Source organism: Oncorhynchus tshawytscha, unplaced genomic scaffold (genome assembly GCF_018296145.1).
Source record: "Oncorhynchus tshawytscha isolate Ot180627B unplaced genomic scaffold, Otsh_v2.0 Un_contig_4327_pilon_pilon, whole genome shotgun sequence".
Classification (NCBI taxonomy): Eukaryota; Metazoa; Chordata; class Actinopteri; order Salmoniformes; family Salmonidae; genus Oncorhynchus; species Oncorhynchus tshawytscha.
In genome coordinates this window covers 104,173-248,351 of record NW_024609802.1, presented here as the reverse complement: position 1 = coordinate 248,351, position 144,179 = coordinate 104,173, and the positions used below count along the sequence as shown (strand labels likewise).

The window sequence follows — 144,179 nt, the reverse complement described above, 5'->3', positions numbered from 1 at the left end:
CCCCAATAAATCTAGATTGAGTTTGTCAGTGTGTAACCTATATAGGGTATGTATCTAACGGATGCGCTGCAGTTTAAACCCAGAGTCATTGATTGAAGCGCAGGAGGCCGGTATGGTCATCCATTCTACTCTGCTCCTGGTGTCAACCCCCACGGCTTTATCTGATGAATTCATTCAAAGATTAAAATGCACAGAATAAAGACCCACCAATCTATGGCCCTTCACTATTGAGTTAAATCAACATTCTCTAGACCTCAATATTTAGATCTTGTTTCTCAGCACAGAAAATCAATAAGGACTGCAGTGGAGAGGGGTGGATGGGGTTGGTCAGGAGTCAGGACTGCAGTGGAGAGGGGTGGATGGCATTGGTCAGGAGTCAGGACTGCAGTGGAGAGGGGTGGATGGGGTTGGTCAGGAGTCAGGACTGCAGTGGAGAGGGGTGGATGGCGTGGATGGAGAGGGGTGGATGGTGTTGGTCAGTCAGGACTGGTGGAGAGGGGGATGGCATGGATGGAGTCAGGACTGGTGGAGGGGGTGGAGTCAGGACTGCAGTGGAGGCAGGGGAGTCAGGATGGTGGCATTGGTCAGGAGTCAGGACTGCAGTGGAGATGGGTGGATGGTGCAGTGGAGAGGGGTGGATGGTGTTGGTCAGGAGTCAGGACTGCAGTGGAGAGGGGTGGATGGAGTTGGTCAGGAGTCAGGACTGCAGTGGAGAGGGGTGGATGGCGTTGGTCAGGAGTCAGGACTGCAGTGGAGAGTTCGGACCAGACAGACAAACAGACAGCATTATGGAACAATGGTCAGCAGGCCACTGAACTGAACAGATCAAATCCTATACATGGTATTATGCTGAGTACCATGCAGTACCTGATGCATTGTGCGATTCCAGACACAGCTAAATGCTCTTGGGTGTTGGTGAACATTCTGGTGCAACACGACTCACCTAGGTAGGTGCTGTACATTGGGGAAGGGGTGAGTTACCCAAGTTGATGTTTTGAGTTTGAGGGAAACACCACACATAAACACAGATCATCCTCATCATAATTTATCCTCATCCTCCTCATCCTCATCATTCTCTCACTCCAGATTCAGTCAAAGTGCATTTGATCCAGAGTTTGATTCAATATGGTCTCCTATCTTTTCACAGGTGTTGATAACGACCTATCGTACCAAGACACTCGTTATAACAGTGGGCACTACCAGACACTAATGACACTAATAAAGGCAGTCTTACCTGTTAGCAGAGTGAATGGGTGGAAGAGGTGAACTCAGAAAGAAGCTGTGCACAATGAATATCCTGAAGGGAACCCTGTCAAATCACATGCAATTACTCCTTCTCACACCTCTGCTAGGCTTTGACCATTAGATCCACTTTTAGTGTCCTATTGCCATGGCAACCTTTAGGAAGATGTAGTCAATTGAAGTTCTGGGCTGGGTAGTGGTAATAATGCAGTCGTCCAATGGCTGGCCCAGGTTTTAATAAGGGAAGGGGGAAGTTGTGGGCCTATATCTAGGCAGGACAGAGGACAGAGGTTAGCTGACCAGTCTCACTTCCTCATTTGTCTTGGAAATGAGACGCTGAGTTATAGAGCAACATGAATGACTTTCATCAAGTCCCTTTATGTAGAGTCAAGTGGATAGGAGGAGGGTGTGTGTGTGTGTGTGTGTGTACGTGTGTGTGTGTGTGTACGTGTGTGTGTGTGTGTGTGTACGTGTGTGTGTGTGTGTGTGTGTGTACGTGTGTGTGTGTGCGTGTGTGCGTGTGTGTGTGTGTGTGCGTGCGTGTGTGTGTGTGTGTGTGTGTGTGTGTCTGCTGCCAGCTGGCCCTTGTATAACCCTGGCAACTTTGGGGTGTTTGTTCTTCGATGTGTGTGCGTGTGTCCCATTGAATAAGCAAACTGAACCCCCTGAAGCACAGCTGTATGTGGATCGGCCCTGAGCCTGGCAAGGGAATTGGGCGAGAGAGAGAAAGAGAGAGACAGAGAACAGCACAGAAGTCAGGTTTCTCTAGAGTCCTCCTGGCCCTGGAGAAATACCATGGATCCCTCATGTAATGGACATGCATCACATCTGTTACTCTATTACACAATACCCCAGCCAGACTTCCACCTCTAAATCACCCATGCCAATGTGTAGATGCCAGCTTTATGGCCAATTTCCAAGTCATTTCTATATACGGGAGACAATAATATTTATGGGCTGTCAATGGAGGAGCTGGATTTAGAGTGTCCATCTTCATAAAAGTATCCGCCTCTCTCCATTGGTTGGCAATGCACTGAGGCGGGTTTCTGTTTGATTTAAATCACATGGTGAACATTTACAGCATCCCAAACGACATCCTATTCCCTTCATAGTGCACTAGTTTTGACCAGAGCTCTATGGGGAATAGGGTGCCATTTGGGATACAGAACAGCGTCAGTTGGTATGGAGCCTGCTCATCAGTGCCCTGACTCTAATAACATGTGGCCAAGCTAATCGCATTTTATAAACACCATGGAGACAATGAAGGACACTTTAATATCTCATCGATTTGGGATTCAGATTCATTTTCAGTGTTCACTCCGTCTATCATAAACCACTGACCGGTAAATTACATTAGAGCTGCTGATGTCTGTGTGTGTGTGTGTGTGTGTGTGTGTGTGTGGTGCAATGAGCGTGACATTTAAATGACGTTTGCAAATAAACACCATTATTACCTCCTTTGCACACAACTATTGTTGTATGAACTTGTATTTTAGTTTTTGGACACTCTTGATTCATGGGATATGGTCATTTGGACAACAACATGGTTTGAAATATTAATACTTTCTACTTTTTCATTATTCTGCAATGAAGCGTAGAAACAGAGTGAGTAGATGTCTCTGGACAATCACATATATCTCTGCAGTGAAACCGAATGCTTACAGATGGCCATCTGATGGGGTACTGAGGAATATTTGATCAATTGCTGCATGGGTGCATTTCTGAGTGTGGAAGTACATTTCAACGATACCAATATTTTAGTGGGTTCTATATAGAACTGATCTAATGGTTATGGGTGAATTGAAACCCGCAGAGTCGATGTCCGCGCGGAAATAGAATTAGCATCATTTAAAAAATCCCAGTCAAAATCCATCTGTTCAAGCTAGATGAGGTGGATGGGCTGCATCTCAATCCCCAGCATATGCGAACGGCGGTATTCCACATCTGGGGTAGAAGGTGGCCGAGCTACAGCGGTGTTTGTCAGACCATGAGACATCCCTAAAATCAGTCTCCTCACAAAAACGTTTTCCTCTACGAACCCCACAAGGGTCACAGGACTTGTCTGAAATTGGTACCGCCCATCTGCCGACCTCTGTCTGTAGCGTCCAAACAGTTTGGGTTACACAATAATATCTATCTCACGAACACGTACATGTCAAGCTTCACAAGACTCGTCTGAAGGTAGCCCGATACCAGTTTTAAAAATTAATGGAAGTACCGTATACAGTACAGTCAAAAGTTTGGACACCTACTCATTCCAGGGTTTTCTTTATTTTGACTATTTTCTACATTGTAGAATAATAGTGAAGACATCAAAACTATGAGGATAAGTTCATTAGAGTTAATTGCACCTCAGATTGCAGCCCAAATAAATGCTTCACAGAGTTCAAGTAACACACACATCTCAACATCAACTGTTCAGAGGAGACTGCGTGAATCAGGCCTTCATGGTCAAATTGCTGCAAAGAAACCACTACTAAAGGACACCAATAAGAAGCGATACACCATCCCATCTGGTTTGTGATTAGTGGGACTATAATTTGTTTTTCAACAGGACAATGACCCAAAACACACCTCCAGGCTGTGTAAGGGCTATTTGACCAAGGAGAGTGATGGAGTGCTGCATCAGATGATCTGGCCTCCACAATCACCCAATCTCAACCCAATTGAGATGGTTTGGGATGAGTTGGACCGCAGAGTGAAGGAAAAGCAGCCAACAAGTGCCCAGCATATGTGGGAACTCCAAGACTGTTGGAAAAGCATTCCTCATGAAGCTGTTTGAGAGAATGCCAAGAGTGTGCAAAACTGTCATCAAGGCAAAGGGCGGCTACTTTAAAGAATCTAAAATCTAAAATATATTTTGATTAATTTAACACTTTTTTGTTTAATACATGATTCCATATCTATTATTTCATCATTTTGATGTCTTCACTATTATTCTACCATAAAAACTATGACATTTTATTAATTTCCCATGAAATAAAAAAAATGATTGATTCAAGGTGTATGTGTGTGTCGGTGTGAATCCTCATTGCTCTCTCACCCATGTAGCCATACAGACTCCCTATCAGGCTAGCAGCTGCCTGCCTGTCTCCCTACCCTAAGTGTGTTTGGGAGGGGAGGGGGGTGTCAGTTAGGGATGTGTCTGCCAGGCCTCTCTCCAGAGAACCAGGGCCCTGTCCTGGGAGATTTTGCCCCCTACACCCCCAGGATTACCCTACACCCCCCCCAAGTTTACACACATCGTAGGAGAGGTGGGATGCATATGGGGTGAATGGGTTAGAAGACACAGTCCCTCTCTATCGCTGTCACCCCCTCTCTCGCCCTTTCTCTCTCTCTCGCTTGCTCTCTCTCTCACCCTGTCTCTCTCACTCTGTCTGTCTCTCTCTCTCACCCTGTCTCTCTCACTCTGTCTGTCTGTCTCTCTCTCTCACCCTGTCTCTCTCACTCTGTCTGTCTGTCTCTCTCTTTCTCAAGGCGTAGACATCGACTGTCTGTTTTCCTGCATTATTAAGACCAGATAAGAGAGATAGAGAAAGTGATATGCAGTTTAATTAAACATGGGAAGTTGTTTAAGAGCTGAAGCTGCAGAGCATATCGTCTGAAGGAGATATGATGCTATGATATGATCTTACTGAGTTCCATACGGTCTGACTTGTGTACATGTGCTATTAATTCATCATCATTATTTATTCCTTATCATCTTCATGTTACTAATCAACTTTCATCTTCGCTGAATGTTCACTGTGCTTGAACCTTATTGGACCATGCTTGAACCTTATTGGACCATGCTTGAACCTTATTGGACCATGCTTGAACCATATTGGACCATGCTTCAACCTTATTGGACCATGCTTGAGCCTTATTGGACCATGCCTGAACCTTATTGGACCATGCTTGAACCTTATTGGACCATGCTTGAGCCTTATTGGACCATGCTTGAACCTTATTGGACCATGCTTGAACCTTATTGGACCATGCTTGAACCATATTGGACCATGCTTGAGCCTTATTGGACCATGCTTGAACCTTATTGGACCATGCTTGAACCTTATTGGACCATGCTTGAACCTTATTGGACCATGCTTGAACCATATTGGACCATGCTTGAACCTTATTGGACCATGCTTGAACCTTATTGAACCATGCTTGAACCTTATTGGACCATGCTTGAACCTTATTGGACCATGCTTGAGCCTTATTGGACCATGCTTGAACCTTATTGGACCATGCTTGAACCATATTGGACCATGCTTGAACCTTATTGGACCATGCTTGAACCTTATTGGACCATGCTTGAACCTTATTGGACCATGCTTGAACCTTATTGGACCATGCTTGAACCATATTGGACCATGCTTGAACCTTATTGGACCATGCTTGAACCTTATTGAACCATGCTTGAACCTTATTGGACCATGCTTGAACCTTATTGGACCATGCTTGAGCCTTATTGGACCATGCTTGAACCTTATTGGACCATGCTTGAACCATATTGGACCATGCTTGAACCTTATTGAACCATGCTTGAACAATCTGACGAGACATTCTAAGAACATGGAAACATTTCTCGTCCGGTTTGGTAGATAAATCACATCATTAGAAAAACGTTTGCAGAGCATTTAACATATTCATCCCGTAAAAAGGTGAAAGATATGCCCTCATGTAGTTCAGAAAACATTGCTGAATTCTTGGACCACTTGTCAAATTGGACAAATAGAGGTTAGAAGAACATAATCTCTGGCCAACAGAAATGTTCTGAGAATTAAGAGATGTTAGATTTTTAGTGCAAGTGTTTTGGACATGTCCTGAGTTTGCCTAAAGTCCTTTGATGTTGTCATTGATATCCACAGACACAAGCATGAAGATGAATCAGAATATATCTCTTTCTCTCTCCCCCGTCTCTCTCTAACCCCTTCTCTCTTTGTTTCTCTCTCTACCCCCCCCTCTTTCTCTCACTCCCTCTCTCGCTCTCACTCTCACCCCCTCTCTCTCTCCCCCCTCTCTCTACTTTTTCTCTCTCTCTACCCCCCTCTTCCCCTCTCGCTCTACTCCCCCTCTCTCTCTCTACCCCCTCTCTCTATTTTCTCTCTCTCTCCCCCCTCTTCCCCTCTCGCTCTACTCCCCCTCTCTCTCTTTCTGCATACTGCACCATCATATATATCTGATGATTAATCCTTCAAGGTTGCTTCCCTTTTGGGTTCCACTCAACTGTTACAGCCCCATTTACCTGACACCAACAATATACCAACCTAATCCATAGTAATGACTCTTCATTAATAGGTGTTCCTGCAAATACATGTCAGAAGAATCATTTAACAGTAAACTCCCATTACTCCCACAGCCCAGATAACTTTTAACAACACATTTGTATCATTCTTCTTTTTAAAACGAGAGGAGGAGTGCAATGACAAGGACTAGAAAGAGAAATCACCAGAGCCAGAACCGTGGAAGTCTTGTCTAATCTTGTTAAATTATTGAACATACAACAGCACACATTCCCATTTTAAATTGATCATGGATTTCTCCACATGTTGTTGCAGGAGGGCTACAAGACTAGTCATTATGCATGAATACGTGTCATTAACATTGCGTGTTATTGCAGTCAACTGTAAGGTGTTGGTTATGTGTGTGTTTAATGAGTTAGCTGGAATAGTGGCACCAAGAAATGAAGTGAAGCTTTAACTAACAGGTTGCTATGGTGTGATCATATACCATGGATGCAATTATGCATGGATAAATAATGCAAATTAAATTAGATTTCCCACAAACAAACCAAGGTTTAATTCACTCGTATAACATGTGGAGTTCTGCTATTAATATCTAATGCATCTAATTACTCCTATACACATGCTGTCATGGATAAATGCAGAATTTCATATAACCATATGTATATTTATTTAATTTATTTAACTAGGCAAGTCAGTTAAGAACAAATTCTTATTTTCAATGACGGCCTAGGAACAGTGGGTTAACTGCCTGTTCAGGGGCAGTTAACGAGAGACTTATACCTTGTCAGCTCGGGGATTTGAACTTGCAACCTTTCGGTTACTAGTCCAACATTCTAACCACTAGGCTACCCTACATATGATGTACATCTGAAAGCATACTGTATCACGCTAACTGTGGTTCACTTCACAAAGTAGCTCACACTGTATTCATTAGACATCTGTCACATCACAACACACATCAAAAACAGAGTTAGATGAAGGACCTGCACAGGGCAAACTGACACACAAAGATTAGTCCTCATTTTCCAGGTAATATTCTCTCTTTCTCCCTCTCTCCTCTCTCTGTGGCTTTATTGGCAGGGGAAACATACGTTAACATTGCCAAAGCAAGTGAAATAGATCATAAACAAAAGTGAAATAAACAATAAAAACAACAGTAAACATTACTCATACAAAAGTTCCGAAAGAATAAAGACATTTCAAATGTCATATTATGTATATACAGTGTTGTAATGATGTGCAAATACTTAAAGTACAAAAGGGAAAATGAATAAACATAAATATAATGTAGGTTGTATTTACAATGGTGTTTGTTCTTCACTGGTTGTCCTTTTCTTGTGGCAACAGGTCACAAATCTTTCTGCTGTGATTGCACACTGGTATTTCACCCCGTAGATATGGGAGTTTATCAACATTTGATTTGTTTTCGAATTCATTGCGGATCTGTGTAATCTGAGGGAAATATGTATCTCTATAATATGGAAACAGGAGACAAAGGGCTGTGAGACATGGATTTACATCTAGACACATAAAAAGAAGGAAGTTTACAGAGGGTGCAGGGCAACAGAGCCCGAACAGCAGAGGGGATAATGATTTTGGAGTAGGGGGGAAAAGTCTCGGCTTCCGGGGGTGTAGCCGCTGGGCTCTAGCGGAGTGCCAGCGCATCCAGCTTAACATCCTTGGGTACCGGTTGGTGTTGCGGAAGCGAAGTGGCCTGGGCCTTACTAAACCCCTCCCGGAGGTCCTGGTACTCCACGGGAATGGCGGAGGTGGATAGGTGGATGGGGTGGTATGGTGGGTGACCCAGCCCATAGAGCGCCCGTCCAGTGCTCTAACTTCCATGAGAATGAAGAGGGGATGCCCAGCTCGGACGCCAGGGTAACGTCCATAAGACTCATACCGGCCCTCGAGTCGATGATTATCTAGAGAGACTTGGACTGGTCACCCCACAGCAGGGTGGCATGGAGAGGGGGGCAAGAAGGGGGAGAAGCAACATTATCCTTAAGACCCACCAGAGTACTCATTCCTACCAATGAGCTAGGTCTCTTGAAGGGACAGGTAGACACATAATGACTGGCAGTACCGCAATACAGACAACTCTGGGTGTTAAGTCTGCATACCCGTTTGGCTGGGGAAGAGGCAAAACGTCTGTCTTCGGAGGCTCTTGGAGGAACTCGGGTAAGCTCTAATCTTCTCGGGGACGAAGCCTTCGGGGCCTTCCGAAGTTCAGATGCAAGGTGGGATCCTTGAGTGAGCGATTGCGACCGCAATCAGACATCTTCTCCCTCCTACGTTCCCATAGCCGACCATCTATCAAGATGAGTAACTTCTGGGTTCATAGTCTGCCACACTGAGGGAGTACTGCCGAAGCAGGAGTAACTTCTGGGTTCATAGTCTGCCACACTGAGGGAGTACTGCCGAAGCAGGAGTAACTTCTGGGTTCATAGTCTGCCACACTGAGGGAGTACTCATAGTCTGCCAAGAGGGAGTACTGCCGAGGGAGTAACTTCTGGGTCTGCCACACTGAGGGAGTTCATAGTCCGCCACACTGAGGGAGTACTGCCGAAGCAGGAGTAACTTCTGGGTTCATAGTCCGCCACACTGAGGGAGTACTGCCGAAGCAGGAGTAACTTCTGGGTTCATAGTCCGCCACACTGAGGGAGTCCTGGGTTCATAGTCCGCCACACTGAGGGAGTAGCAGGTCCGCCACACTGAGTAACTTCTGGGTTCATAGTCTGCCACACTGAGGGAGTACTGCCGAAGCAGGAGTAACTTCTGGGTTCATAGTCTGCCACACTGAGGGAGTCCTGCCGAAGCAGGAGTAACTTCCAGGCAGCATCTCTCCCGGACACTGGAGCCACAAATACCTCCAGACTGAGGTAGATAGCGGATTGTTGCTCCCACACTGCCATGGCCCAGGCGAGTGCCCTCCCGGACATAAGCGTATTAATGTACGCTATATTCGAGCAGTCCGAGAAGAACGAAAAAGGCTGCAGCTCGAAAACGGGGGAGGTAAGCGGGGTTCCTGAGAAACCGGGGTGACGGTGTTGCTACCAGCCGGGTTACTGAGGGGCTGGGAGGTTACCGTCGTGGTAGGCTGCCTAGTAAGCAACCCACGGAATTGCTCCCGCAAAGCGACCAATGCTAGATTGTGACGTTCGGGCACGTCCTGGACCCCTTCCATCAGACTGTGAAGAAACTCTCCTACCAATGAGGGCTCCTTGGAATGAGATGGCATTGTGGAGTTGGTCCAAGACCCAAAAGCAGAATGTGTTGAAGTAACAATGTTATTTACAACAACAGATCAAGTGACAGGTCAAGACAGGCAGAGGTCGATAATCCAGAGTAGTGGGGCAAGGGTACAGGACGGCAGGCAGGCTCAGGGTCAGGTCAGAAATCCAGAGTCTGGGCAAGGCACAGGAAAGCAGGCAGACTCAGGGTCAGGGGCTGGCAGAGTGGTCAGGCAGGCGGGCAAGGGTCAAAACCAGGAGGGCTAGAAAAGGGAGACTGGAAAAACCAGGAGCTGAGACACAAAACACTGGTACGCTTGAAAAAACAAGACGAACTGGCACAGACAGACAGAAAAGACAAGTATAAATACCCAGGGGATAAGTGGGGAAGATGGGCGACACCTGGAGGGGGTGGAGACGAGCACAAGGACAGGTGAAACAGATCAGCGCATGACACATAGTCTTCTCTTGAGGTCTGCCTGCGGCTGCCTTTCTCAATAGCAAGGCTATGCTCACTGAGTCTGTCCATAGTCAAAGATTTCCTTAATTTTGGGTCAGTCAGAGTGGTCAGGTTTTCTACCACTGTGTACTCTCTGTTTAAGGCCAAATAGCATTCTAGTTTGCTCTGTTTGTTTGTTAATTCTTTACAATGTGTCAAGTAATTATATTTTTGTTTTCCCGTAATTTGGTTGGGTCTATTTATGTTGCTGTCCTGGGGCTCTGTTCACAAACACAAACAGACCCCACAGAGCCCAAGGACAGCAACACAAACAGACCCCACTGAGCCCCAGGACAGCAACACAAATAGACCCAACCAAATTACGGGAAAATTACGGGAAAACTTTTCCAGGATCATTTCTCTGTAGGTGATGGCTTTGTTATGGAAGGTTTGGGAATCGCTTCCTTTTAGGTGTTTGTGGAATTTTACGTCTCTTTTCTGGATTTTGATCATTAGTGGGTATCTGCCTAATTATGCTCTGCATGCATTATTTGGTGTTCTACGTTGTAAACAGGATATTTTTGCAGAATTCTGCATAAAGAGTCTCAATTTGGTGATGGCCCATTTTATGAATTCTTGGTTGGTGAACGGACCCCAAACCTCACAACCATGAACTGATTCAAGTATTTTTAGCCTGATCCTAATTGGTATGTCGAATTTTATGTTCCTTTTGATGACATAGAAGGCCCTTCTTGCCATGTCTCTCAGTTCGTTCACAGCTTACCTGTGTCGCTGATGTTTAGGCTGACGTATGTAGTTTTTTTTTGTGCTCTAGGGCAAAGGTGTCCTGATGGAAGTTGTATTCGTGGTCCTGGCAACTGGACCTTTTTTTGGAATATCATTATCTTGGTCTTACTGAGATTTACTGTCAGGGCCCAGGTCTGGCAGAATCTGTGCAGAAGATCTAGGTGCTGCTGTAGGCCCTCCTTGGACAGAAGCACCAGATCATCAGCAAACAGTCGACATTTGACTTGAGATCCTAGTAGAGTGAGGCTGGGTGCTGCAGACTGTTCTAATACCCTTGCCAATTCGTTGATATATATGTTGAAGAGGGTGGGGCTTAAGCTGCATCCCTGTCTCAACCCCTGGCCCTTTGAAAAGAAATGTGTGTTTTTTGCTCATTTTAACTTCACACTTGTTTGTTTTATAATGTTTGTCCCCCAAAACCCCTTTCCATCCAATTGTATAGCAGATCCTCATGCCAAATTGAAAGCTTTTTTGAAATCATCAAAGCATGAGAAGACTTCGCCTTTGTTTTGTTTTGCTTGTCAATTAGGTTGTGCAGGGTGAATATGTGGTCTGTCGTATGGTAGTTTGGTAAAAAGCCCATTTGACATTTGCTCAGTACATTGTTTTCACTGAGGAAATGTACGAGTCTGCTGTTGATTTTTCCAAAGGTTGCTGTTGACGCTTATCCTCTGGTAGTTATTGGGGTCAAATTATTCTCCACTTGGGCCTCCCGGGTGACGCAGTGGTTAAGGGCGCTGTACTGCAGTGCCAGCTGTGCCACCAGAGACTCTGGGTTCGCGCCTAGGCTCTGTCGTAACCGGCCGCCACCGGGAGGTCTGTGGGGTGACGCATAATTGGCCTAGACGGTAGGGAAATCCTTGTCTCATCACACACCAGCGACTCCTGTGGCTGGCTGGGTGCAGTGCGCGCTAACCAAGGTTGCCAGGTGCACAATGTTTCCTCCGACACATTGGTGCGGCTGGCTTCCAGGTTGGATGGCGCTGTGTTAAGAAGCAGTGCGGCTTGGTTGGGTTGTGTATCGGAGGACACATGACTTTCAACCTTCGTCTCTCCCGAGCCCGTACGGGAGTTGTAGCGATGAGACAAGATAGTAGCTACTAAACAATTGGATACCATGAAATTGGGGAGAAAAAGGGGTAAAATTGAACAAAAAAACAAAAAACTAAATATATATATATTCTCCACTTTTGTGGATTGGAGTGATCAGCCCTTGGTTCCAAATATTGGGGAAGAGACCAGAGCTGAGGATGATGTTAAAGAGTTTATGTATAGCCAAATTTAATTTGTGGTCTGTATATTTTATCATTTAATTTAGGATACCATTAACCCCACAGGCCTTTTTTGGTTGGAAGGTTTGTATTTTGTCCTGTAGTTCATTCAATGTAATTGGAGAATCCAGTGGTTTCTGGTCTTTAATAGTTGATTCTAAGATTTGTATTTGATCATGTATATGTTTTTGCTTTTTGTTATAGAGCCAAAAATATTGGAGAAGTGGTTTATCCATACATCTCTGTTTTGGATAGATAACTCTTTGTGTTGCTGTTTGTTTAAGGACTTCCAATTTTCCCAGAAGTGATTAGATTCTATGGATTCTTCAATTACATTGAGCTGATTTCTGACGTGCTGTTCCTTCTTTTTTCGTAGTGTATTTCTGTATTGTTTTAGTGATTCACCATAGTGAAGGTGTAGGCTCAGGTTTTCTGGGTTTCTATGTTTTTAGTTAGATTGTTTTCTCAATTTCTTTCTTAGGTTGTCTGCTTGAAATGTTTTGATTTGATAGGGAAGCTGAGAGGTCAAATATACTGTTAAGGTTTTCTATTGCCAAGTTTCCACCTTCACTATTACAGTGGAAGCTTTTGTCCAGGAAATTGTCTAGAAGGGATTGAATTTGTTTTTGCATAATTGTTTTTTTCCACACAGTGGACTGACTGTGAACGCTCTAAGAGACTGAGTTGAGGTCAGTGATAAAGTAGTCTACAGTACTACTGCCAAGAGATGAGCTATAGGTGTACCTACCATAGGAGTTCTCTCTCTCTCTCTCTCTCTCTCTCTCTCTCTCTCTCTCTCTCTCTCTCTCTCTCTCTCTCTCTCTCTCTCTCTCTCTCTCTCTCTCTCTCTCTCTCTCTCTCTCTCTCTCTCTCTCTCTCTCTCTCTCTCTCTCTCTCTCTCTCTCTCTCTCTCTCTCTCTCTCTCTCTCTCTCTCTCTCTCTCTCTCATTCACTCTTGTTCTCTCTCTCTCTGGCAATTACTCAATCACATTTGTGACTTGGGATCAAAGGTTTTGATGCAATCAATTACAGTTCTATTGATTGAAAGCAGAATGTTGATAGGATCTCTCCATCTCTCTCAGATAGGATTTATTTTCTCATCCATATTGGCCTGTATCGGCATTAATTGGTGGCCATGGCCGGGGGGAGGAGATGGAGAGGATCTGTCATCTCTAATAGTGAGACTCCAGACAGCGTTGATGTTCCCCTGTGGGGCTGGAGTGGTTAATTCTGGCTGGATTGGGAATGTATTTTAGTAATGGGTATAGATGTCAGGAATATCAACATTGGGAATGGATTGGTTCAATGTTTGGGAAATCAGAGGTGTTTTGTAGGAATAGATTCTCTCTCTCCTCTTACTTCAAACTTCTTCTACAAGCACGGCCCTCCTCTCTCCTGCTCCTCTCTTTCCCTCACTGCTCCACTATTGCTTTGTCTCAACTCACTGTTTATCTCCTCTCTCCCATCTCTCTGCAGTGATAGATTAATGAGGGTAAACAGTTGGAGAAGGGCTTCCCTGCACCTGAGAGAGAGAGAGACAGAGAGACAGAGACACAGAGACAGAGACAGAGAGAGAGAGAGAGAGAGAGAGAGAGAGAGAGCGAGAGCGATAAGGGATGATGGGACTCTCCTGCACCTGGCTGGGAGACAGAGAGAGAGGGAGAAGGGGAGGGAGAGAGAGAATGGGACTCTCCTGCACCTGGCTGAGAGAGAGAGAAGGGATGATGGGACTCTACTGCACCTGGCTGGGAGACAGAGAGAGAGGGAGAGGGAGGGAGAGAGAGAGAGAGAGAGAGAGAGAGAGAGAGAGAGAGAGAGCACCTGAGAGAGAGAGAGAGAGAGAGAGAGGGAGCACCTGGCTGAGAGAGAGAGAGAGAATGGGACTCTCCTGCACCTGGCGAGAGAGAGAGAGAGAGAGAGAGAGAGAGAGAGAGAGAGAATGGGACTCTCCTGCACCTGGCTGAGAGAGAGAGAGAGAGAGAGAGAGAGAGAGAGAGAGAGAGAGAGAGAAAATGGGACTCTCCTGCACCTGGCTGAGAGAGAGAGAGAGAGAGAGAGAGAGAGAGAGAGAATGGGACTCTCCTGCACCTGGCTGAGAGAGAGAGAGAGAGAGAGAGATGGGTGGATGGATGGATGGATGGATGGATGGGGAGGGGAGAAGGGAGGATGGGACTCTCCTGCACCTGGCTGAAAGAGAGAGAGAGAGACAGAAAGAGAGGGAGAGAGAAGGGAGGATGGGACTCTCCTGCACCTGGCTGAAAGAGAGAGAGAGAGACAGAAAGAGAGGGAGAGAGAAGGGAGGATGGGACTCTCCTGCACCTGGCTGAAAGAGAGAGAGAGAGATGGGTGGATGGATGGAGAGAGAGAGAGAGAATGGGACTCTCCTGCACCTGGCTGGGAGTCAGAGACAGAAAGAGAGGGAGAGAGAAGGGAGGATGGGACTCTCCTGCACCTGGCTGTGAGACAGAGAGAGACAGAGAAAGAGAGAGAGAGAGAGAGAGAGAGAGGGAGGATGGGACTCTCCTGCACCTGACTGGGAGACAGAGAGAGACAGAGACAGAGAGAGAGAGAGAGAAGGGAGGATGGGACTCTCCAGCACCTGGCTGGGAGACAGAGAGAGACAGAGACAGAGACAGAAAGAGAGGGAGAGAGAAGGGGGGATGGGACTCTCCTGCACCTGGCTGGGAGACAGAGAGAGACAGAGAGAGAGAGAGAGAGAGAGAAGGGAGGATGGGACTCTCCTGCACCTGGCTGGGAGACAGAGAGACAGAGACAGAGACAGAGACAGAGAGAAGGGAGGATGGGACTCTCCTGCACCTGGCTGGGAGACAGAGAGAGAGAGACAGATAGAGAGACAGAGAGAGAAGGGAGGATGGGACTCTCCTCACAGTGGTGAGGGCTGCAGCTGTCTTCGTACTCTTCCGCTACACATATGTTCATATATTATATATTCCATGTATAATTCAACGTGAACACACAGAGAATAATATATATACTGTACATTGAAACATTCATTCAATCTTACAATATTTAAAGAACAGTTTCCCACACCCAAGTGTTTGTCACCCACTACTGTAAGCGTGATAGGGAGAAGCTGGAGTAACATGTAGTCCCTTACTGTGTGTGAGTCAGGAAAGGCCTCACTGCTGCAGTCAGCAAGCCCCTCCCACGACCACCAAACTAATAATGCTGCTTATTGGCTGTGCAGTGTAAAGTCAACTTCATGAGGCTGAGTGGATGTTGACTCAGTCACAATGTGGCATCACTGTTTCTGTTTTAATGGAATAATTGAGTGTCAGTCTTCTGTTGACTTATAGCCACACACACACACACACACACACACCTGTCTCAACATCCAGTTGGACGTCATTTATTCTTCACCCACATTTGATCATTAATAGGACTTCTTGGATCAGCTTTATTTGAATGGAAATGAGCCATTTGATTGCCTGTTTTTCTCCTTGGGGGAGGAACATGCATGTTTTAGTGAAACACCATTTATTTTAGTCGTTTATCAGACTGATTCAGACAGGTTTTGATGAGCATATGTTTGATTTAGGAATTGCAAATGGCAAGGCGTTTTTCTGCCTTGTGCTGATTTGGTCTGATTAACCGTGGTAAGGGAGTGTGTGTGTGTGTGTGTGTGTGTGTGTGTCGTGACTCTCCAAGCTCCCTGTCTGGCCTCAGCTCCACAGAGAAAGAGGATCGGAGAAAGGGAATGCAGAGAGAGAGAGAAGGAAGGAAGAGAGAGAAAGTCAATGATGAAGAACTAACAAGGAGCTCTTTGCTTCTCCCCTCTTCTCCTTTCTTCCTTCAGCTGAAAGAGGAGTGATGGAGTGATAAAGAAAGACGGAGCGTGTTCTTTCCACTTCTCTGACCCCCTGACATCTACTTCAAAATCAATAATCAATCAATCCCTCTCTCTCTCTCTCTCTCATCCCTTCTTTCAAGCTCATCTACCACCACCTTTTCTCCTGTGATATCGCACACACACACACACACACACGAGAGAGAGAGAGAGTCATCGTCCAGTGTAATGTCCTCTGTGGCCGTGCAGCAGCCATGGGAAGAGGCTGCTGCTACAGAGAACCACTGAGGCAGAAATAAAGGCTCTTCAATGCCTTCCCCCTGAGAGAGATGCTGCAGTGAACAAACACTCACTCTCACACACACGCACTCACACAGAGCTGCAAACACACACACACACCCTCTCTTACATAAAGACATGCACACAGAAACGTACAGATGCATACCCTGGCTGCACAACGCAGTGCCACTCAACGACCTCTGTCAGATCTGGACAGATAGGATAGGTTATGGTTCTACCTCATATATATATATATATATACACACTCTCACAGAGCTGCAAACACATATAAAGGCATGCACACAGTGCATTGGCTGCACAACGGTGCCAAAGTATTCAGATAGGATAGGTTATGGTTCCCCTATATACAGATTCTATTTTGACTTTTTACATATTTTGTTACGTTACGTTACAGCCTTATTCTAAGATGAATTGCATTCATTTTTTTCTTCATCACACAATACCTCATAATGACAAAGCGAAAACAGGTTTTCAACATTTTTGCAAATTTATAAATAAAACCCCCCTGCAATATCACATTAACATAAGTATTCCTGACCCTTTACTCAGTACTTTGTTGAAGCACCTTTGGCAGCGATAACAGCCTTGAGTCTTCATGAGGATATGATGCTACAAGCTTGGCAAACCTGTATTTGGGGAGTATCTCCCATTCTTCTCTGTAGATCCTCTCAAGCTCTGTCAGGTTGGATGGGGAGCATGTTCGATCGGGGTCAAATCCGGGCTCTGGCTGGGCCACTCAAGGACATTCAGAGTCTTGTCCCGAAGCTACTCCTGCGTTGTCTTGGCTGTGTGCTTAGGGTCGTTGTCCTGTTGGAAGGTGAACCTTTGCCCAATCAAGGATCTCCCTGTACGTTGCTCCGTTCATCTTTCCTTCAATCCTGACAATTCTCCCAGTCCCTGCTGCTGAAAAACATCCCTACAGCATGATGCTGCCACCACCAATGTTCACTGTAGGGATGGTGCCAGATTTCCTCCAGACGTGACACTTGGCATTCAGACCAAAGAGTTCAATCTTGGTTTCATCAAATCAAATAAAATCAAAATCAAATGTATTTATATAGCCCTTCGTACATCAGCTGATATCTCAAAGTGCTGTACAGAAACCCAGCCTAAAACCCCAAACAGCAAGCAATGCAGGTGTAGAAGCACGGTGGCTAGGAAAAACTCCCTAGAAAGGCCAAAACCTAGGAAGAAACCTAGAGAGGAACCAGGCTATGTGGGGTGGCCAGTCCTCTTCTGGCTGTGCCGGGTGGAGATTATAACAGAACATGGCCAAGATGTTCAAATGTTCATAAATGACCAGCACGGTTGAATAATAATAAGGCAGAACAGTTGAAACTGGAGCAGCAGCACGGTCAGGTGGACTGGGGACAGCAAGGAGTCATCATGTCAGGTAGTCATGGTAGGTCCTGGGGCATGGTCCAGTCCTCTTCTGGCTGTGCCGGGTCCATGGCCAAGATGTTCAAATGTTCATAAATGACCAGGATGGTCGAATAAGAACAGTTGAAACTGAGCAGCAATTGGACTGGGGACAGAGGGGTCATCATGTCAGGTAGTCCTGGGGTGGTCCTAGGGCTCAGGTCCTCTGAGAGAGAGAAAGAAAGAGAGAAGGAGAGAATTAGAGAACGCACACTTAGATTCACACAGGACACCGAATAGGACAGGAGAAGTACTCCAGATATAACAAACTGACCCTAGCCCCCCGACACAAACTACTGCAGCATAAATACTGGAGGCTGAGAAAGGAGGGGTCAGGAGACACTGTGGCCCCATCCGAGGACACCACCGGACAGGGCCAAACAGGAAGGATATAACCCCCCCCACTTTGCCAAAGCACAGCCCCCACACCACTAGAGGGATATCTTCAACCACCAACTTACCATCCTGAGACAAGGCTGAGTATAGCCCACAAAGATCTCCGCCATTTCACAACCCAAGGGGGGGCGCCAACCCAGACAGGATGACCACAAGTATAACCACAAGTCATCAGACCAGAGAATCTTGTTTCTCATGTCTGAGAGTCCTTTAGGTGCCTTTTGGCAAACTCCAAGCGGGCTGTCATGTGCCTTTTACTGAGGAGTGGCTTCCGTCTGGCCACTCTACCATAAAGGACTGATTGGTGGAGTGCTGCAGAGATTCTGGAAGGTTCTCCCATTCCACAGAGGAACTCTGGAGCTCTGTCAGAATGACCATCGGGTTCTTGGTCACCTCCCTGACCAAGGCCCTTCTCCCCGATTGCTCAGTTTGGCCGGCAGCCAGCTCTAGGAAGAGTCTTGGTGGTTCCAAACTTCTTCCATTTAAGAATTATGGAGGCCACTGTGTTCTTGGAAACATTCATTGCTGCAGAATTTTTGGTAACCTTCTCCAGATCTGTGTCTCGATACAATCCTGTTTCGGAGCTCTACGGACAATTCCTTCGACCTCATGGTTTGGTTTTTGCTCTGACATGCACTGTCAGCTGTGGAACCTTATATAGACAGGTGTGTGTCTTTCCAAACCATGTCCAATCAATTGAATTTACCACAGGTGGACTCCAATCAAGTTGAAGAAATATCTCAAGGATTATTAATGGAAACAGGATGAACCTGAGCTCAATTTCGAGTCTCATAGCAAAGAGTCTGACTACTTATGCAAATAAGGTATTTCTGTTTTTTCTGCAAAAATATTTTAATCCTGTTTTTGGTTTGTCATTATGGGGTATTGTGTGTAGATTGATGAGGGAAAAACACAATTTAATTAATTTTAGAACAAGGCTGTAACATAACAAAATGTGGAAAAAGGGAAGGGGTCTGAATACTTTCCGAATGCCCTGTATTTCCAGCCTGGTATCAATGATATTTCACCAGAAATATAAGACACGTACAGAGAAAGATATTATTACTCTTTCTCTGCATAGACGGGTCAAGAATTATCTACTGTTGTTACCACAAAAATCAAATAGATTTGCAGTTGTCTGAGGGGCTAATTCCCTTCCCCTAATTATATTTAAATGCTATTAACTAGGCTTCTCTCACTCATGTTGCATGTCTATTCTTCCCTGATACCCTGCTGTGTCAATATGTGTGTGTTGTGAGGATCGGTGTCCCTACCCATCAGCCCCCCTGCTACCCAGTCTGGGTTAATGAGGAAGAAGTGGCGTCAGGCTCTGCACCTGTCCAAGAGGTTGTTGTGGACAGTTCACAGTCAATTCAGTGAACAAATATAAATAAGGAGATAACACAATTATGTCTGGCTGCCTACAGGCTCTGATTATAGGAGGTGGGAGGGAGTGTGGCCAGCAAGGAGTATGCATGTGTGTGTCAGTGTGCAAACTAACACGTGTATGTGGCACACACACACACACACACACCCACCCACCCACCAAGAAGAGAGACATTCGTGCACGACACATTGACAGGCACATACACCCTTCACCGTGACCAAACACCCTTCACCGTGACCAAACACCCTTCACCGTGACCAAACACCCTTCACCGTGACCAAACACCCTTCAACGTGACCAAACACCCTTCAACGTGACCAAACACCCTTCAACGTGACCAAACACCCTTCAACGTGACCAAACACCCTTCAACGTGACCAAACACCCTTCACCGTGACCAAACACCCTTCACCGTGACCAAACACCCTTCACCGTGACCAAACACCCTTCACCGTGACCAAACATATTTGATGACTTTGTCTCAGCTGCATAATGTGAATTCTCTATAGATTATTATATTATAATCATCATAATGACATTATCTTTACCATTATCTTTACCATATCTTCCTGTTACCTCTAACCAGTAATGACTCAAGAACTAATCGGTCCCTATTTGCAAACCATCACTAGTTATGGACATAGAAATGATTTGATGGGCCATTCTAGCTGTAACAGCCACGACAGCTGAATAGAATGAGGACTAGAATGAAACTAGTTTAGAAATGGCATTGACTGTACATAATCAGATTCCATTAGCCTGCTATAATACACTCTGAGTGTTCATCCCACCTCTCTCTTTCCTTATTACACACACACACACACCACTATTCTTGTGTTTAGCAGTATGCACTGTAGAGTTATAGATTCAGCACTGAGATGACTTTCTAATGGAGGACTGGTAATTGTCTTTAGATAGACTAGGAACACCACCCTTCCATTTGACTACGTCATACCCCCTTCTACCCTACAATATGAATACGCTTATAGGCTGCTATAGAGGTCGACTGCAACCTTCTACCCTACAATATGAATACGCTTATAGGGTGCTATAGAGGTCGACCGCAACCTTCGACCCTACAATATGAATACGCTTATAGGCTGCTATAGAGGTCGACTGCAACCTTTGACACTACAATATGAATACGCTTATAGGCTGCTATAGAGGTCGACCGCAACCTTCGACCCTACAATATGAATACGCTTATAGGCTGCTATAGAGGTCGACTGCAACCTTCTACCCTACAATATGAATACGCTTATAGGCTGCTATAGAGGTCGACTGCAACCTTCTACCCTACAATATGAATACGCTTATAGGCTGCTATAGAGGTCGACTGCAGGTGTGTGTGTGTGTGTGTGGTGTGTGTGTTACCCAGCGAGCAGCAACAATCCAATCACTATGGTCAGCTAAAGCCAGAGCGCTGTGCACACAAAGCAAGGAGACGTCCTTTCTTTGGTCAATATGAACCTGTCCCCATTTCCCTGTCTGTCTGTCGATGAAAGACAATTACCTTTCTCTGGACTGATAAGATGGTTGTCTCTCTCCCCTCCAGGCTCTGTCAACAATACAAGCCTCCTCGTTCGCTGTCTCTGACACCAACGCATGCAAGCACACACACACACACACACACACACACACACGACCACTGATAACACCAATGTAATTTACATTACACCAAAGTCAACCTACATCCGTTTACCTCATCTCAACGCTGGCATAATCTAACTCAATAATCGCCTCAGGACGCCAGCGACAACCCCCCTCCCCACCCAAAAAAACCAAAACACTTAATAACCACATGTTAATGAACTCTAGAGAAAGGTCAAGTCTAAACAAAAGATTTCCTCTTTATAAATATTTAACCCTGATTAGCGATTAGAATGTAAACAGGAGCTAGCTAATGAATCCATCAGTGGTGACAGTCTGTTGATTAGCTGTTAGCTGTTAGCACTCAGGACAGGTTCCCTTGACTTGGAGTGGTCCTCCATGGGGTCTAATGGGTCTTTCTGCTCCAGATGTGATAACAACCCTGTCCGATTTTTGGAGATGTCGGCTAGAACTGGAGGGAAGGCACAAACAGAAACACGGGTGAGGGACAAACACACAAATACAAACAGACACACAGGCGTGCGCACACACTTGAATCAATACAGATCCTTAAGATAATACCAAACCACTATAACTCTCCAGTCAAATAGAGAATACCAAACCACTATAACTCTCCAGTCAAATAGATAATACCAAACCACTACAACTCTCCAGTCAAATAGATAATAACAAACCACTACAACTCTCCAGTCAAATAGAGAATAACAAACCACTATAACTCTCCAGTCAAATAGAGAATACCAAACCACGACAGCTCTCCAGTCAAATAGAGAACACCAAACCACTATAACTCTCCAGTCAAATAGAGAATACCAAACCACTACAGCTCTCCAGTCAAATAGAGAACACCAAACCACTACAACTCTCCAGTCAAATAGAGAACACCAAACCACTACAACTCTCCAGTCAAATAGAGAACACCAAACCACTACAACTCTCCAGTCAAATAGAGAACACCAAACCACTACAACTCTCCAGTCAAATAGATAATACCAAACCACTACAACTCTCCAGTCAAAGAGAACACCAAATCACTACAACTCTCCAGTCAAAGAGAACACCAAACCACTATAGCTCTCCAGTCAAATAGAGAGCAAGATTTTGAACATTGAAATGGTGTTTTGTCCCTCAAAGGTGTGTGTATGAGTGTGTGTGTATTATTTTGGTCTCACAGTGACCTCAATTACCCAATATGAGTCAATCATAGATACTGTAACTGAAGAAGATAATCATGTTATGTAGACAAAGGCTGTCTGTCTAAGTCCTGGATGTCCTGATATCAGGGTTGCCTATAGGGATAACATAAATCAGTGTGTTGGTTTTCTTATGGGCAATATTTCCACCGTAACACTACATAGACACAAAGCAACGAAAAAGACCACTGACACCTACCTTCACAACAGTGTGTGTGTGTGTAATAGCAACATGCACGTCTATTGCATTGATGTGTCCAGTTTGTCTGAAGAGAAAACAAACAGACAGGATGGATACACAGTTGCAGCCTACTAAGAAGCCTCCATTGTTAAAAGGGGAACAATCTGGGGGCCTCCCGGGTGGCGCAGTGGTTAAGGGCGCTGTACTGCAGTGCCAGCTGCGCCACCAGACTCTGGGTTCGCGCCCAGGCTCTGTCGTAACCAGCCGCGACCGGGAGGTACGTGGGGCGACGCACAATTGGCCTAGCATCGTGTTAAGAAGCAGTGCGGCTTGGTTGGGTTGTGTATCGGAGGACGCGTGACTTTCAACCTTTGTCTCTCCCGAGCCCGTACGGGAGTTGTAGCGATGAGACAAGATAGTAGCTACTAAAACAATTGGATACCACGAAATGGGGGAGAAAAAGGGGTAAAATTGATTTTTTTAAAAAGGGGAACAATCTTAACCGTGGTTTAAAACAAAACCAAATCCCCACGAAGCCACACAGAATGGTCGGAGTAAAGCAATAATGTTAGGGTAGAAAAATTATGTCAATCCTTTTGATAGAAGATATATATATATATATAGTTCAGGGGGTTAAGGAGTAAAGAGGATCCCATTTTCCAGCTGGATGGGTTTATGCATGGACCCTTTAACTGGTTTAGTGGCCACTGGCTGTCTGATATTCATGGGGTGAGTATCTCCTCACTGCATCTGCCTGGAGTCCTGTGGACAAAGCAGCATGAAGATAATGTGGTTGTTTGGTGAAGTTTAAAATGGCCCTCCAAAATGGCCACCTTCGTCTAGTATATAGGGAGGTCACTGTCTAGTATAGAGGGGTGGTCACTGTCTAGTATATAGGGAGGTCACTGCCTAGTATATAGGGGGGGTCACTGTCTAGTATATAGGGGGGGGTTCACTGTCTAGTATATAGTGAGGGGTCACTGTCTAGTATATAGGGGGGTCACTGTCTAGTATATAGGGGGTCACTGTCTAGTATATAGGGGGTCACTGTCTAGTATATAGGGGGTCACTGTCTAGTCTAGTATATAGGGGGTCACTGTCTAGTATATAGGGGGTATATAGGGGGTCACTGTCTAGTATATAGGGGGTCACTGTCTAGTATATAGGGGGTCACTGTCACTGTCTAGTATATAGGGGGTCACTGTCTAGTATATAGGGGGTCTAGTATATCACTGTCTAGTATATAGGGGGGTCACTGTCTAGTATATAGGGGGGTCACTGTCTAGTATATAGGGGGGGGAGGTCACTGTCTAGTATATAGGGGGTCACTGTCTAGTATATAGGGGGTCACTGTCTAGTATATAGGGGGTATATAGGGGGTCACTGTCTAGTATATAGGGGGGTCACCGTCTAGTATATAGGGGGGTCACCATCTAGTATATAGGGGGGTCACCATCTAGTATATAGGGGGTCACTGTCTAGTATATAGGGGGTTCACCATCTAGTATATAGGGGGGTCACTGTCTAGTATATAGGGAGGGTCACTGTCTAGTATATGGGGAGGGTCACTGTCTAGTATATAGGGAGGGTCACTGTCTAGTATATAGGGGGGGTCACTGTCTAGTATATAGGGGGGTCACTGTCTAGTATATAGGGAGGTCACTGTCTAGTATATAGGGGGTCACTGCCTAGTATATAGGGGGGTCACTGTGTAGTATATAGGGGGTCACTGTCTAGTATATAGGGGGGGTCACTGCCTAGTATATAGGGGGTGGTCACTGCCTAGTATATAGGGGGGTCACTGCCTAGTATATAGGGGGGTCACTGTCTAGTATATAGGGGGTCACTGTCTAGTATATAGGGGGAGTCACTACCTAGTATATAGGGGGGTCACTGCCTAGTATATAGGGGGGGTCACTGCCTAGTATATAGGTTCTGGATGTCAGGAAGCTTGGTCCCAGTGATGTATTGGGCCGTACGCACTACCCTCTGTAGCACCTTGCGGTCAGATGCCGAACAGTTTCCATACCAGGCAGTGATGAAACCGGTCAGCATGCCCTCGATGGTGCAGCTGTAGAACTTTTTAAGGATCTGGGGACCCATGCCAAATCTTTTCAGTCTCCTGAGGGGGAGAAGGTGTTGTCGTGCCCTCTTCATGACTGTCTTGGTGTGTTTGGAACATGAGCATGTTGTTGTTGATGTGGACACAAAGGAACTTGAAACTCTTGATCCGCTCCACTACAGCCTTGTTGATGTTAATGTAGCCTGTTTGCCCTCCTTTTCCTGTAGTCTACGATCAACTCCTTTGTCTTGCTCACATTTAGAGATTGTTGTCCTGGCACCACACTTCCAGGTCTTTGGTTTCTGGGGGGAGTAGAGGAATTAGGGCACGCTGCCTTGGTTGGGTAATTGATTCAGGACCGGCCCTCGCCTTCTGGGGGTCCTAAGCAACATTTACCCACCTCACAGGCAAAACATTTTAGTCACCCCCCTTGACAGCATAGAGAAAGTTAATTTCTGGTAATTCTACACATTTTGCCATGGGACGGACAGTAATTGTTGCTTTTTAGAGTTAACTACCTGCAATTCTACATATGGCAAAATCATCTCGTCTCTGAAAGGAATTGTGTAGCTCAACTAATCAGTTTAAAGTTACTTTGAGATGATTTGGATATGACATTTTAAACATGTTAATATCAGGAATATTCTCTGTAGCAGCAATATTAAAAGCCAAAGCCAGATACAATGTTTGGGGCTGGTTTAGACAAGTCAAGGAAATTATCTTTCTGTCACTCATATTGGTGTAACACAGATCCTCCAAACCCACTCATACACTCATTAGTTTGGTGGGTGGTACTTCCCATCAGCAGGGTCATCCTCCTCTCCCCTCCTCTACTTTCCCCTAATCCTCCTCTCCCATCATCTTCCTCTCCTTTCTCCTCCTCTCCCCTAATCCTTCCTCTCCCATCATCCTCCTCCCCCTCTCTCTTTTCCCCTTATCCTCTCCTCCTCCTCTCCTTTCCCTTTATCCTCTTCTCCTCCTCCCCATCTCCTCATCCTCCTCTCCCCCTCCCCTCCTCTACTTCCCCCTTATCCTCCTCTCCCATCATCATCCTCCACCTCTCCTCTCTTTTCCCCTTATCCTCCTCTCCTCCTCCTCTTCTTTCCCTTTATCCTCCTCTCCCCCTGCCCCTCTCCTCTACTTTCCCCTAATCCTCCTCTCCCATCATCCTCCTCTCCTCCTCTTCTTTCCCTTTATCCTCCTTTCCCGCTCCCCGTCTCCTTTCCCCTAATCCTCCTCTCCCATCATCCTCCTCCACCTCCCCCTCTCCTTTCCTCTTATCCTCCTCTCTCATCATCATCCTCCACCTCCCCCTCTCCTTTCCCCTTATCCTCCTCTCCCATCATCCTCCTCCACCACCTCCTCCTCTTCTTTCCCCTTATCCTCCTCTCCCATCATCCTCCTCCACCTCCCCCTCTCTCCTTTCCTCTTATCCTCCTCTCCCATCATCATCCTCCACCTCCACCTCCCCATCATCCTCCTCCTCTTATCCTCCTCTCCCCTTATCATCATCCTCCACCTCCCCCTCTCCTTTCCCCTTATCCTCCTCCTCCTCATCCTCCTCCACCTCCTCCTCTCCTTTCCCTCCTTTCCATCATCCTCCTCCACCTCCTCTCATTTCCCCTTTTCCTCCTCTCCCCTCCCCCATCCTCCTCCACCTTTCCCCTCCTTTCCCCTCATCCTCCTCCACCTCATCCTCCTCCTTTCCCCTTATCCTCCTTTCCCCCTCATCATCATCCCCTCCCCCTCTTCCATCATCCTCCTCCACCTCCTCTCCCATCATCCTCCTCTCCTTTCCCTTTATCCTCCTCTCCCCTCTCCTCTATTTTCCCCTTTCCTCCTCTTCCATCATCCTCCTCCACCTCCTCTCCTTTCCCCTTATCCTCCTCTCCCCATCCCCATCATCCTCCTCCCCCTCTCCTTTCCCCTATCCTCCTCTCCCATCATCCTCCTCTTCTTTCCCTTTATCCTCCTTTCCCCCTCTCCTCTATTTTCCCCTTATCCTCCTCTTCCATCATCCTCCTCCACCTCCTCTCCTTTCCCCTTATCCTCCTCTCCCATCATCCTCCTCCACCTCTCCTTTCCCCTTATCCTCCTCTCCCATCATCCTCCTCCACCTTCCCTTCCCCTTTCCTCCTCCCCTCCATCCTCCTCTCCTTTCCCCTTATCCTCCTCTCCCATCCCCCTCCATCCTCCTCTCCCCTCATCCTCCTCTCCTTTCCCCTCATCCTCCTCCCCTCATCCTCCTCTCCTTTCCCCTTATCCTCCTCTCCATCATCCTCCCTTTCCCCTTATCCTCCTCTCCCATCATCCTCCTCCACCTCCTCTCCTTTCCCCTTATCCTCCTCTCCCATCATCCTCCTCTCCCCTCCTCTCTTTTCCCCTTATCTTCCTCTCCCCTCTTCTCCTTTCCCCTTATCCTAATCTCCTCTCCTTTCCCCTTATCCTCCTCCCCCTCTTCCTTATCCTCCTCTCCCTTATCCTCCTCTCCCTTATCCCCTCCCCTCAATCTCATAAGGAAGAGAGTGTGTTGAAGGTAACCTTGTCACACCCTTATCTGTTTCGCCTGTCCTTGTGCTCGTCTCCACCCTCCTCCAGGTGTCTCCCATCTTCCCCATGTATCCCCTGGGTATTTATACCTGTGTTTTCTGTCTGTCTGTGCCAATTTCTCTTGTTTGTTCAAGTCAACCAGCGTTTTCTCAGCTTTTTTTTCTCAGCTTTTTCCTGTCCTCCTGGTTTTGACCCTTGCCTGTCCTGACTCTGAGCCCGCCTGTCTGACCACTCTGCCTGCCCTTGTCCCCGAGTCTGCCTGCCATCATGTACCTTTCCCCCTATTCTGGATTACCGACCTCTACCTGACCTGACCCTGGGCCTGCCTGCCGTCCTGTACCTTGGCCCCACTACTCTGGTTTATCAACCCCTGCCTGCCTTGACCTGTCGTTTGCCTGCCCCTGTTGTTACAATAAACATGGTTACTTCAACACAGTCTGCACTTGGTCTTACCTGAAACCTGATCACCTTGGCTTTTGGTAAATAAGCCATGCACGCCACACACACGCGCACAGACCTTTAATCAATTCAAATTCTATTTATCACATGCTCTGAATACAACAGCTGTAGAACTTACAGTGAAATGCTGACTAACAATCCCTTAACCAACAATGCAGTTTTAAGAAAAATAAGTGTTAAGTAAAAAAAGACAAGTAAAAAATCTAAAATAACTATCAAATAATTAAAGAGCAGCAGTAAAATAACAATAGCGAGGCTGTATACAGGGGGTACTGGTACAGAGTCAATGTGCAGGGGTGGGGGAGGGGTGTTCGGGAGTCTTATGGTTTGGGGTAGAAGCTGTTAAGATGTATTTTGGACATAGACTTGGCGCTCCGGTACCACTTACCATGCGGTAGCAGAGAGAACAGTCTATGGCTAGGGTGGCTGGAGTCTTTGACCATATTTAGGGCCTTCGTTTGACACCGCCTGGTATAGAGATCCTGGATGGCAGGTCGCTTTGCCCCAGTGATGTACAGACAGCCACAGACAGACAGTCACAGACAGACAGCCACAGACAGACAGATGCAAGAAAAGAAGAGAGAGAAAAGGAAGGAAGGAAGATTGCTGATAAATAATATTGGTGGGGATGTTGTTGGGGTTGTTGTGTGCTGATAAATAATATTGGTGGGGATGTTGTTGGGGTTGTTGTGTGCTGATAAATAATATTGGTGGGGATGTTGTTGGGGTTGTTGTGTGCTGATAAATAATATTGGTGGGGATGTTGTTGGGGTTGTTGTGTGCTGATAAATAATATTGGTGGGGATGTTGTTGGGGTTGTTGTGTGCTGATAAATAATATTGGTGGGGATGTTGTTGGGGTTGTTGTGTGGTGATAAATAATATTGGTGGGGATGTTGTTGGGGTTGTTGTGTGGTGATAAATAATATTGGTGGGGATGTTGTTGGGGTTGTTGTGTGATAAATAATATTGGTGGGGATGTTGTTGGGGTTGTTGTGGGTGGGGATGTTGTTGGGGTTGTTGTGTGGTGATAAATAATATTGGTGGGGATGTTGTTGGGGTTGTTGTGTGGTGATAAATAATATTGGTGGGGATGTTGTTGGGGTTGTTGTGTGGTGATAAATAATATTGGTGGGGATGTTGTTGGGGTTGTTGTGTGGTGATAAATAATATTGGTGGGGATGTTGTTGGGGTTGTTGTGTGGTGATAAATAATATTGGTGGGGATGTTGTTGGGGTTGTTGTGTGGTGATAAATAATATTGGTGGGGATGTTGTTGGGGTTGTTGTGTGGTGATAAATAATATTGGTGGGGATGTTGTTGGGGTTGTTGTTGTGTGGTGAATAATAATATTGGTGGGGATGTTGTTGGGGTTGTTGTGTGGTGATAAATAATATTGGTGGGGATGTTGTTGGGGTTGTTGTGTGGTGATAAATAATATTGGTGGGGGTTGTTGTGTGGTGATGGTGATAAATAATATTGGTGGGGATGTTGTTGGGGTTGTTGTGTGGTGATAAATAATTGGTGGGGATGTTGTTGGGGTTGTTGTGTGGTGATAAATAATATTGGTGGGGATGTTGTTGGTGTGGTGATAAATAATATTGGTGGGGATGTGTGTTGGTGATAAATAATATTGGTGGGGATGTTGTTGGGGTTGTTGTGTGATAAATAATATTGGTGGGGATGTTGTTGGGGTTGTTGTGTGGTGATAAATAATATTGGTGGGGATGTTGTTGGGGTTGTTGTGTGGTGATAAATAATATTGGTGGGGATGTTGTTGGGGTTGTTGTGTGGTGATAAATAATATTGGTGGGGATGTTGTTGGGGTTGTTGTGTGGTGATAAATAATATTGGTGGGGATGTTGTTGGGGTTGTTGTGTGGTGATAAATAATATTGGTGGGGATGTTGTTGGGGTTGTTGTGTGGTGATAAATAATATTGGTGGGGATGTTGTTGGGGTTGTTGTGTGGTGATAAATATTGGTGGGGATGTTGTTGGGGTTGTTGTGTGGTGATAAATAATATTGGTGGGGATGTTGTTGGGGTTGTTGTGTGGTGATAAATAATATTGGTGGGGATGTTGTTGGGGTTGTTGTGTGGTGATAAATAATATTGGTGGGGATGTTGTTGGGGTTGTTGTGTGGTGATAAATAATATTGGTGGGGATGTTGTTGGGGTTGTTGTGTGGTGATAAATAATATTGGTAGGGATGTTGTTGGGGTTGTTGTGTGGTGATAAATAATATTGGTAGGGATGTTGTTGGGGTTGTTGTGTGGTGATAAATAATATTGGTAGGGATGTTGTTGGGGTTGTTGTGTGGTGATAAATAATATTGGTAGGGATGTTGTTGGGGTTGTTGTGTGGTGATAAATATCACCATCAGGCTAAAAGAGCCTTTAGAGCAGGCTGCCATCTGCCTGCCATTACAATAATGAACTGGCTGCCTCTCTCTCTGCCACTGCCTGACGCCCCAAACACAAGGAGCCATCGGCACCGCCTGCCACACCAGAACAGCCTTTCTTAAGTGTGTGTGTGATTGAGTGAGAAATAGAGAGTGTGTGTGTGTAACGGAGATGAGGCTACCCCTCCAAGCAGAGGTACGGCGGCGCGGTGGCAGACGCTTTACACCTCATTGGCTTGCGAGGAGCGCCAATCACCACCCACCGGTCAACCCCTCAGCCTGCCAGCCCGCCGGCCACTACAACCCTGAGCAGTGATTTAGAGAAGGAGAGAGAGAGAGAGGGAAAGAGAGAGAGTGAGAGAAGGGGGAAGAAAGAGAGAGAGAGAAGGGGGAAGAAGGAGAGAGAGAGAGGGGAAAGAGAGAGTGAGAGAAGGGGGAAGAAGGAGAGAGAGAGAAGGGGGAAAGAGAGAGAGAGAAGGGGGAAAGAGAGAGAGAGAAGGGGGAAAGAGAGAGAGAGAGGGGGAAAGAGAGAGAGAGGGGGGAAGAAGGAGAGAGAGAGAGGGGGAAAGAGAGAGAAGAGAGAAGGGGAAGAAAGAGAGAGAGAGAAGGGGAAGAAAGAGAGAGAGAAAGAAGAGAAGGGGGAAGAAAGAGTGAGAGAAGGGGGAAGAAAGAGAGAGCGTTGGCAGCTGGGAAGGGTTAAAGGGAAACATCTCTAACAGGACATTCACAAATGGACATGTGATTGGTGAGTCATTTTTGAGGATGCTGTTGTTGCTTTCTGTTTGGAGGCTCTGCAAAGTGCTGCTCTGGATCTGAACCAACTTAAACTAGCACTGAAGTTGGCCAGGCACAGTGTCAAAAGGCAATAGGCTAATGCCACAGCTATTGAGCTAGTGTGTGGCAGATCGTAGGGCAGTGAACATACAGCCAAGTGTAGGGAAAGACAGCAACCACACAGAAGAGAGGGGGCCAAACTAAAAATGTGGGAAAGAAAGATATAACATGACCAAGAGTCCACTGACTCTCAAAAGTTGCCAGCTTCCCATTTGATCACAGAATAAAAGCCTCAAGATTGATTGATGGAAAAAGCTACACAGAGAGAGAGAGAGACATGGAGCGAGAGACGAAGAGAAAGAGGGAGAAACTTAGAGAGCCAGATAGAACCACAGAGAGAAAGACAGATGGGAGAGAGTGAGAGAGAGTGTGAGAGAGAGAGAGAGAGAAAGAGAGCCCCAAAAAATAATCAAATCAAATTGTATGTCACATGCGTCGAATACAACTGTCACGTCCTGACCTTAGTTCCTTTTTTATGTCTCTATTTTAGGTTGGTCACCTTGTGAAGATGCTGGAGGAAACCGGTACAAAAGTATCTATATCCATAGTAAAACAAGTCCTATATCGACATAACCTGAAAGGCCGCTCAGCAAGGCAGAAGCAACTGCTCCAAAACTGCCTTAAAAAAGCCAGACTACGGTTTGCAACTGCACATGGGGACAAAGATCGTACTTTTTGGAGAAATGTCCTCTAGTCTGATGAAACAAAATAGAACTGTTTGGCTATAATGACCATCATTATGTTTGGAGGAAAAAGGGGGAAGCTTGCAAGCTGAAGAACACCATCCCAACCGTGAAGCATGGGGGTGGCAGCATCATGTTGTGGGGCTGCTTTGCTGCAGGAGGGACTGGTGCACTTCACAAAATAGATGGCATCATGAGGATGGACAATTATGTGGATATATTGAAGCAACATCTCAAGACATCAGTCAGGAAGTTAAAGTTTGGTCGCAAATGGGTCTTCCAAATGGATAATGACCCCAAGCATACTTCCAAAGTTGTGGCAAAATAGCTTAAGGACAAGTCAAGGTATTGGAGTGGCCATCACAAAGCCCTGACCTCAATCCTATAGAGCATTTATGGGCAGACCTGAAATAGCGTGTGCGAGCAAGGAGGGCTACAAACCTGACTCAGTTGCACCAGCTCTGTCAGGAGGAATGGGCCAAAATTCACCCAACTTATTGTGGGAAGCTTGTGGAAGGCTACCCGAAACGTTTGACCCAAGTTAACAATTTATAGCCAATGCTACCAAATACTAATTGAGTGTATGTAAACTTCTGACCCACTGGGAATGTGATAAAATAAATAAAAGCTGAAATAAATAATCCTCTCTACTATTATTCTGACATTTCACATTCTTAAAATTAAGTGGTAATCTTAACTGACCTAAAAACAGGGAATTTTTACTAGGATTAAATGTCAGGAATTGTGAAAAAGAGTGTTACTTTTGTCTAGGTGGGAAAGGGCAGTGTTGAGTGCAATAGCGATTGCATCATCTGTGGATCTGTTGGGGCAGTATTCAAATTGCATTGGGTCTAGGGTTTCTGGGATAATGGTGTCGATGTGAGTCATGACCAGCCTTTCAAAGCACTTCATGGCTTCAGACATGAGTGCTACGGGTTGGTAGTCATTTAGGCAGGTTACCTTTGTGTTCTTGGGCATAGGGACTATGGTGGTCTGCTTAAAACATGTTGGTATTACAGACTTAGTCAGGGACAGGTTGAAAATATCAGTGAATGCTCGGAGTATACGTCCTGGTAATCCGTCTGGCCCTGCGGCTTTGTGAATGTTGACCTGTTCAAAAGTTTTAAAGGCTACGGAGAGCATGATAACACAGTCGTGCGGGTACAGCTGGTGCTCTCATGCATGTTTCAGTGTTACTTGCCTCGAAGCGAGCATAGAAGTAATTTAGCTAATCTGGTATGTTCGTGTCACGTAGCTTTGCCTCACTTTGTAGTCTGCAAGTCCTGCCACATCTGACGAGCGTCGTAGCCGGTGTAGTACGATTCAATCTTAGCCCTCTATTGACGCTTTGCCTGTTTGATGGTTTGTCACAGGGCATAGCAGGATTTCTTATAAGCTTCCGGGTTAGAGTCCCACTCCTTGAAAGTGGCAGCTCTACCATTTAGCTCAGTGTGGATGTTGCCTGAAATCCATGGCTTCTGGTTGGGTTATGAACATACGGTCACTGTGGGGACGACGTAATCGATGCACTTATTGATGAAGCCAGTGACTGTGTTAGAACGAGAGAGTGATGAAGAGAAAGAGCCAGAAAGAGAGCCTGATAGAACAAGAGAGCGAGCCAGAGAGAACAAGAGAGCGAGCCAGAGAGAACAAGAGAGAGAGCCAGAGAGAACAAGAGAGCGAGCCAGAGAGAACAAGAGAGAGAGCCAGAGAGAACAAGAGAGCGAGCCAGAGAGAACAAGAGAGAGAGCCAGAGAGAACAAGAGAGAGAGCCAGAGAGAACAAGAGAGAGAGCCAGAGAGAACAAGAGAGAGCCAGAGAGAACAAGAGAGAGAGCCAGAGAGAACAAGAGAGAGCCCAGAGAGAACAAGAGAGAGAGCCAGAGAGAACAAGAGAGAGCCAGAGAGAGAACAAGAGAGAGAGCCAGAGAGAACAAGAGAGAGAGAACAGAGAGAACAAGAGAGAGAGCCAGAGAGAACAAGAGAGAGAGCCAGAGAGAACAAGAGAGAGCCCAGAGAGAACAAGAGAGAGCGCCAGAGAGAACAAGAGAGAGCCCAGAGAGAACAAGAGAGAGAGCCAGAGAGAACAAGAGAGAGCGCCAGAGAGAACAAGAGAGAGCGCCAGAGAGAACAAGAGAGAGCCAGAGAGAACAAGAGAGAGAGCCAGAGAGAACAAGAGAGAGCCAGAGAGAACAAGAGAGCGAGCCAGAGAGAACAAGAGAGCGAGCCAGAGAGAACAAGAGAGAGCCAGAGAGAACAAGAGAGAGCCAGAGAGAACAAGAGAGAGAGCCAGAGAGAACAAGAGAGAGCCAGAGAGAACAAGAGAGAGCCAGAGAGAACAAGAGAGAGCCAGAGAGAACAAGAGAGAGCCAGAGAGAACAAGAGAGAGAGCCAGAGAGAACAAGAGAGAGAGCCAGAGAGAACAAGAGAGAGCGCCAGAGAGAACAAGAGAGAGAGCCAGAGAGAACAAGAGAGCGCCAGAGAGAACAAGAGAGCGCCAGAGAGAACAAGAGAGAGAGCCAGAGAGAACAAGAGAGAGAGCCAGAGAGAACAAGAGAGAGCGCCAGAGAGAACAAGAGAGAGCCAGAGAGAACAAGAGAGAGCGCCAGAGAGAACAAGAGAGAGAGCCAGAGAGAACAAGAGAGAGAGCCAGAGAGAACAAGAGAGAGCCAGAGAACAAGAGAGAGAGAGAACAAGAGAGAGAGCCAGAGAGAACAAGAGAGAGAGCCAGAGAGAACAAGAGAGAGAGCCAGAGAGAACAAGAGAGAGAGCCAGAGAGAACAAGAGAGAGCGCCAGAGAGAACAAGAGAGAGCCAGAGAGAACAAGAGAGAGCCAGAGAGAACAAGAGAGAGCGCCAGAGAGAACAAGAGAGAGCCAGAGAGAACAAGAGAGCGCCAGAGAGAACAAGAGAGAGCGCCAGAGAGAACAAGAGAGAGCCAGAGAGAACAAGAGCGCCAGAGAGAACAAGAGAGAGCCAGAGAGAACAAGAGAGAGAGCCAGAGAGAACAAGAGAGAGCCCAGAGAGAACAAGAGAGAGCGCCAGAGAGAACAAGAGAGAGCGCAGAGAGAACAAGAGAGAGAGCCAGAGAGAACAAGAGAGAGAGCCAGAGAGAACAAGAGAGAGAGCCAGAGAGAACAAGAGAGAGAGCCAGAGAGAACAAGAGAGAGAGCCAGAGAGAACAAGAGAGAGAGCCAGAGAGAACAAGAGAGAGAGCCAGAGAGAACAAGAGAGAGCCAGAGAGAACAAGAGAGAGAGCCAGAGAGAACAAGAGAGAGAGCCAGAGAGAACAAGAGAGAGCCAGAGAGAACAAGAGAGAGCCAGAGAGAACAAGAGAGAGAGCCAGAGAGAACAAGAGAGAGAGACAGAGAGAACAAGAGAGAGAGCACAAGAGAGAGCCAGAGAGAACAAGAGAGAGCCAGAGAGAACAAGAGAGAGAGCCAGAGAGAACAAGAAAGAGAGCCAGAGAGAACAAGAAAGAGAGCCAGAGAGAACAAGAGAGAGCCAGAGAACAAGAAAGAGAGCCAGAGAACAAGAAAGAGAGCCAGATAGAACAAGAGAGAAAGACAGTTGGGATAGATAGAAAGGGAGAGAAAAAGAGAACGAGAGCCAGACAGAACAAGAGAGAGAGCCAGATAGAACAAGAGAGAGCCAGAGAGAACAAGAGAGAGCCAGAGAGAACAAGAGAGAGCCAGAGAGAACAAGAGAGAGAGCCAGAGAGAACAAGAAAGAGAGCCAGAGAGAACAAGAGAGAGCCAGAGAACAAGAAAGAGAGCCAGAGAACAAGAGAGAAAGACAGTTGGGATAGATAGAAAGGGAGAGAAAAAGAGAACGAGAGCCAGACAGAACAATTGACTGTGGACAGAAAGAAAATAGACTGAGCCTAGCTCTGTGTACATTAGTGAGGAACAGTGGCACAGAACTGTACTAAGGAGCAGTGAAGACCGAGAGGAGTTGGTCCACAGATATATACAGAGTAAATAAAATATTAACACCTGCTCTTTCCATGACATAGACTGACCAGGTGAAAGCTATGATCCCTTATTGATGTCACTTGTGTAGATGATTTTTAAGCCTGGAGACAATTGAGACATGGATTGTGTATGTGTGTCTTTCAGAGGATAACTGCCTTTGAACGGGGACTGGTAGTAGGTGCCAGGCGCACCGGTTTATGACAAGAATTACAACGCTCCCGGGTAAGACAGGGAGAGTGAGGAGACAGAAGCCTAGAGGTCTAGACGCCGGGTAACACCTGCTCTGGCCTGAACTCCCACCACCTCTGAACCCCAGTCACCCCCCACCCCAAAGGTCACTCAGCCCTAACCACCAAGTCAAACAGTGACTGACATGGAGGGATCAGACACAGAGACTTACTAATGCGCGCACACTCCATTCTGTAGACTGTGTGTGTGTCTGACACGGAGTTGAGATCAGGTTTCTTCTCAACATCTCCAGCTGGGATGATGAACCTGACATCCCAACAGACCACGGATCACACACACACACACACACACACACACACACACACACACACACACAGGTATAGAGTGCAGACGGCATTGTGAAGCAGTGTCGTTGCTGGTAGTATTAGATTTGTAGTCCTCCACTGAACTGGAGCAGCACAGAGGACTGATGACATGTCTGAGAGGAAGGGAAGAGAGGAGGATACAAGTGTGAGGAGTGTTCCCTCTCTTCCTTTCCATCTCTCTCTCTGGGTGGGTTTCGCCATCTCTTCGTCTGCCAGGTGCGTTGTCGCCAGGGAGACAAGATGACTGTGGCTCCGTCGCTGAAGAACAGTCGTTCTTCTGATGTCACTTACATAGAAATACACAACACAGAGACTACACAATAGGAAGTCTCTTTCACACACACACCCTCTCTTTCACATTTAATATTGTGAGACACATTCAACGACAACAAGGTCAATTCCGGATTCATTCTTTAATTTCCTCTGATCAGACGTGTCAGAAGTGATTGTGACACGGTTGGGATGAAAACAAAACAAGTAGATGCATTACTAACACACTGGAACACAATGGTGTGTGTGCAGGACAGTGCACAGGGATAGAGGGATACAGTAGGGTGAAGCCTGGTGGATAGAAGTCATGTGATCATGTAGGTTTATATAGTGGATAGAGGGATACAGTAGGGTGAAGCCTGGTGGATAGAAGTCATGTGATCATGTAGGTTTATATAGTGGATAGAGGGATACAGTAGGGTGAAGCCTGGTGGATAGAAGTCATGTGATCATGTAGGTTTATGATAGAGGGTGTGGTGATGGGGCGCACTAGTGGCTTTGTAAGAGGGGTGAGCTGGTTGGGTGGTGATGGGGCGGACTAGTGGCTTTGTAAGAGGGGTGAGCTGGTTGGGTGGTGATGGGGCGCACTAGTGGCTTTGTAAGGGAGGTGAGCTGGTTGGGTGGTGATGGGGCGGACTAGTGGCTTTGTAAGGGAGGTGAGCTGGTTGGTTAGTGATGGGGCGGACTAGTGGCTTTGTAAGGGAGGTGAGCTGGTTGGGTGGTGATGGGGCGCACTAGTGGCTTTGTAAGGGAGGTGAGCTGGTTGGGTGGTGATGGGGCGGACTAGTGGCTTTGTAAGGGAGGTGAGCTGGTTGGGTGGTGATGGGGCGGACTAGTGGCTTTGTAAGGGAGGTGAGCTGGTTGGGTGGTGATGGGGCGGACTAGTGGCTTTGTAAGGGAGGTGAGCTGGTTGGGTGGTGATGGGGCGGACTAGTGGCTTTGTAAGGGAGGTGAGCTGGTTGGGTGGTGATGGGGCGCACTAGTGGCTTTGTAAGGGAGGTGAGCTGGTTGGGTGGTGATGGGGCGGACTAGTGGCTTTGTAAGAGGGGTGAGCTGGTTGGTTGGTGATGCGTGTTGGTAATGATACTGGTTCAGTCCGTGAGGATATCTTCAGCTCTGGACCTGCATTGGTTCTGGTGGACTCCGCCTAGGCTTAAACTCTCCGTCTCTGCATGTATTCATGCGTCTCCAACATGGCGGACAGTTGCACTTCTCCTACTGCTGCTGCGTGATGGAGCTACTGCGTGGTACTCTTTAGGAAGTGCTACCGTTGTCCTCCTCCCTCTTGGTAGTAGAGATAGACATGCAGTGGAGTGGGGTGGGGGAGAAGGGGTGTAGGTACTGTAGGTGGGATCTTACGAAGGAGTAACGGGTTTGGGGTCAGTGGGGGTGTGGGGGAGAAGGGTGTTGGGCTAACGGGTGTCCATCTCTCTCAGGGTTGTCTGGTTGTCTTGTGTTCCTGGTTCTGGTCAGGTTGCGGTTCTGTTTCTACCTCGAGTCGGGGTTGCGATCTCTGGTGCTTCCTCTCCTCTCCACTCATTTGCAGACGATAAAGGGTTGATAAACCGTAATGCCACAGCACCTCACTCTTAGCCCCCAGTCCTCAACTTGTTCTGGAACAACAGGATAAAAAAAGAGAGAATGTGAGAGAGGGGAGGAGGGAGGTAGAGAGAGAGAGGGAAGGAGGGGATTTCATATTAGCGATAACTCTTGCCACAAATCCCCAACACATCACCCTCCCGGTCAATCCCCAACACATCACCCTCCCGGTCAATCCCCAACACATCACCCTCCCGGTCAATCCCCAACACATCACCCTCCCGGTCAATCCCCAACACATCACCCTCCCGGTCAATCCCCAACACATCACCCTCCCGGTCAATCCCCAACACATCACCCTCCCGGTCAATCCCCAACACATCACCCTCCCGGTCAATCCCCAACACATCACCCTACCGGTCAATCCCCAACACATCACCCTCCCGGTCAATCCCCAACACATCACCCTACCGGTCAATCCCCATTTGATACAGGCTATAGCACTTGCTGCCTCACAATGAAACATTCCAGGAGAAGTGTGGTGAGAACAATTAGAGGAGATGGGGAGGGGAGAGGAAAACAATGTGGGGGAAGGGAACACAGAAAAGTGGCCCCAAAAATGTTTTACTTAAGAGGGAGAACAAAGGAGAAAAAGCCAAAGCGATTGAATACAGATAGGGGGGGAGAGAGGGAGGGAGGGGGAGAGAGGGAAGTAGATTGATTTGTGTTCTAGATTAGATTCATCCATGTTGGTGCCTCCCTATAACTGTCTAACAGCAAGCGGATCAATTCATTCTACACACTAGACTACACTCTATACTACCATGATACCAGTCATTACAGATGAACAACATTTACTCTGTCCAACCTAACAGACAACACACTCTATACTACCATGATACCAGTCATTACAGATGAACAACATTTACTCTGTCCAACCTAACAGACAACACACTCTATACTACCATGATACCAGTCATTACAGATGAACAACATTTACTCTGTCCAACCTAACAGACACATTAGGTAGCTAATGCTGTGAAATGACAGAACGGAGGTAGCCGAACTGAATAGATATGGTCAGAGAGCATGCTAACTGGTTTACAGCAGGATCACGTCAAACATAGAACAAGCTGTTTTAAACCCTGTTTCAACTCTGTGCAAAGACCGTCAACAAGGAACATTTATTTGAGATTTTTACATCCCAAAAAAGCTATAGCAGCTAGTAAGACCTCTGAGATCCAAGATGACTGGGGGAGGCAACCAGGCAAGAAGTGGTCATGCGGCGTGAATATGCAATGAAGAGAGAGAGCGAGAGAGATCGGCCCCCGTGATAAACGTTCTATTCATGGGCCTCTCAAAAGACTCTTCTTCCTCTTTATCGGTCCTTCCAGTCGCTCTATTCCCCCTCTTTCTATATAATAACCCCAGTCAGTCGCTATCTGGACCCGTTTAGCATTGTGTGTATTATAAAGTGACAGGGAGTGTGTGTGTGTGTGTGTGTGTGCGCGTGCAAGAGAGGCCATCAAGGTCTAAATATTATCGCGGGCTGATGATAAGGAATACTGGTAATTATCAGTCACAAAGGCCTGTCTGATGACAACCCTGTAGTCTTTCCCCTCTCTTGGCCCAGTCAATACTAAGACAGATGATGTCGTCATATTATTATTATTATTATTATTATTATTATTATTATTATGTGTTCAATGGTGATGGAGTGGACAATCCTATCTAGGGGTAATTCATTACGGGCTTGTTTAGTGGTTTAGTGGGCCGTTTGAACCTTGGAGGTTGGGGTTTTGTGTGGAGTGTGAAGTGTCTTTTATAGCAACTGGGGCTATTTCTCAATTCATCATCTTTCGTCGATTAGCCTACTCCCTCTCCTTGCCTCCTTCCCAAACACGTTGGAGAAGGTCAAAGGTGAGGGACATTGGACTTTCTCCTTCAAGAAGATTGAGAAGGATGCAATGAATCACAGAAAGATGAATTGAGACACAGATAAGAGTAGGAGCGCAGGTTGAGAGGCAGAGATTTGACCCCATCTAGGTCTTATCTGGTGCTTGATAAATTTGACCTTTTGACCCCTCCACATAGCTTCCTGCTCGGTTACTGTGTAGCTACTGGACCGCATCTGCAAAAAAAATAACAATAATAAAATAATAAACCATTACGACCCCACTTTCATTACCTCTTCTCCTATTCTTTTAACTAGGTTATATTGTCCCTCTGCAGTGGGCTGTTTTACCTCTTCTCCTATTCTTTTAACTAGGTTATATTGTCCCTCTGCAGTGGGCTGTATCACCTCGTCTCCTATTCTTTTAACTAGGTTATATTGTCCCTCTGCAGTGGGCTGTATCACCTCGTCTCCTATTCTTTTAACTAGGTTATATTGTCCCTCTGCAGTGGGCTGTATCCCCTCGTCTCCTATTCTTTTAACTAGGTTATATTGTCCCTCTGCAGTGGGCTGTATCACCTCGTCTCCTATTCTTTTAACTAGGTTATATTGTCCCTCTGCAGTGGGCTGTATCCCCTCGTCTCCTATTCTTTTAACTAGGTTATATTGTCCCTCTGCAGTGGGCTGTATCACCTCTTCTATTCTTTTAACTAGGTTATATTGTCCCTCTGCAGTGGGCTGTATCACCTCTTCTCCTATTCTTTTAACTAGGTTATATTGTCCCTCTGCAGTGGGCTGTATCCCCTCGTCTCCTATTCTTTTAACTAGGTTATATTGTCCCTCTGCAGTGGGCTGTATCACCTCTTCTATTCTTTTAACTAGGTTATATTGTCCCTCTGCAGTGGGCTGTATCACCTCTTCTCCTATTCTTTTAACTAGGTTATATTGTCCCTCTGCAGTGGGCTGTATCACCTCTTCTATTCTTTTAACTAGGTTATATTGTCCCTCTGCAGTGGGCTGTATCACCTCGTCTCCTATTCTTTTAACTAGGTTATATTGTCCCTCTGCAGTGGGCTGTATCCCCTCTTCTCCTATTCTTTTAACTAGGTTATATTGTCAGTGGGCTCTGCAGTGGGCTGTTTCCCTCTTCTCCTATTCTTTTAACTAGGTTATATTGTCCCTCTGCAGTGGGCTGTTTCCCCTCTTCTCCTATTCTTTTAACTAGGTTATATTGTCCCTCTGCAGTGGGCTGTATCCCCTCGTCTCCTATTCTTTTAACTAGGTTATATTGTCCCTCTGCAGTGGGCTGTATCCCCTCGTCTCCTATTCTTTTAACTAGGTTATATTGTCCCTCTGCAGTGGGCTGTTTCCCTCTTCTCCTATTCTTTTAACTAGGTTATATTGTCCCTCTGCAGTGGGCTGTATCCCCTCTTCTCCTATTCTTTTAACTAGGTTATATTGTCCCTCTGCAGTGGGCTGTATCCCCTCTTCTCCTATTCTTTTAACTAGGTTATATTGTCCCTCTGCAGTGGGCTGTATCCCCTCTTCTATTCTTTTAACTAGGTTATATTGTCCCTCTGCAGTGGGCTGTATCCCCTCTTCTATTCTTTTAACTAGGTTATATTGTCCCTCTGCAGTGGGCTGTATCTGGACCCGTTCCTATTCTTTTAACTATTATATTGTCCCTCTGCAGTGGGCTGTTTCCCCTCTTCTCCTATTCTTTTAACTAGGTTATATTGTCCCTCTGCAGTGGGCTGTATCCCCTCGTCTCCTATTCTTTTAACTAGGTTATATTGTACATCTGCAGTGGGCTGTATCCCCTCGTCTCCTATTCTTTTAACTAGGTTATATTGTCCCTCTGCAGTGGGCTGTTTCCCCTCTTCTCCTATTCTTTTAACTAGGTTATATTGTACATCTGCAGTGGGCTGTATCCCCTCTCGTCTCCTATTCTTTTAACTAGGTTATATTGTCCCTCTGCAGTGGGCTGTATCCCCTCTTCTCCTATTCTTTTAACTAGGTTATATTGTCCCTCTGCAGTGGGCTGTTTCCCCTCTTCTCCTATTCTTTTAACTAGGTTATATTGTCCCTCTGCAGTGGGCTGTATCCCCTCGTCTCCTATTCTTTTAACTAGGTTATATTGTCCCTCTGCAGTGGGCTGTTTCCCTCTTCTATTCTCCTATTCTTTTAACTAGGTTATATTGCCCTCTGCAGTGGGCTGTATCCCCTCGTCTCCTATTCTTTTAACTAGGTTATATTGTCCCTCTGCAGTGGGCTGTTTCCCCTCTTCTCCTATTCTTTTAACTAGGTTATATTGTCCCTCTGCAGTGGGCTGTTTCCCCTCTTCTCCTATTCTTTTAACTAGGTTATATTGTCCCTCTGCAGTGGGCTGTATCACCTCTTCTCCTATTCTTTTAACTAGGTTATATTGTCCCTCTGCAGTGGGCTGTATCCCCTCTCTCCTATTCTTTTAACTAGGTTATATTGTCCCTCTGCAGTGGGCTGTATCCCCTCTTCTCCTATTCTTTTAACTAGGTTATATTGTCCCTCTGCAGTGGGCTGTATCCCCTCTTCTCCTATTCTTTTAACTAGGTTATATTGTCCCTCTGCAGTGGGCTGTTATCCCTCTGCAGTGGGCCTCTTCTCCTATTCTTTTAACTAGGTTATATTGTCCCTCTGCAGTGGGCTGTTTCCCTCTTCTCCTATTCTTTTAACTAGGTTATATTGTCCCTCTGCAGTGGGCTGTATCACCTCTTCTCCTATTCTTTTAACTAGGTTATATTGTCCCTCTGCAGTGGGCTGTATCACCTCTTCTCCTATTCTTTTAACTAGGTTATATTGTCCCTCTGCAGTGGGCTGTATCACCTCTTCTCCTATTCTTTTAACTAGGTTATATTGTCCCTCTGCAGTGGGCTGTATCACCTCTTCTCCTATTCTTTTAACTAGGTTATATTGTCCCTCTGCAGTGGGCTGTATCACCTCTTCTCCTATTCTTTTAACTAGGTTATATTGTCCCTCTGCAGTGGGCTGTATCCCCTCTTCTCCTATTCTTTTAACTAGGTTATATTGTCCCTCTGCAGTGGGCTGTGTATCACCTCGTCTCCTATTCTTTTAACTAGGTTATATTGTCCCTCTGCAGTGGGCTGTATCCCTCGTCTCCTATTCTTTTAACTAGGTTATATTGTCCCTCTGCAGTGGGCTGTATCACCTCTTCTCCTATTCTTTTAACTAGGTTATATTGTCCCTCTGCAGTGGGCTGTATCACCTCTTCTCCTATTCTTTTAACTAGGTTATATTGTCCCTCTGCAGTGGGCTGTATCACCTCTTCTCCTATTCTTTTAACTAGGTTATATTGTCCCTCTGCAGTGGGCTGTATCACCTCGTCTCCTATTCTTTTAACTAGGTTATATTGTCCCTCTGCAGTGGGCTGTATCACCTCTTCTCCTATTCTTTTAACTAGGTTATATTGTCCCTCTGCAGTGGGCTGTATCCCCTGCTGTAGAGCTCTATCAGGGCTCTGTTTCATCTCTCACCTGATGATTGTAACAGCTTTCTTACACAGATAACTCTCTACTACGAGTGTATTTTGATTGCGGGAAGCTGATCAACTCTGTGGCTTCCCATAATATTCCAGGCTGATTTCCACATTTACAAGATCAGAGGAGTGAATGTGTGCGGCAGGGAACACACAGCCTTGTGGGATTCCAAAGAGGCTACAGGTAGGTAGCACTCGTACAAATGAATAATACATAGTGTTATTTACATGATGTATATCTTAAAACCTAGCCGCCCCCCTGGGCCTAGATGTATTACTAATACCCGAGGGAGAGCGGAGGAACACAGTTCTCTAGAAACTGTCAAATTGTAAAAGAAAAAATCTAATAGAAAACCTATCTGAATATAAATTGGGTTTTGTCTGACTCTACCACTGTATATTGAAAAGTGCCAGAGGAAAGTGTGTGTGTGTGTGTGTTTTGTGTGTGTGTGCCATTAATATCAACGTTGAGACAATACCATTACCATATGCGTTTCTTAGAGGGCCTAAAACACGTCCACTTTCCAATGACTTGAGAGAAATAAAGAAGAAGGTATCAGAACGGCACCGTCTGACCTGGTCGTCTGGCCTGGACCTTATTAAATTAAACACACACTTAAGCAGTGAAAGAAAGCAGCCAGCGTCAGCAGGTATTATGGAAATAGACCTTTCCTCTGAACCTACAGTTTAGAGTGAGTTTTAGCAAGCGAGAAACACTATTGTCTCAAACGCAGGGGCAACCAAGAGTCTTTATTAGTGTGTGTGTGTGTATATGTGTGTGTGTGTATGTGTGTGTGTGTGTGTTTGTGTGAGTATGTGTGTGTGTGTGTGTTGTGTGAGTATGTGTGTGTGTGTGTGTGTATGTGTGACCAGTCGAGCTATGCGAGTGTGTGTTTATTGACAGTGCTCTAAGATGCACATTTTTCAATGAGAGGGATGCAGAGAGAAAGACGTGTCTGTTTGGTCGGCAACAACCATGTTGTTAATGTCTGTAGCGGTTGCCCATAGCTACTCTACTGGGAGAGACAGATCCTGGAACAGTACAACTTACTTTCTAATGTCTGTAGCGGTTGCCCATAGCTACTCTACTGGGAGAGACAGATCCTGGAACAGTACAACTTACTTTCTAATGTCTGTAGCGGTTGCCCATAGCTACTCTACTGGGAGAGACAGATCCTGGAACAGTACAACTTACTTTCTAATGTCTGTAGCGGTTGCCCATAGCTACTCTACTGGGAGAGACAGATCCTGGAACAGTACAACTTACTTTCTAATGTCTGTAGCGGTTGCCCATAGGGGGGCAAGATCATTATTTCCATTCTTTTCAGACAACAAAATCATGCAGCAATATGGGAATAAACAGAGGCTTTCATTAGACGTAGAACTCCTTCATGCTTTCCTTTTGAGACAGTAGAGATTTGTAAACAAAACAACAAGTCTTATAAATGACAGTAGATGGGGATAGACACCAACAAGTTATTCATACGTATCCCAAGGTACACACACACACCCCCCCACCACGTGGGCCCACCTGTTTAGCTTGGTTGACACACTGCAGGTAGCGGGAGGCGATGGTGGAGCAGAGCAGCGTCTTCCCACTGTGTTCCTGGTAGCACTTCAGGATCTGACCCTGCAGATCAGCACACACTGGACTCACCTCAAACCGCCTGGAGGAGACAGACTTTAGTATTTACAATCAATATCATACACTACACACATTACACATTCAAATCAATCACATCAGCTCACACATACACACCTAAAAAACAACTACTAACATTCCCCATTTACTGACAGCAGGAGAGAGAAGAGAGCGAGAGACACACAAAAACATGAAATTGTCCTGCCCATTCGGCCCACTCCCCATCCCACAGCAGTGGTTCATCTGGGATCAGTCAGACTGTAGAAGAGATGGGGCCAAAGGTTGATCCAGCCAATGGAAGCAACCGTCAGCGCAACAGTGACGGGCATGCCAATCCATTCATTAGAGGCTCCCCACGTCAATGGAAGGGCCAGAGGACGTGTGAATATTGGCGAGCCGTGCCATCCTGTCACCAGGAGAAAGGTTCTATACCCGTCCCTCTGGAAACAGGAGATCTATGCAGGGTTTATTTTCTATGGCTAATTGTGTTCTCTTTTCTCCTCAGAAAACACACTGGCCAAACAATGTCTAATACGGACACACCCAGAGAATAAACAGGAGGACAAAAAGGATCAAGAAAAAGAAAATCCACAACAACAACAAGTACTGAGATAGGAAACCCTTCATCATAGTGATGAAGATGATGACTCTCGTGGGTTTATTGACGACACACCTGAGAACTAAGTATCAGTATTGATTGATAGAGCCTGCATGACTTTAGGTTTCTGATTGCATTGCCACACCCTCTCCTATAGCTAGCTGTCCCCTTGGTCGTGCTAAGTGGACATTTATTGACTGATTGATTATTGTACTGCAATGTTAAAGGGAAATGGCACACAGGCATTTTCACTGCACCTTTTACACCTGTAAACTGTGTACTTCACAAATAAACATTTATTTGAGGAATACAGCACCCAAATGGCAAGTCCTTACTTCTGACACCAAATAGCCATTCACACCGCGGAAACAGCTGCTGACACCGCGGCAACAACTACTGACACCGCGGAAACAGCTGCTGACACCGCGGCAACAGCTACTGACACCGCGGCAAACAGCTACTGACACCGCGGCAACAGCTACTGACACCGCGGAAACAGCTACTGACACCGCGGCAAACAGCTACTGACACCGCGGAAACAGCTACTGACACCGCGGAAACAGCTACTGACACCGCGGCAACAGCTACTGACACCGCGGCAACAGCTACTGACACCGCGGCAACAGCTACTGACACCGCGGCAACAGCTACTGACACCGCGGAAACAGCTACTGACACCGCAGAAACAACTACTGACACCGCGGAAACAACTACTGACACCGCGGAAACAACTATTGACACTGAGGTGTCAGTGTATCAAACATCACAAGTGCGCTAATGCTAACCAAAATGGTCTGCATAGTTCAGTACTGTTGAGCCACCAAATTGTTCCACTTTCGTGCTAGTTGTACATCGCAATGCTTATCTTAAGCTAAAGACTAGCTTCAGTCCACAAATGGTCTTTCATCACCACTGCAATGCCATATGGGTCCCAAAGCGTTAGTGCCTTTTCGCTAATCTCAGCAGCAATGACTATCAACTGCACCAATGATCTCATGCTAACAGCTAGCAGGATCTGTCTCTTGACAGTTAGCACACCCCATAAACCACCCATACATAAAAGATACACCTGCACATGTTAGGGCCATTATGCTAATGTTGGCATCATCATCCTTTAGCAGTTAGCACACACGTGCTGATTTCGCCTGTCAGCACCTTTCTGATCCTTGGAGGGGCATTAGGGGCACAGCTGAGCCCCTCCAGTTCCAATCAGGTGTTGGATTTACTGCCTGTAGTGAGAATTCACCCTCCTGTTGGGATTGAAAGGACACAACGGCCACATGGTTCATTACCCAGGATGCGATGCAGGAGGGCTGGTTGCATGGGACCTCTGAGTATGGCCGCCAACACATGGCCATGGTATTATGGCCAAAGGGATGTCACCAGCCACCACTGCATTTAACAGCAAGTAGGCGAGTAAGGCACCTATTGACACGAGGCAGCAAAGTATTGGATGATCAGAAATATATTCTTACAGTTGTTAACTTTCCATTTAATGGATATTTCTGATGGTACTGTAGGCTGTCACTATTCTTCACATTTGAGCAGTGATCGAACATAACGCGCCATCTCATATACATAGAAGCTCTTCAAGCACCGAGAGAATCCACTCATTGCCTTCGGAGTGACATGCCCATTTCTCCAAGTCTCTGCGGTGAAGGATGACAGTGTGTCTCACATACACAGGCAGCAGAATTCTCCTCCTGCAGCTCCTATACTGTAGCATTCATTCCACTGCCTTTGGGCATCTTCAGGGACCAGGCAGCCACACACACACACGCTAATTATTTTCTTAAGCGTTTGCGTTAATGCCAGGTGCAGCCTGCTGATACAACACAAGTGTTTGTTTCTCTTAGAAACCATTACAGATGACAGAGAGAGAGAGGGGGGGGTAGAACACCTAGAGAGGAAGAGGGTAAGAGAGCGAGAGAAAGAGGGTAAGAGAGCGAGAGAAAGGGTAAGAGAGCGAGAGAAAGAGGGTAAGAGAGTGAGGAAAAGGGTAAGAGAGAGTGAGGAAAAGGGTAAGAGAGCGAGGAAAAGGGTAAGAGAGAGAGAGGAAATGAGAGATAAACCAGTTCTCATTCCTTCCTTCTCTTTCCCTACTCCATAGAGAGACCTGAGCCAGTGTTTTTTAGTTAATCAGGACAATAACACTGTCACACACACACACACACTCTGGCTCACGCAGGGTCATTCATCATCCATCATTAAGATGAATATTAACTCATTCTCACAGCCACGGGTAGAGGAGAGTGAGAAAGAGACAGAGAAAGAGAATTTCTGCCTTCTCAATATTACATTAGGCTCTCCCTCATCAGTTACTATCACCTGTAATACAGTCGGCCTGTGTGCTGCATAGCCACAGCACAGCAACTGTTCCCAATACAACCTCAGAGAAAGGTTTTGTAGTTTTGTTAGTGGAGTAGTCAAGGGCAAGGTACTGTAGCACCACATAGTGAATACCATTCCCAGGGAACTGTCTATGATATATTTACATGTAGTCAGAAACAGCAGTGATTCATCCTGTTCCCATGAAACCTGAACACTGGGGCATCCGTAAACATCCCCCTTCTCCCCCCTCTATCGGTTTCTCGACCCCACAGGAATCAAAAGCACAAAAACGTTTCAATGCTGTGACCTTTGAGGAGGAAACAGTTGTTTGTGGTCTAAGATCAGACTTGTAGCTAATATGTTCTGACGTAATGGGTCAGAAAGCTGAGGGGGACCATGGTTCATATTTGTTTTTACAATGCTCTTTGTTCAGGGTTGGGAAGAGACCGAATGGCTCCTCTGAACTGTCAGACATATAGATTTGTATGATCTCTGCCTCTCTCCTTCTCGGTTTCTCTCCCTCACGGTTTCTCTCTCCCTTTCCGTTTTTCTCTCTTTGTCTCGCAGTTCCTATCCTTCTTCCTCCCTCTCATTCCCCTTCTCTAACACAGACAACCAGAAGATTCATTCGCAGGTCAAATCCATCTGCTGTCAATCAAAAATCCCCTCTCACTGCATGGCCACCCCCCTCCGAGGAGCCTGGGATATTGAATAAAACTTCAGAGGGGGAGAGATTGAAACAAATGGAGACGCGGAGCGGGGCGAGAGGGGAGGTGTGTGTACTGTACCTACGGAGTGGGGGGACAATACATCTCCCTGCTTATATAGGAGGCCATCAGTAAAGGTCTCCATGCCAACATAGCTCTATTGATACGAGATACGTTTCCCCTCCATCCTCCTCTCCCTCCTTTCCTCCCCCCCCCCTTGATCCATAGATAGAGCAGGAGAGAGGGGACGCTTAGGGTTTGTTTCATATAGCTACACTATGGTTTATACACCACAGCCACATAAATCAAGCTGGAGAGGGGAGACATATGACAGACCGCAGGGAGCCGCATTGAGATGAGATGCTTTATCAGAGACGCGGAGAAAGAACGAGAGAGGAGTGGGCAAGAGAGAGAGAGAGAGACAGAGAGAGACACTAAATAAAGCCAGTAGAAGAAAGATGTAGCATGGGGAAGAGGGTGAAGGAGAGGAGGGGACAGGGCAGAGAGATACACTAAATAAAGCCAGTAGAAGAAAGATGTAGCATGGGGAAGAGGGTGAAGGATGTAGCATGGGGAGGGGTGAAGGAGGGCAGGGGACAGGGCAGAGAGATACACTAAATAAAGCCAGTAGAAGAAAGATGTAGCATGGGGAAGAGGGTGAAGGAGAGGAGGGGACAGGGCAGAGAGATACACTAAATAAAGCCAGTAGAAGAAAGATGTAGCATGGGGAAGAGGGTGAAGGAGAGGAGGGGACAGGGCAGAGAGATACACTAAATAAAGCCAGTAGAAGAAAGATGTAGCATGGGGATGAGGGTGAAGGAGAGGAGGGGACAGGGCAGAGAGATACACTAAATAAAGCCAGTAGAAGAAAGATGTAGCAAGGGGACGAGGGTGAAGGAGAGGAGGGGACAGGGCAGAGAGATACACTAAATAAAGCCAGTAGAAGAAAGATGTAGCATGGGGAAGAGGGTGAAGGAGGGGGGAGATAAAAGGATAATGAAGCACGTAGGTTTGAGGGATGAACAGAAAGGCGAATGAAAGAGAGAAGGAAAAAGAGGAAGAGGGCAAGAGATTCTGTACTAAGCGACTAGTTGGTTAGCTATGCTGTGTTACTTCTAGAAACAGACTAACTAGATCTGTTCCTCCTATAGGGCGTAGAAACAGACTAACTAGATCCGTCCCTCTATAGAGCGTAGAAACAGACTAACTAGATCCGTCCCTCTATAGGGCGTAGAAACAGACTAACTAGATCCGTCCCTCTATAGAGCGTAGAAACAGACTAACTAGATCCGTCCCTCTATAGGGCGTAGAAACAGAAACAGTCGGCTCATAGAAAACCATCCTTTCCTCTCTCCTTCCCCGACACCAGTCGGCTCATTGAAAAGGCATAACTATTCCACTGTACTAAGGTAGTCTCTCTAGCCAGACAAAAACCATCTTCTTGCTTAATTTTGTCAAGAAAATAAAACCCAGAGGCATACTGACATCTAAGTGACTTTCACTGTACAGTATTGTGTCACACATATGTTACACGTATGGGTGCAATATTTCTCCATCCATTTATCCAAAACCATATGTTGACCATAAACTGACACCCACAGTAGGATCTATCTTCCCTATGTCCATGAGTATGGATTACAGGGCCCAGATTGAGTTCTCAAAAGGTACAAGGTCCATTTATCATCATTTACAAGCACTTGGGCTATAATAGGGTTAGGAGGTGAAGCTGGGGCCTCTTAAAAAGCCTTCATGTTCTCTCTGGTTAAGACCCGGCTCTGTGACAGTCAGGCAAATAAATACAAATGATCCATTTAGAGAGAAAAATGACACACTTAACTCTCATCGCTTTTTAAAGAAGACCTGACTGACCCCCCATGGTGATACCCATCAGGGGGGGGGGGGATACAAAAAGTAGAGATTGAGAAAGAGTTAGACAAAGAAAGGAGAGAAAAATATAAATAAATTAGCACCAGAGAGAAATAAATAAGAGTGAGATAATGCGAAGGAACAGAAGAAAGGAGGGCTGGGCCCTCCCACTGACACTCAACCTGGCAGGCATCTCCCTGAGGGCTGGGCCCCCCCACTGACACTGGTCCCGGGGAACATCTCCTGAGGGCTGGGCCCCCCCACTGACACTCAACCCGGCAGGCATCTCCTGAGGGCTGGGCCCCCCCCCCACTGACACTCAACCCGGCAGGCATCTCCTGAGGGCTGGGCCCCCCACTGACACTCAACCCGGCAGGCATCTCCTGAGGGCTGGGCCCCCACTGACACTCAACCCGGCAGGCATCTCCTGAGGGCTGGGCCCCCACTGACACTCAACCCGGCAGGCATCTCCTGAGGGCTGGGCCCCCACTGACACTCAACCCGGCAGGCATCTCCTGAGGGCTGGGCCCCCACTGACACTCAACCCGGCAGGCATCTCCCCGAGGGCTGGGCCCCCCCACTGACACTCAACCCGGCAGGCATCTCCTGAGGGCTGGGCCCCCCCACTGACACTCAACCCGGCAGGCATCTCCTGAGGGCTGGGCCCCCCCACTGACAATCTCCTGAGAGCTCTTGGAATGGAGTTTTGCTCTGTTTTCACCATTCACTATCACTTCCATACTATGGCTCTACCTTAGTCATCCCTTGCCAACACACACTAACTAATGTTCGGTATGACAATCAACACGACAGAGAAGACGGCATTGTAGTTTAGTTCTCTCGACTCCTCAGACCACTCATAGCACAGGAAAGGGCTTCATGTCATGTGAATTTCATTCACTTCACGCACAGAAGATTAACTGTCAAAAAATAGAGTTTACAATTGTTCCTACTCTCTCGCTGCTCAGGGGATGGGTTGTTGAGGGAAAACTACAAAAAGGTTTTGGGAAAACAAACTTAGTCAAGATGTCCAGCCCTGTCCAAACCAGTGAAGATTAAACTGTACAGAACATCAGCAACAAAACAGAACTCTTAACCATGGCATCGAAGAACAACTTAAAGTAGAACTATTGTATTCCTAAGAGAATTTACTGTTAAAGTAGAACTGCTATAATTCCTAAGAGACATTACTGTTAAAGTAGAACTATTGTATTCCTATGATACATTACTGTTAAAGTAGAACTGCTATAATTCCTAAGAGAATTTACTGTTAAAGCATCATTTGTAGTCCACACAGGAATCTACAGATTTTATGATGTGCCACAGTCTGCCCAACAGTCCTTTTACAATGTGTTCTCGTCAGTTATTCAGTCACTAAAAGGTGTGTGAGATCAGAGAGCAGAGAGGGAAGCTTTACAGCCAGTACTTAGGCTTTTAAATGTGTTTATATGAGAGTGTGTGTGTGTCCGAGCAAGGACCATTTTACAGCCAGTACATAAAGGCTTTTAAGTGTGTGTGTGTGGGGGGGGGGGGGTTAAGCTAAGGTTATTGACTGATGTCTGACTGCATTGACCACCATCTTGTACTGGGGGTCCAAGTTGCCTAGTTACGGACCTACGGTCTCCTGTAATGGCAGCGGGTTGGTGTGCACTCGTCAGGCAGGTCAAGTCTTACCTCAGCGAGACCGCACACACGCTTACACACACACACACACACCCCCCTCTGTGCCTCACAGATAACAGAGCCTTTAAATACAGACAGGTTAGCTTTCTCTCCACATCCCACATATGTATTGTTAGGGGTGGCTGGAAGAATATTCAATAGACTCTCAGGTTTGTTCTGTTCCCATTTCCTCATTTAATGACTATCAAAATGCAGAGTTGTGTTAGGCTTTAATCACCCAGGCCAAAACTCTGCTCTAGGACTGTCTGGCTGTTGAATATGTATGTGGTGATAGAGGGATGGAGGGAGGGATGAGTGTGTTTCTTTCTTCAGCAGGGATGGGAGGAGTAGACGGAGAGGTGAAAATCGACCTGTTGACCTGTCTGCAAGGAGCTGAACATTATAAACAGTATACACATAGCTTTAAATAAAAACCTGTTTTACAAACATACCTGTCATTCAGCTGTAACCTGCACAGTGCAACATTGTGCCCAGACACTAAGAGCCAGTGTGTCGGTAAAGGTTTCACGTACTGGACCAGACTGTATGACAGTCCATCTGGACCGGACCGTATGACAGTCCATCTGGACCGGACCGTATGACAGTCCATCTGGACCGGACCGTATGACAGTCCATCTGGACCGGACCGTATGACAGTCCATCTGGACCGGACCGTATGACAGTCCATCTGGACCGGACCGTATGACAGTCCATCTGGACCGGACCGTATGACAGTCCATCTGGACCGGACCGTATGACAGTCCATCTGGACTGGACCGTATGACAGTCCATCTGGACTGGACCGTATGACAGTCCATCTGGACTGGACCGGACCGTATGACAGTCCATCTGGACTGGACCGGACCGTATGACAGTCCATCTGGACTGGACCGGGTATTGATAACTACAGGTAGAGAAGACACAGTCCTCTAGGGTATTGATAACTACAGGTAGAGAAGGCACAGTCCTCTAGGGTATTGATAACTACAGGTAGAGAAGACAGTCCTCTAGGGTATTGATAACTACAGGTAGAGAAGACACAGTCCTCTAGGGTATTGATAACTACAGGTACTACAGTCCAGTCCTCTAGGGTATTGATAACTACAGGACACAGTCCTCTAGAAGACACAGTCCTCTAGGGTATTGATAACTACAGGTAGAGAAGACAGTCCTCTATATTGATAACTACAGGTAGAGAAGACACAGTCCTCTAGGGTATTGATAACTACAGGTAGAGAAGACACAGTCCTCTGGGTATTGATAACTACAGAGGTAGAGAAGACACAGTCCTCTAGGGTATTGATAACTACAGGTCCTCTAGGGTATTGATAACTACAGAAGACAGTCCTCTAGGGTATTGATAACTACAGGTAGAGAAGACAGTCCTCTAGGGATATTGATCCTCTAATAACTACAGGTAGAGAAGACACAGTCCTCTAGGGATAACTTGAGAAGACAGTCCTCTGGGGTATTGATAACTACAGGTAGAGAAGACACAGTCCTCTAGGGTATTGATAACTACAGGTAGAGAAGACACAGTCCTCTAGGGTATTGATAACTACAGGTAGAGAAGACACAGTCCTCTAGGGTATTGATAACTACAGGTAGAGAAGACACAGTCCTCTAGGGTATTGATAACTACAGGTAGAGAAGACACAGTCCTCTAGGGTATTGATAACTACAGGTAGAGAAGACACAGTCCTCTAAGGTATTGATAACTACAGGTAGAGAAGACACAGTCCTCTAGGGTATTGATAACTACGGGTAGAGAAGACACAGTCCTCTAAGGTATTGATAACTACAGGTAGAGAAGACAGTCCTCTGGGGTATTGATAACTACAGGTAGAGAAGACAGTCCTCTAGGGTTTTGATAACTACAGGTAGAGAAGACACAGTCCTCTAGGGTTTTGATAACTACAGGTAGAGAAGACACAGTCCTCTAGGGTTTTGATAACTACAGGTAGAGAAGACACAGTCCTCTAGGGTATTGATAACTACAGGTAGAGAAGACACAGTCCTCTAGGGTATTGATAACTACAGGTAGAGAAGACACAGTCCTCTAAGGTATTGATAACTACAGGTAGAGAAGACAGTCCTCTGGGGTATTGATAACTACAGGTAGAGAAGACAGTCCTCTAGGGTTTTGATAACTACAGGTAGAGAAGACACAGTCCTCTAAGGTATTGATAACTACAGGTAGAGAAGACAGTCCTCTAAGGTATTGATAACTACAGGTAGAGAAGACACAGTCCTCTAGGGCCTTGATAATTACAGGCTGAATGACAACAAGGAAAGCTCATCAGAATTAATTCAAATACATACTCAACCACTCTTCAACCACTGTGATTATTATTTGACCCTGCTGGTGATCTATGAACCTTTGAACATCTTGAAGAACAATCTGGCCTTAAATGGCCATGTACTCTTATAATCTCCACCCAGCACAACCAGAAGAGGACTGGCCACCCATCAGAGCCTGGTTCCTCTCTAGGTTTCTTCCTAGGGAGTTTTTCCTAGCCACCGTGCTTCTACATCTGCATTGCTTGCAGTTTGGAGTCTTAGGCAGGGTTTCTGTATAGGACCTGGTGACATCTTCTGTAAAAAAAAGGGATTTATAAATACATTTGATTAGATTTTTGATTCGTATGACACGTGTGTGTGTGTGTGATTCATTATGTGTTTACCACAGGCAAGGGCTATTAACATGAATTGTGATGATGTGTGTCAGGACCTCAGGGCAGATTCATAGAAGCTGGGGAGAGGATGATGAAAACTGAGAAAGTATTATTGGGAGCCAGGTGTGTGTGTGTGCAAAATGAGGTCACTCTTAGGTAGCGGCGTTCCGGTTGGGAGAGCTCCATCATGCTCTGCCAGGAATACCGCTGGATCTGCAGGAAACAGCTGCACTACCCCTACACACTGCAAACACACACCTCTCTACAGGCATCATGTGTGCATGAACCACACAAACAAAAAAATGTACCCCTGCAGTGTCACTAGACTTACTACTACTAAAAGCCTACTACTACCCTACCATTACTACTTCTTCTACTAGTACTACTTATTCTACTTGTACTACTACTAGCAATACTTTATCTACTAGCCGACGATTACTACTTCAATTAGCCAGCTATTACTACTTCTTCTACTAGCCTACAATAACTACTTCTACTAGCACTACTTATTCTACTATAACTACTTCTACTAGCCTACTATAACTACTTCTACTAGCACTACTTCTTCTACTAGCCTACTACTACTACTACTTCTGATTTCAAGGTTTTACTGCTAACCGACATAGCATTACATGGGCTTGCTCCTAACTATCTCTCTGATTTGGTCCTGCCGTACATACCTACACGTACGCTACGGTCACAAGACGCAGGCCTCCTAATTGTCCCTAGAATTTCTAAGCAAACAGCTGGAGGCAGGGCTTTCTCCTATAGAGCTCCATTTTTATGGAACGGTCTGCCTACCCATGTCAGAGACGCAAACTCGGTCTCAACCTTTAAGTCTTTACTGAAGACTTATCTCTTCAGTGGGTCATATGATTGAGTGTAGTCTGGCCCAGGAGCGGGAAGGTGAACGGAAAGGCTCTGGAGCAACGAACCGCCCTTGCTGTCTCTGCCTGGCCGGTTCCCCTCTTTCCACTGGGATTCTCTGCCTCTAACCCTGTTACAGGGGCTGAGTCACTGGCTTACTGGGGCTCTCTCATGCCGTCCCTGGAAGGGGTGCGTCACCTGAGTGGGTTGATTCACTGATGTGGTCATCCTGTATGGGTTGGCGCCCCCCCTTGGGTTGTGCCATGGCGGAGATCTTTGTGGGCTATACTCGGCCCTGTCTCAGGATGGTAAGTTGGTGGTTGAAGATATCCCTCTAGTGGTGTGGGGGCTGTGCTTTGGCAAAGTGGGTGGGATTATATCCTTCCTGTTTGGCCCTGTGCGGGGGTGTCCTCGGATGGGTCCACAGTGTCTCCTGACCCCTCCTGTCTCAGCCTCCAGTATTTATGCTGCAGTAGTTTATGTGTCGGGGGGCTAGGGTCAGTTTGTTATATCTGGAGTACTTCTCCTGTCCTATTCGGTGTCCTGTGTGAATCTAAGTGTGCGTTCTCTAATTCTCTCCTCCTCTCTTTCTTTCTCTCTCTCGGAGGACATGAGCCCTAGGACCATGCCCCAGGACTACCTGACATGATGACTCCTTGCTGTCCCCAGTCCATCTGACCGTGCTGCTGCTCCAGTTTCAACTGTTCTGCCTTATTATTATACGACCATGCTGGTCATTTATGAACATTTGAACATCTTGGCCATGTTCTGTTATAATCTCCACCCGGCACAGCCAGAAGAGGACTGGCCACCCCACATAGCCTGGTTCCTCTCTAGGTTTCTTCCTAGGTTTTGGCCTTTCTAGGGAGTTTTTCCTAGCCACCGTGCTTCTACACCTGCATTGCTTGCTGTTTGGGGTTTTAGGCTGGGTTTCTGTACAGCACTTTGAGATATCAGCTTATGTACGAAGGGCTATATAAATACATTTGATTTGATTTGATTTGATGACTTCTACTAGCCTACAATAACTACTTCTACTAGCCTACTATTACTACTTCTACTAGTACTACTTCTTCTACATCTTCTACTAGCCTACTATTACCACTTCTACTAGCCTACTGTTACTACTAGACTACTATTACTACTTCTTTCTACTAGCCTACTATTACTACATCTTCTACTAGCCTACTATTACTACTACTACTACTACTAGCCTACTGTTACTAATGTTTCTACTACTACTACTAGCCTACTACTACTAATGTTTCTACTACTACTACTACTAATGTAACTACTACTACTAGTGTACCTACTACTACTACTACTACTACTACTAGTGTACCTACCTACTACTACTACTACTACTACTACTACTACTACTAGTGTACTACTACTACTACTACTACTACTGTACTACTACTACTACTACTGTAACTACTACTACTACTACTGTAACTACTACTACTACTAATGTAACTACTACTACTACTACTATGTAACTACTACTACTACTACTAATGTAACTACTACTACTACTACTAATGTAACTACTACTACTACTACTAATGTAACTACTACTACTACTACTACTAATGTAACTACTACTACTACTACTGTAACTACTACTACTAATGTAACTACTACTACTGTAACTACTACTACTACTACTAATGTAACTACTACTACTACTAATGTAACTACTACTACTAATGTAACTACTACTACTACTACTAATGTAACTACTACTACTACTGTAACTACTACTACTACTGTAACTACTACTACTACTGTAACTACTACTACTACTGTAACTACTACTACTACTGTAACTACTACTACTAATGTAACTACTACTACTACTACTACTACTACTAATGTAACTACTACTACTACTATGTAACTACTACTACTACTGTAACTACTACTACTACTGTAACTACTACTACTACTGTAACTACTACTACTACTACTACTGTAACTACTACTACTACTGTAACTACTACTACTAATGTAACTACTACTACTACTGTAACTACTACTACTACTACTACTGTAACTACTACTACTACTACTAATGTAACTACTACTACTAATGTAACTACTACTACTACTACTAATGTAACTACTACTACTAATGTAACTACTACTACTGTAACTACTACTACTACTAAATGTAACTACTACTACTACTAATGTAACTACTACTAATGTAACTACTACTACTGTAACTACTAATGTAACTACTACTAATGTAACTACTACTAATGTAACTACTACTAATGTAACTACTACTAATGTAACTACTAATAACTAATAATAAATAATAATGTTTCTACTACTACTACTAGCCTACTATTACTAATGTTTCTACTACTACTCGTCTTCTATTACTAATGTTTCTACTACTACTACTACTACTACTACTACTACTACTACTACTAGCCTGTTACTAATGTTTCTACTACTACTAGCCTACTGTTACTACTGTTTCTACTACTACTACTAGCCTACTATTACTAATGTTTCTATTACTACTAATGTTTCTGCTAGTACCAGTCTACTCCTACTACTGTTTCTACTCCTTCAGCAGGGTTCAAATACCCCAAAAGTGACATCCAAGCCTTCAGGCACTATTGTCAATTCATTTGATACCAATAGAGGCCAAACGCTTCCATGCAGGAGGCAACAGTGCTAGGCTATCAGTAGAGTATCTATAGGGAAATACATTACTACAGTATTAGCAGGATATCAAGCTACTGTTGACCAGAGCCTCAAATGTTATCAAACATTCTATTAATGAAGTCTGTGGGACCAGCGGGGAAATTAAGACGTTGGGCAGAAAGACATTTTTAACTTCATAAGCTCGATTATCATATCAAACCCATGTTAATTCAATCAATTATGTATATTCCTACTCTTTCCCATTTATCTCCAGGGCAGTTTCAACTTTCAGGAAATCAAAAGGCTCTGAGATTAAACATCTTGCCTTATTATTCCACTGAACGCCAGATACCATCTTATCTCCCTCGTTCATGCACTCTCTCTGTCGAATCGCAATAACGTCCATAGGGACAACTCATAGAGACCTCTGTACGCTGTGTTGCACAATACTAAACAAGGTCTTTTCACACTAATACAGATCATGTACACACACACACACACACACACACACACACACACGTGCACGATGGCACCAAACACACCCAATGAAACGTGATTAGTGTCTACTAGCAGTAACCCTGTCCTCCCTCTCCCTGTACTCCTGTAACACCAGACCCTCCCGCCATTTCATTAAACCACACACACACACACTCACATCCTCCCTCCCCAGCCCCTCTAATCCAATCACAGCCCCGGTAATGCACCTCCCGTAATCCAATCAACCAATCAGGGCGCTTGCCACTGAGACTCCACCATCACGTGACCTCGCTAGACATGTGTTAGCAGTTAGCGCGTTGTGTCGCTCTAATGATATTCCAGCAATGCATTTCCTTAATGCGATTTGGGAAGCCTCAACCCCAGCTCTACCCTAAACTAACCCCAGCGGATGGCTAATCAGTTTCTAGCATTTTGCAGGGAGACAATGATCCTGGCGTTAGCGCCGGCTAATGACAGGCTAACACGATTAGCGCCCCCTTCCCAGACAGAGCCATGGACTCTGGGCCCCGTTCGCCCCACCTCCTGTGGACTCCTCATCCACTTTGTTACATTACTATGGAGCCTAATGGTCCCTTATTAGGAGTTATGGAACAGCGATGGACTGGAAATGAGATGTTCTTTAGTTACATGTCCGTGATGGTTAATAGGGTCTCTGTGAATCTCACGGACAACCTAACATACAGGAGGGAAAATTGCTAACAGCATTGATGAACAAAGTTGCCTGACACATACCAAGGCATGTTTGTTGAAATATTTTAAAAGATTAGATGCTAGGAAAAAGCATAAGCTGACGCACACCCAAAATATGTTGTAGAGGTGCTGACTAACAAACGATAAAAAGACAGTCGCACACTAATTATACTCCCAAACATTTAATGGGTATTTAACCAACATTTCATCACACAGTGCCTGCCTCAGGGTGCTGTAAGCACCTTTGTTGTTGGAATGACTGTAAACTGGTTATAGTCTGATAAATCAGGTAAACTACCAATGATTGGTTCACAGGGACAACACACACTCTGTAACAGACACACGCGCACACACAGACACACACCATGGCCATCACTGCAGCCATGACACATCAGTGTACACCAGAGACGGCTCCATTTGACCTGTAGCTATCAGTGAGCCGCATCGTCAACATGAGCTAATAGGGTAGGCTAATCTGGAGCTGATTGAAAGACATGGGTTAGTTAGCATGTGGCTAACGGCAGTACTCTCAGTGGACTGACAGGGTTTTTAATGGTCACTAACAACACTGAAGGGTCGTGTACGCACCAAACGGAGAAAAAGAAAAAACAGGGAGGGACAACCTGGACTTATCCAATTGGAACGGCTCATTGTAATTTTCTGATGCAAAATGTTTCATCACAGTATGCTCTAATGAACAGGACCCTAATATCGAAACTGGACACAAGGATGACCAACATCCTCTGGACACATCACAAATACAATTCTTAGAATTCTGTGGTGTTCTTTGGACCCCTTTGGAAGTTGGTTACATGTGCTTACAGTGTGGTCTACTTTAAAACTGACAGAGTAACCCTGGAGATCTTGGAAGAAAAGCGGTACACTGTTAAAACCTTAACAGCCAACATCAGGTATTGAGCTCTTCATTGCCAACATTGGCCTTGAGGAGGAAGCATTTGAGATGAAAGCCTGTTCATTCTGCAGTGAATGGAGATATTGTCGATGGCAGGGGGGGGTCTATATTCATTTATCCAGGAAAACCTGATACACTTCTGGTAATTAAACACAATGACGTGATTTTAACTTACTTGAACTTTGCGTTGATTCCGTCGGCAGCCTTGTGGTAGTTCTCTGTGGTCATCTTGTAGAACTGAGCACTCTGGAGGGAGGGAGAGGGGGAGAGATAGAGATATAAAGAGAAAATGTGAGGAAGAGAGAGAATGAGAGAAAGACAGATAAATGCCAAGTTAGAATCAGGGCCTCTTACATAAACCAGTTTATTCCCAGCGTCCCTGGGCCTCTTACATAAACCAGTTTATTCCCAGCGTCCCTGGGCCTCTTACATAAACCAGTTTATTCCCAGCGTCCCTGGGCCTCTTACATAAACCAGTTTATTCCCAACGTCCCTGGGCCTCTTACATAAACCAGTTTATTCCCAACGTCCCTGGGCCTCTTACATAAACCAGTTTATTCCCAACGTCCCTGGGCCTCTTACATAAACCAGTTTATTCCCAACGTCCCTGGGCCTCTTACATAAACCAGTTTATTCCCAACGTCCCTGGGCCTCTTACATAAACCAGTTTATTCCCAACGTCCCTGGGCCTCTTACATACACCAGTTTATTCCCAGCGTCCCTGGGCCTCTTACATACACCAGTTTATTCCCAGCGTCCCTGGGCCTCTTACATACACCAGTTTATTCCCAGCGTCCCTGGGCCTCTTACATACACCAGTTTATTCCCAGCGTCCCTGGGCCTCTTACATAAACCAGTTTATTCCCAGCGTCCCTGGGCCTCTTACATAAACCAGTTTATTCCCAACGTCCCTGGGCCTCTTACATAAACCAGTTTATTCCCAACGTCCCTGGGCCTCTTACATAAACCAGTTTATTCCCAGCGTCCCTGGGCCTCTTACATAAACCAGTTTATTCCCAGTGTCCCTGGGCCTTTCAGGTGGCCTTTATTTGTTTGGAGTGTGACTTTGAGGTTTTGGACAGGTGTCTTTTATACTGATAACAAGTTCAAACAGGTGCCATTAATACAGGTAACGACTGGAGGACAGAGGAGCCTCTTAAAGAAGAAGTTACAGTTCTGTGAGAGCCAGAAATCTTGCTTGTTTGTTATTGACCAAATACTTATTTTCCACAATAATTTGCAAATAAATTCATTAAAAATCCTACAATGTGATTTTCTGGATTTTTTTCCTTCTCATTTTGTCTGTCATATTTGAAGTGTACCTATGATGAAAATTACAGGCCTCTCTTATCTTTTTAAGTGGGAGAACTTGCACAATTGGTGGCTGACTAAATACTTTTTTGACCCACTGTATGTATATACTGTACTCGATACCATCTATTGCATCTTGCCCATGCCGTTCTGTACCATTACTCATTCATATATCTTTATGTACATATTCTTTATCCCTTTACACTTGTGTGTATAAGGTAGTAGTTTTGGAATTGTTAGGTTAGATTACTCGTTGGTTATTACCGCATTAGAAGCACAAGCATTTCGCTATCCTCGAACTAGAATCTGCACAAGTGACATTTCTGCTAACCATGCTAACATCTGCTAACCATGTCGCCATTAACATCTGCTAACCATGTGTATGTGACCAATAACATCTGCTAACCATGTGTATGTGACCAATAACATTTGATTTGATTTGTAAAGTGCCCTCCACTAATATTGGCAAACTTGGTAAATATGAGCAAACCGGCTGTGAAAAAATGTCTGTTTATCCTCTTGGTATTTTATTAAAAATATTCACAAAAACGTAACCTTTAATTAAAGTAAAATAACTTAATGAAAAAATGTATTCTTATCATAAAACAAATATTTTTCTCAAATATACACTACCGTTCAAAAGTTTGGGGTCACGTAGAAATGTCATTGTTTTCCATGATAACATACATGAAATGAGTTGCAAAATTAATAGGAAAAAGTCAAGATGATAAGGATATAAATAATGATTTTTAATTGAAATAATAATTGTGTCCTCCAAACTTTGCTTTCAACAAATAAACCTACATTTGCAGCAATTACAGCCTTGCAGACCTTTGGCATTCTAGTTGTCAATTTGTTGAAGTAATCTGAAGAGATTTCACCCCATGCTTCCTGAAGCACCTCCCACAAGGTTGATAAGCACTTCTTACGTACCATGTTTTTTATTTAACAAGGTAAGTCAGTTAAGAACAAATTCTTAATTACAATGACGGCTTAGGAACAGTGGGGTTAACTGCCATGTTCAGGGGCAGAACGACAGACTTTACGTCATCAGCACGGGGATTATAGCAACCTTTCAGTTACTGGCCCAACAATCTAACCACTAGGCTACCTGCTGGTTACTGGCCCAACACTCTAACCACTAGGCTACCTGCAGGTTACTGGCCCAACACTCTAACCACTAGGCTACCTGCTGGTTACTGGCCCAACACTAACCACTAGGCTACCTGCTGGTTACTGGCCAAACACTCTAACCACTAGGCTACCTGCTGGTTACTGGCCCAACACTCTAACCACTAGGCTACCTGCTGGTTACTGGCCCAACACTTTAACCACTAGGCTACCTGCCTCTAACCACTAGGCTACCTGCCGCCCCAAATGGTCAAGCTGCTCCCACAACATCTCAATAGGGTTGAGATCCGGTGACTGTGTTGGCCACCCAATTATAGACAGAATACCAGCTGACTGCTTTTCCCCTAAATAGTTCTTGCATAGTTTGGAGCTGTGCTTTCGGTCATTATCTTGTTGTAGGAAGAAATTGGCTCCAATTAAGCGCCGTCCACAGGGTATGGCACGGCAAAATGGAGTGATAGCCTTACTTCTTCAAGATCCCTTTTACCCTGTACAAATCTCCCACTTTACTACCACCAAAGCACCCCCAGACCATCAGATTGCCTCCCCCATGGTTGACAGATGGCGTCAAGCACTCCTCCAGCATTTTTTCACTTTTTCTGCATCCCACAAATGTTATTCTTTGCGATCAGAACACCTCAAACTTAGATTCGCCTGTCCATAAAACTTTTTTCCAATCTTCCTCTGTCCAGTGTCTGTTCTTTTGCCCATCTTAATCTTTTATTTTTATTGGCCAGTCAGAGATGTGTCTCTTTCTTTGAAATTCTGCCTAGAAGGCCAGCATCCCGGAGTACCCTCTTTACTTTTGACGTTGAGACTGGTGTTTTGCGGGTACTATTTAATGAAGCTGCCAGTTGAGGACATGTGAGGAGTGGGTTTCTCAAACTAGACACGTCCAACCACCTCTCCATTTACTGACGCCCCGTCCAACCACCTCTCCCTTTACTGACGCCCCGTCCAACCACCTCTCCCTTTACTGACGCCCCGTCCAACCACCTCTTTACCGCCCCGTCCAACCACCTTTTACTGACGCCCCGTCCAACCACCTCTCCCTTTACTGACGCCCAACCACCTCCCTTTAACCCCTCCAACCACCTCTTTTACTGACGCCCCGTCCAACCACCTCTCCCTTTACTGACGCCCCGTCCAACCACCTCTCCCTTTACTGACGCCCCGTCCAACCACCTCTCCCTTTACCGACGCCCCGTCCTACCATCTCTCACCAATAATCTCTCACTTTACTAGCAAATCTTCCAATTAAAGTAACCAACTGAGTTGTGTCAGACCGGCTAAGCGTTCAATGTGAATGGCATCACTAGAAGTTAACCAGTGTGTTTGAGATTTAACCAACGTTCGTGCAGACTATCCAGTCAGGGAAACATCAGTGGCAGTTTCCTCAATGTCACTGACATTAAGACTAGGATTTAACCCGTGTGTTTGTCTGTGTGTGTGTGTAACAGCGGTTGCTAGAATGTGGTGTTGGTCTCTGTGTTGAATACTAAGTGACTAATAATAATAATAATAATAATAAATAATAATAATAATAACTAAATAAATAGCAGCGCTGCCACTAATCAGAACCCTAATCCATCAGGAAGCACAAACGGCCAGTGATTGCAGGGCCAGCGGGTGCACACACACACACACACAGAGAAAAAAAAGCGCCTACATGCCTACAGCCTGTACAAGGAGACAGAGTGGGAGACAGAGTAGTAGACAGTGTAATTTGTGAGGCTGTTGTGTGTGATTAACGAGTGGGGCTCAAATTGTGATTTTCTGCTGTCCTCCTAACTGATTTAGAGTGCAGCAGAGCCCCTCAATCAGTAGAAACGATAGGACCTGACCACCCTCGGGTTGATTTGGGTGCAACACTTCACCAACCCCAAAATCTACTATTTTGGGAGAAAAATACTTCTATTATGATTCAGGACCAATTGGGCTTGATTGGTGTCACACTAAACAGAAATAAGCAGTCTATTTTAGAATAGCCTGCTTCTCGTGGTTTCTAAGCTATAAATCGGTCCTTTTTGGTCTGCAAAACAGACTTCCTGGACTGTTCACAGAGCACCCTCATCCTTTTGATTTCTATTTACATGCCTGGGAGAGCTTTACCTTGTCTGGTGGTAAATAAGGCCGGTGGGGGTGTCAGAGACAAATGAAGTCATTATGGCTAATGCACTCGGGTGATACAGAGAGGATAGAGAAGAGTAAGGAACAGAACTGGCGCGTCCAATTAAAAAGCCCTCTCCAACATTTTTAATGAGCAAAACAAAAGCGCTTCGTTAATGGCTATCTGTTCCCTGGCAGGGAGGCGAGGGGAAGACCCCGCTGCGTTGGCCGGCCCAGCGGCTTGTTACTAAAGGAATGACTAGAGGGAGCGCCACCATATAAAACCCTGAGACTGGCAAACATGGGGACTGACATGGGGAAACAGGGGGACGGCAGCCTGTTAAGTCCATCCCTCTAACATCCTAGGGACGGCGGGAGGCACCGCGGAGACATGATAGACGGCTAGCTCTGCTACGTTGAATTAAGGACTCAGAGAGAAAAGTTCACGAGTTGATGAGCTTGTAACACCGTCAGCCGCTGTAACACCGTCAGCCACTGTAACGCCGTCAGCCACTGTAACGCTGTCAGCCGCTGTAAGGGAGAGGTGGTTGGACGGGGCGTCAGTAAAGGGAGAGGTGGTTGGACGGGGCGTCAGTAAAGGGAGAGGTGGTTGGACGGGACTTCAGTAAATGGAGAGGTGGTTGGACGGGGCATCAGTAAATGGAGAGGTGGTTGGACGTGTCTAGTTTGAGAAACCCACGCCTCACATGTCCTCAACTGGCAGCTTCATTAAATAGTACCCGCAAAACACCAGTCTCAACATCAAAAGTAAAGAGGGTACTCCGGGATGCTGGCCTTCTAGGCAGAGTTTCAACGAAAGAGACATATCTCAGACTGGCCAATAAAAATAAAAGATTAAGATGGGCAAAAGAACAGACACTGGACAGAGGAAGATTGGAAAAAAGTGTTATGGACAGACGAATCTAAGTTTGAGGTGTTCGGATCGCAAAGAATAACATTTGTGGGATGCAGAAAAAGTGAAAAGATGCTGGAGGAGTGCTTGACGCCATCTGTCAACCATGGGGGGGCAATGTGACGGTCTGGGGTTGCTTTGGTGTTAGTAAAGTGGGAGATTTGTACAGGGTAAAAGGGATCTTGAAGAAGGAAGGCTATCACTCCATTTTGCCGTGCCATACCCTGTGGATGGCGCTTAATTGGAGCCAATTTCTTCCTCAACAAGATAATGACCGAAAGCACAGCTCCAAACTATGCAAGAACTATTTAGGGAAAAAGCAGTCAGCTGGTATTCTGTCTATAATTGGGTGGCCAGCACAGTCATCGGATTTCAACCCTATTGAGATGTTGTGGGAGCAGCTTGACCATTTGGGGCGGCAGGTAGCCTAGTGGTTAGAGGCAGGTAGCCTAGTGGTTAGAGTGTTGGGCCAGTAACCAGCAGGTAGCCTAGTGGTTAGAGGCAGGTTGCCTAGTGGTTAGAGTGTTGGGCCAGTAACCTGCAGGTAGCCTAGTGGTTAGAGTGTTGGGCCAGTAACCAGCAGGTAGCCTAGTGGTTAGAGTGTTGGGCCAGTAACCAGCAGGTAGCCTAGTGGTTAGAGTGTTGGGGCCAGTAACCAGCATGTAGCCTAGTGGTTAGAGTGTTGGGGCCAGTAACCAGCTGTAACGCCGTCAGCCGCCCTAACGCCGTCAGCCGCCCTAACGCCGTCAGCCGCTCTAACGCCGTAACACGGTCAGCCGTTGTAACTTTTCTTAGACACGTGCTTCTACATCTGCATTGCTTGCTGTTTGGGGTTTTGGCGGGGTTTTTGTAGAAGCACATTTGATTGATTGACTGATTGTTACACTGTTATTTCACATCAAAAGGGATACATCAGGGACATGTGTATGGAAGTTGGCTCCCAGGTTGATCTGAATGCAGAACTTTTCTCTATGTCAGGTTAGGCCCTTTGCATGTGTTAGACTACAATACTTGTATCTCTCACACTCTCTGAGGGTCAGTGTGTGTGTGTGTGTGTGTGTGTGTGAGAGAGAGAGTGTGAGTGAGTGAGTGAGTGAGTGAGTGAGTGAGTGAGTGAGTGAGTGAGTGAGTGAGTGAGTGAGTGAGTGAGAGAGAGGACAGCTCCTGCTGCTTCGTCCTATCTGCTGATAATGCAACAGTAATTAAATGAGAGAAAGGAGAGCGAGAAACACACACACACACACACCTGGCTCCCGCTGCTACACACCGTGACTGAAGGACCGGACTGATAATGTCCTCACTGCACTTCTACTGCAGTCCCCCAATAATGTCACTTCTCTCACTGTGACATATGGCTGCCAACACCCCATCAACTGGAGCTGGCCTACTGTGTGATCTTGTTGACTTGTCCGGTTAATGGAACGTCCTGGCCTACTGTGTGATCTTGTTGACTTGACCGGTTAAGGGAACGTCCTGGCCTACTGTGTGATCTTGTTGACTTGACCGGTTAAGGGAACGTCCTGGCCTACTGTGTGATCTTGTTGACTTGGAAGAAGTTCCTATTATGTGATGGTTTTAGACAAGTTATTCAGATCCACTTGAGTTTTAGATCAGAGCAGCTGCTATAACTAATATGCAATGTGTTCACATCTAAAATGGTTTAGTTAGGGGAATGGGGAGATCATACATTTGGCTTTGGAGGGTAAAAAGTAACTAGAGCTCCTGTTGCTGAGAAGGACCAGCCAACGGACCAGACCAGCCAACGTTTAAGACCACACCACCGATTCCAGCAGGTAAGACACCTTGTTGCTCTGTTGTCGTTCATTCCACATGCATTTTAAAAGTCCTTTAAATCATTTGGTCTAGTCTTTCCACTGCCTGAGTCTCAGTATGATGCCGACTCACAGAAGGCTGGGCGTCGTTGAAAAGTAAAAGACACATTGTCATGCCAGGACTGCAGATGCTTCTGCTCCCAGTTAGACAAAGTATTGATCAGGTGGTGAATAGGAGCTATTACTGAGACTAAACACTCCATCTCTGTATCTCTTTCATACAGGAGTTGTACTTTACTTCAAGGACTGTGAGGTGGCAATTGTAACGGTGATTGTCCCCCCAACGCGGGGCGAGAGGAAAATCCAATTCCATCAATAGACATGGACTAGAGCGAGCAAAAGAGATGAAAATGAACAAGAAAAACGTGAGCAAGAGAGAGACAAAGAGAAAGGAAAAACGAATGAGAGGCTCATTCTCAACACGGGGAACTGAAAAACAGGGAAAGACAAAGAGAAAAAAAAAACAGAGTGCAGATTGTTAAATATGAGATTGTTTTACAGCAGATATTGAGTGAAAATGTAATCTATATATATATTGTTTTCAGAGTCAATTTGGCCGCTGTGGCCAATGAGCACAGCCATGGTGCGCTGAGCTGTCCAGGCCCTGGTGATGGCCTGTCACTAGGAACCCTCTGATGAATGGCTGTGTTGAATTGAAAGAGACATGTAATATATAGCAGACTTTTATTCTCTCTGTGTGCGTTTGGTTCGGAGGGTGTGTGTGTGTACGGGAGAGAGAGAGAGAGCGAGAGCAAGAGAGAGAGGGCTAAAGGTTATGACAGAAGAATATGAGCGAGTGACAGAGACAGCAGGAGAGAGGGAGATGAAAGAGGTAGGAGACCAAGACAGAGATGGGAAAGGAAGAATAGAGAGGCTGTTAAGAAGATTCTAACCAACAGCAACTCCAGCAGTTTCCCTGAGCGATTCACAGCAAGACAACATGCAATACGCCCGCCATTGATCCACAAGTCACACAGAATAACAAACTCTCATAACGACACACACACACACAAACACATAATACACTCACCTTTGTTTTTCTGACAGTTCTGTTCTAGTAGTGTGCCACCATTTCAATGACCTTAAAATAAAAGACCCCCAATGAAGCTATCCAATAAATGACCCAAAACAAGCATGTATGCTGCTTGTGCAGTGCCTTCAGGAAGTATTCACACCCCTTGACTTGTGTTTGACTTGACAACATTCTGTTGTGTTACAGCCCGAATTTAAAAATGATTTAATTGAGATTTTTTCCCCTCACCTCCTTCCCCTACCCCATAATGTCAAAGTAGAAACATGCTTTTTTATTTATTTATTATAAATGAATAAAAAAAGGTGAAATGTCTTGAGTCAATAAATATTCAACCCCTTTGTTAATGCAAAACCTAAATAAGTTCAGGAGTCAACATGTGCTTAACAAGTCACATAATAAGCTGCATGGAATCACTGCTTGTGCAGAAACATTGTTGAACAGAATATTTGAATGACTTCCTCATCTCTGTACCTCAGTTGAGCAGTGAATTTCAAACACAGATTCAACCACAAACACCAGGGAGGTTTTCCAATGCCTCGCAAATAAGGGCACCTATTGGTAGATGGGTACAAAAAAATGGAATAATAATCAGACATTGAATATCCCTTTGAGCACGGTGAAGTTATTAATTACACTTTGGATGGTGTATCAATACACCCTTCAGGAGAGGAAGGAAACCACACAGGGATTTCACCACGAAGCCAATGATGACTTTAAAACAGTTGTGATAGGAGAAAACTGAGGATGGGTCAACAACAGTGTAGTTACTCCACAATACTAACCTAAATGAGAGTGAAAAGGAGGAAGCCTGTACAGAATATAAATACTCCAAAACATCCTGTTTGCAACAAGGCACTAAAGTAAAACTAAAGAAATGAACTTTATGTGCTGAATACAAAGTGTTACGTTTGGGGCAAATCCAACACATCACTGAGCACCACTCTTCATATCTTCAAGCATGGTGGTGACTGCTTCATATTATGGGAATGCTTCTCATCGGCAAGAACTAGGGAGTTTTCCAACAGACACTGGGAGACAAATTCAACATTCAGCAGGACAATAACCTAAAACACAAGGCCAAATATACACTGGAGTTGCTTCCCAAGACGACATTGTTCCTGAGTGGCCTAGTTACAGTTGTAGCTTAAACCAGCTTGAAAATCTATGGCAAGACATGAACATGGCTCAGCTGGTAGAGCATGGCACTGACAACGCCAGCTGTGGGTTTGATTCCCACGGGGGACAGTATGAAAAAGGAAGGAAATGTCTGCATTCACTACTGTAAGTCTCTCTGGGATAGACTGTCTGCTAAAATGACTCAAATCAACAACCAACTTGACAGAGCTTCAAGAATGTTTTAAAGAATAAATGTGTAAATATTGTACAACCAAGGTGTGCAAAGCTCTTTGACATACCCAGCAACACATTCCCTACCTCTCTTTTCCCCTCTCTCCCCCCTCCTTCTCCTCATCCCTCTCTCTGTCTCCCTCTCCTCATGATGTGTGAAGGTGATTTGTTGTCACAGCGTGGGGATATTGAGCTGGGACCATATAGCTGATGGTCAATAAGAGCTTACGCTAGTAGTAGCACTAGACTCAGATCAGTTCTATGATGACAGCTCCCACTGGATCCTACACACAGCAGCATGGCACCAACTGTTCTCCAGTCAGCTGGATTTCTCATGACTTTCATCAACTCATCTCTGCTCATGTCTTTGTGCCATCAGCATTGCAGCCTTTACTGTGTACTAGTCTTGTAGTAATCTAACAACCAATCTAACCAACATTATTACAATGTTTTCAATCAAACATTGTACCAGGTAAGGATAGTCCACAATGGCCTTAAAATAAAGCTAAAACCAATTCTTCTGTAGTCACTGTGAGAAAATGTCTTCCCCCTAACAGTTTAATTCTGTTTTCTCTTATTCCTATGAGTATCATCACATGGACATAGTATATCTAACTACAGGTTTATTATGTTGTTGCTATAGTATTTCTAACTAGTGGTTTATTATGTTGTTGCTATAGTATTTCTAACTAGTGGTATTTCTAACTAGTGGTATTTCTAACTAGTGGTTTATTATTCTGTTGCTATAGTATTTCTAACTAGTGGTTTATTATGTTGTTACTATAGTATTTCTAACTAGTGGTTTATTATGTTGTTACTATAGTATTTCTAACTAGTGGTTTATTATGTTGTTACTATAGTATGTCTAACTAGTGGTTTATTATTCTGTTGCTATAGTATTTCTAACTAGTGGTTTATTATTCTGTTGCTATAGTATTTCTAACTAATTATTCTGTTACTAGTGGTTTATTATAGTATTTCTAACTAGTGGTTTATTATGTTGTTACTATAGTATTTCTAACTAGTGGTTTATTATGTTGTTACTATAGTATGTCTAACTAGTGGTTTATTATTCTGTTGCTATAGTATTTCTAACTAGTGGTTTATTATGTTGTTACTATAGTATTTCTAACTAGTGGTTTATTATGTTGTTACTATAGTATTTCTAACTAGTGGTTTATTATTCTGTTGCTATAGTATTTCTAACTAGTGGTTTATTATTCTGTTGCTATAGTATTTCTAACTAGTGGTTTATTATGTTGTTACTATAGTATTTCTAACTAGTGGTTTATTATTCTGTTACTATAGTATTTCTAACTAGTGGTTTATTATTTTGTTACTATAGTATTTCTAACTAGTGGTTTATTATTCTGTTGCTATAGTATTTCTAACTAGTGGTTTATTATTCTGTTACTATAGTATTTCTAACTAGTGGTTTATTATTCTGTTACTATAGTATTTGTTACTATAGTATTTCTAACTAGTGGTGTATTATTCTGTTACTATAGTATTTCTAACTAGTGGTTTATTATTCTGTTACTATAGTATTTCTAACTAGTGGTTTATTATTCTAACTAGTGGTTTATTATTCTGTTACTATAGTATTTCTAACTAGTGGTGTATTATTCTGTATAGTATTTCTAACTAGTGGTTTATTATTCTGTTACTATAGTATTTCTAACTAGTGGTTTATTATTCTGTTGCTATAGTATTTCTAACTAGTGGTTTATTATTCTGTATTATTCTAACTGTTGCTATAGTATTTCTAACTAGTGGTTTATTATTCTGCTATAGTATTTCTAACTAGTAGTATTTTCTAACTAGTGGTTTATTATGTTGTTACTATAGTATTTCTAACTAGTGGTGTATTATTCTGTTACTATAGTATTTCTAACTAGTGGTGTATTATTCTGTTGCTATAGTATTTCTAACTAGTGGTATTTCTAACTAGTGGTTTATTATTCTGTTGCTATAGTATTTCTAACTAGTGGTTTATTATGTTGTTACTATAGTATTTCTAACTAGTGGTTTATTATTCTGTTGCTATAGTATTTCTAACTAGTGGTTTATTATTCTGTTGCTATAGTATTTCTAACTAGTGGTTTATTATGTTGTTGCTATAGTATTTCTAACTAGTGGTTTATTATTCTGTTGCTATAGTATTTCTAACTAGTGGTTTATTATTCTGTTGCTATAGTATTTCTAACTAGTGGTTTATTATTCTGTTACTATAGTATTTCTAACTAGTGGTTTATTATTCTGTTGTATAGTATTTCTAACTAGTGGTGTATTATTCTGTTGCTATAGTATTTCTAACTAGTGGTGTATTATTTCTAACTAGTGGTGTATTATTCTGTTACTATAGTATTTCTAACTAGTGGTGTATTATTCTGTTTTCTAACTAGTGGTGTATTATTCTGTTGCTATAGTATTTCTAACTAGTGGTTTATTATGTTGTTACTATAGTATTTCTAACTAGTGGTTTATTATTCTGTTGCTATAGTATTTCTAACTAGTGGTGTATTATTCTGTTACTATAGTATTTCTAACTAGTGGTTTATTATGTTGTTACTATAGTATTTCTAACTAGTGGTTTATTATGTTGTTACTATAGTATGTCTAACTAGTGGTTTATTATTCTGTTGCTATAGTATTTCTAACTAGTGGTTTATTATTCTGTTGCTATAGTATTTCTAACTAGTGGTTTATTATGTTGTTACTATAGTATTTCTAACTAGTGGTTTATTATTCTGTTACTATAGTATTTCTAACTAGTGGTTTATTATGTTGTTACTATAGTATTTCTAACTAGTGGTTTATTATTCTGTTGCTATAGTATTTCTAACTAGTGGTGTATTATTCTGTTACTATAGTATTTCTAACTAGTGGTTTATTATGTTGTTACTATAGTATTTCTAACTAGTGGTGTATTATTCTGTTACTATAGTATTTCTAACTAGTGGTGTATTATTCTGTTGCTATAGTATTTCTAACTAGTGGTGTATTATTCTGTTACTATAGTATTTCTAACTAGTGGTTTATTATTCTGTTACTATAGTATTTCTAACTAGTGGTTTATTATTCTGTTGCTATAGTATTTCTAACTAGTGGTTTATTATGTTGTTACTATAGTATTTCTAACTAGTGGTGTATTATTCTGTTACTATAGTATTTCTAACTAGTGGTGTATTATTCTGTTGCTACAGTGTTTCCAAGGAAGAGAGGTTGCATGTGAAAACAGTGTTGATATTGATCTGCTATTCTTTTTTAATGATTTATTGATGACCAGACTTGTCAAGCGTCATTAAATAAGACCTCTCCACTTCACTACTTCACAGAGACACTACCATACTCCAAGTAACCGTCAACTGTCCCAACTGTCCATCGGACCAGGATTTGTCATATGTACGTGATGCGACCAGGAACAACACCTGGCTCTAGCATTTGGTAAACAAATAGTTTGACCACCAACTCCTTTAGAGTCGTCTTTGGCTGCTGTGAAGGTGTTGGTACATCCAAATCGTTGCTCTATTCTTTCCCAGCTTGAAGAGATGTCTTATGGAGTTGAGTGAGATGGTCGGTAGGGAAGCAAATCTTTTAGCAGACAAAGTGTTTGACCCCTGTTCCCACCACTATGATGCAGATTGTGTGAGTGCATGTGTGGGCTTTCTTATTCATTAGAGTGCATATCTGACTTATTCCACTATGACATTGTACAGAAGGAGCCAAACCGGTTGGACCCCTATTCCCTTCATTAAAGACACTAACCCAACTGGGAAAAGTGTGAAGACTAATTGTCAGATTGATTTTAGGGGACAAACCTATACAAAGCAAAGTATTAAACCTCTCCTCCCTATCTAGAGGGACAACACATTGGGAAACAGCTTGGGGGTGTCAGTTTAAGTGGACTAAACAAGGTATTTGACCCCTCGTACCCTCCCTAGGGGACATATCTGACTGAGAACAGCAGCATGGTCTGTCTGTACAGGCCAGATCTCACACTGTGTGTACGGTGTGTCTCTCTCTCTCTCTGTGTGTGATTTGACCTCTCATCTTTAGCAGGAGGGGGGAAAAAGAGTGCAAGAGATCACACTGGCAGCAGCGTGAGGTTTCCACTTGGAGGAGGGATACCAAGGCCAGTTTGACAGCAGTGGCAGAGAAAAAGGGAGAGAAAGTGTTAAGATGTTTCCCCTCATCTTTAGTCTGATAACACCGTAGGGGCTTATGGTGTAGAGGGAGGGAGGGAGGGAGGGAGGGAGGGAGGGAGGGAGGGAGGGAGGGAGGGAGGGAGGGAGGGAGGGAGGGAGGGAGGGAGGGAGGGAGGGAGGGAGGGAGGGAGGGAGGGAGGGAGGGAGGGAGGGAGGGAGGGAGGGAGGGAGGGAGAGCTGCAGAGAAAACTGTTTCTCTATCAAAAGTTCCCTCAGGCAGCAGAGATGGTGTGAGTTGTGATGCAGACTCCGTGTGGTGTAGTGTGTTACAGTGTAAGGCTGAGTGGAGTGAAACAAGCTGTTTTAAGTAGGGTGTATGCTGATGATATATAATGTGCTGTATAGAGCACTACTGGATAACGTGCTGTATAGAGCACTACTGGATAACGTGCTGTGTAGTGGGCTGTATAGAGCACTACTGGATAACGTGCTGTGTAGTGGGCTGTATAGAGCACTACTGGATAACGTGCTGTGTAGTGGGCTGTATAGAGCACTACTGGATAACGTGCTGTGTAGTGGGCTGTATAGAGCACTACTGGATAATGTGCTGTGTAGTGGGCTGTATAGAGCACTACTGGATAACGTGCTGTGTAGTGGGCTGTATAGAGCACTACTGGATGCTGTGTAGTGTACTAAGTAGTATGCTGGTTGATAGTGTTCCCTTACCCTGTCCTCCAGCCTGGCAACCTGTTCCCTGTAGAAGGCATCCTGTTTCTTCAGTTCCTGGTCTCTGAGCTCCAGCTGCTTGGCCTACACACACGAAAGAGAGAGGAGAGAGGAGAGGGGAGAGAAGAGAGATCAGAGGAGAGGGGAGAGAAAGGAGAGAGAGGAGAGAGAAGAGAGGAGACATTACTAGAGCATTCAGTCAACCATGGACACAGAAGAGACACAGGACACACTCGGGATAACTCAGTCAACAGCAGTTACAGGGGATAGAGAACACAAAAAATGGACAACACACTTTCCATTACCAGAGCCATGAGTGGATGTGGACGTGGGGTATTGGGGCATGGGTTATTGGGAAGTGATGGGGGATGCCAAGAGACAGCCCTCTCACTCATTGCCTTCTGCTACTTTCAAGGACATCGGTGTGTGTGTGTGTGCATCTGCAGAAATGTGTGTGTGTGTGTGTGTGTGTGCATCTGCAGAAATGTGTGTGTGTGTGTGTGTGTATCTGCAGAAATGTGTGTATCTGCAGAAATGTGTGCGCGTGTGTGTGTAGCCACACTGCAGTCTGACAGGGGAGATAGCATCAGACCAGGACAATGGAAGGCCTGCTCTCTTTATTTATGACCCTGTGATACCAGTACTGCTCTTTTCTACAGTGACCTTCAATAAACACCCATCTGACTCCAGCTGATCTCCCCTATGATACAAGACTGTCAGCTCTGAGGAAATCAACTTCAGAGCCTACACAAGGCCCTATACACTAAACTGCCAGAGGAATATATATATATATAATATGAGAGAGAGGAGACAGAGTGTGAGACAGAGAGATGGGGTGCGAGAGAGAGAGAGAGAGAGATGGGGTGCAAGAGAGAGAGATGGGGTGAGGAGAGAGACACAGAGAGACAGACACAGAGAGAGAGAGAGAGACACAGAGAGAGACACAGAGAGAGAGAGAGACACAGAGAGAGACACAGAGAGAGACACAGAGACACAGAGAGAGAGAGACAGAGACACAGAGAGAGAGAGACACAGAGACACAGAGAGCGAGAGAGACACAGAGAGAGAGAGAGACACAGAGAGAGAGAGAGACACAGAGAGAGAGAGAGAGAGAGAGACACAGAGAGAGAGACACAGAGACAGAGAGAGAGAGAGAGAGAGAGAGAGAGAGAGAGACACAGAGAGAGAGAGAGAGAGAGAGAGAGAGAGAGAGACAGAGAGAGAGAGACACAGAGAGAGAGAGAGACAGAGAGAGAGAGAGAGAGAGAGAGAGACAGAGAGAGAGACAGAGAGAGAGAGAGAGAGAGAGAGACAGAGAGAGAGACAGAGAGAGAGACAGAGAGAGAGACAGAGAGAGAGACAGAGAGAGAGAGAGAGACAGAGAGAGACAGAGACAGAGAGACAGAGAGACAGAGAGAGAGAGAGAGAGACAGAGAGATGGGGAGCTCAGCGCTCCAGTCTTACCTTCCGTGTAATCTCCTGAAGACAGAAAGCATTTAAAGAGAACGAGAGGAAGGAAGAGAGAAAGAAAGAGAGCAGAGTGCTGATAAAACGTTGAACATCTTCAAAATGACATTTCAACTGGTTAAGTATTCAAAAGCTGGGAGTGACTGACCACCACAACGCTTTATGCTTGAGCAAACATAAACTCATGTTTACTCACTCGCTCTCCATCTTTCACACATAGATGTAGGATCTTCATTTGATCTATAGTCACAGCTAAAATAATCCCTGTGAACGTTTAGTCCATAATGTTGCTTGATCGGTGGTTAGGCTATTAGCTGGACAAAAGTATGCTACATGAAAAGTGCAATACTGTTATTATAACCATGTGTTAGTGTGGGTTTTCAGTTAAAGCTGCAATAAGTAACTGCTCCTGTCTTCACCAGGGGTATTCAACTCACCCTAGGAGCCTGCTGGTTTTCTATTCTATCTGGTCATTAACTCCACACTACTGGTGTCCCAGGTCGAAAATCAGTCACTGATTAGAGGGAAACAATTAAAACATGCAATGGAACTGACTTCCAGAGTTGAGTTTGAGGCCTGTATACTATACTTGCTCGTTTTGTCACATAAACTGAACTTGGACTATGAGAATTTTAGACACCAGGAAATGGCGGAACAATTTCTACATAGAGCATCTTTAATTTATGGGAATCACGAAACTCATCTGCATTTCCTGCAAATTCTCAGCAACAAAAGTGATTCAATTAAGATCCTACATCTATGTACGCATTGAAAGACATACGGACTAACTGAACTAAATTGACTGACAGAAAGACTGAACTAAATTGACTGACAGAAAGACTGAACTAAATTGACTGACTGACTGAGCTGTGCTATGCGTGACTGTTAGAAGACAGGCTCCATGAAATCTAATAGTGTACTGGGCAGCCCAAACGGTGACCCTGTGTGCCAAAAAACTGTCTCCCTTCCACAGCTCAATCAAGCTTGAAACAGAACATCTCTGACAGGGGCGGGTAGGACTTTGTATCACCATGATTACAGATGGAGAAAGACAAAAGAAACACACACAGCAGAGCAGCTGTACTCACAGAGTGGGGAGACAGAACTGTGTAGTAAAAGGGAGACTAAAGGGACATTAAAAAAGGGAGGCAGTGACACAAATGTGTCCAGGGATTTTGTTTTTCTTCTCTGTGTGTCTGATCGTGTAGCAGGTGTTAAGAGTTTCTCTTTGGACTACAGTAGTTCATATGGTCTAATTCAGACAACACACACACTGCACGCTGTCAGGATTTCTTCCCACTGATTAACCCCATTCAGTGGCCCTAAAGATAATCTAATCATACTAAAGCCCAAACAATGGGACAGCCTTCCATGACCACCGATCCACTTTTGTTCCCCTAATGAAGAGGCTGTAGGGGGGAGAGGGGGGGGTGAAAGTGGAGACAAAAAGAAAAGGGAAGCGAACTTGAAAAAGGGAAGAGAGAGAATGAAAAGGGTGGATAAAAGGTGATTTATCATAGTGAGCAGTCAGGCTGACCACCGTTCCTCTGACATGCGGCCCTCAGTGAGCAGTCAGGCTGACCACCGTTCCTCTGACATGCGGCCCTCAGTGAGCAGTCAGGCTGACCACCGGTCCTCTGACATGCGGCCCTCATAGTGAGCAGTCAGGCTGACCACCGTTCCTCTGACATGTGGCCCTCAGTGAGCAGTCAGGCTGGCCACCGGTCCTCTGACATGCGGCCCTCATAGTGAGCAGTCAGGCTGACCACCGTTCCTCTGACATGCGGCCCTCATAGTGAGCAGTCAGGCTGACCACATGCGTTCAGGCTGGCCACCGTCTGACATGCGGCCCTCATAGTGAGCAGTCAGGCTGGCCACCGTTCCTCTGACATGCGGCCCTCATAGTGAGCAGTCAGGCTGGCCACCGTTCCTCTGACATGTGGCCCTCAGTGAGCAGTCAGGCTGACCACCGTTCCTCTGACATGCGGCCCTCATAGTGAGCAGTCAGGCTGGCCACCGTTCCTGACATGAGCAGTCAGGCTGGCCCTCACATGCGGCCCTCAGTGAGCAGTCAGGCTGGCCACCGTTCCTCTGACATGCGGCCCTCAGTGAGCAGTCAGGCTGGCCACCGTTCCTCTGACATGAGTGAGCAGTCAGGCTGGCCACTCACATGCGGCCCTCAGTGAGCAGTCAGGCTGGCCACCGTTCCTCTGACATGCGGCCCTCAGTGAGCAGTCAGGCTGGCCACCGTTCCTCTGACATGCGGCCCTCAGTGAGCAGTCAGGCTGGCCACCGCACATGCGGCCCTCAGTGAGCAGTCAGGCTGGCCACCGTCCTCTGTTCAGTGAGCAGTCTGACATGCGGCCCTCAGTGAGCAGTCAGGCTGGCCACCGTTCCATCTGACATGGCCACCGTTCCTCTGGCCCTCAGTGAGCAGTCAGGCTGGCCACCGTTCCTCTGACATGCGGCCCTCATAGTGAGCAGTCAGGCTGGCCACCGTTCCTCTGACATGCGGCCCTCAGGAGGGACAGAGAAAGAGAGGAAGTTGTGAGAACAAAGAGAGCAAGAGAGAGAAAGAAATAAAGAGAGAGAAAAGTAAAGACCAAGAGGCACTAAAATAGACAAATCCTCTCATGTTTGGGACCATGTCCAGGGCTGGTTTCCCAAAAGCCTCGTAGCACTAAGATCCTCTTAATTACTTATCTAAATGGATGAAAGGTGATCCAGGTGCTACGATGCGTTTGGGAAACCAGCCCTGGACATTACACCAAAGTAAAAGTACTGTATTTACAAACTTCTCTCATACTGTCTGCATCTGGCTGACAGAGCAGGCCTTAGAGACCCTACCGTCAGATTAAACACATCGTTTAGGGGGCTGAACGTCTCGCTGAATATCAATTAGCTGCCGGCGAATAAATAAGCGGCAGCCATGTTTTTTTAATTAGCAGAGTGCTGCAGTTTGGCCGCTGTATGAAGGGAGCAAAAATGCAAACAGTGTGTGTGTGTGTGTGTGTGTGTGTGTGTGTGTGTGTGTGTGTGTGACACAAGCACAATGTGCTGTGTCAGGAGCCGACTTTCATTCCAACTCCCTCACTCTTTAAAGACTTCTAAAGGAAGGTAAAGAGCAGAAATAAAAATAACTGCAGCATTGAGAGAGCTCAGAGTGTTGGGGAATGTGATGATGGAGAACTGCATTACCTCATAAGCATGTACACACAATTTCTAGTCAGGATTCATACGCTCTCCCAACTTTTGCACACCCTGAAAGATAACTCACTCGGTTTAGCTACAATTACAGAACTAATTAACAAATTGCTTTGATGACATCCTTGCATATGATGGCATTGCAAACAAAGCACACTAAATTGGAACCACTTCTTCCACAACCTTCTCTCAGTCTTTGACCACAACTGAGCCTGTCTATGACTGGCCCCATCCCTCACTACATCATAATCAATGCTCTCTCACTCAGGTAGCCCATCTAAATGACCGGTACAACACACAGGTCAGAGTTGCACGGTGGGGCCCATACATCACAGAGCTGCTTGACAGGGCCAGGTGACAAACTCATTCTGATGCGGTGCACTGTCCGCTCCAGCAGGCAAAGGGTCAGGGGTCAGGCCAATGTGACCGCTGGCTAGTGTCAAATGGCTGAGGAACAGAGGTGGTGTGAGGGAAGTGAGAGATGGAGGGAGGAGAGGGACAGAGAGAGATTACGGGAGAGAGAGAGAGGGTGTCCAGTGCAGGTCAATGAATATGGATGAACATGGCAGAAAGAGAGGTGAATTTGAGTTGTCAAATTTGGACGAGGTGAATATTTGAAGACTAGTCAATCAATAACAAACAAGCAGTGCCGGCAAACAACTTCACTACCACACACACACACTTCATTCACCATGCGCACACACACACACACACACACACACACACTAGACATAAATCCACCCACCCACACACACACAAACCACCTCCTAAACCCAATACGCCACATCACCCACCACTATCTTTAATGGTATCATCCACAGATCAAATCAAAATGATGGCAGAGGATACGATGTCTCTCTTACTGGCAGCATTACAGCAACATATTACACTGAGTGGCTCTTAAACATCAGGAGAGAGCAGCCCTTCTGTTAGGAGTCCATTGGCTCTCCCCACTAGTCATTCTACCACCTCGCTAATTGGACTTAAGAGGCAGAGTTCTACAGAGGAGCAGTGAAGTTCATCACCAGCTATTACTCTCTCTAGGACAGGTTATATTGGACACCTATAATGATGGCAGATATACGATGGCCAGTAATCAACGGAAACTCCCTTTTCCCCTCACACACACACAAAGGAGAGTTACATTTAATTCATTCAACTTTCTCGATATCTGCAAGCACGCCACGGATGCCAGACACACACACACACACACACACACACACGAACGTCATCGAGGTGTGGCAGAGACCCACAGGCCTAAGTGTCTGACCCACCGTGTGGGTCTGTCTGGAGCAGTGAGTAATGGATAAGGATGCCTCTGGAGGTCAAAGGGCAGACCTGGGCAGGACAGAGGGCGTGTGTGCTTTTGTGTGTGTGCTTGTTTAAAGACGCTCATCACTCATAAGTCAATAGCTCAATGGCTGTGAGTAGAGCTCACATTAGGCCTGGTCTACAGCAGCTGTCCTTAAATCAGTGATGGGGGCTGATAGAAAGAGGTTACCCCCCCACCCCTGGTCTCTCACCTAGACCCTGCTGCCCCTAGTGTCTATGCGACATTAAGATCAATACAGACCACAGGAGGCTGCGGAGGGGAGAACGGATCATAATAAAAGATAGCAATGGAGCAAAGGGAATGTGTTTGACACACAGTGACAGACACAAGTTTGGACATACTCTCAAGGGTTTGTCTTTACTCTGACTATTATCTACATTGGAGAATAATAGTGAAGACAAAGCTGTCAAGGCAAAGGGCGGCTACTTTGAAGTATTCAAATATATTTGGATTTGTTTAACACATTTTTTTTAACACTATTAGTGTTATTTGATAGTGTTCATGTCTTCACTATTATTCCACAATGCAAAAAAATAGTAAAAATAAAGACATTTTTAAAGAGAAATATGTGCCTTGGTATTGATAGAGGACTGCTTTTCAGCAAGGTGCCGTGTTCCTAATGAACACCATAACTAAAACATTCCACTAAAACGTCTAGGCTAGTTAGGAACATAACTCAATTCATTTCCATCCATTTGGAATCATTTAAGGAATATCACTGAACTACTCATGCTTGGTAAAATGATCAATATTACATTGATTCATGAGCTGATCAGCAGCTCGTGTTGTAAACCGACTGATTGATAATCCTGCGTCTGAGTTGCCTTCATCTCCGTCTCGGCTCCCCTGGGGCTTGTGGAAAGGGGGGAGAACCTCAGGAGGATCCTACCCATCTGTCACTTTCAGCAGACGCTAGTGTCTGAGGAGGCCCTGGTCGTTCATTACCTCCATGGTCCTGAAGTGTGGACAACAACCACACAAAGACCAAACTAGAGCCAGGGCTCTATGGAGCCATCCACAACAATGGGGAGAAAAAGACACGAGGATACAGAGTGGTGGGAGGCAGAAAACTCCCCGGTTACGTCTCAAATGGCAGCACATCCACCAAAAAGTACACTACTTTGGTCCTGAACCCTCGTGGAAAATGTAGGGAATAGGGTGCCATTTGGGACGCAGGCCTTGACCTGAGTGTAGAGGACACACTGTGTGACGTGAAGGAACAGGTTTACTGCCTTCAGAGGACAGACTCCCCTGGGGGACTGGGAACAACAGAAAGAAAGAGGGGGAAAACAATACGGAGAGGGTCAAAGTGATGCAGGGAGGGAAGACAATGGAAGGGGTTGACAGAGAAAGAAAACGAGAGAAGGAGAAAAGCAAATGGCAAAAGAGATGGATGTGGAGAATCTGCTGGTGACATTGGGACCTCACTCTGGTGCTGCCGATGTAGCAGCCGGCCGCGACAACAGACCTCCGCTGGCCGACCGGCCGTGACAACAGACCTCCGCTGGCCGGCCGGCCCCTACAACAGACCTCCGCTGGCCGGCCGGCCCCTACAACAGATCCCCGCTGGCCGGCCGGCCCCTACAACAGACCCCCGCTGGCCGGCCGGCCCCTACAACAGACCCCCGCTGGCCGGCCGGCCCCTACAACAGACCCCCGCTGGCCGGCCGGCCCCTACAACAGACCCCCGCTGGCCGGCCGGCCCCTACAACAGACCCCCGCTGGCCGGCCGGCCCCTACAACAGACCCCCGCTGGCCGGCCGGCCCCTACAACAGACCTCCGCTGGCCGGCCGGCCCCTACAACAGGCCTCCGCTGGCCGGCCGGCCCCTACAACAGGCCTCCGCTGGCCGGCCGCCCCCTACAACAGACCTCCGCTGGCCGGCCGCCCCCTACAACAGACCTCCGCTGGCCGGCCGGCCCCTACAACAGACCTCCGCTGGCCGGCCGCCCCCTACAACAGACCTCCGCTGGCCAGGCTGGCCCCAGCCTCGGCACAAACAGACCTCCGCTAAATCACATAGCCACCTCTTTACAATGATCAGATTTCCGCTGGCCGGCCGTTCCCACAACAGACCTCCGGCTGGCCGGCAGGCATTTTCCCCCTCAACAAATCACCCCAGACCCCCGCTGAACCAATTATATTTGTGGCCCAACTGACAGTTTGGCCGGCCCCCCGACAACAGACCTCCGCTGGCCAGGCTGCAGCCCCCCTACAACAGACCTCCGCTGGCCGGCCGGCCCCCATACATTCATTTTTTGATTATGACCTCCGCTGGCCGGCCGCCCGGCCCCTATTTTTGTATACAGACCTCCGCTGGGTTACAGGTTTTTAAAGCCCCCCGACAACAGACCTCCAATGGCCGGCCGGCCACCATACAGACCGCTACAACAGACCTCCGCTGGCCGGCCGCCCCCTACAACAGACCTCCGCTGGCCGGCCGGCCCCTACAACAGACCTCCGCTGGCCTTCTGTCTTCCCAGCCTCGGCACTCCTTTTAAACAGTTTTCATCCTTAAATCACATAGTTACACCTCTTTATGTTAATGATCAATTATTTTTTGCTTCGCGCCACTATTGTTCCCACACCCTAAATTCTTCTTTGAGGCAGGCATTTTCCCGCCTCAACAAATCACTGAACCAATTATATTTGTGGCGCAACTGACAGTTTGGTTTAAAAAAATTATAGGGGCCTCTACCAGGCTGCAGTCACAAGTAAATTCATTATATAGATTATATCAGCACCCACCAGGCTATAGTCATAAGTACATTCATTTTTTGATTATGACATTTCTTATCCATGCATGCATCTGGATTAAAATGAGTGTCTATTTTTTGTATATTGGCTTTTTTTATGCTATACAGGTGTGGTTACAGGTTTTTAAAGTTTCATTACATCATTATTTCACAATATGCTACTGAAAAATCACCATACTGACCGCTTCAATAGACCTCCACTGGCTGGCTGACCGCTTCAATAGACCCCCACTGGCTGGCTGACCGCTTCAATAGACCTCCACTGGCTGGCTGACTGCTTCAATAGACCTCCACTGGGCTGGCTGACCGCTTCAATAGACCTCCACTGGCTGGCTGACGGCTTCAATAGACCTCCACTGGGCTGGCTGACCGCTTCAATAGACCTCCACTGACTGGCTGGCTGACCGCTTCAATAGACCTCCACTGACTGGCTGGCTGACCGCTTCAATAGACCTCCACTGACTGGCTGGCTGACCGCTTCAATAGACCTCCACTGACTGGCTGGCTGACTGCTTCAATAGACCTCCACTGACTGGCTGGCTGACCGCTTCAATAGACCTCCACTGACTGGCTGGCTGACCGCTGACCTCCACTGACTGGCAATAGACCTCCACTGACTGGCTGGCTGACCGGCTGACCGCTCAATAGACCTCCACTGACTGGCTGGCTGACCGCTTCAATAGACCTCCACTGACTGGCTGGCTGACCGCTTCAATAGACCTCCACTGACTGGCTGGCTGACCGCTTCAATAGACCTCCACTGACTGGCTGACTGACTGCACTCCACTCAAATAGACCTCCACTGACTGGCTGGCTGACCGCTTCACCCTCCACTGACTGGCTGGCTGACCGCTCAATAGACCTCCACTGACTGGCTGGCTGACCGCTTCAATAGACCTCCACTGGCTGGCTGGCTGACCTCCACTGGCTGGCTGACCGCTCAATAGACCTCCACTGACTGGCTGGCTGACCGCTTCAATAGACCTCCACTGACTGGCTGGCTGACCGCTTCAATAGACCTCCACTGACTGGCTGGCTGACCGCTTCAATAGACCTCCACTGACTGGCTGGCTGACCGCTTCAATAGACCTCCACTGACTGGCTGGCTGACCGCTTCAATAGACCTCCACTGACTGGCTGGCTGACTGGGCTGACCACTTCAATAGACCTCCACTGGCTGGCTGACCGCTTCAATAGACCTCCACTGACTGGCTGGCTGACCGCTTCAATAGACCTCCACTGGCTGGCTGACCACTTCAATAGACCTCCACTGGCTGGCTGACCGCTTCAATAGACCTCCACTTTCTTCTTACTCGCTTGCTGTGTGTTCATCCATGTTACTTACTCACCTCCTCTGGTTTCCCTCCCTTCTACATCTGTCCATTCTTCTCCCATCCATCACTCAATACCTCAGCACTTCTTCACCCTCTCCATATGGTTCCAATACCTCTGGTGTACACCCTGCAACCTCCACATAACTCTCTCCCTCTCCCCCCTTAAAAAGATCTAGTGTCATTAGCTAGACCAACTGTTCACTTCCAAAACAGACTCATTAATATGATTTATCCTGCAGTTAAACCATGAGAGAGAAGAGAGAAAGAAAAAAACAAGCTAACAAACAAGCCGGGAGAGTGGAGTGAACGCTGGTCGCCTGGGTGTACGAGGGAGCTCACTGCGCAGTACACACACACTTAACACTAACAGAACAGTGACCCATCTGGCCCACTAGACTTCTCACTCCTGCTCGCTTCCCTGACCTTCGGACACTCAACAGCTAGACAATTAAGGAGCGGTGGGCAATGTCTCCTGGGGCCTGCAGCAATTATCAGAGCAGTTTAATAACCATGCTGTTACTCTGTGCCATTACTCTGCCAAGAGAATTTTAGATTCTTCTAATGTAAAAAAAGACAACGTATGACAAAACAAAAAGGTGAGGAAAAATATTCATACACCATCTGTTTCCAGATCCCTCTTGAGCAAGGCTGATTCTGATTCCATCTCAGCTTCAGAAACTTTTACAATAACTAGCGTTTCAAAAATACTCCAACATCACCCGCACCGCAGCCGCCCGTTGCTTCCGAGGCTGTAAATTGACTTTACAAGCACTCTGTCAGAAAGCAGCTTTCCTGACACCTGCATTCATCCATCAATCCAAGCCAGCCATAGATCAGCTGCCCGCTTCTGGCAGCCAGCCATGCCAATTAGCTGCTGGGGTGAGGCAACTGCGCCCGCCACTGCACGTGCCAGCCACAGGTCCTGCCAATTAGGTCTGACCTCTGCCTGACCAAATACTGGCGCTGACACATTGGCACTGCGTGTGGGCATCACAGTCTGGATGTCTGGATGGACCAGGGCAGAGTGGGCAGTAAGTAATGGCTAGTCAACAGGCACTCCCAGAGAGAGAATGTGGCACACACACAGCAGGGATTCATATCCTTTGATTGGATGTCAGTTGCCTATTAGCGCTAACACACACACACACACACACACACACACACACACACTTTCGGACTCCAACACATAAAGCCCTTGTGAGTCCCCCAGATAAAGAGAGGCAGGTTTGCAGAAAGAGCAGCACCTCCAGTGGCACGGGAATGAGACAGACTGACTGGCTTCTGAAGGACACACTGCTAACATGACTGACCCCTAAAGCCAAGGACACACGGCTAACATGACTGACAGCGAAAACCAAGGACACACTGCTAACATGACTGACAGCGAAAACCAAGGACACACTCCTAACATGACTGACCCCTAAAACCAAGGACACACTGCTAACATGACTGACCCCTAAAACCAAGGACACACTGCTAACATGACTGACCCCTAAAACCAAGGACACACTGCTAACATGACTGACCCCTAAAACCAAGGACACACTGCTAACATGACTGACCCCTAAAACCAAGGACACACTGCTAACATGACTGACCCCTAAAACCAAGGACACACTGCTAACATGACTGACCGCTAAAACCAAGGACACACTGCTAACATGACTGACCGCTAAAACCAAGGACACACTGCTAACATGACTGACCGCTAAAACCAAGGACACACTGCTAACATGACTGACCGCTAAAACCAAGGACACACTGCTAACATGACTGACCGCTAAAGCCAAGGACACACTGCTAACATGACTGACTAAACCTAACTCCAGATGTTACATATGCTCCACCATAGCTCACAAGGTTAAGGAATATTCAGTTGAAGAGGTTTCTGAAAGAGACATATATTCTCATCTAGGGACACAGAACTAACTAGCATAGAACCAAATATAGCACACCCCTTTCCATTTATGGTGACAGTCTGTCACAAGACAGACTATATTCTATTGGATGCCGGGCAGACTTGCCTCTCGTATTACACCATGTAGTAGTAGTCTTCTTCCCCTGTTTATCTGACTCCAAACTAAAAGACACGGAGCTGGATTCTTCCCCTGTTTATCTGACTCCAAACTAAAGACACGGAGCTGGATTCTTCCCCTGTTTATCTGACTCCAAACTAAAGACACAGAGGAGGATTCTTCCCCTGTTTATCTGACTCTTCCCTGTTTATCAAACTAAAGACACAGAGACACGAGGAGATTCTTCCCTGACTCCAAACTAAAGTTTATCTGACTCCAAACTAAAGACACAGAGGAGGATTCTTCCCTGTTTATCTGACTTTCTTCCCCTGTTTATCTGACTCCAAACCAAAGACACGGAGGAGGATTCTTCCCCTGTTTATCTGACTCCAAACTAAAGACACAGAGGAGGATTCTTCCCCTGTTTATCTGACTCCAAACTAAAGACACAGAGGAGGATTCTTCCCCTGTTTATCTGACTCCAAACTAAAGACACAGAGCTGGATTCTTCCCCTGTTTATCTGACTCCAAACCAAAGACACGGAGGAGGATTCTTCCCCTGTTTATCTGACTCCAAACTAAAGACACAGAGGAGGATTCTTCCCCTGTTTATCTGACTCCAAACTAAAGACACAGAGGAGGATTCTTCCCCTGTTTATCTGACTCCAAACCAAAGACACGGAGGAGGATTCGCTCCATGCATTTCTCTTGCTCCCTGGTGGAATCTTTTTTTTGTTGAAAAAGGGGGAGGCTGTTTTTCAAATGCCACCTACAAGTCCATCCAATTCAAAACCCAGCAAGTCTCCTCTAATACCTGGGGAATTAAATTGTGGTCCATTATCAGCAGGGCCCAGTAGGCTGTATGTACAACGCAACAGCATTTGAAGTACACGTTTGTGCAAAGGGGACATTTGCTGGAGACGGCACTTTTTCTAAGGAAGAGAGGGAAGGAGAGAAAGAGGAAGGGGAAGAGAGAAGAGTGGGAGAGGGGTGGTGGTTGTGTAAGCTTAACGGAAGTCATTTTCAGGCCAGCCGAGCATCAAATGACAGTTTAACTGGAGCATAGGTAGATGTTACGCTGGCAGGGAGAGAAGATGGGCTTGAGGGAGACCGAGGGAGTGCAGTCGTCACGCGTTACATTAAACCCCACTGTTAGCTAGAAAGAAAGGACTTCATGCCAACTCACATTAAAGCCTGGTTATATTGATAGGGCAGACAAACAAAGACAGAGATTTAACCTGGCTACCGCTTCACACTGCCATTATATCATCAGACTGCCATCATCAAGATAATAAGATACTGATAACTATGACAACAGTAATTGTGGTCCATTCAGTTAAAGTGGGAAGATAAACAACAGGAGTGTATAATTGGATGCAACATATGAGATGGGATAACAATCCACAGGCTTGGAAGTCCATTCTATTTCTGTTCAGAGGAGCCTTCAAATAACGGTCTAGAAATCAACAACCGTTTGTTCTTCACGTCACAAAAAAGCAATGCGACCGGTAACGGCGTTATGAAAAAAGCAAACACCTGCTGCTATTCCACCGACTTCTTTACAGAAGTGAAGAAAGGGCGGCCATTTTACACTTTAAGCGTATATTTTAAAAGGAGGGCTTTTTTGAGGGGGACAAATCCACCACTGTGGACCGTGGAGCTCAAGATGGATGACTCTGGGTTTGATTGAAATGTCTGCCTTGGGGTTGAGCCTGTGTCTGGACTGGAATGGTGTGGCTCGTGATTGATTGGCTGTTCTGAGAGTTTTCGACTCCGGAGGGCAAGAATCGTTGAAAAGCAAAAAGGGATGGAGAAGTCTATGATTTCATTGTAGAGCAGACACACGGACGGACATGCAGACTGTGACTGTGTCTGGTGGCGTATGTCATACGTCAATGTCCTTTTCTCTTCCTCATTGGTTACCATTCACAGCATGATTAGACTAGACTGAAGTGGATTAGCCTAACATTCACACTGCTACTGGTCAGGAAGTACTGTGCTGGTTTGCTTAAAGCTTACACAGGCATTATTCATATTCAAATCAGCGAGATTAATAATGATGTGTTTTTTGTGTGGAATTTAACCCATCATTCCTTCAGGACTGAGATACGAACCATCAAATGGCTGCAACATACTCCACTTGAATAACATACCGGTAACTCATCAACAACAACAAACGGGACTGTTTTGAAGTGCTTTTGCTATGATATATTCATTTCTGCGAGAGAAAAAAATCCCATCAAAAAACGCACGTCCTTTAAACCACTCCATTGCGTCCGGTTATAGAAGACTGTACTACAGTTGAAGTGTTTTTTCTATAATGAAACCCCTTCTATCCATGTTGCCTCCAACCTTTACACACACATCCGCCTGAGTGGCAGGACCCACGTGAGCCTTCACACAGTGGCATGTTCCCCAGCTATAGGACTGGTACATACGACTGCTGCCTGCTGATAGAACAATAAACAATGCTTAGCGCTTCCTAGTTTAAATTACAGTGGCAGCACCTTAGGGCAGGGGTGTCAAACTCCTTCCATAGGGGAGTATCTGCTGCTTTTAGTTTTTTCCTTTCAATTTGTGTCCAATTAAAGACCTAGACAACCAGGCGAGAGGGCTTCCTAACTAATCAGTGACCTTAACAAATCAATCAAAGACAAGAGAGGAGTAAAAACCTGCAGACACTCGGCTCTCCGTGGAATGAGTTTGACACCTGTGCCTTAGGGGAATACAGTTACACAAGGGAAGCAGAGAGAAGTGGGAAGTCAGGGGGAAACGTCTTATTAACGTCGCAGGAGCAGGGGGAACGGTTTTATTAACATCGTAGGGGGAACGGTTTTATTAACATCGTAGGAGCAGGGGGAACGGTTTTATTAACGTCTCAGGGGGAATGGGTATTATTAACATCGTAGGGGAATGGGTATTATTAACGTCGTAGGAGCAGGGGAATGGGTTTTATTAACGTCTCAGGGGAATGGGTTTTATTAACGTCTCAGGGGGGGAATGGGTTTTATTAACGTCTCAGGGGGAATGGGTTTTATTAACGTCTCAGGGGAATGGGTTTTATTAACGTCTCAGGGGGAAATGGGTTTTATTAACGTCTCAGGGGAATGGGTATTATTAACGTCGTAGGAGCAGGGGGAATGGGTATTATTAACGTCTCAGGGGGAATGGGTTTTATTAACGTCTCAGGGGAATGGGTTTTATTAACGTCGTAGGAGCAGGGGGAATGGGTATTATTAACGTCCTAGGAGCAGGGGGAATGGGTATTATTAACGTCCTAGGAGCAGGGGGAATGGGTATTATTAACGTCCTAGGAGCAGGGGGAATGGGTATTATTAACGTCGTAGAAGAGGGGAAGCGGTAATTGAAATGTTCTGAAGAGACTAGTGGGAATAGTATAGACTAGTGGGAATAGTATAGACTAGTGGGAATAGTATAGACTAGTGGGAATAGTATAGACTAGTGGGAATAGTATAGACTAGTGGGAATAGTATAGACTAGTGGGAATAGTATAGACTAGTGGGAATAGTATAGACTAGGGGAATAGTATAGACTAGGGGGAATAGTATAGACTAGGGGGAATAGTATAGACTAGGGGGAATAGTATAGACTAGCGGGAATAGTATAGGTGTGTGATAATGCGCTGACGCAGATCCTCAAGTCTGTGTACTGGACTACGTAGAGATACTGTGGGTTGAACGTGTGATAATGCGCTGACGCAGATCCTCAAGTCTGTGTACTGGACTACGTAGAGATACTGTGGGTTGAACGTGTGATACAGGCAGCACAAAGGTCTAAAGAAAAACACAACAAATGCTTTGAGTTTGGAAGTCAACATCCAGTCAACCTCCAAATCACAGAACTCTATAGTCATAAATTATTCTTAGTCATAAGGCGTATGGCTATCAATGTTAGAAATAAAACAGGAACATCCAGACTACTAGCTTATACAGTCTTGTGTGTGTGTGTGTGTGTGTGTGTGTGTGTGTGTGTGTGTGTGTGTGTGTGTGTGTGTGTGTGTGTCCACTCAGGCTTAAATGGCCATCGAGGCAATTCCCCTGGAAGGCCGCGTAATTGGTGGCTAATGCCTTGGCGGTGTTGCCATTACAGGATGGCGTGGGGAGCATGCGAGCACAGTACACCTCTCCCACTGTGTGTGATGTACCGGGGGTTCTATAGGGCCCTGCTGCCGTGGCGACGTGACATGCATCCTGATGAGAAGACCAATCAATACCTCGTAGAATCAGGAGACTGAGGAGAGAAAACACAACAACTAGCGCTTTCTTCTACCGCTCCAGCCTGACTTATGTAGAGCTTATGTAGGCTAGCCTCTATACCCGGTCCTTACTTCTTCACCTGCACTCCTCTTCCTCCACTCTGTTTCTCTTCATCCTCTCTTATTCACCTGCTCTCCTCTTCCCATCCCCTCTTCATCCTCCATCACCTAGTATTCCAATCACTCCCCTTACAACCCGTTTCACTGACATTCCTCCATGGAATAAATCCAGCCTCTCTCTGGTTATATGCTGTAACGCTGTAGCACAGTATTTTCTTCCCAAGATTTAACAATAAGACCAAGGTGTTTCTTTATAATTGGGAAGAAAATATACTTGCTGTAATAGCAAAGCAGCACTTTTTGTAGATCCAGGGACAGGTTTGCTAAGAACCAAATCCCACAATAGCGTAAGGGTTGCAGCCTTGCAGTGGTGTGGGCTTATAGAGAAGACATTTAAAGCTTCTCTAACCGGTAATGTAGCACAGGTTCCTCTAGCTCAGTGGCTCCCAACCTTTTCCTTTCTAGGGACCACCAAATCACCATCAAAAGCTCGAGGACCACCATTCCCATAGTGTTAGAATTGTTTTACATTAAACATCTTAGCGGTCAAATTTAGACCTCATGTTATCAGTGAATGTAGCAGATGAAATATATTACAGATGGATGTTTGTATTGTGAAAAGTAATGTAAAACTGTTTATAACAGGTTGAAAACCACTGCTCTAGCTGAATGTAAAATGGTGGTTCCATAGGAACACCATGAATGATCAAGCTGGGCTTTATCAATGACCAGAGAGCATTGATTTGATAAATGTGCTCTGCTAAGTGCAGGGCGGTGGTACGGCAAATGACTTCACAAATCATCTCTGAAAGCACCATCTAGGCCGCAACGTGGGCTTAGTACAGCAACCATGCTGCTCCCAAGGGCCCGTTTTCAAATCCTTTGCGACAATTTGACATTTCCCATTACAAACGCGTTACGTAGTGTCCGTGTCATGCGATGTAAAGGTAACACACTGATTGACCCATGTTGGAACGATACATATACACAGTTAGGGGTCATCACCAAAGCGTTTCATGTGCTCCATGTGTAAATGTAGCTTGCATCTATGCCAACCTCATATTTAAAATGTCTACAGAGAAATACATTATTCAGAGTGTCTGTACATTATTCTGAATATCAATCATGAAGTCAGAGTGAACATACTTCTGTAATGAAACTGATTATTTTTTCCCCATTTAAAGCACGGTGCTACTTCAAAGACAGTTGGGGAAGTGTCTTGGCGGCTGAAGAGAGACTGGTAGATTCCCAAATGACACCCTATTCCCTTTATACTGCACTACTTGTGACAAAAGCAGTGCACTAGAAAGGGAATATGGTGCCAATTGGGACGAGGCCAATGAGGAGAGAGACACAGCGGTCCCAGAGTTAACACCGAAAAATGACAATGAGGGAAGAAGGCGGGCGACTAGGCTGTCTTTTAAAGGGAAAAGTCCATTTCCAGTTGAAAAGAACAGCGGGCATATGAGAGGACTGACAGCCTTGACAATTACATGAGTAAAATGGGCGCAGACTCGGTGATAACCCCTCGGATTCTATTAAACTCCAGAACTCTAAATGAATTCTCAAACAGGGAAATCATCACACACTTTCTGCTAAAAGAACAGACTTTCCCTCCTCTTCTGCTCTTTACTCCAGTGTGAGAGAGAGACAGAAACAGAAGTGTCAAAAACAATGTTGTCTGTGTGCAAATATCTGTGAGAGTGTGTGTGTGCTCAATTTGCATGTACCCACTCATTTTAACACCCAGCTCCAGTCTCCTGGGACACCCAGCTCCAGTCTCCTGGGACACCCAGCTCCAGTCTCCTGGGACACCCAGCTCCAGTCTCCTGGGACACCCAGCTCCAGTCTCCTGGGACACCCAGCTCCAGTCTCCTGGGACACCCTCCAGCTCCAGTCTCCTGTCTCCTGACACCCAGCTCCAGTCTCCTGGGACACCCAGCTCCAGTCTCCTGGGACACCCAGCTCCAGTCTCTTGGGGGAGCGTGTTAAAAGATGGTAAAGGCCCAGGGTTACACCCAGCTGGAGCCAGTAAAATAGTTTTATACTGTCTCTCTGTACACCCAGCTGCCAGTCTGCTGTGACCTGTTCTACAGTCAGTACTGGGGTGAGCTGTTCTAAAAGATGGTACCGGCCCAGGGTTTTGTACTAAAATAGTTTTACCTGCCGCTGTCTCTCCTGTGTATTACTGCCAGCTGCTGTGACCTGTACTATAAGGACCGCCGCTGCTGTGACCTGTACTACAAGGACAGTACTGCTGTGACCTGTACTATAAGGACAGTACGCTGCTGTGACCTGTACTATAAGGACCGCCGCTGCTGTGACCTGTACTATAAGGACCGCCGCTGCTGTGACCTGTACTACAAGGACTGCTGTGACCTGTACTATAAGGACTGCCGCTGCTGTGACCTGTACTACAAGGACAGCCGCTGCTGTGACCTGTACTATAAGGACCGCCGCTGCTGTGACCTGTACTATAAGGACCGCCGCTGCTGTGACCTGTACTACAAGGACCCGCTGCTGTGACCTGTACTATAAGGACCGCCGCTGCTGTGACCTGTACTACAAGGACCGCCGCTGCTGTGACCTGTACTACAGGACAGTACTGCTGTGACCTGTACTATAAGGACCGCCGCTGCTGTGACCTGTACTATAAGGACCGCCGCTGCTGTGACCTGTACTACAAGGACCGCCGCTGCTGTGACCTGTACTATAAGGACTGCCGCTGCTGTGACCTGTACTATACAGGACTGCTGTGACCTGTACTACAAGGACCGCCCGCTGCTGTGACCTGTACTATAAGGACCGCCGCTGCTGTGACCTGTACTACAAGGACCGCCGCTGCTGTGACCTGTACTACAAGGACCGCCGCTGCTGTGACCTGTACTATAAGGACCGCCGCTGCTGTGACCTGTACTACAGTACAGTACTGCTGTATACTGATAGTTCTCTCTGGTGGACAGAAGCATGTAACAGTACTGGTAACTTAACGTCTGTCAGATGTCATGTCTCACCTTGAACCTTAACCCAGAGCGCAGGTTTTTCCTCACTGATCATCTGGACAAATCACCATTTCACAGGTGTTCACATCTTACGAATTTCAGAAGGGGAGGGGACATTTGGCCCACAGACTTGCCCAGAACTCACAAAGAGAGGGAGGTGGAGCTACCGCCCTGCTTCCGTTCCCCATTGTAGTATCTTTTGGAACACGTTGGCCCCCAGAACTGGAGCCCTGCCAACTTGTTGTTGTAAACACATGCCAACTTGTTGTTGGCAGGGTTACAGTCCATATGACTGATCTGAGCTATCCGGACATTATTTTAAACAGCACCAAGAGAGGACAGACACTTACGATACATGGCTGGTCCTATCCCTCCCTCCCTCCAAAAAAATCATTAAATTAAAGATGACAAAGAACAAAACAGCTCTCTTCACAGATGCTGAAGGCGTAGAGAGTCCCCGCTCTTCCTCCCCACCTCCCTCACTTTTAAATTTTTTCGATTGGATCGTCGTTCCGAGCGAGGGATCCCTGATACAGTCATCCTGCGGCGTGGTGGAATCGCGGCACGCCATGGCGTCTCGGCCACCCAAAATGATTCATTTTTCTATTACAGCAATGAGCGTGTGAAATGAGCTATATAATCAATAGCGTAGGTTTGTAAACAGGGCCTGTTCTCCGGGGAGCGTGTTGTGCATGTGTGTGTGTGTGCGCCGGTTGTGAGAGAATCTGTTGGCTGTCAAGGCAATGCAGGGATGACGCTGGTCTTGCTATATGTTTACAAGGGCTATTTACAGCAAATAAAGCCATAACTCTCTAAAATGAGGGTGGCTTTCTCAGACACAACATCATAAAGGAAATAAGGGGACAGTGAAATATAAGAGGGCCCTGTAGGAAGATCAATTTCAGTTTAACCTAATCATATAGTGGTGATCATCACAATGATATGGTGGAAGTGAAAACCCTCATTTCTCAGGTCTCTGAGGGACTAGCGCGCGTGTGTGTATGTTCCTTCATGTGTGTCTAGGAATAATCAATCATTTGGCGGGTGCTTATATTTGTCCTGTTACACATTTGTATTAGTGTGTAATGCAAATGCTCTTATTGCGTGTGTGTGTGTGTGTGTGTGTGTGTAAGGGGTCACACAGGTCAGACGGCTCTATAGACTTCAGTTCACGGCTATGCTCACACACCCGACATGTGTCACCGCTCCAGTCGTGACCTGTCAATTACCACATATGGATGTATGGATGTGTGTGTGTGTGTGTGTGTGTTTAACCAATGATGGAAGGGAGCAATATTTAATATGAAAGAAGTGTCATTTCTATGCATTCAAGCTAGAATACAAAAATACTTGACTGGTTCCTGCTAAACTGCCCAATTAACAGTGCAGCCATTTAAATTCTAACCTCCTGTACCTCTTCCTGTCCTCAGAAGAGTATTAACAGCACTGGAAGACATTTGCTAAGTAGTTTCAACAGAAGTTATATGAAGGGCACAGCTCCAAGATCCAGACAAAATGTGAATATCATCTGCAGATGAAAAGCTAACAAGTGGTAAAACTCGGAAATGTTGAAATGTAGCCGACTGGTCATGTTTCAGTGGAGTACAGTATAGCATTAGGATGCCCAGCAGAACAAGATGTTTTACAGATACTAAGATAATACTATATAGTCCTCATGTTTCAGTGGAGTACAGTATAGCATTAGGATGCCCAGCAGAACAAGATGTTTTACAGATACTAAGATAATACTATATAGTCCTCATGTTTCAGTGGAGTACAGTATAGCATTAGGATGCCCAGCAGAACAAGATGTTTTACAGATACTAAGATAATACTATATAGTCATCTGTTTTGGTTATGGGATGGTCCCACCTATGAGGAGCACAGTGATCATCACCCTGGTTAAAGAGGGAAATGAGCTGCCATCAGGGCCATTACAGTCATCAACCCCTAGCTAGTGGGTGTACAGGCATTTGTTCCAGCCCAGCACTAAAACACTTCATTCACCTAATCAACATCTGGTCTTGATGACTGTGAGAGTCAGTGTTAGTGCTGGGCTGAGACTGGAACAAAACCAATTGACGAGGGAGGGGGGGGGTTGGGAAACGGTTGGAGGGGGTTAGGGACTTACGTAAAGCTGGGTGCGTAGCCTCTCGTCCTCAGCGCTGACCTTCTCCCTCATGACAGCCTGTGTCAGGGTATTATGGGTCGTGGCTCTCTCCAGCTCCAGGATACGACCCACCTCATCCTTCACACTGGCCTGGGCCTCAGCCTCAGCAAAGGATGCAGCATGGACCTTCTCCTCCTCCAGCCTGACAGAGACAGACAGTTAACATTTACAACACTAGACAGACGCACATAAGCATACGAAAGCAGACACGTACACACACACACACACACACACGATATACACACAAACATACACAGCTCAAGTTTATGAAAACTGAAAAGTAGTGTGTGTAATTATGAATTATAATTTTAATGAGTTTGATAGTCACATTGTTTCTTGTAAGTGAATATCTCAGGAATAGTTAAACGAGTTGTCAGGACTATAATAATTTGTATCACATTAAATAAGAGCTCATCAGGAAATGTCCTCTGTAGTGGCCACCCAGATGCCATAACTATGTTATTCACCTAAATGAAACATTAGTTCCATAAATGAGCCTTTTAGCCCATACGTGTCCTCCTATGACTTGGACGTTATGGTGAACACTCACTAGTCTTTCCCTCTCATTTTAGTAGATGTACTTTGCCGTAATGATCTGATCACACCATGCAACGAGGAATGTAGCCGACAGTCAGAGAGGGAAAATGGACAGTGTTGATAGGCAGGTGAACTGTCCAAACTGGTTACAAGGTAAAAGTGGGAGGCGGGATTAGGTCGTCTCCTGTCCTCCTTGCTTGGCAGAGATCTCAGAAAAGAAGGCAACTTCATAACATAAAATGTACTGTATATGCCATATCAAATAATCAATTGGACTTCCCGAATGTAGTATTTTAGCTGTGACAGAATGTACATTTTTGTTGTTGTAGATTTGCGTTATTCCACAAAGTTCTATCAGGTGCTGCAGTGAGTGGGAGGGGGCTGTATAACCACGTGACGTAGCTCTACCTCACTCTCCCTGAGTGAAAGAGGTGAGCACTTTGACAGACAGTCCAATGAGTCAGAGGGGTTTAGGAACAGGCACATTTTGCCGTTATTCCTCTTTAAATCCACAAGCTGGTCTTGTGGTTCGCCAGCTGGCAGAAAGAGGGCGACACTGAAGACTTTACAGTTGAAAATGACAAAGGGTCAAAAGAAAGGTTATATCAGAAGATGATCAATTGAAGTTTGAAAGCGATGATGCAGTAGGTTTTTCTAACCAAGTCTGGCTTTGCTTTGAAATGCCTCAAAGCCCTAAGTTGAGATTCATTTAGAGTGACACTTTCCTGTGAAACCCCCCCCCCCGGACATATTTACATAGGAAGAGTGCAGTGTTATTTTGAGCTGGTAAACCTGCACACACTTCCCACCAGGCAGTTGGAACGATGCAACTTTTTGAAGCGTCACTAGGCATTAGATTCTTATAGTTGCCTGGCAACACGTTCATCGCTACACTGCGCTGGTGTGATTGGTGAAGGAAGGTCCCTGAACAGTGAGATCCAAACTGTTCAGAATCAAACACACCAGCCTAATATACAGTGCATTCATAAAGTATTCAGACCCCTTGACTTTTTCCACAATTTGTTAGGTAACAGCCTTATTCTAAAATGTATTACATAGATTTTTTTCCCCTCGTCAGTCAACACACAATACCCCATAATGACATCACAATACCCCATAATGACATCACAATACCCCATAATGACAAAGTAAAACCTTTTTGGGGGACATTTATGCAAATGTTTTCAAAAATAAATAATTTACATAAGTATTCAGACCCTTTAGTCAGTACTTTTTGAAGCACCTTTGGCAGCGATTGCAGCCTGAGTCTTCTTGCATATGACGCTACAAGTATGGGACATCTGTATTTGGGGAGTTTCTCCCATTCTTCTCTGCAGATCCTCTCAAGCACTGTCAGGCTGGATGGGGAGCGTTGCTGCACAGATATTTTCAGGCCTCTCCAGAGATGTTCGATCGTGTTCAAGTCCGGGGTCTGGCTGGGCCACTCAAGGACATTCAGAGACTTGTCCTGAAGCCACTCCTGAGTAGTATTGGCTGTGTGCTTAAGGTCATTGTCCGATTGGAAGGTGAACCTTTGCCCAGGTCTAAGGTCCTGAGCGCTCTGGAGTGGGCTGTCATGTGCCTTTTACTGAGGAGTGGCTTCCGTCTGGCAACTCTACCATAAAGGCCTAATTGATGGAGTGCTGCAGAGATGGTTGTCTTTCTGGAAGGTTCTGCCATCTCCACAGAGGAACTCTGGAGCTCGGTCAGAGTGACCATTGGGTCGTTGGTCTCCTCCCTGACCAAGGCCCTTCTCCCCTGATTGCTCAGTTTGACCGGGCGGCCAGGTCTAGGAAGAGTCTTGGTGGTTCCAAACTTCTTCCACTTACGAATGATGGAGGCCCCTGTGTTCTTGGTGACCTTCAATAATGCAGTAATGTTTTGGTACCCTTCCCCAGATCTGTGCCTCGACACAATCCTGTCTCGGAGCTCTATGGACAATTCCTTTGACCTCATGGCATGATTTTTGCTCTGACATGTACTGTCAACTGTGGGACCTTATATAGACAGGTGTGTGCCTTTCCAAATCAAGTTAATTTACCACGGGTGGACTCCAATCAAGTTGTAGAAACATCAAGGATGCTCAATGGAAACAGGATGAACCTGAGCTCAATTTCAAGTCTCATAGCAAAGGGTCTGAATACTTACGTAAATAAGGTATTTCTGTTTCAATACATTTGCAAACATTTTTTAATACTGTTTTCACTTTGTCATTATGGGGGATTGTGTGTAGATTGATTACATTATTTTTTCTCATCAGTTTTAGAATAAGGCTGTAACGTAACAAAATGTGGAACAAAGGGTCTGAATACTTTCCGAAGGCACTGGAAGTGAAGTAAAGACACACTGAACCACTGAGGAGAAATGTGGGTGTGATTAGCCTACAATACTGACTGAGGAAATATCAAATCAACTACGTTGACCTACGCTCTAAAATAGAACTTAAACTATTCTATGGCTGAAACAGTAACAGGAAGGCTAGAAATCACAGATAGATGGGTGGTCCGATAGTGATCAACCAAAGTTAAAATAACATTCCTATGACCACCAGTCCACAACAACCCATCATTAAACTGATAGACGAATCAAACAGTTCATCATCCACCACTAAGACCTTCTATAGGTTGACTGGCCCTGGGGGAAATGGTCCAATATACAGCTGATGTTTGGTCTGCTCCCTCTGATGTCAGAGAGCAGAGGGGAGCAGGGGTGACGTGCAATGTTTTTCAGAGTGAAGCAGAGCGAGAGGGGGGGGGAGAAGAGAGAGTCTAGCCATGTCCAGTCTCGCAGTCCACTGAGCTGCACATGTCAACACTCTCCATCCATCATGGGCTCTCACACACACAATAGAATAACATTCCTTTTCAAAAGATAAAAACATTCTGTTTTCCATCTCTCCAGTGTAATAGTGAGTGAGCATGCAGGTCTTCTGTGTGTGTGTTTACATGCCTGTCTGCCCGCGCGTTAGTGTCAGGTGTGTGTGTGTGTGTGCTCTGAGATCATCTTTAATGGCCCCTTCCCTCCACCAGGTCCTACAGACCTTTGAAGACACTGAAGGAGCCCAGGGAGTCAGAGGAGATCGGGTTGAAGGCAACTAAAGGAGCGGCCATTAGCCCTGGCCAACAACAGAGCAACTCAGACAATAGACGAAAAGTCCACACCGTAACAATGAGAAGTAATGGGAGTGCCTTGCTGAGAAACAGCAGCAAAGCAAAACCTTGAAAACCCACGCACACACCCTTAACAAGTGCAAACCCAAGCAAAACGGCAATCGCAGGGCAAGGTGCTATCTATCCACCTCACCTCTATTGCTTTCTGATCATTATTGTCCGTCTAGGGATATTGGACACATTTTTCATTCGCTGTGGAAGACTGGCAAGAGAGAAAGTGTGTGTGTACCTACCAGGGGGAAGGAATCATCTTCCTGGGAATAGGTGGATGCCTTCCCCCCTCCACATGTGGAGATAGAGAGACTATAATCTTTGGTTAAAGAACTGGGAGATTGGCTGTTTGGGGCTGGGTGTGTTTTTTGATGGCTCAGTGGTTTGATACTTGAAATAGGGCGAGGGTGTGTAAAAGAGAGTTATTGAGGGGTATCATCACTTTGGAGAGGACTGCATGTGCTCCTCTCCTCAGCCACTCCAGAGAGGCACCCAAAACACAACACTCTGCTTTCAGCACGTTGAAAGTGACCTTGAACAAGAAGTACTTCACTTTTGGTGACAGAGTGAAATGTAGGAAAAATAAACTGCCGTCACAAATGTTATGGCGAGTCCTTAAAAAAAACTATTGACAGATGTTCAGTCAGTCTGAAGGTTGAGGGCATGAACATACAGTAGGTGTTGAGGTTAAGGCCAGGCAAACAGTGATCATGTTAGGTCAACATGTAAAAAAGGTCAACATGTACTATGTGACAGATGTTCAGTCAGTCATACAGTAAGGTTAAGGCCAGGGTGATCATGTTAACATGTACAGTAGGTGTTGAGGTTAAGGCCAGGAAAACAGTGATCATGTTAGGTCAACATGTACATACAGTAGGTGTTGAGGTTAAGGCCAGGCAAACAGTGATCATGTTAGGTCAACATGAACATACAGTAGGTGTTGAGGTTAAGGCCAGGAAAACAGTGATCATGTTAGGTCAACATGTACTAAGGTCACCACTATGTGGTAAGGTCAATTAACACACCCTTATTTGCAGGCGTTCCAAACCATTCTCTACTGCCCTACGGCCTCTTGCTTCTCAAACTACCCAAATACACTGACATGTCTTTTAAAGAGCAGGTTTAACACACTTTTATGGACTTTGCACCAATTTAACTTCCATTCATTATTATGTGTTATGTTATGTCACATGTGTAACTATGAATGCTGCCATCTTGGTCAGAACCCACTGGAAAAAAAAAGATCTCAATGTGATTTCTCTGGTTAAAGACACACACACACACACACACACACACACACACACCTCTATCAAATAACATATGGGTCAACAAACTGTTGAATTCCAAAATACTGTACATCAGATCTACTCAGACCCCTCCTCATCTCCTATACCCCTCCCCCTTATAATCTCAGTCTCCCCGCTCGCAGAGTTGTAGATATGGATTGTGGCAGTCTTGTGTAACAGTGCTGAGGTGTGCCCAGGGCCCAAACCAAACGCCTCTGAACAAAGAGGTTTAAAGGCACCATGCAATTTTAATGTGGGAATAATGTTGTTGAATGCTGGGGATGAATCATTGATGGGGGGGGCTCACCCAACTCCTAGGGGCAAAGGAGGCTATGGGGGGGTATAACCAGGCAATGGAGGGTGGCTCTAGATACCTTACAGTCAGTCAGTGAAGTAGTACCACCTTTCTATAGGAGTTGAGCCCTTCTTACACCTGGCCAATGAGGACGCCTGGTGTGACCTGTACTAAAGCTAAGCTGCTTCTCTCACTATGCAGACAGAAAAAGCAAATGTGAATTCTAATTATACCTTTGTTTTCCGCTAAAGAATCAAACACAAGGTACAAGCACAAAATGCTATTAATGGACTGTGTTAGCGGGAGAGGGAAATCCTAACTCATTTGTATTGTTGTTTACAGAAATGACAATTAACTTGAGGGGAAAACACACTCCTCCCCAGAGAGAGGCAGACAACATGAGGAAATGTATCAGGTGTGAAATGATCTCCAGTGTTGGAGCCTGAGGGCATATAGGACCTGTGCTGCCTCATCCTAATGGTGAGCTGCTCTAGAGATTATGTGTAAGTAAAGAAATATATTTACTAGTGGACATACCCATTCAAAGTCAACCTTCTGTGATGAATGGATTCCATTTCTAGGGTGACAGAAGGGAGGGACGCACTCCATAAGTGCAACACATTTAGTCACACAACCAGCCATGTGTCAAGTCATCTACATGTTGATAAGGCTACTAAGTTAATGTGAATGCATCTCACCTCTGATAAAAGGGTAGTACTGAAAAGAAGGGAGAGAAAAGGCCTAGACAGCTGCTAGTGTGTGATACATCTTCACTTTCGTCTTGGCGTAATGTACCCAGCCGGTAAAACACTGGTATCCCTCTGGGACCGGTTCGTACATAAAACATCCTCCATTCAGGCTGCAAAGGCATGCGTTTCCTCCTTAAGTAGTTTTAATAGCGTGCTGCTGGATTTTGGGGGGGAATATGCATACTGTCTTCTTCCTTTAATAAAACTACATTTTTCACAACCGTTTTCAGATATATTCCAGAAGATGCACACTGCAGCAGTCTGTTGTTTACCCCTAGCTGAGCACAGGCACAACATCAGGAAGTAGCCACTCTAGCATGGTGGTGGAAAATTAGGTTTATTTTCCCGTTTTTGTGGGAGGGAGCAAAGGAAATTAATAGAAGGTGTGAGAGAGTGAGTGAGGCTCAGTTGGTAGAACCTGGCGCTTGCAACACCAGGGTTGTGGGTTCGATTCCCACAGGGAAACAGCATGAAAAATGTAGGCACTCACTGCTGTCAGTCGGATAAGAGCATAAGCTAAATTACTAAAATGTAAATGGAGAGAGAGAGGAGTAAGCGAACAAAACAGATATGACCTCAGTCATTAAGAGTGATCTAAAATAGAGAAAGAAGTCCAAATGTCAGGCTGGTTAAAGAGGAGAGACAGATGCTGGGAGAAGGTTAATGCTATCGCTGCTATCGCTGTATTATCAAGGAACAGTGGGAATATGAACCTCTGCCACAGCAACACACACCAATTACTAGCCAAACAAGGAGAGGGAGCCTAGCCAACAGGGTCATGGAAGAACAATTATTTGTATTTATTATGGATCCCCATTAGCTGTGCCAGTAGCTACTCTTCCTGGGGTCCAGCAAAATTAAGGCTGTTTACACTATTTGAAAACAATACATTCACAGATTTCACAACACACTGTGTGCCCTCAGGCCCTTCTTCACCACTACCACATATCTACAACACACTGTGTGCCCTCAGGCCCTTCTTCACCACTACCACATATCTACAACACACTGTGTGCCCTCAGGCCCTTCTTCACCACTACCACATATCTACAACACACTGTGTGCCCTCAGGCCCTTCTTCACCACTACCACATATCTACAACACACTGTGTGCCCTAAGGCCCTTCTTCACCACTACCACATATCTACAACACACTGTGTGCCCTCAGGCCCTTCTTCACCACTACCACATATCTACAACACACTGTGTGCCCTCAGGCCCTTCTTCACCACTACCACATATCTACAACACACTGTGTGCCCTCAGGCCCTTCTTCACCACTACCACATATCTACAACACACTGTGTGCCCCCTCAGGCCCTTCTTCACCACTACCACACCACATATCTACAACACACTGTGTGCCCTCAGGCCCTTCTTCACCACTACCACATATCTACAACACACTGTGTGCCCTCAGGCCCTTCTTCACCCTCAGGCCCTTCTTCACCACTACCACATATCTACAACACACTGTGTGCCCTCAGGCCCTTCTTCACCACTATCACATATCTACAACACACTGTGTGCCCTCAGGCCCTTCTTCACCACTACCACATATCTACAACACACTGTGTGCCCTCAGGCCCTTCTTCACCACTACCACATATCTACAGTACAAAATGTGTACATAGTGCGGCAGGTAGCCTAGTGGTTAGAGCGCTGTGCCAGTAACCGAAAGGTTGCTGGATCGAATCCCAGAGCTGACAAGGTAAAAATCTGTCGTTCTGCCCCTGACAAGGCAGTTTACCCACTGTTCCCCGGAAGGCCGTCATTGTAAATAAGAATTTGCTCTTAACTGACTTGCCTTGTTAAATAAAGGTTAAATATATATTTTTTTAATGTTATCACACATGTACGCGTCTATGTTTGTGTTGCTTCACAGTCTCCGCTGTTCCATAAGGTGTGTTTTTATTTGAGGGGGACTTCTGCTTTTTGAAGTTCCTTATGTGGCGTCTGTGATAGTGAAGTATGTATGTACTAACACTAGAACCGCTGGGCCTCCTCTTCTTCCATATTAAACAGAAAGCATGTGTGCTGGATAGGGTTGCACATTTTGGGGAATAATCAGAGGTGGAAACTTTCCGTGGGAATTAACGGGAATATAGGCAAATTAATATTAATGCCATGTAGATATTTTTGCATTGGATATATTTACCATATCATATGGAGACAGAAACATAAACCTTTAACCTTATCATAAGTAGACATAAAGCCCTTGCTTGGAAGTGTACATCGCCAGACTGCCAAGAACCTTGCCCTCATCCAGGCCAAGGTGGCGAGACACGGTATTGATGACACCATAGGCCTTGTTGATCTCTGCATCAGACAGGATGCTCTTGCCAGCATACTTGGGGTCCAACATGTACGCTGTGGCGTGTGTGGGCTTCAGGCAGAAGTCTTCACGCTTTTTGATGTATTTCAGAACAGCAGTTTCCTCTGCTTGGAGCAACAGTGATGTGGGCAGGGCAGTATGGATTTCTTCTCTGACATCTGCAAGCAGAGTCTGAACATCAGACAGGATGGCATTGTCTTCCTCAATCAGTGCAATGGCTACTGCAATAGGTTCCAGGCTGCTTACCACACTCTCCCAAAATACATTGTCCAGGAAGGTCCTCTTGATGGGGCTGTCCATGTCAGCAGACTGTGATATGGCTATTTCTTGGAGACACGCCTTCCCCTCCAGGAGACTGTCAAACATGATGACAACACCACCCCAACAGGTGTTGCTGGGCAGCTTCAATGTGGTGCTCTTATTCTTCTCACTGCTTGGTGAGGTAGTTTGCTGCTATAATTACCATTTCCGAGGCTCTCTTGTCGAGTGTATCCATTGTTTTCAATGCCATGATGTCCTTGAGGAGCAGATTCAATGCATGAGCAGCACAGCCAATGGGTGTGATGTGAGGGTTGGACTCCATGAGCCTTCAGCTCATCTACAATGTAGAGACCGGTGTGTCCATTGTCCCTTGTGTCTGTGTTCTTGTAGAATACTGGTTGAGGGGTGGAGATGATGTAGTTAATCATTCCTTTCCCACGAACATTCGACCACCCATCAGAGATGATTGCAATACAGTCTGCTTTCTCTATGATTTACTTGATCTTCACTTGAACTCTGTACCCAGCAAATGAGTAGAAGCATGTCTGGTTGGAGGGGTGTATGCTGGGCGAAGAACATTCAGCAATCTCTTCCAATACACATTGCCTGTGAGCATCAGAGGTGAACCAATTGCACACACAGCTCAAGCAAGACATTCATCAGCATTTCTCTGGCTACGTTCCTCCATTGAGTCAAAAAAACATCTGATTCCAGGAGGACCATGAGCTGTTGCTATCGATAAGGTGTCCGATTCCAGGAGGACCATGAGCTGTTGCTGTCGATAAGGTGTCTGATTCCAGGAGGACCATGAGCTGTTGCTATCGATAAGGTGTCCGATTCCAGGAGGACCATGAGCTGTTGCTGTCGATAAGGTGTCTGATTCCAGGAGGACCATGAGCTGTTGCTGTCGATAAGGTGTCTGATTCCAGGAGGACCATGAGCTGTTGTTATCAATAAGGTGTCTGATTCATCATTTTCACCTCGAATAGAAGTAGAGGGACTTTTGTCAGAGGTTGCTTGTTGTGAGCGCCGAGGGAACTTTATGCACTTGGCCAGATGATTCTGCATCTTTGTTGCATTCTTCACATATGATTTGGCACAGTACTTGCAAATGTACACCGCTTTTCCTTCTACATTAGCTGCAGTGAAACGTCTCCACACATCAGATAGTGCCCATGGCGTTTCCCTGTAAAGATTAGAAGGGGGAAAAAAAGTGAAATATTTTTTATTCCATGTACAGATAAATAGTTAAGCAGTTATATTAAACATGGGGCGGCAGGTCGCCAAGAGGTTAGAGCATTGGGCCAGTTCCTGAAAGGTTGCTGGATCGAATCCCCGAGCTGACATGGTAAAAATATGTCGTTCTGCCCCTGAACAAGGCACTGTTCCTCGGCCGTCATTGTAAATAAGAATTTGTTCTTAGTTGACTTGCCTAGTTAAATAAAGGTCAAATTAAAACAAACTCCTTCGTAAGAAATGTTTTTAGAATGAAACGTATGGAAACAGGTGAATAAAACACTCAGTTAGCAGCCTCAAGCAAGCTAAAACCCACCTGGTAGCAAAAACTAACTAGCAGAAACTGTTAACAAGTTAGAAATGATTTAAACACACTTCGCTGTAGGCTACTCTTTACTAGTTAACAAAAATGATGTCATAAAATATATTCACCCCACCCAGTATTGTAATCAAAACTTACCAGAAAGCATGTAGTCCTTGGCTCAGACAGTGTAGTAGTGTGGGCTCAATAGCATCTTATTAGTGTGCAAGATCTTGAGAATCAGCTGCACATTTGATGGAAGAGTGCACTGTGCATGCAGAGGGTTTCAATTCCATTGAATTGGGGATAGTTTTACCAAGATATGCCACAAGACCTAGAATTGCCTTATGTGTATCCCACAAAAAAAGGTTCACTGTTATAAGCTAACTTTTTTGATGAATTTAAGCAAAAATTCCCCAAATTCCCAGGCTTAACTTCCCACGGAAAATCTTTGGAAAAATTCCAGAAATGTACCGGAAAGTTGCCGGCCCTTTGCAACCCTAGTGCTGGAACACCCTAACAGATCATTCTTACAAGGGCAAAAGAAAAATACCAACTACCAAGACGCACAGTCAACAAGACCAACGGTCAAATGATGAAAACATCAGTAGCCACATTATAAAGCACAAATTCTGCACAAATTCGACAATTCGAACATCTTGGCCATGTTCTGTTATAATCTCCACCCGGCACAGCCAGAAGAGGACTGGCCACCCCACACAGCCTGGTTCCTCTCTAGGTTTCTTCCTAGGTTTTGGCCTTTCTAGGGAGTTTTTCCTAGCCACTGTGCTTTTACACCTGCATTACTTGCTGTTTGGGGTTTTAGGCTGGGTTTCTGTACAGCATTTTGAGATATCAGCTGATGTACGAAGGGCTATATAAATACATTTGATTTGATATTACAATGAATAGAAGGGTCGATTTGACAGCAGTCAAAAACAGTAAATTGTCAGCTTGTGTTTACATGGTGTGCATCTTCACGTAACGGCATCAGTTGGAGCGTGTCCATGTCACAAACAAGGAAAGCTGGTAAGTGTGCGATGCTGAGATGTAGGGCCTGCTCTCTCAGTGATGACATTTTATGCTGCTAATCGGCCCGTAGCATTGTCACCAGCTTGTTCTATCATTTCCTCTCTCCTGTCTCACCGTTTCATTTGGTGGAGGCGCAGGCACCTGCTCAGTGCGTACCGTTACGGCTGAGGATCAGAATAATCAGCAGAGATGCCAGGATATGCATTTCTTCCCCACCATCCGAGTCGTTTTCATTCAGATCTCGTAGCAGAGCTAACGCAGCATGTACATCCCATTCGTCTTGGTCTTCTTGCCATTGTAAGTTACAGATGCTCACACTGTGTACTACAATTAGACTGATAAAACTGCTTGGATTCAGTGGACTGAGTGAGTACATACCATATAGAGATTATAATTAGAATAGATCAATACAATGGCCCGCCCTGTTCTTCATTCATAACTGGTGATGACCTAGGCCTAATGATGCATCCTCTTCCTCATCAACTCAACCTTTCTCCCTCATCATACTTCTCCTTCATTTATTTCATCTGTTGTTGTATCTGTGAAATTAGTGTGGGTATAGTTTAACCGGTTCAGTTACCTGGAAATCAGCGTGATTATCAACGGACCACGGCACCTTCAATTCAACTGTCGTGAGGGGCAACGGAGGAAAACCTTTTTTTTTAAATGACATTCCCTCCTAAAACAGATTAATATTAAGATTCTAAGAACGACTGTGTGATAGACTTATTTAGGAAAAGTCAAGCCGGAGGGGGTCAGGACATTAAAAATGGCAGAGTAATAAATTCAGCAAAAAAAGAAACATCCTCTCACTGTCAACTGCATTTATTTTCAGCAAACTTAACATGTGTAAATATTTCTATGAACATAAAATTCAACAACAGACATAAACTGAACAAGTTCCACAGACATGTGACTAACAGAAATGGAATAATGTGTCCTTGAACAAAGGGGGGGTCAACATCAAAACTAACGGTCAGTATCTGGTGTGGCCACCAGCTGCATTAAGTACTGCAGTGCATCTCCTCCTCATGGACTGCACCAGATTTACCCGTTCTTGCTGTGAGATGTTACCCCACTCTTCCACCAAGGCACCTGCAAGTTGGGGAGAAATCGCCCTAGCCCTCACCCTCCGATCCAACAGGTCCCAGACGTGCTCAATGGGATTGAGATCCGGGCTATTCGCTGGCCATGGCAGAACACTGACATTCCTGTCTTGCAGGAAATCCCACACAGAACGAGCAGTATGGCTGGTGGCATTGTCATGCTGGATGGTCATGTCAGGATGAATCTGCAGGAAGGGTACCACATGAGGGAAGAGGATGTCTTCACTGTAACGCACAGCATTGAGATTTCCTGCAATGACAACAAGCTCAGTCCGATGATGCTGTGACACACCGCCCAAGACCATGACGGACCCTCCACCTCGATCCCCCTTCAGAGTACAGGCCTCGGTGTAACGCTCATTCCTTCGACGATAAACTCAAATCCAACCATCACCCCTGGTAAGACAAAACTGCGACTCGTCAGTGAAGAGCACTTTTTGCCAGTCCTGTCTGGTCCAGCGACAGTGGGTTTGTGCCCATTGGCAACATTGTTGCCGGTGATGTCTGGTGAGGACCTGCCTTACAACAGGCCTACAAGCCCTCAGTCCAGCGTCTCCCATCCTATTGCGGACAGTCTGAGCACTGATGGAGGGATTGTGCGTTCCTGGTGTAACTCGGGCAGTTGTTGTTGCCATCCTGTACCTGTCCCGCAGGGGTGATGTTCGGATGTACCGATCCTGTGCAGGTTTTGTTACAGCTGTCCGTCCTGTCTCCCTGTAGCGCGGTCTTAGGTGTCTCACAGTACGGACATTGCAATGTATTGCCCTGGACACATTTGCAGTCCTCATGCCTCCTTGCAGCATGCCTAAGGCAAGTTCATGCAGATAAGCAGGGACCCTGGGCATCATTCTTTTGGTGTTTTTCAGAGGGAGTAGAAAGGTCTCTTTAGTGTCCTAAGTTTTCATAACTGTGACCTTAATTGCCAACCGTCTTTAAACTGTTAGTGTCTTAACGACTGTTCCACAGGTGTATGTTAATGAATTGTTTATGGTTCATTGAACAAGCATGGGAAACAGTGTTTAAACTCTTTACAATGAAGATCTGTGAAGTTATTTGTATTTTTACAAATTATCTTTGAAAGACAAACGTCCCTTTTTCAGGACCCTCTTTTTTTTGATGACCTTACATCTCAAGCAAAAAACATCTGCAACCCACTCAGCAGCTTTCATTGTTTATGTGACATGGACATGCCCCAACTGATGCCAATGCCTGAAGACTCATACCATGTAAGCACGAGCTGACAATAATTGACTATTTGATTGCTGTCATATCGACACTTATATTCACTATCAAGCCATTGTTTAAGCAGTCCAAATGACTGCTCTAGTGGTTCTGGTGTTAAACACAGTGGCACTCAGAGACACCTACTGCCACATTCACCACACATCACAGTGACACCTGGACTCACCACTGTGTCCCACTTAATTCAACGCAGGCATGCCCGGTGGTGACAGGAACAACCTGAGAAGTGAGACCTGTGTCTGTCTGTCCCTGTCTGAGTATCAGTCTGAGTGGCATCCACGCTGAGCCTCTTTTTTTCTCCCACAGTGCTTAGGGGCCACCACAGGTCAACCCCAATCAGAGGGCACAGCAGTGAGTGCTGACAAAGCAGAGGGACAGAGAGAAGAGCTGTGTGGTATTTGAAAGGAAGAGGAGAGTAGAGGTAAATAGAGAGGCTAGGAGGTCGAGAGGAGGTAAATATAGAGATCAAGAGGGAGAGAGAAGAGGAGAGGTAAATATAGAGGAGAGGTCAAGAGAGAAAATAGAAGAGGTAAATATAGAGGATAAAAGTCGAGAGAGAGAGAGAATATGAGGTCAAGAGCGAGAAGAGTACTGCATATTTCTTTCACTCTGGTGCCTTTCTGCTCTGACGCCTCTCAGAGGAGTCTTCAGAAAATCTGCTCCCTGCAGCCACCCCGCCTTAAATGAGATAGGGCCGCCCGCAAATGAACACTCCACACATATTCTGTGTGTGTATTTGCGTGTGAGAATGAGAGAGGGACTGAGAGTGTGTGTGTGTGTGTGTGTGAGAGATATTCCTGAAGCCAATTTTGGGGGTTATCCTGTATTGGTTGTGTGTTCTAACAGAGGTTGTAAGCAGTAGCAGCAGTTTCACTGCAGATCTCTATATTTAATGAAGCATGGCACCAACTGGCCAGCTTAGTTGTAACACCAAACACACACTAGGCTTGGTGTGATGACGGCATGAAATAATGACGGCATGATCTTCAATACAGTATATATTGTTGTTGTTGAGGCGACTCACAGGGGCTGTGGGGGTACGTGCTACACCACTGCTTATTTCAATTCAGCTTTCATTTCAAAAACCAACTAGACAAGTCAGTTAAGAACAACGACTTATGACGGCCTACCCCGGCTAAACCTGAACAGCGCTGGGCCAATTGTGCGCCGCCCTATGGGACTCCCAATCACAGACGGATGTGATACAGCCTGGATTCGAACCAGGGACTGTAGTGACGCCTCTTGCACTGAGACGCAGTTCCTTATACTTAACTTAGTGGTGCAGCGGTCTAACTATAAGAAATCTTAGAGGTGTCAAATAAATGGTGTCCAGCTCAGGACTCAAGCTATGGATTTAGTTTGCTAACTTGCTAGCTAAGTGGCTAGATGTCAACATCAAGCTTCTTGGTTACAGCAGACATTCAATCCCCTTCTGGATCAAGATACCTGTTGCCTAAATTGTTTTGTGCACTTCCGGTAATAATGTATACCCTGGTATGGTATGAACATCTGGATACCACACACACACACACACACAAAGAATGATCGAGGAGGGAATGAGTGAACTACTGCAAAGTGAGACCCAGGTAAGTTCACAGGTCACTAAATGCCTGTGACAGCTTCACAAATCAAATCAAATCAAATTTTATTTGTCACATACACATGGTTAGCAGATGTTAATGCGAGTGTAGCGAAATGCTTGTGCTTCTAGTTCCGACAATGCAGTAATAACGAGCAAGTAATCTAACTAACAATTCCAAAAAAACTACTGTCTTATACACAGTGTAAGGGGATAAAGAATATGTACATAAGGATATATGAATGAGTGATGGTACAGAGCAGCATAGGCAAGATACAGTAGATGATATCGAGTACAGTATATACATATGAGATAAGTATGTAAACCAAGTGGCATAGTTAAAATGGCTAGTGATACATGTATTACATAAGGATGCAGTCGATGATAGAGTACAGTATCAACGTATGCATATGAGATGAACAATGTAGGGTAAGTAACATTATATAAGGTAGCATTGTTTAAAGTGGCTAGTGATATATTTACATCATTTCCCATCAATTCCCATGATTAAAGTGGCTGGAGTAGAGTCAGTGTCATTGACAGTGTGTTGGCAGTAGCCACTCAATGTTAGTGGTGGCTGTTTAACAGTCTGATGGCCTTGAGATAGAAGCTGTTTTTCAGTCTCTCGGTCCCAGCTTTGATGCACCTGTACTGACCTCGCCTTCTGGATGGCAGCGGGGTGAACAGGCAGTGGCTCGGGTGGTTGATGTCCTTGATGATCTTTATGGCCTTCCTGTAGCATCGGGTGGTGTAGGTGTCCTGGAGGGCAGGTAGTTTGCCCCCGGTGATGCGTTGTGCAGACCTCACTACCCTCTGGAGAGCCTTATGGTTGAGGGCGGTGCAGTTGCCATACCAGGCGGTGAAACAGCCCGCCAGGATGCCCTCGATTGTGCATCTGTAGAAGTTTGTGAGTGCTTTTGGTGACAAGCCGAATTTCTTCAGCCTCCCGAGGTTGAAGAGGCGCTGCTGCGCCTTCCTCACGATGCTGTCTGTGTGAGTGGACCAATTCAGTTTGTCTGTGATGTGTATGCCGAGGAACTTAAAACTTGCTACCCTCTCCACTACTGTTCCATCGATGTGGATGGGGGGTGTTCCCTCTGCTGTTTCCTGAAGTCCACAATCATCTCCTTAGTTTTGTTGACGTTGAGTGTGAGGTTATTTTCCTGACACCACACTCCGAGGGCCCTCACCTCCTCCCTGTAGGCCGTCTCGTCGTTGTTGGTAATCAAGCCTACCACTGTTGTGTCGTCCGCAAACTTGATGATTGAGTTGGAGGCGTGCGTGGCCACGCAGTCGTGGGTGAACAGGGAGTACAGGAGAGGGCTCAGAACGCACCCTTGTGGGGCCCCAGTGTTGAGGATCAGCGGGGAGGAGATGTTGTTGCCTACCCTCACCACCTGGGGGCGGCCCGTCAGGAAGTCCAGTACCCAGTTGCACAGGGCGGGGTCGAGACCCAGGGTCTCGAGCTTGATGACGAGCTTGGAGGGTACTATGGTGTTGAATGCCGAGCTGTAGTCGATGAACAGCATTCTCACATAGGTATTCCTCTTGTCCAGATGGGTTAGGGCAGTGTGCAGTGTGGTTGAGATTGCATCGTCTGTGGACCTATTTGGGCGGTAAGCAAATTGGAGTGGGTCAAGGGTGTCAGGTAGGGTGGAGGTGATATGGTCCTTGACTAGTCTCTCAAAGCACTTCATGATGACGGATGTGAGTGCTACGCTGTGCGCTGGTAGTCATTTAGCTCAGTTACCTTAGCTTTCTTGGGAACAGGAACAATGGTGGCCCTCTTGAAGCATGTGGGAACAGCAGACTGGTATAGGGATTGATTGAATATGTCCGTAAACACACCGGCCAGCTGGTCTGCGCATGCTCTGAGGGCGCGGCTGGGGATGCCGTCTGGGCCTGCAGCCTTGCGAGGGTTAACACGTTTAAATGTCTTACTCACTCGGCTGCAGTGAAGGAGAGACCGCATGTTTCCGTTGCAGGCCGTGTCAGTGGCACTGTATTGTCCTCAAAGCGGGCAAAAAGTTATTTAGTCTGCCTGGGAGCAAGACATCCTGGTCCGTGACTGGGCTGGGTTTCTTCCTGTAGTCCGTGATTGACTGTAGACCCTGCCACATGCCTCGTGTCTGAGCCGTTGAATTGAGATTCTACTTTGTCTCTGTACTGGCGCTTAGCTTGTTTGATAGCCTTGCGGAGGGAATAGCTGCACTGTTTGTATTCAGTCATGTTACCAGACACCTTGCCCTGATTAAAAGCAGTGGTTCGTGCCTTCAGTTTCACACGAATGCTGCCATCAATCCACGGTTTCTGGTTAGGGAATGTTTTAATCGTTGCTATGGGAACGACATCTTCAACGCACGTTCTAATGAACTCGCACACCGTATCAGCGTATTCGTCAATGTTGTTGTCTGACGCAATACAAAACATCTCCCAGTCCACGTGATGGAAGCAGTCTTGGAGTGTGGAGTCAGCTTGGTCGGACCAGCGTTGGACAGACCTCAGCGTGGGAGCTTCTTGTTTTAGTTTCTGTCTGTAGGCAGGGATCAACAAAATGGAGTCGTGGTCAGCTTTTCCGAAAGGGGGGCGGGGCAGGGCCTTATATGCGTCACGGAAGTTAGAGTAACAATGATCCAGGGTCTTTCCACCCCTGGTTGCGCAATCGATATGCTGATAAAATTTAGGGAGTCTTGTTTTCAGATTAGCCTTGTTAAAATCCCCAGCTACAATGAATGCAGCCTCCGGATAAATCGTTTCCAGTTTGCAGAGAGTTAGATAAAGTTCGTTCAGAGCCATCGATGTGTCTGCTTGGGGGGGGATATATACGGCTGTGATTATAATCGAAGAGAATTCTCTTGGTAGATAATGCGGTCTACATTTGATTGTGAGGAATTCTAAATCAGGTGAACAGAAGGATTTGAGTTCCTGTATGTTTCTTTCATCACACCATGTCACGTTAGTCATAAGGCATACGCCCCCGCCGTTAGTGGGTTTGACCAACGGTCAATTCATTTATAACTCCACACCTTGACTCTGTCAGTTTTTACCACAGTCAACACTACCAGTTAAGTTTAAAACAATCCAATCTTAGGCTAGCTGGTCATGACACCTCTATTCCAGCACAGGTTCCTGATCACAAGTCGTCTGCTAAACACCATTGTAGTTCAATTACCTTTGATGGCGAAGCTGCGAAAGAGCCTTCTGTGCCGACATCTTTCAATTAAAAGATAAATGGTGGACCTTTTCCCCAATAAATTCAAATGAATAGAAAACAGAAGAAAAAAAACAGACACAACATATTAAGGATGAAAAATTAGCAGAGAAGGAAGATATCCTGGAGAGGAGAGAAGGCCAATGCCTCAGAGTAGAGTCAGCCTACTGTACCATTCACCTACCAACTCAAAGACCTTACAGAGTAGAGTCAGCCTACTGTACCATTCACCTACCAACTCAAAGACCTTACAGAGTAGAGTCAGCCTACTGTACCATTCACCTACCAACTCAAAGACCTTACAGAGTAGAGTCAGCCTACTGTACCATTCACCTACCAACTCAAAGACCTTACAGAGTAGAGTCAGCCTACTGTACCATTCACCTACCAACTCAAAGACCTTACAGAGTAGAGTTAACCTACCATTCACCTACCAACTCAAAGACCTTACAGAGTAAAGTTAACCTACCATTCACCTACCAACTCAAAGACCTTACAGAGTAAAGTTAACCTACCATTCACCTACCAACTCAAAGACCTTACAGAGTAGCGTTAGTAGGTGAATGGTAGGCTAACTCAAAAGAACTTAAATGCAGACCAAACCAGCTCTGCGCGTGCATCTGCGTGTGCCACTGTGCATGTGTTAATTTTGTCTATCCCCACCAGACACCTTCATGATACGCAAGTTAAGAAACCAACCATATCAATTCGGGGAGAGGTCGAAACACACATGAAACATTCATGGACATTTAGCTAGGTTAATGTTGCTAGATAATGTGTCCTGGGAGATAAACATTGGGTTGTTATTTTATCTAAAATGCACATGGTGCTTTTGTGTTTTTGCTGGATCTTTGAAGAAGTCTGACCCATGTTGAGTCACACAATCATGTGTTCTCTCCTCTGACAGTTATCCACAGATAAACTAGGTTTCCCCTTTTTATCTCCTCATTAATTCTTCTTATATGGATTTTATATGGTGTTTGGCAACCAACTTTAAGGTGCATTACCACCGCCAAATGGACTGAGTGTGGACCTCCATCTTCCAATCACCCACATGTATATATGCTCCTAAAAACCAATGAGGAGATGGGAGAGGCGGGACGTCCAAAATAGAACCAAGTTCTATTTTAGTGCCTGGCTACGCAGACGCTCGTTGGCACTCGCAGACAATTAGGATGAAATGATTGAATAACGTGTAAATGTATTTTGCAATGCAGGCGGTGTGGTCAGCATGTTAGGCCCATCTGTTAACAGCTACAGTTGCTGAAAATCCACATCCAACATCCTGGAGACACTCTGTTCCAAACTGTATGCTGGCCATTTGTGTCAACCACCTCTTCCCCTCCACCATTTTGGAAAGTGAACATTCACACAAAGTCTTCACACGGCAAAGGGAGTTAAACATCTTATAGAGGATTATCTTCTCCAAGTCTCACTCCCAAGACTCGTTGGCTCTACTAAAGCCAAATGAAAACACAAACATCATAAAAAAACATCCGAGAGGAGAGAACTTGGTGGGGACAAGACATTAAGGGAAATATTGATTCTGTCTATCCAAGCAGCACAGCATCATGGTCAATAAAGCCCCGCACTTTCCTTTAATGGTGTTGCTTCCCAAATGGCACCCTATTCTCTATATAGTGCACTAAATGTTACCAGAACCCTATGGGCACTGGTCAAAAGTAGTGCACTATATACAGAATAGGGTGCCATTTGGGACTCGGGCCTGGGAGATGCGACAGGCACTACCTCTTCCAAACCCTGTTGCTTCAGCCAACAATGCCATATAAACCAAGACAGATGCTCGTTCTAAATTCTATTTTATGATGGCTGACAGGAAATACATTTCTTTATCAATAGCAATTTGTCCAGGTTAGTGCCTGGGCCCGACTGTAAAGACCAGCCAGATCAACAACGATGACCCGTAAAGCTGTTTTACTAATGATTACACCACGGTATTAAGAGGGACACACACACACACACCGTTGGAGAGCATGCATGCTGGCAAACAGCTTACAGATGATTCCTTTTTAATTTTGAATGACTGTTGTTCATAAAAAGTAACAAAAAGCACCTGAAACAGTGAAGAGGTAAACCAAATAAGTGGAGGACTTGAGGCAGTCTGAGCGAGCCCACAGCGACATCACCATCATAAAGAACAGAATTAATTGCAGGCCTCAATTTACACTCAAATTGGTACAGTAGGTTTACTTCTCTGAATAGAGGTCCATACGCAACACACATTTACGTCAATACAAGACAAAACAACTCAAAAACTAAACAATGATCTTTGTTCCTGTGAATAGCCTCCCTTAAACATGCCTCAAAAAACCTTAATAGCCATAGTCTAATGCTAGCGCCTCCCATTCACTCTTTTGGGGCATTTCCCATCCATACTGTAATAGCAGCTACATTAAGCGCTAGGCTAAACGACTTCGTCATTCACTGGTAAGTCTTTGGAGCCCATCCAGTACCATTAGAGGGGAATGATGTGTTTATCAGACTTGATGGGACATGCACCTGCTCTATTGTGGCGAAGAGGGGAGGAAAAGGGAGTTTCACACCCCAAATGGCACCCTATTTCCTACATAGTGCACTACTTTTGACCAGAGTGCAATAGCTACACCTGTGGGCCCTGGTCAAAAGTAGTGCACTATATAGTGAATAGGGAGCCATTTGGGATGCCGACGAGAAGTGGGGAAGGCGCTGGGAAGGAAGTCACGATGCCTCATCAAGGCTGGCTAATAGATCACCCACTCAGCGCCCAGGAAATTACATCTCGATGGCGCCCTCTCCCAGGCATGATTAATTGAGCCCCAAAAAAAGGAGGTAAGGGGGACGAAATAAACGCTGATGTGCTTCGGAAGATAAATAGATTGAACATGTGGGAGAAGGGATGAATCTGACCTTTTTTACTATTAATGGAACACAGAACTGGCAGGGAGTTTCTGCAGAAGTGTGCTTTCTCTCCCATTCTTCTGGAATCAGGAAACTATATAGTACATTCAGAAAGTATTCACACACAATGACTTTTCCACAGTTTGTTGTGTTCCAAAGTGAGATTAAAATGGATTTAATTGCCATTTGTCGTCAATGATGTAGACCAAATACTCTAAAGTCAAAGAAAAATTCTCACATATGTTTAAAATAATTATAATTATATGAAAAGTAAAACACTAATATACTGCATCTTGATTATATAAGTACTCAACCATGTTAGAATCACCTTTGGCAGCGATTACAGCTGTGAGTCTTTCTGGGTAAGTCTAAGAGCATTACACACCTGGAATGTGCAACATTTTCCCATTATCATTTTCAAAATTCTTCAAGCTCTGTCAAATTGGTCAAAAAAAAGTAAAAACAAACTCAGCCAATCAGGAACATTCACTGTCTTCTTGGTAAGCAACATCAGCGCAGATTTGGCCTTGTGTTTCAGGTTATTGTCCTGCTGAAAGGTGAATAAATCTCCCAGTGTCTGGTGGAAAACAGACTGAACTAAGTTACGTTTCTTTTTTTATCCTGAAAAACTCTCCAGTCCTAAAAGATTAAAAATAATACCCATAGCATGATGCAGCCACCACTATGCTTGAAAATATGGAGAGTGGTACTCAGTAATGTGTTATATTAGATTTGCCTCAAACATTACACTTTGTATTCAGGAAAACTGAATTGCTTTGCCACATTTTTTGCAGTATTACTTCTGATGCATGTTTTGGAATATTTTTATTCTGTACAATCTTCCTTCTTTTCACTCTGTCAATAAGGTTCATCTCGTGGAGTAAATACAATGTTGTTGATCCAACCCCAGTTTTAATCACAACCATTAAACTTTGCAAAGGTTTTAAAGTCACCATTGGCGTCATGGTAAAATCCCGGAGCGGTTTTCTTTCTGAGTTAGGAAGGAGTCTGTATCTTTGTAGTGACTGTGTGTATTGATACACCATCCAAAGTGTAATTAATAACTTCACCGTGCTCAAAGGGATATTCAATGTCTAATTTGCTTATTTGTTACCCCTCTACCAACAGGTGCCCTTCTTTGCAAGTCATTGGAAACCTCCCTGGTCTTTGTGGCTGAATGTGTTTGAAATTCACTGCTCGACTGAGGGACCTTAGCGATAAATGTATGTGTGGGGGACAGAGATGAGGTAGTCATTTAAAAATCATGTTAAACAATATTATTGCACACAGAGTGAGTCCATGCAACTTATGAGGTGAATAGTTAAGCACATGTTTCCTACTGAAGGTATTTAGGCCTGCCATAACAAAGGTGTTGAATACTTACTGACACAAGACATGTCAGCTTTTCATTTCTTATTCAATTTGGCAAATTCTCAAAAAACATCATTCCAATTTGAAATGGGGCATTGTGTGTAGGCCAGTGACAACAAATCTCAATTTAATCCATTTTAAATTCAGGCTGTAACACAACAAAATGTGGAAAAAGTCAGGGGGTGTGAATACTTTCTGAAGGCACTGAGAATAAAGCATGAAAAACCCTTGATATATTTTTACACATTTATTTTACGAAGTCAATATGTATTCATTGACAATGTTTTGGCGTCAAACTGGTGGCTGTTATGAAAAACATCAATAGTTGGAAGAGTTGCAGTTGAAGTATTATTCAAATATAAATGACCAAAAAGACGATGCGATTGCCATAGATTTTCTGTTAATGACCACTATTACTGAAGATTCCAGTAACTTTGGTAAATTACCATTGGCTTCACAACCCTTCAAAGAACGCAACAAACCAAAGGACAAATCAGAGAAGTAGAGGGTGTGGCTCAGTCCCATAGAGGTTAATGGAAGGGCTATGGTCAGGGGTGGGGCTTAGACAGGATACATTCCAACACCTACTGCATTGTTTTGTATGAGGCTGTTCGAGGACAGTTACTGTACTACAGTGGACAGGTAAAGCTGATGTGGTGGTGTTTAACCATGGTGGTTCATAGGGACGTGTGTGTGTGTGTCTCACCATGCTTGCAGCTCCTGCTCAGCCTTCACCCTCTCCTTCAACAGGCCTTTCTGCAGATCCTCTGTGATCTTCTTCCTCAGCTCCTCTTCATCAACTATAGGAGAGAGACAGACAGATAGGCCAGGGTGAGGCATTGTGGACCAGTGTGTGACATGTACTGTATGATGTACCCGTTTACCATGCGTATGTTGACAAGCTGTGGGCAATAAAACATGGTGTGTGTTCTGTGAGGGTAGTAAGGTGGGACTGGCCTCTCATGCTCTCTAGCCTTATGAGCTATGCCGCCAGAAGAGACGAGGCCTATGCAGCCAGAAGAGAGGAGGGCTATACAGCCAGAAGAGAGGAGGCCTATACAGCCAGAAGAGAGGAGGGCTATACAGCCAGAAGAGAGGAGGGCTATACAGCCAGAAGAGAGGAGGGCTATACAGCCAGAAGAGAGGAGGCCTAGCCAGAAGAGAGGAGGCCTATACAGCCAGGCCTATACAGCCAGAAGAGATACAGCCAGAAGAGGGAGGCCAGCCAGAAGAGAGGAGGCCTATACAGCCAGAAGAGAGGAGGCCTATACAGCCAGAAGAGAGGAGGGCTATACAGCCAGAAGAGAGGAGGGCCAGCCAGAAGAGAGGAGGGCCTATATGCAGCCAGAAGAGAGGAGGGAGGCCAGCCAAGAGAGGAGGCCTATGCAGCCAGAAGAGAGGAGGCCTATACAGCCAGAAGAGAGGAGGCCTATGCAGCCAGAAGAGAGGAGCCAGAAGAGAGGAGGCCTATGCCAGAAGAGAGAGAGGCCTATGCAGCCAGAAGAGAGGAGGCCTATGCAGCCAGAAGAGATACAGCCAGAAGAGGGAGGCTATACAGCCAGAAGAGGGAGGCCTATGCAGCCAGAAGGAGGCCTATGCAGCCAGAAGAGGAGGCCTATACAGCCAGAAGAGAGGAGGCCTATACAGCCAGAAGAGAGGAGGAGGCCAGAAGAGAGGAGAAGAGAGGAGGGCTATGCCAGAAGAGAGGAGGGCTATACAGCCAGAAGAGAGGAGGGCTATACAGCCAGAAGAGAGGAGGGCTATGCAGCCAGAAGCTATAGCCAGAAGAGAGGAGGCCTATGCAGCCAGCAGCCAGAAGAGAGGAGGCTATACAGCCAGAAGAGAGGAGGGCTATACAGCCAGAAGAGAGGAGGCCAGCCAGAAGAGGAGGAGCTATACAGCCAGAAGAGAGGAGGGCTATACAGCCAGAAGAGAGGAGGGCTATACAGCCAGAAGAGAGGAGGGCTATACAGCCAGAAGAGAGGAGGGCTATACAGCCAGAAGAGAGGCCAGAGGAGGAGGCTATACAGCCAGAAGAGAGGAGGGCTATACAGCCAGAAGAGAGGAGGGCTATACAGCCAGAAGAGAGGAGGGCTAAGATACAGCCAGAAGAGAGGAGGGCTATAGCCAGAAGAGAGGAGGGCTTAGCCAGGAGGCAGCCAGAGAAGAGAGGAGGCCTATACAGCCAGAAGAGAGGAGGGCTATACAGCCAGAAGAGAGGAGGCCTATACAGCCAGAAGAGAGGAGGGCTATACAGCCAGAAGAGAGGAGGGCTATGCAGCCAGAAGAGAGGAGGGCTATGCAGCCAGAAGAGAGGAGGGCTATACAGCCAGAAGAGAGGAGGGCTATACAGCCAGAAGAGAGGAGGGCTATGCAGCCAGAAGAGAGGAGGGCTATACAGAGAAGAGAGGAGGGCTATGCAGACAGAAGAGAGGAGGGCTATACAGACAGAAGAGAGGAGGGCTATACAGAGATTAGAGGAGAGCTATGCAGACAGAGAAGGGGAGAAGGGAGGGTTAGATCTGCCACGCACCACCAATCACCTGCGCTATTAAAACCTCATCACACAACCTCCCCACACATTTTTTTATAGCTTTACTTTTCCCCCAATCTCCTTGTATTTATGTTACTGGCATCATGGCATGTTTGACCGTGTGTCTTCTTGGTCCTATCTTGGCAGGTAATTAAGCATGAAAGTAAGACGTGGGGCGAGCTAAGAGGCCAAAACGTGCTCTGAAGGCAGAAGTGCCATGCGGTGTGTCGGTGCAGCAGCAGCACTGCAGTGCTGGGAGAGAGAGAGAGAGAGAGAGGGGTGTGTGCTTACAGATGACTCAAGTGAGACTGGCGCATTACAGAGAGATGGGATAATCGCCATCGTCAGAGAGCCTGTTATTACCAGGTAGACCCGGTCGCAGTGTAACGGTGAAGGACACACACCGAAATTGGCTGGCTGGCTAACTCTCATTTGCTGAACAAGTGGAACACCTATAATCTCTAACACACTGTAGAGCAGAGCAGGAAAAGCCCTCGGAGACTGTTTGTGACTGGAGCTTGTTTACAGCCCAGGTTCTCGTCTTCTGGGTACCCCTCCCCCTTCGGTCCTGAGAAGGATAGGACCTCAAATAAAAATCCCCTCTAATGGGGGGGATAGAGGAAAGAGAGGGAGAGGAACAGACAGGGATAGAGGGATGAGTGTAGGAGGGAGGAAAATGAGGCATGAAGCCTCTCTCCAATTCCCTGGATCTGTGGTTCAGTCAGCTTCACTTGAGAGATGTCGGCATGGCGCTTCCGTGTGTGTGTGTGTGTGTGTGTGTGCGCGCATGCGGAGTACCCCCTAGGAGTGCAGGAGTCTCAGTCTCTACTGAGTTAATTAAACTCTCAGACTAACAGAGCCCAGGCACAAGCAGGTGTCCTTCCCTGTGTTAGCTAAATAGTGCATAAAAGTCAACCTGACTCATTACTAAGACCCCTCCTTGCTTCAGGTGAGTCATTATCTCAGACCAGATTGACACATTAAAATAGACGAGCATGCTATTGCAGCCCTGTATAATTCTAACGGGGCCTTAAGTCAATGGGAACTTTTATGTTCCCTTTGAGTATCAACGAAGGTGTCTACCACCTCACCTCCTGTCTTTCCTGTGCCCTCTACTGATTGTCGCATCCATAAAAACAGCGGCTAGATTCCTCCCAAAAGAAAGTGTCAAAAGGAGGGTCTAAGTACCTTATACTGCCACTTCTCATCAAGGCCAAGAATAGCTTCTTGTTACCGTGACGATGCCCGGGCTCAATACCATATTTCTCTGCGGGAAAGGCATTAATCAAACAGTGGGTTGAGGTAATGGATGCCGGGGTTAGGAGCCCCTCCATGCATCATCTCTCCGGGACGCTGATATTTGATAAGTGAATTAAAGATACGGATCTTAAAACAGAAAAGGGCTCCACAGGTCCTCTGGAGTCCCAGCCTGCTGAAAGTAAAGTCAATCCTATTTCTCCTGCTCTGTCTAACCACCTGCCTCTCTTTGGATCTCCTTCCCCTTTCTGTCTCTCCTCCCATCTCTTTTCCTTCCTCTCCCTCCAACCTAATTTCAGAGAACAGAATGAGAGTGTAAAGGCGGGTGGACAGAGAGCCGTCTGTAGAAACTTGGAGAGAGAATGCAAAGGGAATGTTGTCATGTTGTGCAAAAAAACATGCGGCAAAGAGTGTATTCTTCAGTGTTCAGGGCTCTCTAGAGGGTGGTGTGACCTGGCCAACACATCACTGACCATCTGAAATGGTCTCTCTAGAGGGTGGTGTGACCTGGCCAACACATCACTGACCATCTGAAATGGTCTCTCTAGAGGGTGGTGTGACCTGGCCAACACATCACTGACCATCTGAAATGGTCGCTCTAGAGGGTGGTGTGACCTGGCCAACACATCACTGACCATCTGAAATGGTCGCTCTAGAGGGTGGTGTGACCTGGCCAACACATCACTGACCATCTGAAATGGTCTCTCTAGAGGGTGGTGTGACCTGGCCAACACATCACTGACCATCTGAAATGGTCTCTCTAGAGGGTGGTGTGACCTGGCCAACACATCACTGACCATCTGAAATGGTCTCTCTAGAGGGTGGTGTGACCTGGCCAACACATCACTGACCATCTGAAATGGGCTCTCTAGAGGGTGGTGTGACCTGGCCGAAACAGAAACTGTCTCCCAATCTCAAGGCCTTCAGACTGCTAAATAGCCATCACTAGCCAGCTACCACCCGGTTACTCAACCCTGCACCTTAGAGGCTGCTGCCCGATATACATAGAATCACTGGGCACTTAATAATGGAACACTAGTCTCTTGTTTACATACTGCTTTAATCATCTCATATGTATATACTGTATTCTATTCTACTGTATGTTAGTCAATGCCACTCCGACATTGCGCAATCTGATATTCATATATTTCTTAATTCCATTCTTTCAGATGTGTGTATTGTTAGATATTACTGCATTGTTGTAGCTTGGAACACAAGCATTTCGCTACACCAGCAATAACATATGCTAAATATGTTACTGACCAATAAAATATAATTTGATTGTGATGACGCTAATCAGTCGAGAACGTTTGATAACATGGTAAACAAATGTCTGCAATCCCTTCAATTGATCCTGAAAGAGAGTAGGCCCAGCACACCTGGCACCAAGAATACATCAGAAACACTACCTGTCGAGCAAACTGCTGACAGCAACCAACACATAATCTGAAGGAGGCTGAGAGAGTGTTGGAAGACTACAGAGAAATAAACCTGTGTAATCGGTCTAGACTGGAATCCATTTTACAGCCTCCCCAGACTACACTTACATTATCATTGGATGTTATGTAGCGTTTGGCCTGACTCAACAGTTCTGGTGGTCTTACACAATTTTGTGAAGACTATGGACCAAACTGTGTAGGTCTGCAATTACAACCCTCCTCATCATCATTATACCCCCTGTTCCTCCTGTACTTCCCTACTCCGAGGAAAAGGGAGTCAGCCGTAAAATGGGTTCTGATAGGATAAACATGTCAAGGGTCCTTCGGGCACTCCATCGGCTTGGCAGGGGTCAGACAATTCCAGATCAACAGAGCCCCCGTGTCAATCCTGAGTAGGACATGGAAATGTTAAAGAGATTAAAAACTCATCTTTGAGATTTTTTCCCCCGTCACCCCCTAAACCCCGGTGAGAAAAACACAACTAGAAAGGAGCTCTTTCTAGGCAAAGGGAGATAGACGGGAGGCAAATTGTGTTTCTCATCAGACATTTCATTAACCCCGTGACCTGCATAGAGGGCATAATCTGTAACATTACCACTTCTGCACGCCTCACACTCACCTCCAAGATGCAGACGTTTCCAACACCTTCAAAAAGAAAAACTACCCTCGTAGCCGCTGTCTCGTGCAAAAACGTCCATCTATTCATTCCACCGACTCGCTCCCCCACCTACGCCTGTAATTTAATCACAAGAATAACTTATCACTTCCCATTTGATGATGAAGACCAGGGAAGCCATTTTAGAGGGAGAATTATGCGATGGCAGGTGTTTTATACCGCTCATCTTACACCTCTCTCTCTCTAGTCATCTTTAAGCAGGCTATTAGGCCGTGCTAGCCAGTGTGTGGGCGCAGGAGTATGAATATTTATAACCTGCATAGAGCAGTGTAGGAGGCTCAACCTTGACCATACTGTAATCAGCACACACACGCGACGAGGCCGTGATTTAGAGACAGCCAAGAGGTCTAACTCCATACCACCACTCATGGGCACACAATCAACACCCCCCACCCTCCCCTCATTAAATTGCAACCTTCATGAAAATGTGGTATTGGGCTCGAGCCTTGGTGACTGTTTAACAAGACAGCAGAGTTTTTCCAAAAAGACAAGACGCGATCGATACGCCAAGTTGACGTTTTCCTGTTGAGTGCATTTAAACAGTGTATAAAACATTAGGAACACCTCTTTCCATGACAGACCAGTTGAAAGCTATGATCCCTTATTGATGTCACCTGTTAAATCCACTTCAATCAGTGTAGATGAAGGGGAGGAGACGAGATAAAGAACATGGATTGTGTATGTGTGCCATTCAGTGTGTGAATGGTCAAGACAAAAGATTTAAGTGGTCTTGAACGGGGTATGGTAGTAGGTGCCAGGCGCACTGGTTTGAATGTGTTAACAACTACAACACTGCTGGGTTCGTCATGGCCAAAAGTTCCCCTTGTGTATCAAGAATGGCCCACCACCCAAAGGACATCCAGACAATCTCACACAACTATAGGAAGCATTGGGCCAGCATCGCTGTGGAACGCTTTCGACACCTTGTAGTCTATGCCCGACAAATTGAGGCTGTTCGGAGGGCAAAATCATTATTAGGAAGGTGTTCCTAATGCTTTGTGCACTAAGTGTATAATGAACATGGGACAACCTTGAAAACACGTACCCTTTCTTTCAATGCCGACTTACATCACTGTGCTTGTAGGCCACCCATGTAGGCCACCCATGTAGGCCACCCATGTAGGCCACCCATGTAGGCCACCCATGTAGGCCACACATGTAGGCCACACATGTAGGCCACACATGTAGGCCACCCATGTTGAGAAGAATTTGAAGCCGTCACAAGAACACAACGAATGAAGGTTATAGCACTATAGAAAAGCTCCACGTGTCCTGCAGTCATCTAGTAACCAAACCACCATGCACCTGACGAACCCCTGACGTTAAAAAATATATAGTACTTTCTACCACACATACTGAGGGAAGGAAGAGGAGAGAGAGAAATCTTTCTCCTCCAACTCAAAGCTCATTAGTCAGATGTGAGTGTTATTACTGTCTGGTGATGTGGGCAGGAACAGAACACAACTCTTACTCTGATTGCAATGGTAACCTGTGTGGAAATTAATATGCAGCTCTGCATTACCTAACATACCAACTTAGGTAAGTTAGGAGAGAAACTGACTCACTCATGCACCAAAACGTACAACTTGATTTGTACTTGGTTACAGTGACTTATTGATGCGTCTGGGGTCTGTTACTTTCACCTAAATTCAAAAAGACATGTGGTCCAGCCGTGACCCGTATCGAAAGATGTGGAGCTCAATCAACGGTTTAAAAAAAAAACTACACTGACAAAAACACGAGCTGCAATTAGGCTAGCTTCGCTAGAGCTCCTTGGTGACCTTTGCCCCATCTCAAATGTCAAGTCTGGACATACTGTATACATACTGTACTGGGGCAGCAGGTAGTCTAGTGGTTAGGGTGGCGAGCCAGCAACCAAAAGTCTGGACATACTGTATACATACTGTACTGGGGCAGCAGGTAGTCTAGTGGTTAGGGTGGCGAGCCAGCAACCAAAAGTCTGGACATACTGTATACATACTGTACTGGGGCAGCAGGTAGTCTAGTGGTTAGGGTGGCGAGCCAGCAACCAAAAGTTTGAAAATTAGAATCCCAGGTCAAACTGGAAAAATCTGGCAGGAACTGAGCTGGCAACCTGAGGGTTGCTGGTATCAAATCCTACATGCCATTTCCTGCCATTGTGCTCTTGAGCAAGGCACTTTACCCCCCATAACAAGAGCTCCCTGCGTGTCCAGTGTTGCATCCTACCGCACCTCTCCAAAACCTGTATTGGTATGTATGCATGTGTGTGTCTTAAAAAGCAGAAGTCAGATTTCAGTTAGACCTTCTGTGCAATTAACCAATAAAGTGATCTTAATGATGATGATGAATAGGGTGAAAAAGACACGCAAGGCATAATAGACCTCATCTGTTAGTACTATAAACAAGGGTCCTTTACTAACCGAAAAGGTGCAAACATTTAAATAGAAAAAAAAAATAAGTATTACCTTTTGAAGACACTAAAGACAATTCTTAAAATGTTGCTTTTTAAGTGGAAATAGCTGACATTTTTTCCTTCAATAATACACAATCCCCCAAAAAACAGTTCATACAAATCCATGATCAAAAAAATGTAGTGAGACATTGCCGTGTTTATCTTTTAATCTGCAAAGCAATTAACGTGTACAATAGGGAGTGATTTTTAGACAGACAGAAAAACGGAGAGCGATTGCGTGAATGGCCGGGCGCTAATGAAAACAGATTTATACAAAAGTGTTTTTGTTAAGAATGTGTGAGTAGCATAACACAAGACCAATTGTATTAACAATGTCCTCAAGTAGAGAGCCCAAACAGCATATTAAGAAAGACCTGATAGCGTTAACTTACAGTACAGCATGTCTGACAGTTGATAAGTGGCTTGGGAGTTTTTCTAGGGAGATTTCTATTCCAGATTAACACTTAAGCAGAAAACGCACGCCCACAGCCTTTTCATAATGATGCCCGGCTGGTTTGTTGTGTGAAACTGAGGAGGTGTTGTTTTAATCACCAGAGGCAGCGCAGCGTGCCTTTAAGATGGCCACTTTTTAATTATCACACCCATTGTGTGCCGTCAAGGATGGGGAAACCTCTTCGCCCACCGTTGTCATCATCTGTGACGGAACCTCCCATGTCCCCATCGTTTCCTGCCTTACCTTCAACAGTCCTTTCCCTATGGTGAAAACCTGATACACTACGATACCAGTGTAAGATGACCCTTAACACGCAAGATGCAAAGCAGCCCTAAGCAAATGGGCTAGTGGAGGGAAAGAATGCATCATATTTAACAGTGAAAAACAGTCAATTTGAGGATTTCCACAAAACAGAGGAGGAAAAAAGGGCAATGGTTTCAGCTGCCTAGTGGGCTAAAATATAGGAAATGGGCTTAAGTGCGGCATCAATTCATTAACTTTATTACAAGTAAGAATTAATCGTTTCATTAGCGCTTTGGCGATGCCAATGAATCATAATACCAGAGGCCACTGTGAGCGGAATACTGAGAACGAAGACTAATTACAATCAGAGGGGAGAGAACATTTGTGCTGTATGCGTGGGCTGACTTAAAAGTAAGGTCAAGATTCCCAAATGATCACTGAGTACAGATCCCAAAAGCTGGACTTCTAACCCACTGAACAGTGTGATGCCTGGGGTCATGACTGTGACCTGCTGTGTGAACATGTCAATTTAAGTCAAATTGCTTTAGCTCATTTCAGAGGAAGTGGAGGCAGCAGTACGAATGACCACCTCTGAATTAGTTACGAGGTGGTCAAATACCAGCACACAGTGCAATAATCCAACTGAACCAGTAAATTAACTGACAGTCTCATTGACAGTTTGAGTGGTGTGAATGAATGCATGTATGTCATATAAGCATGGTTCCACCGAGAGCCTTATGGCTGTACACTATAGACCCTTTATCAGACACGACATACTGACGTCATACTGTTTTGTGGAAACTCTTGGCAGCAGTAAGAAAGCATCGACATCTGCGCATATTCAACATAGCCTAGATTTACATTTTTATTACTTCTAAACCCCCAAAAAATTGCAAAGACGTTTTGATTATTGCTTGAACTCACTGAGATTATATTTGGTTGTGATCTTTAAAAAATTATTATTTTGGATGCAGCGGTTGTTAGCTAGAATGCTAACACTCATTGATATAGGATGTAGCAAAAGCTAGCCAAGGAGCCATTTTACTGGTTGAAGCTGAAGTGTTTTTTAAGTATAAATGCAGTTGATTTGTGATGATGACAAACATAGTAAGCAGGACAGTCATATAAGCCTTAAAATCCAATTATAATCCAAAAGTAGTGTGAAATGCACTCAAGCAACATGTAAAGAATTATTTTGCTGCCGTTCTTTAACAACTCCCCCCTTGTTCTGCCACCAACTTGCGTGCGGCAATGTTTGTAAACACAGAAAGGAGATGTCTGTACGCCATAGTAGAACTCACCTGCATGTGCTGCTGGCGGTGCTACCGCCACTGGTTCTGGCTCTGGGGTGGGAGGAGGAAGAGGGGAGCCAACAACTTCCACTGGTTCTGGGGCGGGAGGAGGAGCAAAAGCTTCCACTGGGGGCTGAGGAGGAGGGGCAATGGGTTCACAAGGGGTAGGAGCAATGAATTCAGCTGGGGGAGGAGGCGGAGCAATGGGTTTGACTGTAGGCTGCAGGGAGAAAGCTTCCATTGGAGGAGCAGCAGACTCAACAGCAGGGGAGGAGATGGATGCCAATGAAGAGGAAAGGGGAGGAGGAGCAATGGGTTCAATTACAGGAGGGGGAGGAGGTGCAATGGGAGGAGCAGAAGCAACAGGTTTGATTACAGGAGGAAGAGCAACGGGTTCGATTACAGGAGGAAGAACAACGGGTTCGATTACAGGAGGAAGAACAACGGGTTCGATTACAGGAGGAAGAACAACGGGTTCGATTACAGGAGGAAGAACAACAGGTTCGATTACAGGAGGAAGAGCAACAGGTTCGATTACAGGAGGAAGAACAACGGGTTCGATTACAGGAGGAAGAACAACGGGTTCGATTACAGGAGGAAGAACAACGGGTTCGATTACAGGAGGAAGAACAACAGGTTCGATTACAGGAGGAAGAGCAACAGGTTCGATTACAGGAGGAAGAACAACGGGTTCGATTACAGGAGGAAGAGCAACGGGTTCGATTACAGGAGGAAGAACAACGGGTTCGATTACAGGAGGAAGAGCAACGGGTTCGATTACAGGAGGAAGAGCAACGGGTTCGATTACAGGAGGAAGAGCAACAGGTTCGATTACAGGAGGAAGAACAACGGGTTCGATTACAGGAGGATCAGCAACAGGTTTGATTACAGGAGGATCAGCAACAGGTTTGATTACAGGAGGAGGTGCAGGGATGGTATTGCGTTCCACAGCAACAGGAGCGGGAACAGGGATGGGGGCCAGGGGTTCAACCTGCGGTGGGAGGGTTACCTGCTCAACAGATGCAGGTGGTGGAGGGGATGCCACAGGCTTTAAAGCAGCTAAGGTAGGAGGCGGGATCACCATGTCAATGATGGTCGGAGCTGCTACCTGTTCCATGGGGGGTGGAGGTGGAGCCACTACTTCAGTGACAGGTGCAGGAGGTTGAGGTGGTAGTGCGATGGGTTCTATGGGTGGAACAGGGGGTGGGACCTGTGGAAGGGAGGGGGGAAGAAGGGGAGCTATGGGCTCCCTCATTCGGTTGATGACATTCTCAGAGAGCTGCAGAAGAGAGAGAAGAGCAATAAGTGAGCGAAAACCAACAGGAGAGAAAAAAGCACAACTAACAAGGATATCAGATCTGAGCAACACTAAACACTTCAACTGAACCACACTCCAAAGTCTAAAAGGCAAGTTCTCACAATTTACTTGCCAACCTCAGCCAACTTAATCACACAAGGCTACAACTCTAGGTGAACTAGCTCTATTACATCAGCCTGAGCAGTGTTACCCCAATATGCATTTAGCAGTGGCACACACCGCTGCTAAAATGTGTCCACCTCCCCAATTAGTTAGGCCTAGGCTAGCCTTGATCATGACCCCCTGTTCCATTACATAACATATAGGATTGATAGACGAAGGCATCGGTTTGAACAGGAGTTGCTTGAGGTTTGGTTTTGGAAGCTTTGAAATCATTTCAAAAAACAAAAAGGTTCAATAGATACACACCTCGATAGGGTCTCCATGTTACAGCACTGGTTTATGGAAGACTAGAGGTTGCCACCGGTGTTAATTAGCTATCAAGCAACTCTGGAAGTGTAGTTTGGTCAAATGGCAGCACCCATAGCTGTATGGATCTGTGCAGACCTGCTACAGTAAGTGTATATTTTACATTTGAAAGATTCTTCCTTGCTGATAAAAGGGACATGTCTTTCAAAAGCCGTATCACAAGCGATGATTATTGACATTTCTAAATGTTAAATCACAGTGTCTTGATTGTGGTTGGCTGAAAACTGTAGAACGAAGACAGAATGCTGCCATTGTAGAACACTGCTTGTGATATGTGGGTGTACAATCTACAACCTTAAGGTATGTTTTGTTTATTGATGCACGTGTGGCAAGAATGCAGAAGGAAAACACCCCCACACACCAGCAGATTATTCCACGTAAACATTGTCCTGAGTCTTCTAGCAACAAGGTGCTTCACAATAGGCATTTTCGTGCCAACTAGTCTTTACTTGAAACTAAACTAAAGCCTCTCAACCTATATTTAACTTCAATTGGCACGCAGGGTCCATTGCAACAGTTAAACACTTATCAGCTTACACGTCAGACAGAAAATTCACGACACGTGTTTTGCATGACATGGATTTAATGGTGCAACATGGATTAAACTAATGTTAATTACAAGGTCATAAAATACAAGTATTATCTATTATAAACTAAATGTCGTCATTACTAATAACTAGGTCTAGCTGTATCCAGTCATTCATAATTTAGACAACGCGAGGCCATTGCATAAGCCCCAGTGTCAAACTGACAGCAAAGTTAGCTAGCCTAGCTACCATAACAAACGTTACTCTGGCATAACATTGCCTATTTGTTTGGTAATAATATAATAATATTATAATAATGCAGTCAGTCGTTCCTATCATTTTTAACGCGCTTCAATACTTCCGAGCAGCATTTGGTTATGCAGTACCTCATTGTTGTCATCCTTTCAGTACTCACCCTTATGCCCTTCACAACTGTGATGTTGTCATTTTCATCCGACTCAAAGGAGACGCGGCGCCTGCTATTGTTCGCTCCCATCTCTGACTACAATCAGCGGAAGTGATACCTAACTGCATGCAATGGAAATTGTTGTCATCCACCTGTTTTTAGCCAAAATTGTCAAGTCGCACACCGAGGACAGGGAGCTACAGGGCCGCACGCACGGAAACACTTCCGTAGCATTTCAGCTGTCCAATAAAGGCTGCGTTTATTGGAGGTAAGAATACGTCTTGTGCAACAGAGGTGTCCATTGGTTGGGGAATATTTTAAGAGCCAAACGGATCATTATCGTGCACTTTCAATTCTGTATGCAAACACATTAACCAACAAATAAATAGATAATTGGGAGAAGAAAGAAGACATGATGTAAACCACTCAAAATAAATACAACACATTATAGTTATATATATATATATATATATATATATATATATATATAGGTCTTTAAAACCATACAATTGGTAATCAGTTTGGATTATACTTAGACTATCTGTCATATTCACTGCTGTTCAATGGTCATTTCAATTGGCCTAATGATTTTGGGAAAAATAAATGCATAAATAGCTTCATCAGCTAAAACTCTATCAAACCCCATCAAACCCAAGCTAAGGTTATTTTATTAAATTGTCTATGTTTTTGTTGTCATTTCAGTCTTTGTAAACAAACAATGTACAAATTTAAAATATGTTGAAAACTGTCAATGATGCATGGACAATCAGTCCTTGCACCTATAATCTAGGTCCATCTTTGAATTTGACACTGGTAACATTTCTCCATCCCTCAGCTTCATAGCAAAACACAGAGGTGAATTCCAAATAGACTACTAGACCTATGCATATAGCTTTCAATGAGAGCGCAGCAAGGCAATCCGTGCATATGTGGGTTTGTAGTAAAGTTTTTAGAATCTTGGGAGCGTATGGTTTTGTCAGGTATTAAACCGGGGATAGTGAAAAAATAGGGGACAACACTTTTTGTTTATTAAATCCGTTTTTTATTTTTGTTAAGCAGACAGAAGCAAAGCACAACCTTTCACAGCTGTGTGATCTAGAGGCAGAAACTGTCCTATTTCCCCTAACCCTTAACCCTAATCCTTCACACCTAACCCTAACCCTTAACCCTAATCCTTCACACCTAACCCTAACCCTTAACCCTAATCCTTCACACCTAACCCTTAACCCTAATCCTTCACACCTAACCCTTAACCCTAATCCTTCACACCTAACCCTAACCCTAACCCTAATCCTTCACACCTAACCCTTAACCCTAATCCTTCACACCTAACCCTAATCCTTCACACCTAACCCTAATCCTTCACACCTAACCCTAACCCTTAACCCTAATCCTTCACACCTAACCCTAACCCTTAACCCTAATCCTTCACACCTAACCCTAACCCTCCCTAATCCTTCACCCCTTAACCCTAACCCTAACCCTTAACCCTAATCCTTCACACCTAATAACCCTAACCCTAACCTTCACACCTAACCCTAACCCTTACCTAATCCTCACACCTAACCTAACCCTAACCCTAATCCTTCCACCTAACCCTAACCCTAATCCTTCACACCTAACCCCCTAACCCTAAACCCTAAACCTTCACACCTAACCCTAACCCTAACCCTAATCCCACACCTAATCCTTAACCCCCTAATCCTTCACCTAACCCTAACCCTTAACCCTAATCCTTCACACCTAACCCTAACCCTTAACCCTAATCCTTCAATAATCCTTCACACCTAACCCTAACCCTAACCCTAATCCTTCAACCCTAACCCTTAACCCTAATCCTTCACACCTAACCCTAACCCTTAACCCTAATCCTTAACCCCTAACCCTAACCCTCCTTCACACCTAACCCTAACCCCTAATCCTTCACACCTAACCCTAACCCTAAACCCTAATCCTTCACACCTAACCCTAACCCTAACCCTAACCCTAATCCTTCACACCTAACCCTAACCCCCTAACCTAATCCTTCAACCTAACCCTAACCCTTAACCCTAATCCTTCACACCTAACCCTAACCCTAACCCTAATAACCCCCTAATCCTTCCTTCACACCTAACCCTAACCCCCTAATCCTTCAACCCCCTAATCCTTCACACCTAACCCTAATCCTTCACCCTAATCCTTCAACCCCCTAACCCTAACCCTAATCCTTCACACCTAACCCTAACCCTAACCCTAACCCTAACCCTAACCCTTCCCTAATCCTTCACACCTAACCCTAACCCTTAACCCTAATCCTTCACACCTAACACCTAACCCTAACCCCTTAACCCTAATCCTTCACACCTAACCCTAACCCTAACCCTAATCCTTCACACCTAACCCTAACCCTAATCCTAACCCTAATCCTTCACACCTAACCCTAACCCTAACCCTAATCCCTTCAACCCTAATAACCCTTAACCCTAATCCTTCACCCCTAACCCTTAACCCTAATCCCTTAACCCTAATCCTTCACACCTAACCCTAACCCTAACCCTAATCCTTCACACCCCTAACCCTAATCCTTCACACCTAACCCTAACCCTTAACCCTAATCCTTCACCCTAACCCTAACCCTAACCCTAACCCTAAACCCTAATCCTTCACACCCCTAACCCCCTAACCCTAATCCTTCACACCTAACCCTAACCCTTAACCCTAATCACACCTAACCCTAACCCTTAACCCTAAACCCTAACCCTAACCCCTAATCCTTCACACAACCCTTAACCCTAATCCTTCACACCTAACCCTAACCCTTAACCCTAATCCTTCACACCTAACCCTACCTAACCCTAACCCTAACCCTAACCCCCTAATCCTTCACACCTAACCCTAACCCTTAACCCTAATCCTTCACACCTAACCCTAACCCTTACCCTAATCCTTCACACCCTAACCCTTCAACCCTAACCCTAATCCTTCACACCTAACCCTAACCCTAACCCTAATCCTTCACACCTAACCCTAACCCTAAACCCTAATCCTTCACACCTAACCCTAACCCTAAATCCTTCACACCTAACCCTAACCCTTACCCTAATCCTTCACACCTAACCCTAACCCTTAACCCTAATCCTTCACACCTAACCTAACCCTAACCCTAATCCTTCACACCTAACCTAACCCTAACCCTAATCCTTCACACCTAACCCTAACCCTTAACCCTAATCCTTCCACCTAATCCCTAATCCTTCACACCTAACCCTAACCCTAACCCTTCAACCCTTAACCCTAATCCTTCACACCTAACCCTAACCCTAACCCTAATCCTTCACACCTAACCCTAACCCTTCAACCCTAATCCTTCAACCTAACCCTAACCCTTACCCTAATCCTTCACACCTAACCCTAACCCTTAACCCTAATCCTTCACAACCTAACCCTAACCCTTCAACCCCTAACCCTTAACCCTAATCCTTCACACCTAACCCTAACCCTAACCTAACCCTAACCCTCCCTAACCCCCCTAACCTTCACACCTAACCCTAACCCTAATCCTTCACACCTAACCCTAACCCTAATCCTTCACACCTAACCCTCCTAATCCTTCACACCTAACCCTAACCCTTAACCCTAATCCTTCAACCCTAACCCTAAACCTAATCCTTCACACCTAACCCTTCACACCTAACCCTAACCCTAACCCTAATCCTTCACCCTAACCCTAACCCTTAACCCTAATCCTTCACACCTAACCCTAACCCTTAACCCTAATCCTACCTAACCCTAATCCTTCACACCTAACCCTAACCCTAAATCCTTCACACCTAACCCTAACCCTAATCCTTCAACCTAACCCTAACCCTAATCCTTCACACCTAACCCTTAACCCTAATCCTTCACACCTAACCCTTAACCCTAATCCTTCACACCTAACCCCCTTAACCCTAATCCTTCACCCTAATCCTTCACCCTAACCCTTAACCCTTCACACCTAACCCTAATAATCCTTCACACCTAACCCTAACCCTAACCCTAATCCTTCACACCTAACCCTTCCCTAATCCTTCACACCTAACCCTAACCCTTAACCCTAATCCTTCACACCTAACCCTAACCCTTAACCCTAATCCTTCACACCTAACCCTAACCCTTAACCCTAATCCTTCACACCTAACCCTAACCCTTAACCCTAATCCTTCACACCTAACCCTAACCCTTAACCCTAATCCTTCACACCTAACCCTAACCCTTAACCCTAATCCTTCACACCTAACCCTAACCCTAACCCCCTAACCCTAATCCTTCACACCTAACCCTAACCCTAACCCTAATCCTTCACACCTAACCCTAACCCTTAACCCTAATAATCCTTCACACCTAACCCTAACCCTAAACCCTAATCCTTCACACCTAACCCTAACCCTTAACCCTAATCCTTCACACCTAACCCTAACCCTTAACCCTAATCCTTCACACCTAACCCTAACCCTTAACCCTAATCCTTCACACCTAACCCTAACCCTTAACCCTAATCACACCTAACCCTAACCCTTAACCCTAATCCTTCACAACCTAACCCTAACCCCCTTAACCCTAATCCTTCACCCTAACCCTAACCCTAATCCTTCAACCCTAATCCTTCACACCTAACCCTAACCCTTAACCCTAATCCTTCACACCTAACCCTAACCCTAACCCTAATCCTTCACACCTAACCCTAACCCTAACCCCTAATCTTCACACCTAACCCTAACCCTAACCCTAATCCTTCACACCTAACCCTAACCCTAACCCTAATCCTTCACACCTAACCCTAACCCTAAACCCTAATCCTTCACACCCTAACCCTAACCCTAACCCTAATCCTAACCCCCTTCACAACCCTAACCCTAATCCTTCACACCTAACCCTAACCCTTAACCCTAATCCTTCACACCTAACCCTAACCCTTAACCCTAATCCTTCACACCTAACCCTAACCCTTAACCCTAATCCTTCACACCTAACCCTAACCCTTAACCCTAATCCTTCACACCTAACCCTAACCCTTAATCCTTCAACCCCCTAACCCTCCCTAATCTCACACCCTAACCCTAACCCCCTAACCCTTCAAACCTAACCCTAATCCTTCACACCTAACCCTAACCCTAAACCCTAACTCTAACCCTTTCCCTAATCCTTCACACCTAACCCTTAACCCTAATCCTTCAAACCCTAACCCTTAACCCTAATCCTTCACACCTAACCTAACCCCTAACCCTTAACCCTAATCCTTCACACCTAACCCTAACCCTAACCCTAATCCTTCACACCTAACCCTAACCCTTAACCCTAATCCTTCACACCTAACCCTAACCCCTAACCCTAACTCTAATTCTAACCCTAACCCTTCATACATAACCCTAAACCTAACCCCTAACTCTGATTCTAACCCTAACCCGTCACCCTAATCCTTCACACCTAACCCTAAACCTAACCCCTAACTCTAATTCTAACCCTAACCCTTCATACATAACCCTAAACCTAACCCCTAACTCTGATTCTAACCCTAACCCGTCACCCCTAACCCTAAACCTAACCCCTAACTCTAATTCTAACCCTAACCCTTCATACATAACCCTAAACCTAACCCCTAACTCTGATTCTAACCCTAACCCGTCACCCCTAACCCTAAACCTAACCCCTAACTCTAATTCTAACCCTAACCCTTCATACATAACCCTAAACCTAACCCCTAACTCTGATTCTAACCCTAATTGGAACCCTAACCCCTTAACTAGTATTTTTCCTTGTGTGGACCAGTGAAATATCCCCACTTGTCTGAACATCCCTTGTTTTTATTATCCTTGTGAGGACTTCTGGTCCCCACAAAGATAGTAAAACCAAACACACACACACATACACACACAGAGCATCCCCATGTGTTTCTATTTCTCTGGATAATACATTTTTAAATGTTTTTAATGAAGCCAACAGTGGGAGAAACATTTCCCCTGTTTATATTCATATTATCTCCAGACAGTGGCTTTGTGTGAACATATTACATAATAAACATAATAAACATTTACCCTGGGCAGCAATGCCCTTGGGAGCACATGGTTAGACATCCAAGAGACATATTGTATGTAGATTGGATTGAACAACTGACTGCAACTATGATCCTATGATCCTATATGTGAGAACTTCATTATAAAGAGGATGAACAGTATAGTTATCTGTATTGCTGATGCAATGATATACATGGTTGGGTTACTTACAGTCCTTGTGGTGAAAGTGGGGATTTTCTTCTGGAATGTTGTACAGTTGGGGGGTTGGTGCACAGCAAATTCTCCAGTGTTAAATCAACACTGAGGGTGTTCAATTTAACACTGTTCCAGTGTCTATACGGGTCCACAATTTTAAGTGTTAAATTAACACTCTTCTTAGTGTAAAGCCTTATTTGTATATTTCCCAGTGTGCCTTGCCTTTCGAGTGAATTGTAGAGTTACCACCCAAGACTGAATTTGTAAGTGACAGAGACATGGTTGTTGCATTTTCAGTCCTATGGCATTCACCAAGTGAGATCCTAAGCGAATATGTTATTATTGAAATAAAATTCTTAAAGACAATACAATATGCTTTATTTTGAGCGCCTAGTTTTACCCTAATACAGTGGGCTGAAACTCATGGTTTTACAGGCCACATCAGGCCTGCAAGTCATTTTGTAATTCCTATTGGAATCCTCCCAGAGTTTGGGACTACCTAAAGAATCTAAACTGGAACAACCATTTAAATAACGGGTGCAATAAATCCAAGTAACAGATTGGATTAGTTTAGAAAAACACATGTCAATCAATGTACATGCAAAAACATAAATATTGAAACAAACAATTCAAAAAATCAACCCGCAATAGAGCATGCTGGGAAATATTACATTGATGGGCGTGGTTTTGGTTCAACTCAGGTCCATGGTCAGTTGCCAAACATTGTTGAACGTTGCAGATAGAAATGCCATAAATAGAGCTGACGTGATTTCCTATCCTACATGTCAAGAGAGGCATGTTTGTTCTACATAGCATATTTCTATCTGAAAGTTACAAAATGTTGCATCCGGCCTATTTGCTGTGTGTGTGGATGATTAAACCTAATTTAAAAAATCAACATAACCAGGTTTACATTGAAACGATGTGACAGAAAGAAAAAAAGTCCCATTGTCTATTCTATGGTAAGCTATGTAATACGCACACATATGCTGTTACCTTGGAAACAACATTTTACTCCTCTATACAAACAGATACAGATGGAGGATCTTCATTTGAGCCAGTGTGCTACAGCAGGAAAATAATCCTGCAGGAACAGGAAATGTGAATTATGATTAATGAAAAACAAATGGAGAGCCACACACTCTTGGAGTTCAGATGCAATAGTGTAATACTAATGTTTTGACAGCCAAGCTGTCTTCATCAGGGTATGGACAGTAGACAGCTTGGCAGTCTATACTCCACTAGCCAGCACCTCGCCTAACCAGATTATAATTAACTGACATTTTTCATTAGGGAGAATCAAGACAGAAATTTCAAAGTGGAAATTACAAACTTCAGAAGCCTTTTAAATACACTACAAGTTATCCTGCAACAGGGTGATCCTACACCTACATCTCACACATTGTCTCCAGAAGTGATAGTTGTAGGTGGTGTGGGAAAACATTGAATTTAGATATTATAAAACTATTTTTTCACGCCTTTCACCTGTTTCACCTGTACTGTATTAGTGAGTTTAAATACAATTTGCAGCTACTGTTCCTCCTCCGTAATCTGAAATGAGGGGACTCCGAACTGAAAACTGGTTTAAAATATTAAATGCAATATCACACAAAATTATCATTCTTAAACCCTGGTATGAACTGTCCAAAAATGCACCAGTTTTAACAGGAGTGAGACGTTAATATACAGAAATAACAGGAGCCAGGCTGACTGCTGTTGTCCTTTACAACTACAGATGTCAGTCACACAGCAATCATTTAGTGTACATCTACAGAATCTGCTGACAAATGACCTTGGTGCCATGTCATTGGAGAGAGGGCAGTAGATTAGCCCGAGACACGTAAAATGGGACATTGGCTGCAGGGAGGGGAGGGTGATAAGAACTTGAAATTGAACTTGGCCCAAGGAAGTTAGAAGCATGCGCCCATCAAAGAGAAAGTGGCCCTGCATGACACAGTGATTGTTTCTATTTTGGAGGGAACGCCAAGATCTCCCACAATGTTATCTCTGCTGTCCACAGGCACATCAATCAGCACTGGGCCTGTTGGATCGACCCCTTCCCCACCAAAATCAATGCCTTCTCCCATTCGGTTTGTTTCGAGATTGTCAGAGATACAGAGGAGCAGTTCTGGAAAACGCAGAGCTATATGTCCTAAAAACAGAAAGCCATTAATACACACTCACACAATCTCTCTCACACTCGCGCACATGCTCACGCATGCATGCGCACGTTATCTCTCTCTTCCTTTTTCTGTCCCCCTGGCTCTCTCTTTCATTGCAGCCTACCATGAGGGCTAGACTGGAAATCAAAGGGAGTGCTTCAGTACGTTCACTGCAGCCTACCGTGAGGGCTAGACTGGAAATCAAAGGGAGTGCTTCAGTACGTTCACTGCAGCCTACCGTGAGGGCTAGACTGGAAATCAAAGGGAGTGCTTCAGTACGTTCACTGCAGCCTACCGTGAGGGCTAGACTGGAAATCAAAGGGAGTGCTTCAGTACGTTCACTGCAGCCTACCGTGAGGGCTAGACTGGAAATCAAAGGGAGTGCTTCAGTACTTTTACTGTAATTGCATTTAGATTTTCTTCAAGACATTTTGCAAGATATCAGTAGTGTTCTTGCTGAAGCAAGCACGATAAGAAAGAAGTATGCAACACAACAGAAGGGTTCTTGTGGGATATCAGAAGTGTTCTTGCAGAAACAAGCACACCAATGAAAGACATTTGCAATAGAACAGTAGTATGATAAATGCAACATACAATGGTTAGTATGGAAGTGGTGTTTTCAGTGGCGACCCGTCATTTGAGCCCCACATGTTTAACAAAAAAAAAAGTAATAATTGTTGCCTGTTTTGCATGATATTTTGGCATTAATATGTGTCACATATCAGTTTGCAAACAATGTAAAAAATAAAGCTACATACAAACATGGTCTCTTTTTTGCTTTCTTGAGGAAGGCAGCTCCAAAATGCAGGTGTTTCGGCCTAGCTCAATGCTTTCTGTAGTGGTGGGGCAGCCAGCGGAAAATACAGAGGATATGAGTTGGTCATGTTCTCTAGTTGCGCCGTGATTGGCTCAGTGTTCTGTCACTCATGGGGACACTACATCACCGCAAAATCTACGGGGAGAGCTCGAAAATTCAAGTCCCTTGGGTGCTCCCATAGAGTTACATTAGAAGTGACCATCCAAGAAGCCTCAAGGTCATTGGCCACAGATAAAATGACGTTATATCTACCGTAGCTTTGATTGGACTGATCATGTCAACATCATAGTTATAAAATCTTAGCTAGAAAGCTAGACAAGCTGTTATCATCATGAATCATGTTGACAATGTGTTGGCAAATCCTTTTCAATCCTTGTCATATGAAGAGAAATTATCGATAAAATGTATCGGTGATCCTCGGCCATTGGACATAAACATTACACAACAAGTTGGAAATCGCAAATTCAACAATGAGTGATTTGGAAGGAATCAGTGGCTAACTGCAAGTGTTGCAAAGCCATAACTAGCCTGCTATTGAGTGGAGTGGGTGTGTGGTCCAAGTCTGGGTTTATGGGTCTCTTTTCCAAGCTTAAAAGGATAAACATTCAACACCATGGGCCAGAAAAGGTTGAATACATTGGCCATGCTGTCAATCCAGCATGACTTCTGCCACGTTCTATACAACTGAGAATTAGGAACTGGGAAATCTCAGACTTCAGTGATATCAAGACAACTGGGAACTCGGAATAAAACGATCTCCGACTGGGAAAATTTGAACGATCATCCAACTCAGAATTCCATGTCAGGAACTTGGCCTATTTCTAGAGCTCCAACATGAAGATCACTCACGTCATGATTCAACCTTGTTTTTTTCAGAGTTCCCACTTGTCTTGAAAGCACCAACAAATCCAGAGAATGCCATACTTTGATGACAAAGCTTGATGACAAAATTTGCCCACAAGAAAGACCACCGCACCACCTTCCTGTTCAAGTGAGTACAGCAGAACAAGGTGAGTCCAAAAATGTCTTGTATGCTGCTGCATAAATTATGTAATATTCCAGGGATATATGTATACTGTAGCTAAGAAAGTAAGCCCATGTGCCTCACCCTAATCATTTGGTCCCTTTGCCCCTCATAACTGAGCCTACTGTTCTGACTTGGTGGTGCACATGAAGCCTATAGCCAGTTTTAGAGAAATGTCATCATTGAATATTTTAAGAGCTTTCATTGTCTGCTAATATGCCCTGTTTATTTATCCCACGATTTTGTCTTGGTGTACAGGGAGAACACTGCCCATGTTCTGGATTCTGTCACTGTACATTTCAATTTCAAAAGTGCTAAACAAATTGTTATGTTGACTACATCCGTCCTAGCTCTCTCATTAATGTCTTAATCGAAATTACAGATTGCCTCTTATCCGCTTGTCGTCCCCTTATGCCATAGTTTATACATCTCAATTGTCATTAGAAACCACATTTGTTTAAGCAAGTCAGCCATGTCAGCAACGTTTTTTTAGAGGCAGTAAATGAGGCTGAATTAATTTTTCTGCTGCCAGACAAGGCTACGCTGATAGCCAGGTGTATCAGTGGTCAGGATTCACTCTGTGGTGCTGAAAAGAACGCTCTGCTGTTGGGAAAGCTTTATGTAGGTCCTAACAGTTTGTCACAGTTATAGTGCAATTAATGTAGTAATGTGGCTTTCATGGTATGCAGCTAACATTTATGTTTTTTGTTTGCCCCACCAAGATTTACATGCTAAAATCGCCAATGGGCGTTTTGTAAGCACACAGGATTTGCATGAAAAAAAAACTACTAAGAACAATATCAACAAGTCTAGACAGATTTTGGACTACAACTCCCAGCTTTCTCAGCCACACTACCGAAGTTGGAACAATTTTCCTCGTCTCTCATTGGTAGGTTGTCATTCTGTTTGGGTGCAGTAGCTGGAAAAATGGCAGCTGATACAGGGAGATACCGGAGTGCTGTTAGCAAAAGCAAAGACCCTTCAGGCTTACTTATCTCCGTTATAAGGTAAGCTCACTCAAATTGACGGGTGAATTATCCTATCGACATAATACGCCAGTGGGCACTACTGTTTTCATTAACTAGGCCTGTCATTTCAGGTCGTGGACAAGGAGAAACATCCTTCCTGTTGTTAGCATCCTATCTGTTAGCTAGCTAGTTTTATGTCAAGCGAGTTTTGAGGAAATGTTAGTCAGCTACGCTAGCTAATGTTTGTCATCGCGACCTGTTCGCATAATTTAGCAGTGTTTATCATCATTGTGAGTCAAATAACACTCTAATTCAATAGTCACAAGAAAAGCGTGAGGAAGAAGCCACTTGCTAGCTAGCTGAAAGTTATTTAGCTAGCTGTCACGCTTTTGACAGCTGACCTCCCCTGCTCATACAACAATCTCGCGACTTGGTACAGAGACAAGATAACTTATTAGCTAACTAAAACGAAATATCCAATGCATACTTGTTATTCAGCATCAGCACCCATTTATAGCCTGCTTTGCTGCCCTTCGCTGACAGGGTGCATTGATCATCATGGGTTGGCCTTAGCTTGAACAGTGTCGTTTATGTCATGACATGTCGTTTACTGTGTGTTTCCACGCCATTTAAAGTAGCCATTGCCGTAACTTAGTAGAGTAGCTCTCTTTACCCCTTTTTTCTCTAGATTAACGGAGCTGTCGTCTACTGGGTTTGACAGATGTCAGTGTGCATGGGGCGAGGGTCCTATTTGTCTGCAACAAAGATTATCTTCATCTTTCTTATGTACC

At 45.3% G+C, this 144,179-nt stretch overlaps 1 protein-coding gene and 1 long non-coding RNA gene across 7 annotated transcripts; both read right to left on the bottom strand.

The window, feature by feature from the left end:
* Positions 1–36,421: 36,421 nt before the first annotated feature.
* Positions 36,422–132,435, bottom strand: chchd3a (coiled-coil-helix-coiled-coil-helix domain containing 3a). Of its 6 annotated transcripts, none has more exons than XM_042318329.1 (11): positions 132,197–132,435; positions 130,478–130,747; positions 129,478–129,688; positions 119,847–119,940; positions 96,501–96,681; positions 76,387–76,401; positions 74,923–75,006; positions 60,548–60,618; positions 44,794–44,929; positions 44,530–44,582; positions 36,422–37,910 (listed from the first exon to the last, which is right to left on the bottom strand). In XM_042318329.1, exons 1-11 carry the CDS (start codon positions 132,275–132,277, stop codon positions 37,901–37,903), a joined length of 1,206 nt encoding a protein of 401 aa, XP_042174263.1. In that variant the 5' UTR covers positions 132,278–132,435; the 3' UTR covers positions 36,422–37,900. The 6 variants fall into 6 exon arrangements, with proteins under 6 accessions (XP_042174263.1, XP_042174268.1, XP_042174267.1 ...); XM_042318334.1 differs by having other exon boundaries at positions 129,478–129,601; positions 130,577–130,747; positions 132,197–132,434; XM_042318333.1 differs by having other exon boundaries at positions 129,478–129,601; positions 132,197–132,433.
* LOC121845939 lies at positions 40,023–40,834 on the bottom strand. Its single transcript, XR_006082880.1, has 2 exons — positions 40,757–40,834; positions 40,023–40,702 (listed from the first exon to the last, which is right to left on the bottom strand). It is a non-coding gene; the product is annotated as an uncharacterized LOC121845939 (long non-coding RNA).
* Positions 132,436–144,179: the final 11,744 nt, after the last annotated feature.

Excerpts from the sequence above, each read along its gene's own strand:
- chchd3a (XM_042318329.1), bottom strand. The coding sequence starts at position 132,277 with ATGGGAGCGAACAATAGCAGGCGCCGCGTCTCCTTTGAGTCGGATGAA. Across the intron at positions 119,941-129,477 it reads ACCGCCAGCAGCACATGCAG|TTGATGAAGAGGAGCTGAGG; the intron begins GTGAGTTCTACT and ends TCTCTCCTATAG. Across the intron at positions 96,682-119,846 it reads GAGCAGGAGCTGCAAGCATG|GCTGGAGGAGGAGAAGGTCC; the intron begins GTGAGACACACA and ends TGTCTCTGTCAG.